At 48.5% G+C, this 127,844-nt stretch overlaps 1 protein-coding gene and 1 pseudogene across 1 annotated transcript; one reads left to right on the forward strand and one right to left on the reverse strand.

Moving 5' to 3' along the window:
• Positions 1 to 20,567: 20,567 nt before the first annotated feature.
• Positions 20,568 to 22,096, reverse strand: LOC142855303 (sodium-dependent multivitamin transporter pseudogene; annotated as a pseudogene).
• A 13,693-nt stretch (positions 22,097 to 35,789) lies between these two features.
• Prmt8 (protein arginine methyltransferase 8) lies at positions 35,790 to 119,793 on the forward strand. The gene is made up of 10 exons (XM_075982680.1): positions 35,790 to 36,302; positions 69,746 to 69,931; positions 77,557 to 77,712; positions 80,397 to 80,460; positions 94,585 to 94,727; positions 95,300 to 95,387; positions 102,294 to 102,409; positions 108,624 to 108,774; positions 118,008 to 118,129; positions 118,858 to 119,793. Exons 1-10 carry the CDS (start codon positions 36,228 to 36,230, stop codon positions 118,939 to 118,941), a joined length of 1,185 nt encoding a protein of 394 aa, XP_075838795.1. The 5' UTR covers positions 35,790 to 36,227; the 3' UTR covers positions 118,942 to 119,793.
• The last annotated feature ends 8,051 nt before the right edge of the window (positions 119,794 to 127,844 follow it).

Here is a 127,844-nt window from a genome sequence, read left to right on the forward strand (position 1 = left end):
ATTTGTAAAATGAGGATAATAAGAGCTGCCTGCCTATCACACGGGAGCAAGTGAAGAGGGGACCGCAGATCCCGGTGCAGACCACACACTAGGCGTGCTGTCTGGGTGGCATTCTTCCCTATGACTACATCCAAGCATGCTAGAGAAGCCTTGCCCAACACACCTCCACAGACGTGTTCTCTGCACCACCCTGGCTCCAGCCTCCATGTTCTCTCTACAATGACTGCCACAGTGATTCATTTTGGGAACAGAGTCCTTCAGTGACGTGCTCTGGACATTTTAGGAGGAGATCAAAGACTTCTCTATGTAATGGCCATGCCCCTCTCCTGCCAAGAAGAAAATGAACACTCAAAACTCTCACATGGTTTCGCACCACACTATTTTCAACAGAGCTTCAGGGACTCCCAGAACTCTGAAGCCACGTGCAAAACTCCCTTCCTTGTCTGGCCACTCAGGCGTTAAGCCAGTGCCTGAATTACATTGTCCTGTCGGGACCCAACTCAAGTCTTTCTCCTGTGAACTGGCTGGGACAACCCATCATTTTGAGTTAACTTAATGAGGCAAGCATCAAAAGCCAGAGGAGCAACTCTGATATAGTGAATGCCCAAAGCATGAGGAATGGCCCAAATATAGGGAACATCAAAAGCCAAGGGTCAGACCCTGATATTGTGAGCAAGAGTAAGGGCGTGACCCCATGGGATGAGCGTAAAGAGTAAAGAATGCAAGTGGATCAGGCGTGTTCCATTCAGAGAAGGCTGCAGAACGGGGTTGTATGGACCCACCTGTGGGAGACACAGCAGTGAGGACCAGCTGAGAAGGGGCTGAAACACCCAAAGTGGCTAACCCTCCTCCAAGGATTGTACAAGAAGGAAAAAAAATATGTCACCAGGTCAAAGGAACTGAAATCCTCCAGCAGGGAAAGGAGGTGAACAACGCAACAACAGAATCTGTGGGCTCTCTTAGCTTAGGGGCTCCCAGCAAAAGAGACGGACCTGCAGTGTGCTGGAATGCCTAAAGCCCTGGCAGGGCAAGACAGAGGATTGCCTATCCTGGCTGGGTTTGCCATGGCAACATGAGGGCCGCAGAAATAGGGTTCCCTTGGGATTGTACTGAGACCAATTTTGGACTACAGTTAACTGTTCTGAAAGAGAAAATTAATACTTTCTTCTTGAGGAAGAATCAACTTAAGATTCTGTTGTCTTTTGTTCATCCATCAGTAGGTGGGCAAGCTTTGTAAGAATGAGTATGGGGAGTCCCCAGATGCAAGCTATGCACAGCTGTGCTCCCAGGGGCAGGGAAGAGGCAATCTTTAGTGCCTGCAATGGTACCCTAGACTACGGCCAACAAGGAACTTTCTAGAGTGCTAGAAGCTCGGAGTCGGTTGACTCCTGGGCTAGGACAATGTCTAGACTTTTCTAAGCACACCTTTGACTCTATCTCCACCTTGACCTTGAGCTCATCAACAAATTTATAAATTGGGAGTTCAAAATCACACTTTTTTAAACGTGGAAAATAGCAGAACACTGGATGGGTGCACCAAACAAACTCAGAAATAATCACAGGGATCATTATAGAAAAGACACGTTCCCTGCAATACCCAGATCCAGATGCGAATGACATGGAAAACTATGATTCCACCCCCAGCACCCGCTTCCACGGACTAACACTGTAGTCACACATCCATCAACTTACTGGACCCTCAGTTTTACTGCTTAGAAACCCTCACAGCCTCCTGCAATCCATAACCAGTCAACATTTGCTCAGAAGGATAACTTGGTCATTCAGTACGAAGAATGAGGTGGGGAAGAGAGCTGAGGGAATGGACCCTAATTGCAGCCTGCCCCTGGGACCTTAAGGAATCTCTTCACTGGACTGAATGTCAACAACAACAAAAAATCTCTCCTCATAAGACATAAAATGCTCTGCAACATTATTGAAAACACTCCTGTGAGAGATTTGTCTGTGCTTCTGTGATGCAAAACCAGTCCCCAAAGATGCCTTTGTACTTTGTCCTTTGAACCAATAAGGACACTGAACAAAACCCCTCTTTCCTGTATTGTTTCATTTGCATTTGGTTCAGACAGGTCCATGACCTCTCTAAGTAAGATGGGTCTCCCTTTTGTGGGGAAAAGAATAGTCTGAAGGTTTGCTGCTGGCTGCTTGGGTGGTCCCATGTGGATTTTCCCATGGCTTGAGCCTCTTTTCAGTCATCCCTGCCTGGGGGCATCCATAGGCAGGTTTCCCCTTCTCAGGTGCTTCTTAGCCTAAGATTTGTTAGGGTTGGAGCCCTGAGCCCTGATTTTATCTCCAAGGTGCTCAAGAGCTAGTGTATCACTGGATGTTATCTTTTTTCTTCCTTTCTGGTGTTTGCTCTTAGAATAGGCCGAGGACCCGGAGAGCTGTACTGCCTCTCATCTCTTAACCAGACCCTTCATTTTCCAAACGATTCTGAGTCTAGCCTTACTGACTTGGGAAATCAGAGCCTGGCTGGCTGGGCTAACTAGAAGTTGAAGGACATCTGCCCAAGGACAGCAGACATTGGTTGTTGGGAAGAGCGCCAGAGTTGAGCTTCTTGCTGCCATTGCTCTTCCACGCCTGCTCTTGGGTGGAACACAGGGATTCTTTACCCTTCCTCACATGGTCAGTTTCTCCCTGAAGCCCTTTGTTCTACCTCCTAAGTGTGATTTCAAGCCAATACTGAATGAGCTGAGATGCCCTGAATGGTGAAGGAAGAAACACAGAAAACCAAATGGTCCCTACCATGCGCCAACCCAACCTAACGAGTGTGCTTGTCACCAGCACTCAAGTTGCACAGTCTCCTTAAAACCTTCTTTGATAGGGGAACGTGGCCACAAGGTTCCTTTAATGTTACCTACCCATAAGTTTATGTTAATGGGGAAAAAGATGCCCTTTGGCAGGCGAAATGCTGCTGATGCCTAGCTAACGGGGTGGTTTGGGGAGAGGTTCAAAGTGAACATTGAAACAGAGGCAAGGAAGGGAAAGGAGAGGAGGCTTAACTGGCATCTGCAGCAGTAGACGGTTAGGGATCTTCCTTCAGGCTTCCGCCCTTTGAACGGAAACAGCGGAAGAGCAGAGAGGTTTGGCAGAGTCCTTGCTCTGTCTCTGTAGCACTTCCACTGACGAGAAGTAATGAGACCCTTCCTAGACTCCATGCTTGCTATATATTGAAGATGGGGGGGAGAGGAGACCTACTGCTATCACATTTTCATGAAAGCAAACCTCAGTTAACTTTCAACAAAAACATCCCCAGTGCCCTACTGGGATTTTGTCTTTCTGTGCTCTCTGTCTGGCTATCACTGACCCATTTAAGCTTGAAGTGTGAAGACTTTTTTTTTCCATTAGGGCATCAAGGCACTCTGAAGTGGCCCATAGCCATAGACTGGGTTGCTGGATAGCATCATTCATTGCCCAGATGACCTTCTACAATCTAGCTCTCATCTGAAATACCCACTGAGCAAAATATACTTGTGCTCTTTTAGAGGGAGGGTTGAGGATCGTTTTCTAAATGATGTGACTGGCTTTTGTAGGTCTCATGTGAGCTTCTGGATGTCACCAGTTTCTTAGGCTTTTCAAAACCCAGGCAGCTGGTTGAACTGTCAGGTCTGTCTGCCTCGATCGACACTTCTGGGCTATCCAACACTACCTAATTTCGGAGAGGGGATATGGTACTATTCATAGTAGTTAGGGCTTAAGAGGAAAAGAGAGGAGAGACTGTCAGAGTGGGACACAGGAGTATGGAAGGTAACCACAGATTGACCATAATATGATACATATTCCTCATACCACTTAGTGCTTTACCCAATATTATCCCCATTTTACAGATTGAGGAGACTGAGGTTTAAAGAGGTTAAGTAACTTGTCTAAAGTCTCGTGTCTAATATCTAACAGGATCCAGAATTGAAACTCGGGACTTTCTTATTTTGGAGCTTGCGCTCCCAATTCCATTTGTTATTGAAGAGTCAAACCAAGAAAAAGACATGTCTAAATGACCTAGTATCCTGCTATTTGTTTGACTGACCTTCATGAGACCTTTTGTCACTAAGTGCAAAAGGCAGGAAAGGAGTTCAGGGTGTCCCCTAGAATCAGTTAAGAGTTACTCAACCCGCCCACTTAGACTGAAGTTGAGAGGCTGCATTTTCTCAGCAGATTTGGCCTGAGAGCAATCAGTTAGAGATGTCGGTGTCCTGACTACAATGTGTTTAGTAGCTTAGGGCAATATTTCCATCCTCTATCTTCCTTACTCCTCAGCTTTGCCCACAGGAACTGCTGCCACAAAGGCCTGGGCAGGAGATGGAGATGCTGGGTCATGAGCACTTGGGTTGAGGTTTTGAGGAAGGATATGGAAGCCAAAGACTAACAAGAGGCCTTGGCATCATTTGGGACCACCCTTCACTCTTGTATGCCATTTCGTTGGGCACTTCAGTGAGGTTGGTGATATAAGGGCCAGCTGCTCACTTAATCTATCCCAGCATCCTTAGCACCACCTCAGAACTAACTGCCACTTGCCACTTGCCTGCCCCAACAGAATTTAACGGAAGCTGCCAACAGCCTTCCTCTGACCTCATTGGATAGAACCCAGGGTGTCTGCAGATAAAAACGCCTCTCTTTCTTCTGAAATAGTCTTCCTGCTATCTTGCAGTGGGCAGTCCTCTTGTGTGGTGTCCAGGCAAAAAAAAAAAAAAACAGAGAAGGAGCTAGTTATTCATTTATCCCCACAAGGGACCTCTTTTTTCCATACCAAGTATATAAATAATTCCCATAAGGAGAGGCTGTTGAGAGTGGACAAAAAGAACAGACCATGTATGGTAATTAAAAAAAAATGTTGGGCCAGGGTTGTCTGACCCTCAGCTTCAACCAGCTTTGTTGACTTTCCTGCTGACAGAAGTGGGAATTCGTTTAACTCAGATGAATATATTTATTCAACAGACCTTGCTAATCTTCTCCCCAGAGATCTTGTAGCCTCGCTGGAGGCCAGGGAAAGTATTCATTAGTGGAAATCTTTAGGAACCAGTTCCCTTTGGGAGGCAGTGAGTAGCACACATCTGGGGACATGTGTGTAGAAAGAGTGAAATCAGCAGAAGAAAATCTCTGGGGTCCAGGGTGTGGTTGGTTATATTAAGCTAGAGCCACCTGGGAGGGTGGAGACATAACTCTCATTATATTGAAAGGTAGACTTCATGATGACCGACAAAGAAGATGTCCGGAGAGTTTCTTCTTAGTCATTTGCTCTAGGCTGATGGGCAAATCCACATGCACACACTGGCATCTTCATGTACCTGTCTTGCCCTTTAGAAGTTTTATTATCCAGCCTGGAGTTTATGAGGTAGATTAAGATATCAAGGAAGGTTATAGTTGCTTTTTCTCCATAAGCCAAAAAAGTTGGACTTCCATGAATTTCTAGCAACACAGAGGGAAAGCCCCGATTTTAACTTTTCCTCTTGGCTCAGCTAAGCAGCTACTCTGGGAGAACTGTTCTCTGAAAAGATTCTTTGGTGGCTAAGAGGGAAAATAGCCAGGAAAAGAGATGTAAGTTGTACAGAAATCCATCCCCAAAGGTGATGATCTTTACACAAAACCCTGGTGTGACTAGCTCACATTCTTTCCTAGAGGGACTATCTAGCAGAAGCTAAAAACTGCCTGATGAGACCACCACCTACTGCTTCATTTGCAGTCCACATGGGCAGAGGGAGGGTTCCTCTATAACACTGTTGCTCTTGGCTGCTGAGCCAAATGAAGAAGTGGGGTGGGTCTCTCAGCACTGGTGACCACTGTGAACAGTAGGTGACTTTGGTTTAGGAGCACAAACGAAACGGCAGTCACCGCAGAAGGCAGGCATCTCCCCTCCTTTTAAGCAATCAAGTAAGGGGAAAGAATCTCACTGACAAAGAGGTATCATTTGTTTCCGCAGCCCCAAATGCTGATTGCAAAGTGTGCAGAAACCATAGCGTCTGTCTGTTCCTCCTCTTCCACTCAGGTACTGGCGTTTTACTCTTCAGTGTATGAAGATGAAGAAAGGCCCTAAGCAGGAGGTGCCTCGCTCTTCTGGAACCTGTCTCTCATCTGACTTGTTTGTGTTCCTGCACCTATTTTCTCTTCTGTAGTAGTTGATTCTTCCCAGGCCGTGAGTGGCAGAGGGAGGATGTCTTTTTTTCCATAGTACACACTCGCTCACTTATCTACTATATATTCAGGCTATGTGCTCTGAGCTCTCTCCTAGGTGAGGATGGTGAAAAGAATCGAAAGAGGCTTCGCATTTAAGGAGAAAAAAAATTTCAGGATCTGCATCTGGGTAGGCATGATTCGTCAAGAGGGGGATACAAAGGTTTTGGGGAGCAGGGTCAGAAGGAATTGCAGCAATTTCTGAATATCTGGTAGACATGAGAGCCTAACATGGACACAGCATGTGATACCACTCCAGGGGCCTTTAGGTCACTTGGTTTTGAAGGCATAGTGAGGACAGGACAGGGTAGTGGTGCCACTGTCAGATGTGAATGAGGTTTTCTAGTTTAGACATACAGGGTAGTGGTGTCAGATGTGACATCAGATTCTCAAGTCTGGAGTTTGGTTTCTGTAAGGGGACTTTACAAGATAATGCCACTAGTGGACTTAAGGGGGACTTGAGACTGACTGTTCAGTGGGGAAGAACAGTCTGGCTTGTAGGCTTCCTTTATAAAGGTATTGACTATCTCCTACCTACCCACCCTCTGTGCAGCAAGGGCAGCTGTGCACATGAACCAAGGAGGGTCTGGATTCTTCTGTGGTTTATCTCTGGGTCTGAGACAGACTTGGAGACTTAAGGAATGTAAGAGACAGACCTCCCACCTAGTTGAAAGGGAAGCCCTAGCTACTCCAGTGAAGACATGTTCTTTCAGGACTAAGAGAAATGGAGCAGAAACAGGAGATACTACACTCCAACACAGGGCCCAGCACCTGCTGGGGGCGAGAGCTGGGTGTTGGCTTGCACCACACTCTGCCAATCTGCCCTGCAGCCTGGGCATTGCCACTAACTTGCTGTGTGACCTTGAACAAGTCACTTTTCTTCTTGGGGCCTGAGTCACCTTATCTGTTTACTGAGAAGTGAGGCAGGATGATCTTTAATGCTGTTGTGAGCTTTTAATGCTGTCTGTGGGCTTCTCTAAAAAAACAAAAAAGAAACAAAAACAAACAAAAAGAACAAAACAACAGACCAATGAATGCCACCCCCAGCCCTACCAAGGGAGGCAAAATAGTGGCTGCAAGTCGTTCACCTTTGACATCCAGCTCTTGACCACAGGTAACGCTTTGTTTTAAAAACCCAAAAGGGATTCAAAGTATGGGCTGTGGAGTTGGAATATAGGATCCGTCCTCGGTGGCTTTTGCTGCAGGGAGAGCTGGCTTTCTCTGATTTGACCCTTTGTGACCCTGGACAGCACTTATGATCTGGTTGCAATACAGACCATTATGAGAAGCAAAAGAATGATTCATCCCTGTGCCGCACTCTTCAGGGACCAACAGCTCAAAGCAGAGACTTGAGGCGACCAAGGTTTTTCCAGAATCCATCTGGGGCTGCTTTAGAGCGCCAGGTGGCTTCTATTCTAGTTTTACTTGGTGTCATATTAACTCTGTCATGCTGATATGAGAACAGCAGGAAGTATTGGAGCAGAGGGGTTCTAACGACAAAGGGCCATGGCTGTCTGTGATCAGCCACCTGGCTCATGAAGTTGAAACTGACTTGTTAACCTCGTTTACATCAGGAGACATAAATATATTCTGCTGTCTGTCAGACTCAGAAAGCAAATCCAGACTATCTTTTCAGCTCGTGTTAATGCCTGCTATGGGCACCGAAGTCACTAGCGTGAGCACGGATGTATCTTCCATGTTCTAGGTGGCTTCTTCCAGGGAAGGTGCTAATCATTTCCTTTTTCAGTGACACCGAATCCAGTGGAGGGACAGCGATTGGATGCACCCAATGGGCTCTAACAGTTATCCTGGGGAGATGGGATACATTACTGTATTGGCAGGTGCACTTGGGCCTGATATCCTACATTAAGTGTGACCCCAGCTGGGCGCCCTGCCTGGGTGGGGAGAATGAGTGCCGGTCAGCACAGCAGGAACAAACCAAGAATTTTGCCTCTCAAGACAGGCAGATTCCTAAAGTGGAACTAAGTGGTCCCTGCAGAGCAAGAGCAGGCCAGCTAGTGCAGCTAAAGGAGCATCCCTCCTTAGCTTGTGGCCAGTGTGACTGCAGAAACTTCAAAGCAGCAGCTCTTCAGTCTGGGGAAGGTTGCTGGGAGAAAAAAAAAAACGTTATTTTGTTATCAAATGGTGGAAGAGCCGTGCGTGCTTCTCAGCACTCCTTGGCCACTCTTCCTCCATGTTATGCTTTCTGATGCTCTCCAGAGCTCCCTTTTTCTGGAACGTTTCTTCACCATTTTGCTTTAGAAGTCACTTCGATGCCCAGGCCCCTCCTGCTACACATTTCACTCAAATTGTCTGACAAGCCTAGAGCTTCAAGAGAAGAGGCTCACGGACCTGCCCAGCCTAGGTGGATAGGACCGTTCAGGATGGAGCTTTGGTGGTAGGAGGGTGGGTGGGGTGTGAGCAACGGGATGCTGAGCAAGTGGGGAACTGCTGGACTTCCCCAAGCTTGACATGTCATCCCAGCAATAAAAGTACTGAAGGAATTTCGGGGGGAAGGCGGCTGGGAAAATTCAAGGCCTCTGCGGTGAGCATGGCAGACAACAGTTCCACAGTGTAGTTCCCATAAGTTCTCCCTCTCTCTCCCCCTCTCTCCCCGCCATAGTCTGTAAGCAAGAACAAAAGAGATTGGAAGAGTTTGTAGAGCTTTTCTGGCTGTGGAAGGTGGTGTGTAAGATTACCCTAAGAAATCGCTTCTACTTCAGACCTCACTCACCAGAGCCTTTTGTATGCACAACACGACCATTCTCTGAGCCTTAAGATAGTGTTTGCAGCCACTTTTAGAAATGTTCAACCTTGGTCAATGAATCAACAGCTTATATGGATGGACGAATGAATGATGACATGAGTTTATCATAAGCTCTGGCTCGGGGAGGAGAGGTTCATGGTGCTTGCCTTTGTAGAAGACAGGCCTGGAGTTGAATCCCAGCTCAGCCACTTGCAAGCTGTGTGACAAGGGAACAGGTTATTTAACTTCTCTGAGCCTCCCTTTCCTCAACTTTGTCCGTGCCAAAGATCTCTGGGAAATCCAAACAACACCATCTTCATTCCCTACCACAGGGCTGTTTGTTACACAGCACTGTAATGATGGGCTAGCTTAAGAGGACAGACATTGGGTGGCAGCAGCTTCCTTAGCACATGGAGGCTTGTTTGCTCAGTGGCCTGGAGTTAGGAGACTTGTTTACTCAGTGTTGGTCTAGAGTTAGGTGAAAGAGAAGAACTGAGCTAGGTCCATCCCCAGATGCACGCCTGATTTTCACCACTCAAAAACTTGTTTTTTTTTAAATTTATTTATTTATTAAGGATTTCTGCCTCCTCCCCGCCACTGCCTCCCATTTCCCTCCCCCTCCCCCGATCAAGTCACCCTCCCTCATCTGCTCGAAGAGCAATCAGGGTTCCCTGACCTGTGGGAAGCCCAAGGACCGCCCACCTCTATCCAGGTCTCATAAGGTGAGCATCCAAACTGCCTAGGCTCCCCCAAAGCCAGTACGTGCAGTTTGATCCCACTCAAAAACTTGTACAGGCCCAAACACAAGCACTAGGTATATAACCAGGACATGACGGAGGTGTCTGGCAGCAGACAGAGTGTGTGCCCTGGGAGACAGATCTTGGGGAAAAGCAACAAGGAAGTGGGGCAGAGAATCTACCAGATCAGCATCCATGACCATGCCTGCAGTGGGCATCAAAACTTCTGTGGGATACATGAAGGCTTAAGAACCCAAATCTGTGGATCAGTTTGTTGAGAGACTAGCAAGAAGGGTGCTGGGGGAGAGGTTGGTGTCTGGGTTGGAGGCTGGGAACAAGTGAAGCTTAGATTATCTAGACCTCTCCTCACTTAAAGACATGGCCCTGGAGTCCCATGAGGGTCTGCCACTTTCTGAGCAGACTCTTACATTGCAAGTGGTCTGCAGTGGGGGCAGGAGGAAGGCACAAAGCTCTGAGGGCAGTTCCACAGTGGAGTTCCTACTGAAGGCCTGCCAAAGCACTGTGCTGCACTGTCCCAGCAGCAAAGACTTTCTGGGTCCCCCTGTCTTGTAAAGCCACCCGGTCCCCACCTGCTACTCACAGCCACCTTTCCTCCTGAAGCTGGCAATGGCAACGCTAAGGTCTCCTCATCTCAATTTCTCATCCTCACAGTCCCCCACACGTTATCACACGACATCCTCTTCCAGTATCAAGCCTTCCCGTTTCTTCCTAAGACTCTTCATAGAGCCCTTGGGATCTTGGCTTGCTTTTCCTGACCTGCAGTGGTCCACTCACCCCATAATCATGCCATCAGACACAAAGTTGTGGCCCTATGTATCCAGAAATCCTCTGCTCCCTCCTGGGGACTACTGAGAGCCACTGGAGCTCACATGGCGTGGTGGACTTTGGCCAACACAAGATCTATGTTCTTGGCTTACCTCAGTTGCCCAAAACCTCCACCTCCTGCCCGGTGGCTCAATATCTGTCCCCACATTAGCTAGTGGGAATGCACACAGAGCTGACTCCTCAGCCCAATTTCTACTCTTGATGATAGTTCTCATGAAATTTGCCTTCTCATCCCAAGGCCAAAGTCACGTTAGTTGTATGAGGATGAACCTCCTCATTGCTGGTCCCCTTCCTGTCCCTGCCTCCCCAGGAGCATCTCCTTCTGTAACTTGTTGGTAGTTCTCTTGTTTTTGACTAAGGCTGAACCTTAGGGAACTTTCACCATTAGTCCTGCCTCTTTCCTTTCCCTCTTAAACATTTGTCCCCCTACCGCTCTTCTCCAGGCTCTGCCTAGCCATTTTCAACCCCATACAACAGGGGCCTGTCACCACTTTCTTTTATAGTTAAAGGTCTTACAAGTCCTGCCTGCAGTTGGTGTCTGTGAGGTAACCACCCCTCCCCTTCACTTCTCAACCTTCCTAACTCAGGCACTTCCTGTCAACCCATTGGACTGAATCACGACGAAGTTTCGCATCACAAGCCCAGCGGACTCCACTTCTCAGTTCTCAAAGCCAGAGGGGCTCGAGGGGAGGCCATGGTCGGCTCTGCCTCTGCAATGCTCTCCTGCCTCGCCTTCCATGACAGTGCCACCCCCCATTCCTTGTCTGTGCTTCTCTAGCTGGCAGCTTCCAGTCTCCCTGTCCTGCTTTTCTGTCCACCTCACTGGAAGACTGGAGCTTGCGGGCATCTTATAGAAGTTTCTGACAGCCTTTGTTTGCAGGGGGACCTGAATCCCAGTTTCTTTTCGTGCCTGGAGTCGGGGTAACGCCACACCTCTGTCTTTTTTTCCTTTATTACCTGTGGTCTTGGTAAATACTGTCTTCAACTGCTTGAGGTTTGATTTATTCTGGACCTTGGAGATAGCTCAACCCAGCTGGCCACTTTCACAGCTTCACCTCGTTTTGGTGACTCCTCTTAGGTGGTCCCCGGCCCCATTGATTTCCTCTTCTGACTGCTTGCAAGGGTGGTTCTTGTCTGCTTTTATCTGCACTACCTAGCTTCCAACTCATGGCATCTTTACAACAGCCACCTCCTGCCTTCTTGGGGCCTCACTTTCTCCACTCCCTGCACAGGACGGCTAAGCATGCAGATCACACTTTCCTTCTGTTGTCTTTCTGTATCTTCTGTTGGCATCTGCCTCACTTGTAGGTACATAGTGAGTGGGACCCACTGTTTCTACTCCGCTCTCCTGTTCACTCCTCCTGGCAGCTTTGCACCCAGTGTCTGCCCTCTGCTAGTTCCACCCTGAGTGGTCTGTCCTAGGAGTGGGCATCTCCCATCACCATCCCTGTAGACCCTGTGCAAGCTTCACACCCACACTTAGCTCAGCAGCTTCCTCTTCTTGACTTAATTCCCCTCATTGTTTTAAGGTGGTTAACTTCCCTCACTGCTTAAGGTGGCTCTCAGGAGTTACACAAAAGTTTTTCCTGGTTGCTGTTCCTAGATGTTTCATAGAGGGCCTTCCAAGACCCTCACTTTTCTCTCTGGAAATTACCTTTCAGTCAAGGACTTTTCCCTGAGCAAAGAATCTTTAGGACAGGGATCATGTCTTATTTATCTCTATATCCCTAGGGCCCAGCATTGTCTTTGAACATGGTAGGCTATCATAGACACTTGAAAATGAACCAATTAACTTTGGGAATGTGTCTAAGTGGCATTCAGACTTCTGCTCAGTCGTTATTCATTTTTCTGCTCATCTTTGGTGGCAAGGAACAGTCAGCTCAGCTTTAGATGCGAGTTCCCCCGTGGAGGGCCCATTGCAGCATGGTGACCTGGAGAATGGGAATGGGAAACTCACACTGCACATCACTGACTGCTTGGCTAGACCCGGCAAGGAGGAACCCACAGATGGCTTACACCGAGTTCTATCTAATCTTTGTCCCAATCAAATACAGTAGCCCCAGTGGGATCCTGGCTTGGCCTTGGAGGTCTCAGGGGTTGGGGGATGGTGTTCATGAATGAAGTGAGGACTGGGGTAGAAAGCACAGAAAATTTGAGATGGGAGGGGCTGAGCAGTAGAGGGATTAAGCCTTTTTATTCTGGATGCCTGGAGCTTGCTGGGCTCCCAGGAGGTGTGGGGATCCTTTATGAGCCTCTGTGTTCTCATGCAGACAATTTATCCCAGGGGCTATTAAATCCCCACCCTTCACTTTGATTTTGTTTGGAGTCTCTGGCACGTACAGCCAGCTGTCTGACCACTGCTGGAGTACTAGGCTCTTGGGGACCTCTTGAGCTCTGCGAGACCCCACTCTCTGGGGGTGCTCATAGCATCTCCCATTTGTAAGACATGACTGATTGTTGCTGCTGGGGTCACTAGCAGAAGTGGGGGACAGATGGCAAGCCTCGACCTATTTGTAAGGCTCTGGCAGTAGATAGCCTCTGACCACAGTGGGAAAGCCAAGCTGCCTCCTGCCCTGGAATTGGCAGCTAGGGCAGCTGGTTCTTGGGGGAAGGGACAATGGACTTGAGCCTAGTGTCCTCTAGGATGCTCACTCTCTTCCAAATCTTACTGGCTGGAGAAGGATGTGGGGGGCGAGGGGCTGAAGAGTCAGGAATTTTGTGCCTCAAATTCTCTTTTTAGACACCTTTCTCCATGTCAGCTTTGTTATCTTCCAATAGCCTAAGAAGTGAGACAGGTCTAGGTGCTTCAAAATACGAAGGGTCTCAAAGGAAGCATCCCTTCGGAGTTACACAGAGATACTGTACCACCATGTTGCCAGGCCACGTGAGAGTTCATCCTCTAGATTCTGGGGAAACATACTTTTGCATAATTTCCCTAATTTGCCTCTAGAAGTAGTCACCTGTTCACTTTTTGTTGAGCAATCTTCGTTCATAATGTGTGTGTGTGTGTGTCTTTCTATTGAGTACTTTAGGCTAGCTCCTCCAAAGACCAGCTTTAATCCAAATTCACTTCATCTTCCTTCCCAACACTCCTAATCGCCAGGATGGAAACTCCTTGTTCTCCAGTCACTCCTGAGGCCAGAGGTTTGAGTATTTGAAGGGATCTCAGCTCTTAAGGGGATTGTACCGGAAGCAAAGATCTGTATTTTAAGACCTGTATTTTGAGACCTGTATTTTGTTTATCTTAAGTTCACAAGTTAAGTAAGATATTCACCTTTGCAGGGCAAGTTCCAGACCTAGAAATTAACCTAGAGAGACCTGCAGGCCCCAGGCTTTAGAAGCAATTAGCATTTCCTTTGTTAGTTAAGAGTCACAGACCTCAGTTTTTCCTTATCAGCTAAGGAAGTCTCCAGACCTGAATTCCAGCATCCTACCTCTCCTCCTGTTTGCTATAGAACAGCTCCTGAGGAACAATAAAGTGGCAGCTTGATCAGAAAGCTTGTCTTGCTGTCATTTCTCGTGTCTCTTGCCCTTCCATTCCTCCCTTCCAGATTTATCAGAGACCCCCGTTCTTGTCCTACTGGCCGGGATAGGTTTGTCATACCTTAGACACACACCGACTCTTCTTGCTGGGACAGTTGGATGACTGGGCATAGGGGAGGCATTTTTTTCCCTGGAGGTTATTACTAAAGGACACAAGTTCTCCTCTGTCCAAGGTGCCAGGCTGGCATGGCTGATGTGTGGGCCTGCTGGGTCACGGTGCCTAAGCCAGCTGGTCCTAGGCAGACCATTTCAAGAAGTCTGATTTCTTCCATTCAACAGGGCCATAAACAGTGAACCAGGGAAGTACTTGCTAGCAGGTCCATGCCTAGGTAGAAGACCCTAAACTCTTATTGATCTTTTGACATGGGCCTTGTTCATATCTTGTTATCACACTTGTTCCTTCTCCTTCTTCTGTAATCTCTTAAAGTAAGGGTTTGGCTCAGTGCTCTTTGCAGAAATCACAAGACAACGCAGAGCAGACGAGTCCTCGCAAAAGTATCTTGTAAGGCAGAGTCTTTGCCCAGACTCATTAAAACAGAACATTGAATTTGACCACAACTCCTTGAGTGGTTCTTTTTTTTCTACCTCTACAGCATCTGAAACTATGGTTTTGTTTGTGAGCATCCAGGCATGGATCAACAGTTTGATCATACTGAAACTGGGTTGAGAGCCTGTCCATCTGAAGGGTGATGGAGGGAAAGGCCCTGAAGGTACTGGTCTCAAGGGCTGCCTCTGGAGAATCCGGAGCAGCAGTTTCCAGAGAATCACCAACCCCTCTGGACTGAGAGGGGGTAGTTGTAGGGTTTTCAAAGAATACTTTTAAAACAGATTTATTGACAAGTCTTCCTAGTACAAAAATGGTTTAGAGTAAGAAGAGGCAGAGGGCCTAAAAAGTTAGTTACTAATATGTGTTCATTCATTAATTCAACCATATCTTAAAAACACCTACTATGTGCTTAGTTAGTGCTGTCTGAGTACTGAGAGGAATGAAATGAAGGCGTGACTCTGCCCTCTGAGCTTGTAGCTGCAACAGTAATCAGGAGCTTGAGCAGCACAGCAAGGGTTTGGGTGGCTTGGCTTTCATTTCCACTCGTCCCTTGACTTTCCTACAATGGATATTATTGTCTTCAAGCTCAGACACATATGAAGACATATGATGGGACCTTTAAAAAGATAGCCCCACTCTGCCTTAGAGTGTAGCATTCTCAGGACACAATCTTATTTTAGATGATTTGGTCCTAAGTCAAGCCTTCTTTGAATGTATCTGAATGTTTTTCATTTGTTTTAGTGAGTCCCCAAAGTGGTGACAGTTTGTTCTCTTTCAGGCCCTCGCTGTGGCTCTATCCTAATGGACTATGTATGCCCATTGAGAACCAGGGACTGAACAAGCTAGGAGGTTTTATTTTGATTGAAGAGCAAACTTAACTTTATCCAAGTCCAGGTTAAGGAGTTTTGCTTTAGCAATGATTGGATACTTTCATAGCTGCTCTCTCCTTACCTTCCTGCCGGCTTGTCCTTCGACCCGCCCCCACTTCCGTATTTTATGTAATCAGAGCTGAAGGACATAACTTTAAACTAAGGTGGCTCAACACTTGACCTGTCAAAATGACTGGTAGCATCAATATTGATGGGCAGAAAGAATATTCATATTCTGAGAAGCTAAGAATGATTTCCGGAAATGAAACTGAACGGAGCCTCAGGGACAGGGTAGGGCCCAGATGAGTTGAAAGAGGAATCAAAATTTAAAGAAGAGGATAGACTATACTCTCCAGTGGAATCAGATGGCATCATTTTGAGAAATTAATATACATCTTTATGTAGTTACACAGTGATACTGTACCACCATGGTGCCAGTCGATGTGAGGGTTGGTTGGTTCATTTTCTAGATTCGTGCATATTTTCCCTACAGACTAAGTAGCATACCCTTTCCTATTTACCTCAACAGGAAGTCATCTGTTCACTTTTTGTTGAGCCATCTTCTTTCACAATTTGTGTGTATCTATCTATCTTCTGAGATCATTCATGTCCTTGGCTTGGCTTTGCCTCTTTTTGTGAGATGGTACAGCACATTTGCTGACTATGGGTGTTACCTGGTCAGGGAAGGTGAATGTCAGAAAAGAAACCCATAGCCTGGCTTTTACTCAGATGAGGTAAAATGAGACATAATGTAGACCTTCAATGCATACTTCAAACGTGAAGGTGGGAGGTTGGTTTCATGAAATTTATGTGCTGTTAAAGACCCAATTCATCCCCCAGAACCAAAGTTTCTTGAATACTCTAGGGAAGTTAAACTTGTAATCAAGGGCCACCACATAGGGGTTAACTGCTGTGACATCTGTTAGTGATGAATCCCTTAGGTTCTTTGCAAGGTTATCCTTGGGGAATCTAGAAATTCTTGGAAGAATTTCTAGAGATTCTTGTAAACAAAAAAAAGTCTGCTACTTGGGCCATTGGGATGGTTCTGGACTCAAGTTGAATGGCCGGAGAGACAAGAAGTCAGTCTACTAAATTCGTGAGGCAACTCTTCTTTACCAAAACTGAAACTTTTTTAAATGGTAAAGAAACATTAAATCCATCTGTCCATCCATCCAACAACTATTTATTGAGAACATATCATGTCTTTTGGCTCAAGGGGGGGATTGACCAAAAGTGAAAACCTCACCTTTTCACTCAAAATCCCAAGGAAGAACGGTATATGCTTCAAAACCATTGACGGGTCAAAAAGCAGGAACTGTCTTCGATGCATTAAAACTGGAAGAAATCTCAGAAACATGGAAAGCCAGTGCAGCCAGTTTTCTGATGGAGGCATTGCTGTGAATACGGTCCCAGGAGTGATCTGTGAAAAGTGTGCCTGGGCTTCTAAGTGACAGGTGTGGCGTGGAAGGGAGCCAAGAGCACACAATGGAGTGAGTGGCTGTGGCTGCTGGGATGATCAGATAGTCAAGGTGACTGCCCCATAAGTGCCCTTGACCTGGACTTTCTCAGACATTTGGGTTGCAAGGTCCAAGTGCTGCTCTTCAGTCTACACAAGCCCAGAGACTGACATCCCTGCTATTCCACTCTACCAAAGACAGATACCTTCCCTGTGTTGAACAGAAGGAAGCAAAACTTGCCAACAGTGCATACAACAATTTTCTCCCAGTTTCCAGGATCACAGAAACTTTCTCATACACAAATGAACATTATGTATGAGGAATCAGAGAAGTTGTACTGACATCAACAGAATTCACAGCAAAGGAAAGGTGATGTGTAAGCAGAATGGAGCTTGGAAATAAATGTGGCTAGCAGATACACAAAGAACTCTTGGGAACCAAACTGCTAAACATTTAAAAGCAACAGATCAGTTCAGATAGCAGAGTGAATGGAACTGAAGAGAAAACCAGTGAAGAGGGAGTGGGAATTCTCTTGGACTATGGTACCTAAAAATATGATGAGGTAGAGACTTGGAAAGTTAAGGGTTGAGGTGGGGAGCATGTCTGAACAATCCAGCATTTCTCTGTAAGGCGTTTTAGAGGGTGGGGTGGAGCAAAGAACTGAAACAAGATAAAAATCCCAAGCATTAAATAGCATGACCACTTGCTTAAGAAAATATCCATGGCCAAATGAACACATCATGGCACGAGGACAACACGAGGGGAGGAGCTTAGGGAGGGAGCATGGAGAAGAGTGTGCAAAGAGGAGCAAGCACAAGAGTGACCGCCTCTCACTGATGACATAGGTGTAAGAGTGACCGCCTCTCACTGATGACATAGGTGTAAGAGTGACCGCCTCTCACTGATGACATAGGTGTAAGAGTGACCGCCTCTCACTGATGACATAGGTGTAAGAGTGACCGCCTCTCACTGATGACATACGTGTAAGAGTGACCGCCTCTCACTGATGACATAGGTGTAAGAGTGACCGCCTCTCACTGATGACATACGTGTAAGAGTGACCGCCTCTCACTGATGACATAGGTGTAAGAGTGACCGCCTCTCACTGATGACATACATGTAAGAGTGACCGCCTCTCACTGATGACATAGGTGTAAGAGTGACCGCCTCTCACTGATGACATACGTGTAAGAGTGACCGCCTCTCACTGATGACATACGTGTAAGAGTGACCGCCTCTCACTGATGACATACGTGTAAGAGTGACCGCCTCTCACTGATGACATACGTGTAAGAGTGACCGCCTCTCACTGATGACATACGTGTAAGAGTGACCGCCTCTCACTGATGACATATGTGTAAGAGTGACCGCCTCTCACTGATGGCATACGTGTAAGAGTGACCGCCTCTCACTGATGACATACGTGTAAGAGTGACCGCCTCTCACTGATGACATAGGTGGAAGAGTGACCGCCTCTCACTGATGGCATACGTGTAAGAGTGACCGCCTCTCACTGATGACATACGTGTAAGAGTGACCGCCTCTCACTGATGGCATACGTGTAAGAGTGACCGCCTCTCACTGATGACATACGTGTAAGAGTGACCGCCTCTCACTGATGACATAGGTGGAAGAGTGACCGCCTCTCACTGATGGCATACGTGTAAGAGTGACCGCCTCTCACTGATGACATAGGTGTAAGAGTGACCGCCTCTCACTGATGACATACGTGTAAGAGTGACCGCCTCTCACTGATGACATATGTGTAAGAGTGACCGCCTCTCACTGATGGCATACGTGTAAGAGTGACCGCCTCTCACTGATGACATATGTGTAAGAGTGACCGCCTCTCACTGATGACATACGTGTAAGAGTGACCGCCTCTCACTGATGACATACGTGTAAGAGTGACCGCCTCTCACTGATGACATACGTGTAAGAGTGACCGCCTCTCACTGATGACATATGTGTAAGAGTGACCGCCTCTCACTGATGGCATACGTGTAAGAGTGACCGCCTCTCACTGATGACATAGGTGTAAGAGTGACCGCCTCTCACTGATGGCATACGTGTAAGAGTGACCGCCTCTCACTGATGACATAGGTGTAAGAGTGACCGCCTCTCACTGATGACATAGGTGGAAGAGTGACCGCCTCTCACTGATGACATAGGTGTAAGAGTGACCGCCTCTCACTGATGACATACGTGTAAGAGTGACCGCCTCTCACTGATGACATAGGTGTAAGAGTGACCGCCTATCACTGATGGCATACTGCCGTGCCAGCGTGGGTTGGAACCAAGAGTCTCGGCGGAGGGTGTCCAGGTTGAATGAATACACAGAGCACGAGGTTGAGGTGGAACAGCTTCCTTTATTGTCTTGCTGGGGGTGGTTTTATACCATGTCACCAAATGAGGAGAGAACTGCAAAGGGACTGTAACCTGACCCTGGCAGGGATCAAGGAACGGTCACCATGCACTCAAAATTCCTTCCTTTCCTGCTCCAGGAGCAGAGGGAATTTATTATATTTTCCTTGCAGATAAGCACCTCAAATAGGGGCAGGGATATCAACTCGGGGCTGCAGTTCCCACAGCATACATGTAAGAGTGACCGCCTCTCACTGATGGCATACATATAAAAGAGCAATGGAATCACAAAATCTGTACAGTTGCGAAAGATATTGGGCTTGGTGCTATAAATCTGTCAAAATTAACAAATATGTGGATAAGAAGTAGTTTCAGGCTTCCTGGGTTCAGAGTTCATCATTTCTCGGCTAGAGTGTGCATGCGTGCATTCTCCCCCAACACACACCACTAAAGGTCATCATTTAAAAGCAAAACAATGGGAAAGGGAGTCAAGAAACCTGCTTTATTGTACACACTTGTGCGTTACAGACAGCAAAGTGAGAAGGCCCCCTATATTCACCAGCTGAGTGGTGGCTGAGGAGGCATGAATGAGTTTTTAGAGACCAGTGGCCAGACTGTAGCTGTTTATAAAAGGTCTCTTAGGCTCTTGGGGTCTTGCAAGGTTACCTGCCTTGCAGGATGGATACCCAGAGGTACCAGTCTCCAGATGCATGTCCCCAACACATCCCTTCTATGTATATGGCTGTAATGGTCCAGTTCCAGAGGGTACATATCTTTAAGCCTGGCTTGATGTAAAGACAGACTGTTTCTACTTGTATTTAAAGTTTTTCAAAAAGAAATAAAGTTTGAAGACAGGTATGGCTGGATATTCCTGAGACCCAAATACTTGAGCCCCTGGTACTCAAGTTAAACTTCCTAAATACTGCCTCCTCCTTCCCCTTGCCTTCCTGGAGAGCTAGGAACAGTGTTCGTACTCATCAGCCATAGGGCTCACAATAATACAATCACAAACTTGAGGGTGACCTACACACTTGGCTTGCCCAAACACCTCTAAATATTGAGGAAGAAGTGTGACTTGATAGTATAGAGGGCCTTAAGGACAGACCCAGTCTAGCTGCCACCAGTCCCAATTTCCTAGGTGTCTTTCTGTTTTAGTTGACCACCTACCTCAGGGCCTTCACCATCATGGAGTACATGGAGCTGGGACTCGAATTTGACGTTCTTCTCATTTTGTATAGCACTTTTGTTCTTCCTACAACTTTACTCTTTTCCTGAAACTCACTCACCATGCCACAACTTCAGGAGGTCCATGACGAAATAGAGCACTAGCTGGTCAGGTGCTGCTTGCTCTTGCTGGGGGCTCATAGTATATTTTTTATAATAGGCAAACATGACCAGACCAATGAGGGAGCTCATGCACAGGGACACTTGTTGGCAGGGGAAAACCGCATAGCAGGAAAGAATAGCAGCTTTCTCTGAGCGGGAGCTGAGGTAGCGCTGCACCTGAGCCTGATTCACTCCATACAAGGACAGCATCATGAAAACCCCCCCAAAGGCCAAAGTCCAGAAAGTATGACGCACAAAGGGGTCGGGATCCAGCTCAGTCCTAGAGATGCGGCCATCCTGGGAAGACACGTTCCATACATGACCCAAGCCGCCCACGCTGGCCGAGCCTACAATGATAACCACCAGCTGCCCTAGGAACATGACCAGCGTTTGGAACACATCTGTCCAAATGACAGCCTTGAGCCCACCCAGTGCAGTGTAGATGTTGCAGACAATTCCGAGGGCCAGGACCGACAGCCATAGATCAAATCCTGTCACTGCATTGAGGGCCAAGGATGGTGCATAGAGAGCGACACCCATGTAGATCACCATCTGAAAGATGAAGGTCACAGTTCCAAGGATCCTCACTACTTTATTGAAGCAGAGCTCCAGGTACTCATAGGCACTGGTAAGATGCAGGCGGTAGAAGACTGGAATGAAGATGTGAGCAGGGATCAGAAGTCCCAGGAAGTAGGAGCATCCCAGGAACCAATACTGGGTTCCGAATCGGTAGATCTCAGCTGGTGCCCCCAGGATGGCTACTGCTGACTGGAAGGTGGCCAGCAGGGACAGTGCCACGGGAAGGCAGCCCATTTTGCGGTCTGCCAGCAGCAACTCACCAACAGTATGCTGGCCCCATCCACGGCAAGCATGATAGAGCCCAATGATGAGGGAGAGAAGGAGCAACAGGCCAAACACCACATAGTCCACGACAGAAAAGGAGGAAATAACCCTGCTGGTGTCTGAGGTTGTGTGGAAGGGAGCTGAGGTGCTCTCCCCCATACTCATCCTCTCTGTGCCCGTTTTCCAGGACTTGGTATTCCTGGGCTCAGAGCTGTCAGTTTACCGACCGAGCACGTATAGGCGAATGGCTCTGAGTTGGTTCCTGGCTCAGTTTCACAGCATTCCTCTTCCAGACAGTGACACGGTCCAAGAGCAACTGGAGAAGCAATCTCTGAGGCAGAGCTGCCTGGAGCGGCACTGAGGTAGAGGCCCTGATTCTGTAAGGAGCTGAAAGGCACTCCGACTGTCTTTGGTGACCTCTTGAGGTGTCCTCATCAAAAGCAATAGCTGCCCTTTGGTGTGACGGGTTTCTCCCAGCGCCCTTCCAGACAGGACTCCTGCGGCTGCTACTACGCTGCAGAAGCGCTACCTTGCCTTGCGTCGGTGGTTCAGCCAGGACTACCAAAGTTCCTTCGTTCCTTCCGAAACCAGCATTGTTCTTTTCCCTTTTTTGACTCAGTTTTCCCCTCCTCTCCACACGTGGCTATTGGATAAGAATTAGAATTATATAACTATAAGTATATACCAGTATAAAATGATTTTATTCATTTCAGTTCACTTGGGAGCACCTCTGAACCATTCCAAGATCGTGGTTGCAACCACCCTGCATCTGATGCTTGACTTTCCACCATTAGGGATTCATTCTTTTGTGGAGGCTGGACAGTCCTCCCAAGTGTCTAATCATTGGATGTAGACCCATCAACAGCAGATGGGAACGGCTCACAGATGGGAAGGATTGCTCCCCTGCCCAGAGTCACGTGACCTTGGTGATGAGGAGACAGAGGAGAGAAGCCATGACAGGGACTTTGGAAGTTGTAATAAGAATAGTTTGGGGAGTTTAAAAGGTGGTCCCCATTCTGTTGCGGATATTCCGTAAATGCTGTCACCTACCACGCTGGATCTAAAACACAGAATGTGACCCAGGTACATTGGTGGGAAATACTCTGCTAAAGACATGAGCAAGCCTGAAACCCAGGGGGAAGGACTGGAGGCCCAGCACTCCAACTCCTGTATAACTGAGTCTGAGAGCTGGTGAGAAGCAGGCCTCCCCACCCTCAACCCAAAGCTTCCTTCTCCACGAATTGTCCTCTATGAGCACTGTATCCATTACTCTTCTCAAGGCTGTGACAAAATAGTTGACAAAGTCTGCTCAAGGAAGGGCTTTGGGGAGGGCACAGTGCCTCGTGGTGCGGGAAGTCGAGCCGGAGGGAGCGTGGTGTAGCGGCTAGCATTGCCTCTGCACTCAGGGAGCTGAGGATGGTAAGTGCCAGTACTCAGCTGGTTTCCTCCTTTGTCGTTTTACACTCAGTCTGGCATCCCAGTCCGAGGATGGTGATACCCACATCCAGGGGAAAACTTCTCAGTTAAGCCTCCTTAGAAACATCCACACAGACGCACCCATAAGTGTGTCTTTTGGATGACTCTAAATCCAGTCAAGTTGACACTGTAGATGGACCATTAAAGGCACTTTTGTGTGTGGCTGGAAGAGGAAGGTGTTTGTATTCTGTGAGTAGAAGGCAGAGGAGAGACGTAGATGCCAGATGCTAGAGAGTACTCTGTATGTCTTCTGGACAGTAGGATGACATAGGGGCAGAAATAGGATGAAATGGTGTTTCTGCAAGAGCCTTAATGAGACCCTGAACACAGGGGTGGATGCTGACAGCTCTCAGGACCCACCCATATTTCTGCACAGAATTCAGCAACCCTAGGCACAGCCCTTCACAGTCTCACAAGGGTCATTGTTAATGCAGGTGGCAACAAGGCAACTTAAGATTATCAGAAGATGATCCAAGGGAGCTCAAGATGGTTTATTGCAAATATGAATGATGTGGGTCTCCTAGAAACCTCCCAGAGGACCATCACAAGCATCCCATCAGAGGAGGGATCTAGGGAGAACCCTGGAGCCTAGCTACCTAATGTGATGCAGGCCTTAGTCTCCTAGTGATATCATCAGATCTCTACCTGAAATGTTTCAATAACAACCCACAGGTCCACTCGCTTGACATCTTGCACACCCCAAAGCAGGCTGTGATTCTACAGGGGTGGCGAGGTAGGGAAAGGGGCGAGACAAGAATGGTACAAGAACCAAGAGGAGGAGAGGAAAACCTCCTCTTTGTCATACTGACATGAAAGGAGAAAAGGAGAGGGCAAGATCTGAACTCACTCTTTCAGTCAGAAAACTACGATTTGACATTCCAAGGCATCGTTCTTGGAACAGGAAGAAGAGTTCAGATACTAAGTTTAATTCATCTCAGTGCAGCGTAAGATATCCTGCAAGGGTTGACAATTGATTAGAGGGGAAAGAGGAGAAGGTGGGGGGAGGGAAGAGCAGGAAGGGGAGGATGAGAGAAGAAATAAGTAAGGAAACCAACAGGACCATCTCTGCACACTGGAAAATGGGCACGCATGCAGTTTGTCCTGACGTCACCACCCTCAATTCTTCCACCACCCTCTTGCCAAGAAAAGAAGATCCTTTTCTTCCCTCCTGTGATGAACTCCATTTTCAGCATCCTCTAGATAAGTTCTGGCATCTTTGGATGGGCATTGTATAAGCTGAATTTTTCCAGCAGTAAAAAGCCAATGTCTTCCAGACCTGCAAAGTCTTTATGCAACCCTAGTGACACCCCTGAGAGAACTTACTAAGCAGATGTGACAGACAGCGCGGAGGGTGGGAATATAGGTTGATAGGTGTCAGTTATGTAAAGTTGCTCTTGTCTATAGCTATCCCCAAGTTGACAGGTCCTCTGGCCTCAGGGCTGGCATGTCCCTGTACGTAAGAGTCCAAGAGTAGATTGTGTCACCACTCTTATTTATTAGGGAGTCGAGCGAACTTGTTTTGAGGTTAGGTGCATCATAGCAGCCCCAAACAGTGTGCTTTGCCAGTCCTCTGCTCCATTTTGTAGACAAGCATGCGGGTACTTGGGAAAGTTAATTGTTGCGTCCCAGGTCACAGAGTTAGTCATACACCAGATCCCAAATTTAAGACCAAAGTCCATGATCCTCTGCTGGTGGTGCCAGGAAAACCAAGCATATGTGAAATCCGGTAGCTGAATCTGTGACCTGGTCCTTTAGTTCAGGCCTCTCAGCCTTTCACACTTATCTGCCCTCGACACACACAATGGGGGTGTGCAAGGGTGGGCACTGGAAATTGAGGCTGTCAAGAGGATCTGGAGGGTATGATGGGGGCACCCGCATCCCAGAATCCTCACCATGCACGCCTCACACTAACGATACTAGGTACTCTCTTCTCTACGTTTGTGACTCCCCGGGAGAAAAAATCCAGCCACAGAAGACAGACCTACTCGGAAAGCATACACGCAGGAGAAGATAGTCCTTGGCCATGGCGAATCACAGACGCATTTGGAGCACACGGATAGTGGTAAGCTCAAGAAACGGAACTCTTCTTTTACTGGGTGATTTTACAGTCTCCTCGCATCCTTGTCATTTCCCATGGAGTACCTTGAACCAACCATCGCCCCACTTGGGAAGCCGGTGGAGAGCTTAGCTAGGATAGTGGATAATGTCTGTCTGCCTTCCTTCAGGTAGGCTAGCCACAGAGTATACTATTTCTGGAAGGAATGCTCCTTAACTGCCTCATCTTGTGTCCAGACGGCTGTTACTGGGGACATCTTTAGTGACCCTCATTATGTAGGCCAGGTCATCCGCACATCTGGATGAATTTTGATTCAAGAATCATTGACAAGTATTTTTTTTTTTAAAAAGCAACAACTCTTATTTTTATGTACCTGGATCCTCGAAGCAGGTCAGTTTGTGGATTACTGTAGCTGTGCATCAGCAGGCGCTGCTCGCCGCTCTAATAGCCCTGGCTCTAGAGAAATTTATCCGCTTTCCCCCTGAGCTCTGCTCTTGACCAGAACCAGAGAAACAGGATAACTGGTATTGGCTGTTTGGCTACTATCTTTGAAATGCCTTCTGAGATCTGGAAAGGCCAAGGCATGGCTCACTAAGGGCACACACTGTGGTTAACAGGACAGTGGGCCGCCATCAGCCTCCGACCACATCGGAATTGGATTTCCTTTCAACATTGGTTACTTTTCTCATAGTTGTAGCCAAATAACTGACAAAAGCAACCAAAAAGGAAGATTTTGTTTTGGCTCAAGGGCATCATGGAGGTAAAGGTGGTGGCAGGCAGCTCTGTGGCCGTTGGGAACTTTCCTGGGACTCCTTACATTTGGCAGGACATGGGGCAGAGACCAGAGGGGAAGCAGGGCTGGTGGATAGACCGCAAGGCCTGCTTTCTGTCACCCACTTCAAGACTCGGCCATCTAAGGTGCCGTGACTTGCCCCAAACAGTGCCACCAGCCAGCAGCCAAGCCTTCTGACCCAGGAGTGTATGGGCACCCTTACAGTTGGGAGGGGACACTCTAGTCTTTGTTCCTCATCTGTAGTATTGTGTCCGATGTGTCTGGTTGGTCTTCATAGTAACTGGGGTGTGTGAGAGAGTTGTGATTGCCACAGCATCCCCAAGATGACAAAGCCGACACGGAAATAGGCCTTTCTCAGGGAAATCCCTGTTCCAAGTGCAGGAAATGGGTCACAAGGTGTAAGGCAACTTTCCCAGATTCAGACACAGGTCTGTTCTCAGGGTAAAATTCTCTCTCTCTCTCTCTCTCTCTCTCTCTCTCTCTCTCTCTCTCTCTCTCTCTCACACACACACACACACACACACACACACACACCTTTAGTGCTGATAACATCTGAGAAGCAGAACTAGGAAGGAAACACTCCTGCCTTTAAACACTGTAACCCAGGAACTGTGCCGTGTGCCTCACACCCTACTGCTAGCTAGTGTCTTTCGTTTTTCCCTGTGCACACAGATGAGAGCTTTTCTTGAGTGACAAGGGACAGATGAGTCCCACCTGGTAGGGCAAACCTGGACCCAGGAAGCATTGCTCCATGCTCCCCATAGAGGAGTGGAGCATAGCTCTCCTAGAGATAGAAAATGGCTTCACCGTGGTGAGGTTTCTATCAGGTACAAACAGCAGTAGCTGCTATTGATCTAGGCACTACCACAGCACAGCCTGGAAGAAAAGGGACCCGAGGGTGCTTGGTTAGTCCTGGCTACAGACAGAAGAATGTTGTCAATTAAAAAGAGTCTTATTGTTTTTCAGATCACAGAAGGTCTTGGAAACATCAAAACAATTCCTGTTGTCTAGCATTTGGGAGGACTCTGGGCACCGAAAAGATGACCACTGAAAAGCACCACAGGACTCAGTGACTCTCTTGAATTTTCTTAACACTGAAAGACTCATGCTACAGACACATCTTTCTGATGCAATGTGATTTCGATGTCACAGGTCTGCCTCAATATGCTGACCTCAGTTTGGATGCAGTGGATGTTTTCACACACGACATTAGGGCAGAGAAGGGAAGGAAGGTGGAGTTTTTGTCTAAGGAAGATTTGGGCTATATCTCTGGATATCAGTTTAGTTAATATTTGACAAGATATACTAAGACAGTACTACTTTTGGAAACCCATCACATGGAAATAAAGGCTCCTATTCACAAGGTATGTGTAAAAGAATATTTGCTATAAATTTCTCAGTGACAGAAAACTGGGAACAACTTGAAGGTCTTTTAATAAAGGGTTGCTTTTTTTTTTAAGTGGAGTTTATCCATGCAAGATGTTTGTAGTTTTAAAAACTAACTTGCCAAAACAAATTAACTTGGCTATATAAGTGATAACCTGGAAAAAGGCTTGTTTAATAAAGGATACAGGTTTCAAATGATTCAATTGCCATAGCAACAGCATGCACTGTGCACATGCATACACACCCATGCATACACACATGTATACACACACCATGCACACATGCACATAATGTGTATGCATGCACACACATGTGCCCACACAATTGCATATTACATAGATTTACAGGAGCAGAACTCCAAGACCATGCGGGAAATGCCAACAGTGACACTGATAGATGGTGTGTGTGTGTGTGTGTGTGTGTGTGTGTGTGTGAGAGAGAGAGAGAGAGAGAGAGAGAGAGAGAGAGAGAGAGAGAGAGAGAGAGAGAATGCCTGCATGTGAAGGCCAGAGGACAGCCTCAGAGGCTCAGGTGTTTCTCAGGGGTTGTCACTTTGGGGTCTCACACTTCTCTGCAGTTTGCCAAGCAGACTAGGATGGTTTGCCAGTGAGTCCAAACACCCTTCCTCCTGGTCCTCACATCTGCTGTACTGGGATTGCAACCACATAACACCATGCCTGGTTTTTTTTTTTTTTTATCTTTTCTTCTTCTTCTTCTTTTTTTTTTTTTTTAAAAAACATGGGTTCTGAGGATCGAACTCTGGTCCTCATGCTTGCAAAGCAAGCATTTCACTGATCTCTTCCCAGCCCAGTGAAGTCTTAAAGAAGAAAGTGATCATGATGACTCAATGGTCCGTAAAGAAAACCAGCGTACTCATTCTTTCTTGGTTTTATTTGGCTGTACGGGCTCACTCAGGCTACCTGAGATCAGTCTTGCTTGCAGTCTGTGTTACGATCAAGGGAAATCACAGTACATTTGGAGAATTGAGGCAGGAGCCCTTCCCAGAATGTATCTTCATAATGGGATATGTTCCTAGCTTTCCTGGCATGCAGACTCACAGTTTTGGTGAAGAGATGACCGCTTTCAGGGTCTCCCTGCTCATCTCAATATTTGACGAGAAGCCATTGAGCATAGCTCTATTTAACCTGTAAAAACCAATTCACAAGGCTCCAAAAAACGCCTGAGACTCTCAGGATGCTGACTGTACTAGAGTTTGTCATTGGACAGATAAGTACCACCAAGGCCAGGCCCTCGGCTTTGCATCTCTTAGTTCACAGTCATCCTTTCATGAGGGTTCTTAGGAAAAACACACCTTGAGGCTGAGTGGTTGCCAGTTGGCATTGGTGGTGAAAGGGGGTTCTTGGAAAGGGTTTGCTGTAAGAAGGTAAATATGAAAGACTTGAAAAGGAAGGGAGACTTATACAGTTTAGCAGTTAGCAGGTAAAAAGAGCTAATTCTGTTGTGACAGCATTTTGGAATATTTTGGTGTCTTGAGGCTCTTCTGTGTCTCCAAAGAAGTTTGGACCCTATCATAGACCATTGAGAAAAATGAATATTTATCTTTGGGCCCTTCTCATCCAGAAAGGTAGGTAATAAAGGTATTAGGGTTTTTTTTGGGGGGGGGTAATCTATGTAGTTTGTATGTGTTCTTTGTTCTTTGTACATGTTCATGGAGGTACATGCATGTGTGTAGTTGGATATGCATGGATATATGTGTGGTGGTCTGAGGTTGACATCTGATGTCTTCCTTGGTCACTTGTCACTTGATCTTTTGAGACAGTCTTTCACTGAGCTTACAGGCCAGAGCTCATCAGCTGGCTAGTCTGTCTTGCCCTTGGACTCCATGGACCCTCCTGTTTTTCCCACACTCTCTCCTCCAGTGCTGGGGCTACAGATGCCTGCCAATGCTTCCGGCTCTTACATAGATGCCTGTCAGTGCTCCCAGCTCTTACATAGATGCCTGCCAGTGCTCCCGGCTCTTACATAGATGCCTGCCAGTGCTCCCAGATCTTACATAGATGCCTGCCAGTGCTCCCGGCTCTTACATAGATGCCTGCTAGTGCTCCCAGTTCTTACATAGACACCTGCCAGTGCTCCCAGTTCTTACATAGATGCCTGCCAGTGCTCCCAGTTCTTACATAGATGCCTGCCAGTGCTCCCAGTTCTTACATAGACGCCTATCAGTGCTCCCAGTTCTTACATAGACACCTGCCAATGCTCCCAGCTCTTACATAGGTGCCTGCCAGTGCTCCCAGCTCTTACATAGATGCCTGCCAGTGCTCCCAGTTCTTACATAGATGCCTGCCAGTGCTCCCAGCTCCCACATAGACTCCTGCCAGTGCTCCCAGTTCTTACATAGACTCCTGCCAGTGCTCCCAGTTCTTACATGGGTTCTGGGGATCCAAACTGAGGTCTCTGTTTATAGAACAAACACTATCCAGTAAACCATCTTAGTAGCCTCTAGAATTTTTCCATTTTAAATTTTTTCTGTAGTGTTGGTGATTGTACTTCAGTCCACAAGTAGGATTTGTGGACTTGATAAGGACAAAGCACCAAAGAAAACCCTATCAGTGCAGAACTATAACATGCCTCCCAAATAATGAGTTACCATGCCAAATAATGTCACACATACTTAATCGGACACCAGCGGAAGACATCATATTCTGGTCTTAATGTCAAAAAGGAGGAAGTGTAATGTTTCTCAGGCCTTGGTGGCACTGCTGCATGTTTTTCTTTGGAATTGTGAGCCTGCAGGCAAGCAGAAGAGTGTGGCCTCTGGGTGCCACTATGAGGAGGAAATATACAGTAGAGAAACGGGAGAAGTCAGACGGTCCGTGTGCTCTGGAGAGAGGCTGAACATGTGGCAGCAGTGAGACATGGGCTGAAGGGAGTCGCCTGCCCTGCCACCGAAGGCCATGTGATATCTGGGCCATGTCAGGGTCTGTGGCCCTGCCACAGCTGCCGTCTGTGTTGATATCTGTGACCCATGTTACCACCAAAGGCTATGAGAATGCCTGAGGTCTGGACTGATGCCTAAAGCCTGCTGATGTTGTCCAAGGTCCCTGTTGATCAAGCCCTGGGAGAGCTGGCCCTGCCCCTCACAGGCCCTGGGAGAGCTGGCCCTGCACCTCACAGGCCCTGGGAGAGCTGGCCCTGCCCCTCACAGGCCCTGGGAGAGCTGGCCCTGCCCCTCACAGGCCGTGGGAGAACTGGCCCTGCACCTCACAGGCCCTGGGAGACTGCTCCTACCCCTCACGGGCCCTGGGAGAGCTGGCCCTGCACCTCACAGGCCCTGGGAGAATTGGCCCTGCCCCTCACAGGCCCTGGGAGAATTGGCCCTGCCCCTCATAGGCTCTGGGAGAATTGGCCCTGCCCCTCCCAGGCCCTGGGAGAATTGGCCCTGCCCCTCATAGGCTCTGGGAGAACTGACTCCTTCACAGGAGAGCTAGCTCTTATATAGCATGAGCGTGGGAGAATGGCCTAGGCATGGAAGAGCTGACCCTGCCCCTTGCTGGCAACAGTGAGGCAGAGCAGGTGGTAGTGTGGGCATAGGAGAGGTGGCCCCAGTGGCATGATCAAGGAAGAGTTGGCTCTATCCCTCGTTGGCTGCCAGGGGAAGAGCTGGCCATTGCTTGAGTTGGGTATCTCCAGAGACCAGGGCTAACCAATTCAGCTGCCATCCAGGCCTACATCCAGAGTTTTGAGTTGGCCCACCCAACATCCACGACCTGCTGGAGCAGTGAAGGGACAAGTCCTTCAGAACCATAGCTTCAGGATCTCCATGACTCTGGGCAACAATAGGATGGATATCAAAGATGAGTCTCAGTGAGGGTCCAGTATTGTTGGTGTAGCAGAAGTCAGAGGACTTGAACCAGACCAACAGCTCATACAATGAACATTGTCAAGAAAAGCTGTTTGGGCAAAGGATCTACTGGCGACACACCATAGCTCACAGTACCAATATGACCAACGAATATGTGATGAAGAGGCTGGCAAGACAGAAGTGGGCTTATTTTATCATTTTTATTTTTTCTTTTCTTTTGGGGGGTGGCTACAAAAATGGGGTGTGCACATGGAGCGTATGTTGTGAAATTCCCAAAGAATAAACAAAAATTCAAACACATAAAACAGTGGGCCTCAGGTCAAGGAGAGAGAGCTGCAGACGCTTTTGTGCAGGAGAACCACCCAGGTGTGGAGTTGCTTGCAAGCTTGGACCAGGTAGTGGCTGCTGCAGCCTTGGCTGAACTCCATCTGGCCCAGACAACACTCAGAACGCTGCTGGGTTAGCTGCCATGTGTGGTGATGGATAGTGGCTGTGGCCTGATTCTCGAGGCGGCATGGACCCACTGCAGTGTGCTGTGGCCCTATGTGAGCCCTAGTTCCAATGAGGGGGCAAGAAGGATAGCACAGATTGGTCAGACTTATAACAGGAGTTTGTGCCTACATTTTCCCAAGCAGCGTGGTCTGCATCCTTATTCTGGGTCATTGGATTGACGGTAGTGGCAAGGCCGTCAAGGAAATGTTTGGTTCTGGAACCCCAGTATGGGCTCTCAGGCAAAATTATAGAGTTCCCGAATAGGAAAATGGGTGGGAACATCCAGGCCTCCCATGTTTACAAGTCACCTCCTGTTGTGGGATATTCTGATCACATTTTGACACTCCCAAGACTAACAATAAAGCTAAACCTTGAATCAGAGGGTGGAGTCAACATTCAGCTGGTCAGAATTAACCATAGGGTTTTTGGTGGACCAAGATTATGATAGACACAGAAGGAACAGTGAGGGGCTTAAAAAGATTCTCGGGCCTTTTCAATCTCGAAGTGTGGAAAGTCAGAGTTAGCTGATCGTTCCTGCATTGCTCTTTAGATCTATAAGATTTTAATCCCAATATCTGGCTCCCAAGTTTTATTTAATAGAACAATTTAATCACTTCCTCTGGTGCTTTAACTTCTTCAATGTCTTTGTCACATAAAGATTCTAACTAAACCTGGTGACAGCAACCCCAGCTCTTCAGTGGCATCTCACGGTACCAGAGAACTTTCCCTCATGATGCTCTTCCTCAAGGGTCTCATTCCAATCCTACATGCCAATCAGGCACCAACACAACTTCACAGATCTCAGGATCCAGTACTGGTCGCAGTGTCAGGGCACACACCTGCAGGTCCAGCACCATGGAAGCAGAGGCAGGGGTTTTCCTAGTTCTGGCTCATCCTGGAGACATAGCAAGACCCTATCTCCAAACCAAGGGCCGTGAATGTGGCTCAGTGGTAGGGTGCTGACATGGCACCTTCTGGGATTGGAACCCAGCCCTGGAGGAAAACACCAAATAGGTTTGTGTGTTAGAGGAAGACCTTGTCACATTGGGGCAGCTCCTGTGGTTCTGGGAGGTGTTTTTTTCTATACCTCAGGGACCTCACTGTTCTTGTCTCCAAATATCTGTATCCGTTTGTCCTCAACATGGCTCTCAATTAGAATTAAACTCTTAAAATTCTTGCTGCCCTGATCAACTTCTCATGTGAGGAGGAACCACATCATTGGTGTGTTTAAAGCTCCCTAGACGGTTCCATCAGGCAGCTAAGGTTGGGAGCTACTGTCCTGTTCTTCAAGCTCAGTTAGCTTCTCCAGAGCTGTGTATGGAATGAGGCACCCTGGACCCCCATCTTGATTGCATTCTGAAGGCAATTCTTTGGGTTTTGTCTCTCTGTGTGTATCTCCTCTGTGTTTTGTTTGGTGGAGACAGTATCCCAAGGAGTAGCCAAAAGGTCTACATGAAAACCTGTTTAGATATAGAGACTACAACACATGGGAACTCTCTATTACGTTTAACTCACTCCAAGACAAACTGCAGCAAATGTCTACATATTTGCATTCTCACCATCAGGTCAGCATTGTCCTGAACACACAATTGTTCCATCCAGCACATTCTGTTCTATTCAAAGTCTAGTGCAAGGAAAATGAGCTAGCGGGCCTTCGGGACCACTTGACCACAGGACACATCAAACACACAACATGGCAAGTGCTGACCGCCTCTGTCACCCCGTGTTTTCTCTTGCCACAAAACTCTCCAAAAGCTTTACAAACAATCTGGTCCAAGCATCAAGGTGACTAAAAATTGAGAACTCAGCAGAAGTCTGGTGGGTTCTGTTGCCTTGTTAAGCCAAGTTCCTGTAATGAACGAGGCACCCAAGAGATGCTCAATCAGTATCATGTGGGATAATTAAACTAACTTGAAAAGAGAGTGTTCTGATACAGAAAAGGGTTGGCTTCTGAGGGGATGGCAAAAAAAAAAAAATAGTCCTTGAAAGGGCCTACTATGTGTTTTTCAGACAGCATGGATTTTTTTTAACCCTAGGAGGTGGGTGTTCAGGCAATTCTTGTTATGTGTATACATGTTTGTATGTGTGTACGTTGAGGCCTAAGCCTTCTCTCTACCCAGTATTCAAGACTAACAAATCACCATGCTCCACCTTTCAGTGTGTGAATCTGTAATTAGGCAGGTTGGCAGCAGGGACAGGTGCTCAGCTCCAGGAGGGTCCAGGGAGGGGCGGGAGCATCAGCCATGATAGGTCACACTCATGCTTGCCTCTGGCCATTGCAGAGCAACCCTAGTGGCCTAGATCCCTCACTCAGTGACCTAGTCTGGCTTTGAGTTGAAATAGAAAACTCTTGCTGTAAAAACCCAGCTCTCCGTGTCCCTTCCCCATTCCAACAGGAGCGGTGTCTGTACTTGGGGAGAAGCCAAGCACAGCAAAGGATTTCAACAGAGAACTGAGGAAACACCCCCACTGAGGTTCTCATAGCAACATAATCACGTACAGCGGCAGCCTATTTCGGTGGGAGCCTGCTTCAGCGCCCCTCCTCCCCCGTTAGTCAGAGAATGGATGAACAAGCAGAAGGAGTGTGGGGTGGGGACAGTGTTGGGTTGAAGAGCTGGTTTCAGATGCTTCCCCAGCTTGTCAAGGGACCATAGAAAAATGTCTCCTTTTCTGTGATCTAGGGTCCTTAATCTGCAAGAGGACTGGCCCAGTGTGTGGGCGGGGATCTTGCTTTTTCTAGTCTTATTTGATTGTACAAGTACTGAGCCTCTTTTGATCCAACATCGCAGAGTCCTTTGATCTGGGAGAAGATGCTTAGAAAACAGAAGGTACCAGAGGGTAAGAGTCACTCTTTAGATGCACTTATACTCCCGCTCCCCTATACAACTTTTGGAAGAATGGCAGGATGGTAGTGAAGAAGACCAGGTATTGCCAAAGATCACTCATTTGTGCCCAACTCCAATTTAGGTCTGTGGACTTAGAGGCTGAGGTCATTCATTTGAATTTACTCTTGTTCAGAGCATATAATAAATGTGGTTCAGTTTACCCAAGCTTCTTGCTGCGTTTTCTTTAATCCTTCCCATTCTTCACGGTCTCCTCTTCCTGTGTTTTATTTCTCACCCCCCACTTACGACAATGTCTCTTCTCTTTGCTGGAGGATCTGATCTGATGGAGAAATTCATCACGCTGAGTCTGGTTTGGCCCTTTTCCTCAATGGATCCGGGTTAGTTGAGGACAATCACTCTTACACTTCCTGGCTATCAAAGGTTACGATCAGAGTACGCAGGGCATTTGGATCAGATGAGTCAAATGGGGACGGAAATAAAGAGAGCAGAATGTAATGGGGGCATCTGTGAGGTCCCTGTCATTGACCTGTGGGGCCGGGAAACCTGAAGTTCAGCTGTCTTTGGGATAGCCAGCTAAAGTGTCCTGAGTGCGGCCTCCTTCCCCCATTGTTCTGTCCCCCAGTGCCTGACAGATGGCCGAAAGGGAGAAAAAAAGCTCTCAGAGTGAAGACAGGAATGCATTGTATAAAAATTCACACCCCCCCGCTGCCGCCCAAACTCCCTTAAAAAAGGATCTAGAGAATCCTAATGGGTACGTGACATCCTCACAGCTCTCTCCCATAAAAGGGACTTCAAAATCTGGTGGTGGGGGAGGGGGAAGGAGGGGCGAGGAGAAACGTGGTCCCAGGGTAGGGGGGCTGTCAGGCAAGACAGAGATAGGGAAGGTAGACCGCACGTCGTTTCATTGACTTGTTTCTGATCATTCTCCCAAGCCACCTACAACCCAACCGGGTTCTCCTGAGAGGGATTTAAAGCCCCTCTAGTCTTGGGCTCAGAGAGTGAAGGAAAGGCTAGATAGAGACGGCCTACTCAGTCCTAGAGTTGAAGGAGTTAAGGACCCCCCCCCCCCCATTCCAGACATCCATCCTTCCACTTCCCAAACCGTAATCCGCGAAGGATCCAGGAATCGCCGGAGGGGGGGGGGCGGGGAGAACGACGACGAAGACGAGGTGACGGTGGCCGAGTCTTGCCCCGGGTTTGCCTTAGCTAGGAGGTTTCGCACCCGGGCTGAGAACCTCCGACAGCCTCGCGGACGCAGGCTTCCGGGAGCCTGGCGCACGGCCCTGCAGCGTGCGCTCAACCCTAGCCCCCGCGCCAGGTGTGCGCGGCGACAGGAGCGGAGCGAAGCGCAGGCGGCCCCCAGACCCCGCGGTCCCGGGCACGGGAGCGGGCTGGGGGTCCCCGCCGTCAGCGCCCCGCCACCGCCCGCTCCCGCGCACCTCCCACCCCGCCCCCACTCACCCGCTCAGCCCCCGGGAGCGCCGAGCAGGACGCGTGTTGCTTCGCCCAGCGATCGGCAGAAGTTGGGAGAGTTGGCGTCCGCCTCCCGCCTGCCGGACTTCGGAACCGCGGCTACAGCCCGCTAGCCCGCGGGGCCGCCTCCCTCCCGCCCAGCCCGCCGCGCAGAGGAGAGGGGCGCGGAGGGGGTCGCGAGCTCGACCAGAACTTGGAAGTGTGCGAAGGGATGCGAGGCAGATGAAGAGCGAGGAAACGTGAACAAAGTGGCGACCGCAGGAGGGACTCCACGGAGCTCGATTGTCGCCGAGGACGCTCAGGCAGAGGGGCTAGCTGGGGATTTTCCCCCCCTTCCTCTCGCATTCTTTGGCTCTCTTTTAAAGCCATACCAGCCCTCTCTCTTTCTTTACTATCTCGAATCCCCAAACCCTTGCTGGCTCTTATGGGCATGAAACACTCCTCCCGCTGCCTGCTCCTCCGGAGGAAAATGGCGGAGAACGCAGTCGAAAGCACGGAGGTAAGAAGGCGACCGGGCCGGGGCTTTAGGCGACCCTGCCGCCCACTCGGACCCCCGTGTGCCGCCGGTGGTAACTGCTACTACCGCTGCCGCGGTGCCAAACTTTCCCCATTCCACTGTGTCTCTGCCGGGAGAGAGAGAGAGAGAGAGAGAGAGAGAGAGAGAGAGAGAGAGAGAGAGAGAGAGAGAGAGAGAGGAGTGTAGGGGTGGGGGGCGACGGTGCATGTCTCAGCTGCCCCCGGTTGAAAATGTAAAAGTCTTTTTCACCCCCATCACCCTCTCCTGCCACCCGCTGCTCCCTTCCTGCTCCCCCAAGTCCCAGACCCTGGGCAGCCCCGTTCCCTTGCTCCTGTGCCCTGAATTCCGATAGTAACCCCGGATCCCGGCTTTACGCAGAGCTGGGGTGGGTTATATTAGGGCCAGGTCTGCTCCCTGCAGTACCTCGACCATCTCCCACCGCTGCCTTGGGATTTACCCTTCAAGCTCAAGGCGGTCCCCAACCTCCGGGTCCCTGCAGCACCGCGGAGAGCTCCCGGCCTCAGGGGGCCGACCTGGTGGCGGTACTCAAGCACCTGCAACCAGGTACCTCCAGCCCACACGAGGGGTTGGACTGGAGGTCGGCAGTTCAGAAATGCTAAAGGAGATGCGGGAGCGCGGAACCCGGGGAGGGCTCACCGGCCGCGGCCCCATTCAGCACCAGGGACAGCGCCTGCCGCAGCCGAGCCTGCACAGGCGGTGGGGGCTGCCCGCCCTAGGCTGCGGCGCGAAACGGGTCTGAGGCCCCTTGTCCCACAGCAGCTTTTAAGGAGGCCGCTCTAGCTCCACAAATGATACTCTTGCCCTCCGTCTTCGGCAGCTCTCACGGCAGCCCCTTAGCTGCCCTTTCTCTACTCCGGAGTTGGCCCTGATCTTCAGAGAGCCCAGCGGGGCTTTGGGTCCCCAGCAAGTCTGTTCTTTCGTCTCGCTCTGACCCCGCTGTCATTACAGCGGGATGGTTCCTCGGATCTGGGCACCTGTAGTCACGGAGGGAATCGGCGTGGGCAGCCCCCTTACCTTCGCGGAGGAACTGAGCGCCGAGGTGGGGGCGGAGTGGGGTGTGTGTGATCATCCCTTATTCGGTGGCAGGAAAAAGACACAGAGCAAACTCCGGGGCTCTATTAATAGCCCGGTGTCTGGTGGGGCTGCCGTACATTTCACATACGGTAACCCATATGCAGCGTGGGGCGGAGATGGGGGTGTGGCGCGGCAACTGTCCCGGCCTAGCGGGAATGCAAAAACAATGTGAAGACCCTTCCTGGCCTTCTTTCCTAGAGGTCACAACTCATTCCCACCGGACAGTGTAGGCAACAAAGCTTAAGAATCCCCATTTCCTGGGCACTAGAGGCAGCATGCTTCTGGCAGCTGTCTATTTTTTAAATAAACGTGCTCTAGGGCTTGAAAGACAAGGGGCATTCGACAGCTAATGTTTTTTTCTCCTTGAGTTAGGGCAAAGCCAGCCCGCGTGTCGTTCCTTAGCCTATCCTCTTCCCCACCCCCAGCCCGAGAGCAGACCTTTGAAACCGAGTACAGTATACCCAGCGCTCAACAACGCAGCCGAGCGACTCTCTTCATTCCCCTCCCCCTCCGCCCTTTGATCGCCCACCCGCCCTTTGATCGCCCACCCGAGGAACAGGTTTCTAAAAATAGCTTGGAGTCTCAAGGCCGCGCTCTGGTAAAGTGTTGGACCAGGCACGTAGCAGTCCCTGAAGCTCGGTATCTGTGGCCCTTCCCCTCGGTTTCCCTACCCCACCTTAGTTCTGCTTGTCTTAAAAAAAAAATAAAAATAAAATAAAAAAGTTTTCATGGGTCCTGATCTGCCATCACCCGGACTGGCGCGTGGAGTCTGGTACAGACCCGGGTCACATTCCGCAGTGTGCAGTGGCGGTTGCGGTTCTCTCCCTCTCCGTGAGGGTTAAAGGCGTCCGGAGCAGGCAGAGCGACGCGCGACAAGCTATTTTTACTTGCTTCCCCCGCTGCTCCACGCTCCCCCTTCTCAGCAGTCGCACATGCCAGCTCTGCTCAAGGCATCAATGAAAACAGCAGTAGAGGCGGCAGCGGGGGCTGGGGGGGGGGGGCTGGGGGGCAGGGAAAGACAGAGAGACAGAGAGAGACAGAGGCAGAGATTGAGAGAGAAACAGAGAGCAAGAGAAAGACATAGAGAGGTGGGGGAAGGGGAGGAGGCATAAAGGCAGCTTGGTAGGAAAATACCCAGCTGGGGCCCCTTGGAGGGACAATGAATCAAAGGAGGACAGAGGAGGTTCAGCTCTCAGCAACTTCCTTGGAGAAAGGATGGAACACAGACTTGGTCAAACAAACGTGCCCAGCGAGGCATCCAGGCCTCGTGACTACCGCTTGGTTTTCCTCCAGGAACGGGCTGTTTTTGGAATAAGCTAGGAGAAAAGCAGTGCTTCCAAAGTGGGGTATTGTGGGGGTGCATTGCTTGCACGTTGTAGGGTTGGCAAGAGCCACCTTGTGAAAATGTGGAGGTCAGGGTGACAAGGGTTTCTGCCCAGTCCCTAACAGGCACTCACTCTGTACCAGGAAAAAGTAGACCCCCCTCCTCTAAGACCCCAATGGTCTGGCTCTTGTCCTCAAAGAACTTACAAGTTAGTGGACACTCCTGCTGGAGAGCCCTGTTGCATCCTGCCAGGCCTCTGGCTGGTCTTAGCACTTCTGTCCTCCGACTAAGGCTGTTAAAGAAGCAAAGGCGAATATTTGGTTTTCACTTTATTTGAGGGCACAAAGTAGCCTGAGGTCAGGTAGTGTCTACAGCCATCTGGTGGGCTAAATCAGGCTTGGAACGTGGATTGCCCTCACTTTGGATTCGTTGCTCTTTGCCCTACTCTTGCTATTTCTAGCTAGATGCGGTGTGAATGGGATGGATGGGGAGTGGGAAGAGAGGATTACTTCAGAAGGGAAAGAGGCAATGGAGAGGGAGGCTGAGAGGATGGCAGGATGAGAGGGGTTTTTTTTCCCCCATAAGGTAAAGATTTGGAATGAGGTGACAGTTATCAGGCAGGGGTAAGGGGTAAGGGATGTAGCTACTTGTACTGTGACCGTAGTCCCCAGGCCCGAAGCCAGGAGAGACCTTAGGGCATGGAGCCTCCACTGCAAGGCTCTGTGGCTACAGTTGGTCCTGAGTGCACCTTCAATCACTCGGATTTCATCTTCTTAATTCATTCATCTGAGCTGTTTCTGTGTGTGGTGTCAGGGAACACTGGGGCAGTACCTGACCTCACTTCCTGCTTCCTCCTGTGCCCTTGCTTCCATGCCTCTTCTCACCAGTCTCCTGTACCCCAGTCAAGCCTCAAACTCTTGAGGGTGACCTTGAACTCCATATCCTTCTGCCTCTACTTTCCCAGCGCTAGGATTATAAGCATGTGACACACTGCATTGGGACTTACCCAGTGCTAAGGATAAACTAAGGGCTTTGTGAGTATTAGGCAAACTCTCTACCAACTGAGCTACATATTCAGCCTCATGCTGGGGCCTCCTGTGACATCTGCAGAGCCTCCACTCCCACCCTTTGCAACCTACCCTCAGTGCCCAGGGAAGGCCCTTTATCCTGTGTCAGGGCCTTAGCCTTTGGAACCTGGCCATGCTGGTTCAGTCTCCCCATCCTTGCATGGCTGGCTTTGGAAAAGATACATCTGCTTTGATAGGGCAGCTCTCTCAAAATTTAGGAGTTGCCCCATTTCCTACAGCGTACCAGGGTTCTTAACATAGTGGGCAAGGCCCTTTAACATCTGGCCCATGGGAGCCTCCAAGATGGCTGAACTTAGGACTGAATGCCTTGTGTCCTTCCCTCCATTCCCTCCATCTAGGAAGTCTCTTCCCATTCTTCTTTTCTAGGGTGGGAGGGAGTCTTCCTCGACCTGCAAGACTCAAATCAAATGTTGCTTCCTCTGGGCAGCCGTCCCAGATCTCTCATTTAACCTCTCTCCTTAGGGAGAGCAATCTGTCACTTCTCCTTAGGCGTTTGTGCTGTTTGCCTCTTGCCTTTCCTATTGCAAGATAATTGTCTTTTATACATATCTGTTTTTCCAACTGGATATGCAACTTTTTTATATGTTTTGTTTTCGGCATGGTATCTGCCTCATAGTAAATAACGTGCTATATTGAATTGATTTGTATAATTATAAGACTTTTTCAAGCCTTCTGACATTCTGAAAATTGGGGTCCCCATCTCATATTCTTCTGCTGTGCTAGAACTAATGCAGTTCTTTAAAACTCACAGCGGATGAAGATTCTGGAATCCAGATGTTGCAACCACTCAGAGTACTTTGGTACATTCTGGATATTCGCGGTTCTATCCAATGTTTGGTAATCATTGCCTCTTGCTATGGGGTATTCATCTAAAAGAAGATAAATGTATTAATCACAAGGGCCTCTTACAAGTCAGGGAGTCAAAGGGCCCTTCTCTGTTTTTCTTGCTGAACTGATTCTTGGTGAAAACCTGATGCATTATTTATGGTTAGTGACTCTTCGATTGGGGATCCATCACCCTAAAGGAGAACACCAGGGCTAGAAAAAACAGTTTTTTGCAATAACCCTTTCCAAGAATGCTTCTTGGATGTTCTGTCGACTTGCTGACCCAGAAAGAGAGTCGTCACCGACTGAGGAAGATGCTACAGTGATGACAGAATCTAGGTACCCATGAGCACAGCTGGAGTTATGGGGGTAACTAAGCCGACTTTCCAAGCGCTGTGTAGACTTGTAATGCCATTATCCCATTATCCCAATGTCAGAGAAATGAGAGACCAAAGTAAGAGGAGGCAGGAGGCAGGTGCTTCTCTGAGGATGATCTGCTTCTAGGTCTCTTTCTGAAGAACGTGCCCACCAAATACTTCCTCAGGCCCTGGAGTCAGTTGACTCGGTTTTAAGTCTAGTTCTAGGCTCCCTAGAAGTGTTGCTATGTTGAACCAATAACATGAGGAGATTGCTGTTATGATTAAATACGTTTAGTCTTGTGCTGGGGTTAGGAGTCTGGCTCATTCCTGGCCAGTACTTGGTGTCTGGCGGTTATCCTGCCAGCTTATACAAATTTTGCTAGAAGAAGTTCAGTCTGGGTGGGCTCTCCCTTTCTTACCTCTCTTGTCTAAATGGCCCCTAATTCGCAATCCACATTCATATTTCTTTCTTCAGCAAACACTGATTGAGCTTAGGAGATTTAAGAAGATACCCACATGTCTTTCCCCCTGGCAAATCTGGCTTTGTAGAAAGTCCTAAATTGGCTTTTGGCTGTCAAAAAGGGTGAAACACAACACTCCTGTCTCCAATTTGGGAGTGAGCTTCATTTCCTCCTCTTTGCTAACTGCGATGCGAAGTGATTCTCACATACCAGTGTGGAACATGCAGAAATCTGTAAAAACACTACTTACACCTTGGACTGTACTGTGCCAGCAGGGAAGAAATGGGCAGCCTGACAATGTGTGAGCCGCCAAGAGGCTATTGTGTGTATGAGACATAGGGGGCTTCATCCTTGCGAGCTGAAGCAGTCAAAGGATGGACGGGGACCTCCAAAAAAGTTGCTTTGTCATTGCTTTTGCCTCTGAATGCCCTTACCCAAGATGCCTAGCTGCCTACCTGGTGGTCTCTTGTCAAAAGGCTTCAGAGAAAATGGTTCCCCTAGCGTCCCAGTTATCTCTGTAGTTGAGAAGTTCTTCCTGGCTTCTGAGCCTGCTCTTTCAGATCGTAATTACAGTTACTTTTGTAAAACTAGGTGGTTAGGCTTCTAGCTAAGGGTTTAGCTACTGACTCCAAATTTTTCTTCTTTTAAAAGAGTCTTATTATATACCTTGGCTAGCCTGGAACTCATTATGTAGATCAGGTTGGCCTCAAACTCACAGAGCTCCACCTGCCTTTACCTCCTGAGTGTTGGGATTAGAAGTGTGCTCCACCATGCCAAGCCTGTTAACTTCTTTTATACTTTGTGTTCAAATCCCACCCCCTCTCTCTACTACTCTGAGATCAGGCTTCTCACAGGGGTCATGCAGAGGGGAGCATTTGAGAAGACTCTTCTGTCTGGTATCATTCAGGCTGTCGGCTCTTTCGCACAAGTATCTTTATATATTTCATTTGGTATTAGAATTCTCTTAAACATCATGGCTTTCTTCAGATTTTTAATGGGCTACCCATAGGTAAAGATCCATCTCCTGCAAAGTGTTATTTGATAAATGCAAACAGTTTGACCTGCACATTTTCATAATATCACCATCGTGGAGCTGAAACTCAAATCTAGACAGAGAACAACACCCTTGTATCTCAGAGCAATGATGTTTCTGCCCCCTTTAAAGAGAGCATCAAATTTCTGGTTCTGACTTTTTGTTCATGGTTTCTGGTACATCTTGACCCATAGCATCATCCAAAGCGATATTCTTCTCCATGGAAATTGTGCACAGTGAGATCTCCTTCCTCTTCATATGACCTTTAGATGCCCTGTTACACATTCCATCCCATGGGACACTGTGAGATACATGCTATTCCCATTGTGTAGGTTAAGAAGTCAAGGCAAGGATAACTAGTGTGACTTTCTAAGGCCCTAAACGAGTATGTTCCAAGCCCCTAAACTTTGACTCTTGGTCACCAAAAGCCACATTTTGTCCACTTCTTGAGTCTGCAAAGACATGGGGAAAACCAAAGGCAAGAACCAAAAAATGAAAACAAAGGAAGGAAAAATCAATAGGAGAATGAGGACCTGTGGACTTGGCAGCCCTCTAGAAAAGGTCCTACTTTCCCTTTTCTGGGTATCCTCCTGTTGTCTCCACCACCATCTTGCCACCTTCACCTCCGAAGTTCTCAGAAATGCCATAGGGCAAACAAGGACATAGCCGAACTTGGAGACCACTATCTCACCCCCCCCCCATCCATGCAACTGCTCCTGGAGAGTGTGTTGGTGGGCCATGAAAAAACACTCCTGTCTAATAGAGTGCACCACCTTGGAGGTTAAATTCAAGGCCATCAGGACCACACGTAGACTCTGAGCTAACTGCTGTTTGGTGGGAAGAAGTGAACGCTAAAGACTGTTTGTTGGTTGGTTGGTTTTCAAAGATCTTTTTGCTTTCATCACTTGCGTTCCCTAGTGTTGTTGTAGTGGAGAACCACAAACTGGGCGGCTTCAAACGGAATAAATTAGTTCTTTCACAGTTCTGAAGCCAGAAGCCTGCAATCCAGATGCCAACAGAATTGGTTCAGTCTGGAGGCTCTGGTGAGCATCCTCTCCTGTTCCTTCCCCTTCTCTTAGCTTCCTGTGGTTGCCAAGTGTGCTGGGCATTTCCTGGCTTGTAGCCATAGAACACCAGTCTCTGTCTCCATCTTCACAGTAAAAAGCATGTCTTGTCAATTGCATTTTGGAAGTGAGGAAATTGCAACTTGCAGTGGTTAACTGTCTTGACCAGGAGTATACAGTTGGTAGGGAGCTGGTAGGTAATGCTCTGAGTTGGAATGTGCTCCGCTATTGACACAACGTCTCTCCCTCTCCCTCTCCCTCTCCCTCTCTCTCTCTCTCTCTCTCTCTCTCTCTCTCTCTCTCTCTCTCTCTCCCCTTCTTTTACTCCATTTCTGCCTCTCCCTCTTGAATATATTATTGGTGCATGTGTGGTGTCTGCTTCGCTCAAATGTATGTTGCACATGTGTACACACAGAGACCCGAGGTTTGTATCAAGTGTCTGACTTCATCCCTTGCCCTCCTCCTAAACCTGGAGCTTCCCAATCCAGCAAGATCAACTGGCCAGCAAGCCCAGCTCCCCTTTTAAACTCAGGCGCTGGGGATCCAAAGTCAGGTCCTCACGCGTCCATGACAAGTACTTTACCAATGTTGCCACCTCCTGACTCTGTCCTCTCTTTATGGACACTCCTTACCTCAAGCTTGTCTTCCTTTTTGCTCTACACCAGCTCCTACCCACCAGATGAACTTGTAGGCATGGGAAAAGCACACACATTTGACATCTGCAGACCTGTAACTGGACTGCAGCGGGTGAGCTTCCCAGGGGATTTGTTTGGGAGCTGTCAGTACAGTTATTTAAGAGGCAGAGCTGTGAACCCATCAGCAGTGTTACTGGCAAGGCTACTCTGGATGGCAAGGGCACAGCCAGTCTCTTGGCATTTACTAACAGTTAAAGAACAGGCTACTGATTGCTTGGCGTTGAGTGAAGGCTGAAGGCAGGCTCTTGGCCTCTCTGGCCAAACTGTGACCTTAGCTATCTGCGGCTTGCCAGCTCTTACAGGTTCCTCCGTGTATCTGCACCCGGTATTTATCCATGATCTGTAACAGAACTTCATCCCTGAAGGCCATTCTGAGTGGTGAGTGGGTTTGATTATACAAGTACAGTGGTTAGCATGAGGTTTGCGCTAACCAATGAGCTAACGAGCCGTCATTAATCACCTGGCCTTATCAGGTGGAATCTTAAAGTGGGAGCAGACAAACAAAGAGCCTTAGCTGGTGACATCATGCAGTTGGTGCAGCAGAGGCAGGAGCTGAGCAGGTAAGGAAAGGCTCAAGTTTAGGTAGTCCAAGACAGCTGGGGATAGGAATCCAGCGTATTGTTGCCTTGGGGTGCCCTGGTCCCGTGGCAACAGCCTTGTCACAGGAGGGTGGTCACAGGTTGACCTTCTGCACTGGGGGCTCATTCGTCCCTGGAGGGTAAGCACTCTGGTACCTGATAACATCTTCAACAAAAGTGCAATCCCAGAACATCCCCGATAATCTGAGGGAAATAGAGAAGGGAGCATCAGCTGGCCAGACTATAGTGTGCCCGAGGAAGCACACATGGCTCAGGTGCCACTGTGCCCCTGCCCAGCCTGTCTGCTTAAAACAAACAAAACCAAACCAACCTTCACCTGTTAATTACTGTGTGAGTGTAGCCTTCTCCTTAATGTTCTTAACGGAGAGAAACTGAGGCAAGAGGGGGAGAAGATAAACAGGAGAGAGAGGCCCAGGATAGATTGGATGGTTAATTAATGAGTTGGACTTCCTCCCCTCTTGCCTGTACAATCCCTTAGGAGAAGATTGTGTGTGCTTGGACTGGCCCAAGCTAGTCTAGTTGAGTAGGGCCAAATTGGGCTAATGGCACTACAAAGGGAGTGGCGATTAGCAAATTCATCAATTAGGGCCCTATTTGCCACTGCATTGTGGGAGATAATTTCCCACTAGATGAAGTAAAGTGGTGGCCTTTCAAGACTGGGGCTCCCAGAAAATGAAAGGCTGGGATTCCCGCAGATGCATTCAATTCAAGGACTCCATCTCTCCCAGACAAGCGGTTATGACAGCAATTCTCTGAAGAGGCTCAATCAGAAAGTCCACAAATGATGACAGCCCAGGACAAAAGTGTAGATAGGATTTTAATTGAGGACTAGCCTTGTTAATATTAACACACGTTCGTCCAACTTTTGCCTCCAGGTGCACGTGTAAATTAGGTAAAGACAGACTAGTTAGCGGCTGAGGGATGTTACACCTGTGTCCCACGCCTGAGTACCAATCTCCTTGTAATAGGATCTCTTTCTATGTCCCTCTGCTCAAATTAGAGCTGAGGGCCTTAGTGTGGAAGAGGAGGGCCCGGGGCATCAGTTTTGAGTTTCCATCCCTGTGGGCTTACAAAGCACATTGTATGGGTGGCTAGGAGAGTTACATTTAATAATGACGTTGGACACAAAATAGCCTTGCAAATGTTATATATATATATATATATATTTTGCTTCCTCTTGGAACTTTACTCGCCCAGCTTTTGTTTTGTTGTTAGTGGGAAATTTAGAGTTCCGAGTGGGAACATTTGCTTCTGATGTCCTGGGAGAACTGATGTGAATGAGAGACTCCTGGCAGGCTATGGGAGTGGGGGCTGGGTGTGCTTCTGTAGGGGTCTGTGCACCGCTGTCTGAGGGGGCAGGTACTGTGTACGGACAACCATGCTCACATCCTTACACACTCATCCTTCCAAGCACTCACCGAAGGCATGGGGGCAGTTTTACTTGCTGGATGGAGATTTGGGGACAGAGGCGGTATCTGAGGTCTCAGCCCGGGGAGCATGTCACATGTGTGGGTCATGGTTAGAATGACTTCAGTTACCTTTCCTGCTTCCACGATAAAGATGCCTGGCAGGAGCAATTTATGGAAGGGGAGGGTTTATTTTGGCTCACAGTTTGAGCCTACAGTCCATCATGGTAGGGAAAGTGGGGGGGGGGAGAGAAGGGGGATGGGAAGGGCTAGAAGGGGCAGGGAAAGGCAGGGAAGGGGTGAGGAAGGGCGAGGAAGGGATGACTGTGAGGCTGCTGGTCAGGCAGTGTCCCAGCTGAATGCTGGCGTTCTGTTTGTTTTCTCCTTTTTATTCAGCCCAGGCACCCAGCCCCTGGGATGGTGTTACCCATGTTTAAAACAACCTAGAAACTTCCTTAAGACTCTCCCAGTGGTGTCTTCCTAGGCGGCTCTAGATTCTGTCAAGATGATAGTCAGTGTCACAGGCAGCTGTGAGAACAGCCAAGCGGAGAGAGGGCTGAGTTCAGGATTAAGAAGGCGGCTTTGCGGCCTCAAATTTCCGTCACGTGTTATGCGGGTGCAGGGATCTCCCCCAGGGCTGGGGTTTGGGCTGCCTCCTCTTGCTCCCGAGCTTCCTCTAGGTGATCTCATCCTTGCCCTGGCTTCTCCTTGGTTTGTATGTGGTTTGCGTGCAGAGCTTGAATGCATTTGGAGGCTTTGCCCTCGGAATGGTGGGAATGGAAGATGGCCCTTTGAGAGGTGGGGCTGGAGTGCAGATGGTCAAATCACGTGACAGAGGTGAATGAAATTATCTTCGCGAAACCCATTGCTGTGTCGCAGTAATAGAAACAAAGAGGTGGGGCCGACGGGGAGGTACTTGAGTCTCATGGCTTTCGCTCAGCACAGGCTATGGGACTACAGTCTCATTCTGTCTGCTGATGTGAGATGAAATGGTTCTTTTCTACTGCCATGTTTTCACCTGCCTTCCGTCAGCAGAGGCCCAGGCAGTGCAGCAGCCCAACCTCAAACTCTGACCCTTGAAACTCTGAGCTGTCTCAGTCCCTTTTCCTAGGTAGCCTGCCTCAGGTGTTCTGTGACAGTGTGACACCGAGGACGACAGCTTCCTTTCTGGTTCACCTGCCTCTGCTTCCCAACCTCAGAGTGGCGGCCAAGCTTTCCCCTCCAAGGTCACCCCACATGCCTACAGGATCTCTCCACTTAGACATCTCATTGGAACCCCAGATCTCTTGGGTGTTCACCTCTAGTCTTCCTCTCTTTCCTACAACTCTCGCTTTCTTTTGCTCTGTGTATCTTCATCTTGCTGAATATTAAGTCACCAAAGCTACAGGCCTAGACTCCTCTCTTTTCAACAAGGCCTGGTGTGTATGTGTGTGTGTGTGTTTCATTGGTATGTATGGTGTATACGTGTGCAGAGGCCAGAGGAAGACAGGTCATGGGGTGTCTTTCACTATCCCTTTCTGCCTTATTGCCTTCAGACAAGGTCTCTCACTGCACGGGAGGCTTGCTGGCGAAGGCAACTGGCCAGCAAGCTCTCAGAATCCATTTTCCACCCCCTCCCAGTGTTGTAGTTACAGATGTGCAGACATGCCTGACTTTTACATGTCTGGGTGCTGGGGATTTGAACCCAGGTCTTCATGCTTGCGTAAGAAGTGCTTTTACCCATTTGTTCATCTCCCCAGCACCCTTGAAGCTTGTTAGGTACTTGTTACCTCCCGATCCCAAGTCTGTCCTCCATGTTCCAGGCCCCCTGTGATAAGGAGAACATAAGGCTCAGCAAGGACTAGGAGCCAGGATTTTGTCACTGGTGACTGGGATTGTCTTGCCCTTTGGTCACAACAAGAGATGGTAGAGATAGCCAAAGAGGCCTGGAAAAATCTGTCCAGAAACAGGGGGCTAAGAGTTTGGATCTAGCAGCTGGCTCCCCCTTGTTGGTCTGTTAACTCTGGCTACTCTGAGATTAAATGTCGTCAGTCAAGGGATGAGAGCTGATAGTGTCTCTAACTACAGTCTCACAGTGCCTTTGCACAGGCAAGTGGACATGATACCCACGTCAGTCAATTTCCTTGTCTTTCTGACAGAAACACCAGACATACGGTCAGAAAGGCGTGCTCTGTCTCATAACTTCAGAGGGTGCTGCCCAAAATGGGAAGAAAGACGTGGTGGAATAATTCAGGAAGTTTGTGGGACAGATAGATGGTCATGTCGTGTCATGTCTGGGTCAGGAGGCAAAGAGAACTAACCCGGAAGTAAGAGTCAAATATAACCTTCAGAGTATACCCCCAGCAACCTGCTTCTACTGAACAGAGCCTGTGTCCCCAAGGGTCTGTGGCCTCTCACACAGCACCGCCAGCCAGGGGATCAAGAGTTAAGCATATGAGTCTACAGGGGAGATGCTGTTCAGAAGCCATCAGACTTCTGCTTCTACTTTGGCCCGGGCTTCTTTGCTGCACACCTGCTCTTGGTTCGGCACTGCTTTTTACTCTTTCATCTGCATGGTTAAAAATAGATCCTTGCTACTCTCCGATGTAAAGCAACCCAAACTGCGTGGGCAGCCTGTATGGAGGAGCACTGTGATTTTTGCCGCAGGGCACTCTGGTGGCTTCTCTCGTAGGCTCAGTTGAGCCTGCACCCTGCTCCACTCTCTCAGTGATCCGAGATCCTTGAGCACTTCAGGTCCATCCTCCGACTCTCCAGTGGAGGTCACGTGATCTGGTCGGGCCAGGGGGAGGCCTGTCCTGAGCCCCAAGGATGAACAGCCTTCTCTTTCTTTTTCATTCATTCTAGTTTCTCTGGTCCCCATGTGATACCAGACACCACGGTCAAAGGAGAGAACCAAGAAGCAGAAGCCATGGTCTGAAGTCTGTGGTTGGAGGCTAGCAGGCAGGGAGCTTGGTGATGTCTCTGCAAAGCAGGCAAGGTGTTTCCTGTCTGTCCTGCTCTATGGAGTGGCCCCTTAATAACCAGGGATAATGGCATCAGAAATATTTTGAAAGTGTGCTGTCAGGGAAGGTCAGTGTCCTCCAAGATCTTTAAGCCTTAGTGGGAATTAAATAATTTTAGGATGAGGGTCATGGGATTCAACACACTGGAGTCCCAGTCGACAACTGTTTATTGTGTGGCTGGCCATTGCAGAGACTATGAGTATTCTCCAGAGCTCTGTGAAGCCAAGAGTCAGGGCATCTGAGGTTTTCAGCTGTCCCGCCATCATAGTTCCGATGCTAACCTGGCAGAGCGGGAGTCCTCTCGACTGGTTATGCCTGGTTAAGTTCCCTTACATTTTGGCAGGCGAAAGGACCTTTAGACCCGCTCAACACCTTACCCGACAGCAGGGGCTTTTGGAGGTCCTTTCTGGAGTTCCTGTATATTAATTTGTTCTTCCCAGTACAGTTTTCAGTGAATCCCACTGAGCCCCAGGAGAGCATCCATTTCTTTGTGGTGCCGTCTATCAGATCGCCTGCACTTTGTTGTTCCCAGATATCTTTGGAAACCCAGCTCTGGGCTTCTTGCATGTCTTTCCCCAGTACCAGTCCCTTTCAAGCATTCTGACAAAGGGAGCCAGAATCTGAAGAACGAGAGCATCAAATGTCAGCAGCTTTGGGACTGTCTTTAACAATGGCTGTGAATTTAGTCGCGTACCCGGCTGAGGCAGACCCATGTCCTAGTGTATATCCTTCAAGAGGCTTTTATTCCATCTAGCTTCGGATAAGGAATACTACATTGTAGCATGTTGCCCTGATGCTTTCCTCTGAGGATCCTAAAGTGACTTAACAGATCTTGGGATCTTTCTCCAGCCTCAGTCCAGAAGGACAAGGAGGACCTGGACAGAGGAGGGGGCACGGTGGCAGAGGCTGCCCCCTGATGACAAGTTGCCCTGTTCGAGTCAGAGAGTTGGTTTGGGGGCTGGAGATCAGGTGCTGTGGTCATTTTCCAGGCTCTCCTGAACTCACCCTACCTTACTGCTCCCTGCAAGGTGCTGCCTTGTCCCCTCCCGGGGACCAAAGACGTTAGCACCTGGCTGGCTTAGTGTTGGAGCTGGCTGTGGCCCCAGGACCTTCTGACTCATCTTGCCAGAGTTACCAGGAATGCCAGGATTGGGAATGCCAGGGAACAGCCTGGTGCTGCCCACTGCTGCTGCAGAATGGGGGGGGGCAGTTGCTGGCCCAGCCAGTGGAAACTTTCTGACCACATCTGTTTCACTGAAGGCAATGAAGCATGCTGGTCATCTTAAGGCTGCTCCTCCAGTTTCCCTGCCATCTGTCCCCAGGACATCTGTGGGGCTTCCTGTGCAGAGCTGACTACACTACCTTTATACTACCCCTCTCCCAGGTCTTCACCAGCCCCGTTATTAGCCCCTGATTGGCTAGGTCTGTCCTGGGGTATCAGCAGCAGCAGGGAAGGAGGAGAGTACAGTCAACTGTGTATCCCCCTGTTCCTTCTCTGTGTGGTCCTTATAAACCAAGATTTCTTGTACAAACTGGAGTTATTTCCTACCTCTCTCCTTAAGGTACATGGGCTCTGAATTCCGGTAACTTCTCTCCTCTCACCTGAGATCCAGGGATCGTTGTGGAGCCCCCCACAGCTGTGATGTCCACTAAGCCATGTTGACAAACAGAAATGATGAGTCTCATTTATTTAGCTCACTCTGTTCGGGAAGTGGGCACCTTTCAACACACCAGGCGGGGGTCATCCAGTCTAAACCTTAAATAATCCCTTAAGTGGATATGCATCCTAACTTCAGTTTACAGATGAGGACGAGGTTGTGATCCAGACAGGTTCAGCAGTTTCCCAGTTGTGGTGTCCACAAAGCTGTTTTCAAGAGAACCAGTTATCTTTCTAGAACCTACGTGGCCCCTGGTTGCCCTGGTGTCCCCTGTACCAGTCACAGCAACACTTCCTGGAGCCATTAGACTTGTAAGCTCCCCAGGGCGGACCCACTGGATTTAAAAGCTCTAGAGGTGGGGTGAGTTATCATCTCCGTAGGTGGATCTCATGGCCACTGGATGGTCAGCCTATGATACTGGACTGCCATCTACATCACCCGTCATCACCCTTCATGGAATCCAATGGCTCCATTATCCACTGACTGGAGCCTAAACGATTCTCTAGCCCACTCAGGGGAACAGGCTGTTCTCAGGGTCCACGCATTGCCCTTGGCCTTGGCAGTCTCTTGAAACTTGTATTCATGCTGAAGTCCTGGCTGTCCCTGCGGTTGACTTCTAAGGACTATGTACCTAATTTCCCTGGCTTTGTCTTTCATTGGCATTTTCCTTAATTACGAATGCAGTGGTGCTAACTAATGGGGAGGCATGGACTAAGCCGGCCCACACATGACTCACATGGCCTCTGGAGGCTGCCATTTAAAGACCAACAGGTGTGTGTTCAGAAGACTGGAGCAAAGAGGAAGTGCGGTCACCCTGCTACCAAAGGTGGGTGGCATCACCTCTGCCTTCTCACTGTGCCCCTGTCACCCTTGGAAACGCTTGTTTGAGTCTTCAGCTTAAAGTATCTAATCTTGTCCCTCCGATTTCAGTAGAGAGGAATCAAAGACCAGAGAGAAGAAAAGTAGGTTCAAGGACACACTCGGAGTCAGGGGTCAAGCTGGGACTAGCTGGCCCAATATGGTCTTTGAGGCCACTGGACCCCTTAGAACAGCCCAAGTAGTAGCTTTCTTCAAGATCTTTTTATGAGTCCAACTAAAGAAAGGCCCTCTGTAGTCATGGAGATGAACTCTGGGTTCTATGATTCATGTACAGGGTCAAAGTCTCCCCAGTTAGGAGAGTGGGGAGGTACTTAATGGAGAGCTCAGAACACTTCCTTGTGGGGTTCAAAAGGAACCTTGGATGGGAAGTGCTCCAGACAGGGTCTGTCATCATTGGCCATTTGTCCCCATGACCACAGAACAGCACTGGCTCTCGTATCTCAGGCAAACCACAAGAGGTGCTTTCTTAAGGCTGGCGTCTGGCTTCTCCTACTTCTAACTCTAGGGCCTTGAGTTAGCGAGTAATTTTCTATAGATCGCATTTTCCACCCTGTTCAAAAGATTCGTGTGAGGGTCAGCTGAAGACACGTTAACAAAGCCTTTAGCACAGGGGCTGCTCAGTGAAGGGTGGCTGCCATTCTGGTTGTGATGGTGACAGCTGTTCCGGGTTGCTAAATGCAGTTAAAACTAAGACATGGCTCTACCCGCCTCTCGTGTGTGTGTGTGTGTGTGTGTGTGTGTGTGTGTGTGTGTGGTGTGGTGTAGTGCACACACATCCTTGTGTATCTGAGATGGTCTCATTCTGTAGTCCACTCTAACCTGGACTTACTCTGTAACCCAGGCTGGCTTCAAACTCAGTGCAATTCTCCGGTCTCAGTCACCCAAGCGCTGGGATTTTAGGTATGTGCTACCATGTCTGGTGGTCCTTGTCTTTGAGAAGCATACACATTTAGTAGAGATTTAGGGGCTTGGTAAGGAGAGCATCAGTCTAAGGGAAATTATGAAAAGCACAGGAGAGAGCCAAGAGAGGACTTCTAGAGGGGGCTGCTGGGGAAAATGTAAGACTCAGAACCGAGCCTGGTGTGGTGATGTATGCCTGTGATGTCAGTCATCAGTGGGTAGAGGCGGGAGAAGCAGGTGCACAAGGACATCTCTGGCTGCATAGTATGTTCAAAACCAGGGGGGAAAAGACTCAGAACTTTAAAGTCAGACTTCACATACTGAGACCTGCAGTGTGGGAAGGAATGAGCTAAAGGCCTGTCCCAGAAGGCTGTGAGCTTGGCTCCCCACCCCAGCCATTTTGAAACACGTCAAAGCCACAGCTCTCTTTTACACAGAGCCGGAGATGAAGCCTTCCTCAGAAGATTGTCTGTGTTCAGTTCGGAGAGGGAATTTCATGATGTCTCTCTGGTGGGGAGGGGACAGTGTCATACACAAAAGTGACCCTATCATATTAACAATTGCCATCTTGACCGCCTTGAAAACTCAGCAGGGCTGCCCAGGTATGAGTTGAGCAGGTAAGTGGACAGCAGAAGAAGGTCGTGGTTTCAGGCAGAGGGAAGTGCAAAGGCTACAAGGCCTGTCATGGTCTTAGGGGGGCCATAGTGAAGGCCAGTGACACCGGGACAGCATTTGAGAAGGGGTTAAGTCCAAGGAAGAGCTCAAGGAGTAGGTGGGAGTCAACTTAAAATCTTTGCTAATGAACTCTGTCAGTGTATTTCCTATGACTCCAGCTTCATCTCTGTCCTCAAGGACCTGGCTTTGCTGGAGTGGGGCTTAGTCTAGCTTGGGCACGGAAGAGGCTCCTCTGTCCCGATTGTTGGCTGAGAATGTGTCTCTTGGATTTCCTTCCAGCTCCTCTCTGTCCCAGCCCCTTTGGCAACTGGTTTAGGGTTCCCCTCATCCATCCAGGCATCTACCAGGGATTTATCCAACACCCACTCAGTACAAGGCACGGCGCTCAGAACTGGTGTGAAGGTAGAAGAGCCTGGCACTGCCAGCAGAGAGCTTTCATCTTACGGGGGAGACAGACAACAAACAAGGATGTGAAGGAAAACACAGACATGAGAGAGCAGGCGACAGAGGTGGCTGTGTTTGCAGACAGGGCAGCATGGGGAGACAGTGTTCATAGAGGTGCAGTCATCCATGTGGGAAGAGATGTGAACTGTTGAGTGGTTCAGTGGGAGGACAGTAGCTGGTGCTCAGTCCCGGGGTGAGAAGGAGGCTGTTGCATGTGAGGAGCAGCAGGCGGGCCAGGGGTCAAGCAGCCCCAGGGGGCTGCCGAGGATGTAACATCTCAGGTTTTGTAGAGGATACAGGAGTTTGTGTATGTGTTTAGGGCCTCAGCAACCCAAGGCTTGTTAAATGTCCTCCTACCTTCCTATGTCTTTTTAGCACCAGCTTTACTTCACTTCCTGTGGCTTCTGTCCCCACCCTTCAGGATCTGAGCCAGTCCCTGGGAAGATGGTCTTTGAAACTGGTCTTTCTTCTCCCCATGCCTTTCAGAGGAGAAGAGGCCTGGGGACTGAGTTCATGCTAAGGTGCTAAGTAGACACCTTAGCTGGGGAGTTTGGAAGCACTAGGAAGGGTGACACTCCTGGGCTCTTAGTCCAAGGCTGGCTCCTTTGAGTGCCTTTAAACCACTTAATGGGATTGCTCTACTTTGCCTTTTTTGTCCAGCAGAACTTTTCTCCATATGTTTATAACTTGGCGACATCCACATAGCCATAGCATGTAGATCTTAACCACATGTCAGGCACTACAGCACCAAGCTCGCTCACATCAGTCTGACGTTGTCCCTGACATCGTTCCCTTGAACCTTCTTCCTCTTGCAGACAGAAACATTATCCCCCTGACACCACACAGCTCTCACTTCTGCCCAGCCTCCAGCAGCTACTGTCCTAGTATCTGTCGTTATAATATTGATTGCTCCAGTTACCCAGACTGGTGGACTGGCCCGGCGTTTGGCGGTTGTGACTGTCTTAGTCTATAGGCTGCCACGTGTTCAGGATTCCTCTGGGTTGTGGCATGTATCGAGGTTTCCTTTCTGAGTGTACTTTTTATTGCATTTGACAGTGCTGGAGATTGAACTCAGGGCATTCTCCATGCAAGGTAAGCCCTCTACTATTGAGCCACACCCCCAGACAGGATTCCCTTCCTTTTTAAAGCTGAATAATAGTCCTTGTGTGTGCGCATCAGCAGGCCCTTGGTTGGTGTTCATATTTTAGCCGTCATGAACGATTCTGGAATGAAAATGGAAGCATCAATGTCTCACTCAGAACCTGCTTTCAGTTATTTTGAGTGCATGCCTAAAAATGAATCACTTCATTATACGTAGTTTTATTTTTAACTTTTTGAGGACCCTCTATAATGTTCCTTATGAGAGCAATACCAGCCTCACCAGCAACACAAGTGCTTCCCTCTCCAGTCTCATTACTGTCTTCCGTGTGACAGCACAACTCATTGCAGTCTATTTTTGCTAGTGCTGGGGATGAAACCCAAGACCTTGCTCAGGCTGTTTGAGTTTCAATCACTGAGCTGTACTCCCAGCCCCTATATATTTTGATTCATGTTTTGATTTATGTCCTAAATAATTATGTCAGGCTATCTTGATAACTTTTGTAACATTTTAAAAGATGGATAAAAGTATATGGAATTGTATATCCCCTTGATAAAGTGGACATTGGGAAGTGTCCCCTAACATTATCTACCCGGAAGCGGGTGTTGCTGTTAGCATGGCTGCTGAACTTTCAGCTCATTGACATCATCTCTCTATGCTTACCCTATTATAACATTAAAATACATTTCAGAAACAAAGCATTCGCTTGTTTTTAAAAGTTCAGTATGACGGCCTCTGCCTTTTACTAGAGCTGTTTCAACCATTTATGTTTAGTGATATTGTGATGCAATGAGGTTTAAGCCTATTATCTTGCTGTTTGTTCCTTTGTCACCTTTATTCTCCTTTTTCTGCCCCTTGGGGGAGACTATTTACCTATCTATTTAATCTATGCATTTATTTTCATAAAGCAGTCATTTTAGGATTCACAGTTATCTTAGGGCTTCTATTGTGATAAAATACCATGACCAAAAGCAGCTTGGGGAAGAAGGTTTGTTTTAGTTTATAGTTCTCTTCTTCAATGAGGGGAGCCAGGGTAGGAACTCAAGGCAGGAATCTGAAAGCAGTAACTGAACCAGAGGAAATTTTTTTTATTGACTTCCACAGACTGCATACACACACACACACACACACACACACACACACACACACACACACTCTAAGACCATTTTCCCAGGGGTAACACCAGCTACAATGGGCTGGGCTTTCCTACATCAATTACTAATCGAGAAGGTGTCCCCCATTGGTTTGCCTACAGGCCAATTTTGTGGAGGCATTTTCTCAATTGTGGTTCCTGCAATTGAGAAACAAACCAAAAATAACAAGGAAAATTGACCCTTGTCAACTTGGCCCACAAACACATCACTATGCAGCTATAGCCTTTTCTTTCTTGTTCATTTCCAAGATCTCATATTAATATCACTATCACAATATAAAATATTCTGACCTTTAAAAGCCCCATGGCCTTTAAAATTTCAACCCTTAAAAGTCTTAAAATTTTGAAGTTGTTTTTAAAACATCCCAAGTCAAAAAGTCCAGAGCCTGTCTAAAATATCCAAAATCTCCTAAGTATCCAAACTCTCAAATATCCAAAGTTTCCCTAACAATACAAAGACTCTAAAAATTCAAAGTCTCTACAATCCCAAGTCTCTTGACTCCTATGAAAATCAAGTAAGTTACATACTTTCTCACTCCAAGAGGGTATAACAGGGCACAGTCACAGTCAAATCAAAGCAAAGCCAAAGTCTATCAGGACATGGTTCCTGGAGTCCCCTCACAGTCTTTCAGGCTCCATAGGGCTTAGGCAGTTCCTCTTCTCCAGCTCTGCCATCTGCAGGACACACAGCTTGTCTCATGGGCTCAAGACAGCTCCACGCCATACTTGCTATTGTCCTTGGTAGTTGTCCCATGGTACTGACATCTTCAACATGCTGGGGTCTTCATTGCAACTGGGCTGCCCCTTTGCCAGTAGCCTCTACTGGCTCTCTTCGGGGATTCTAACTATGGTCTCTCTATATGACCCCTTCAATCCTGAGCCTTTGGTTGAATTTGAGGCTGCCTGTCAACTGATGACCTCTTACAGTGCCAAGTCTCAGCTGTTCTCCATGAACCTTTCATGCTTTCAAAATCATTACTACTTGAGAGACTCTTACATATGACCAAGTTCAACTACCTCCATGAGATACAGCCCTGGTCCACTGTAGGCCATGGCTTCTGTGTGCCCAACCTGAAGAAATAATCTCAGGTTTTACCTCAATGATGCTGGTTTCTTCTTAATCATTGCCAGCTTCTCAGCTCTCTCTGACTGACCAGCATCAATTGTTACAAGAAAAGCAAAAGTTTTAACTCAGTGGTTATGGCCTCTTGTTAATCACTGCTGAGTCTTCAGTCCCAGCTAACCAGAGCCACAGATTCTTAATTCAAAAAAATTACATGAATGAGGGATGTAGAGTTGGCTCAGTGGTTAAGAGCACTTGTTGCTCTTGCAGAGGACCTGGGTTCAATTCCTAACACCTGCGTGGTCATTCAGGATAATCTGCAGCATCAGTTACTGTGGATCAGATGTGGTGGTCTGATCTCCAAGGGCACCAGGCATGCATGTAACACACAGACATACATGCAGGTAAACATGTGCAAAACATAAGTAAATCTACAAAGTAAATATTTCAAAAAAATCAAGTGAACAGTTCTAGTAGAATACTGTTTGAAGAACTCTCAAATTTTTCTCCAAAATTTTTTAAGTCTTGCCTCTGTTGTCTGCAATGTTCTCAACATTATCTTCAAATTCCCACAGAACAGCCTGTTGAGCTCTGAGGACTCAATGGCTTTCAAAGTCAATCTTCCCAACAAACATCTGGTTAAGTCTGTAATGACCTGGTACCAATTTTTGTCTTAGGTTTCTATGGTTATGATAAAACATCACGATCAAAAACAACTTGAAGGGAAAAGAACTGAGTTTACCTTAACACTTCCACACCACAGTTATTGAAGAATGTCAGGGCAGGAATCCAAGGCAGGAATCTGAATCAGAGGCTATAGTGGGGTGCTGCCTGCTTGCTTGCTCCTTATGGTTTGCTCAGCCTGCTTTCTTATACAATGCAAGACCATACATATGCCCGGCAGTGGCACCATCCACAATGGACTGGGCCTTCTCATATCATCACTAATTTAAAAAAATGTCCCTTTGTCTTACCCACAGCTGGATTTTGTAGTGGAATTTTCTCATTTGTGGTCCCCTCTTCCCAGATGACTCTAGTTTGTATCAAGTTGATCAAAAAGGCCAAACAATGTGTGAACTGTAAACTTATTATAGTGTGCCTTCAGGCAATACTGTAGCACATGGCAGGCTTTGCTCTTCAGTACAAACAGTTTTGTGTAGTGTTTTATGCTTCTTTGAAAGTCTGATTATTTTTGACTGGCTATCAAACACTATGGTCTTTTGCTGTTGTTGCTGGGGACTAGATATTCTTATGTATTTTGTGTTGGGGAGTTTAGTAATGAACCATTCTGAGCACAAATTAGGAGCTTTCCAAATTGGCTAGGAGGGGCGAGAGGCTTTCCAGGCCCTGGGAATCACAGAAAATTAGTCACCCTGTCCCTTCAGGGCTTCTTCTCCTGGTTTATTCACATCCTTCTTGTGGTCAGACCTTGGCAGAAAGTTAGAAAAACTCAGCAGAACGGTGTATGCCGAAGACTGTTCACCCAAGGACTTTCTTGGAGGAGCTCCAGCCTTTTTGGCATCAGGTCCTCACCCCCATCTCTCTTAGCAAAAAAGATCCATCCGCTCTGCCTGGTGTGGACTCTCCATGTTGTGCCCAGACAGTTCCTCCAGGCCATGTGCTGGGATAACCCATCTCTTAGGTGTCACCTTTACCACTGTCTGGTGTCCAGTATCATGAGACTGTTGTTTTTCTTTTTGAGGCAGAGTCTCTCTCTGTATCCCTGGACAGCCTGGAACTTTATTAGATCATATAGAACTTTATATAGATAAGAAGGCGCGCGCACGCGCGCGCGCACACACACACACACACACACACACACCCCTCCTGAGTGCTGGCATTAAAGGTGTGCTCCACCACACTCTGTCTAAACCTTTCATTTCTTACATTTCATTTGGCTTTAAAAATAGTGATTGGAATTGGAATTGTCTGAGAATGCTTTTTTCCCCCCCAAAACATTCTAGCTTGTGTTGGCTATTATCCGATGACAGACTTTATTCCTTTCCAACTTATGTCAGTAATATCAAGAACTATTCATATCAGATTCTTTGATGAAAGAACTCAATTGCTCCTGCTGAGACTCCAGGTGGGAATATATTTACTTGGAGTAAATTAAGCGTCTTATGACGAGGTGGAAATTTTCTGAAGGAATCCATGAAAACGGTGACAGCCTAAGTTTGTGTGGCTGTGGTCTGGGCCAGCCACTTGAGACTTCTGTCTGTCTTATCACAAATCACTGGGGGACAGCAAGGTTATTGCACAATTGCTACCAAGTCTTATGACCTGAGTTTGGTCACCGGGACCCACATAGTGGAAGGAGAAAACCAGCTCCTGCCAGTTGTCCTCCGAGATCTCTGCAGGTGCACCATAGCAAGCATACTCCCCTCTCAAAAACAAACAAACAAACAACCCACAGACACACACACTAAAATGTGGTAAAAATTAATTGGTCAGGTATCATTATGTACCTTTAATCACAGCACTTGGGAGGCAGATCTCTGTGAATTTAAGGGTAGCTTGATCTATATAAGGAGTTCCAAGCCAGCCAGAGCAGCACAGTTAGATCTTGTATCATATATAAACCAAAAATCAAAACAAAAGCTCCAAACCCCAAGAAAATGAGATTCAAGCTATCAGTGTTATGCCCAAATGATAGGGCCTGAGGGGTGTGAAGAGCCAGCTCCTCGATGAATCCGCAGTGAGCCCGTGCCTGAGCTACTGGAGGGTTCGGGAAATCCTAACAGATGCACTTGAGTCTGCACTTGAAGCCACTTGTAGTCTACAAGGCTGGAGTTGTGAGTCTCAGCCAACGCCAACTGTAGTTCGGAGATATTTTCTTCCCCAGGAACTTCCCTGAGATGAGGCACTTCTGGTAGGAAGCCCTGAGTGCTGTGGGCCCTCCAAAGGGACTGAGAACATCACCAGCCTCCTTTTAGATGATGCCCAGTTTCCTCTTTCTTCCAGCCACCTTGCTACCTTCTCAAGAAAGTGTCTGTTGTCTGGTTTCAGGAGGGAGAGGGAGCCTCCTCCACTTTCCTTGGATCAGGCAGAGATCACGGATCTCAGCCAAAGGGCTGGGGTTGATATTTCATTGATGAAGGGCCATGCTGCCCCACTGAAGTGTAAGTGTTGTGCCATCAATGCGCCATTGTGTCCAGTGTGGCGAGGGAACCACTCTGTGAAATAATCCTTCTGGACTGTCTGAGTGATTTCCCTTTGCAGAAGTGACACCTACAGACTTGGCACAGTCGTGACTAGCTTTCGACCAGCAGGTGCCTTGGGCTTTCAGAAGCAGTTGAAATTCAGGTGGCCCAGGAGTAGGGGAAATGTCTGATTCTAGTGGTGGCCTCTTCCTGGAGATAGCAGTCCCCCAGAACTCGGGAAGTTCAGAGACTGGGAGGAAGTGGGATGATGAGCGGAGTCAATGGCTGGAGAGCAGACACCATCGGGTGTGTGTATGTCTGTGTCAAACAGTTGTCAAAACAGCACACAAAAGGCAGCCAGGGACATTGTGCCCAGTGCTGCTGAAGGGCCCAGGGTACATCCAAAAATAGCACCTTGGCGTGGAATCACGTGACCAGAACTGGTTATCTCATGGTACTCATGTCACACTTGATAGTTTCCTGTACCTGCTAACACATCCAGAGTCTCTAGTCACCCTAGTGGCCCCAGGGAAGGGACAGAATACATTATTATTACAAAGAAGGGGAGGGGAAGGGGAAATGAGTAATAGCTTGGGTGTAGTGGCGTGATGGCTGATCCTCAGGAACAGAATTCACAGGTGTGTGTGTGTGTGTGTGTGTGTGTGTCTGTGTGTGTGTGTGGCTGCGCTCAAACAGAAATCAGACCAAGACAGGATAGAGCCTTTTGTTGATGCCCCAGCCTGAAGTGACTCAGGAGCATAGCACAGACACCACAGGGATGATGTGACTGAAGTCTGGAGGTGAAGGGGCCCCCTAACTCCAGCAGGGGAGAGGAGCCTGTAAGTGAGCATCTGCCCATAGTGGCAGAGGGGAAGACAGGTGATCAGCAAGGCCCTTTCAGCCACAGGAGGGAGAGAGGGGAGGGGAGTCCTGTTGCCTTAGGGAGGGGAGAGGGAGGAGGAAGAGTGCCTGGGGAAGTCTGCTTTATAAGCCCATTGAAGAGGAAGAGCCAGGAGCCAAGCATCCAATTAACCTGACATCACTTGCAGCCCAAATATCTGAGGATATAAGAAGAGAATTTAATATGTGGGGGCTTGGGAGAAAGAGTGACTAAGAATGGAAAACAGCCCCAGTTTATTTAAAAAATAGGTCAGGCCCAACAAATCCAGGCGATGCTTTCCCAGGAGTTACTGATCCAGGAGACAGAGGGAGGACTGTGTGGGAGCAGTGTGGTTTTGATTTGAGGCAGGCATTGCTGTTGCACCACAAAGAGACAGCCAGGGGCTGACAGGAAGCGCTGGGACACAGTGCGCAGCACCAAGGCTGCCTTCCAGTTACACCGCGAGGGCTTCTAGTAGTGGCTGTGAGTCAGTCAGGGATCAGCCCAGGCCACGCAGCCCCAGTGTGGTGGAACCTGCCCAATCTCCAGTCACCTACTGCAGCGCTAATATGCGCTCTAGAACCTTCAGCTGTCTCTCTCCCAGGGTCTGCGACTGCTCTGGCCTTTGGTCAATGTCAGTAGCAACTAGGTACTGTCCAGCATCCGTGTTGAGGGCCATGTAAGAGCTTAGGGGCTCAGAGTGGCTGAGGAAGACAGGCAGCCAGACTCTACATGGTCAGTGCCAGCATTTATGGGCATCACCCCCTGGGAGTCTGACAATGAGTTCTGCTTCCGGGCTTCAGGGCCTCAGACCTGCCCGAGAAGGTCCACAGGACTGGTAACTAGAAACTAATCTAAATCACAGAGCAGATTTGCTCCTTCAGAACCATGCTCCCTTGCCTCTTGGGAAAGAGTAATCCAGACAGGAATTCAGGGCCAATGGACAGCCTACCACTTTCTCAGAGATCGATAGTTCATTTTTAGCACAGCAAAACCTTAAAAACATCACCAAGAACTCTTCTTAACCTGTGTGCCCAGTTATACTTGACTATGGTTGTTTTACTTTTTTGCTGTTTTTATTTTGATTTTTTTCCTGAGAGTTGTGGTTCCATGCCATTCTGGGTAGAAAGTACCTGGGGGGCCTGGCAGTTCTCAAACTGGACAGAACATGGGAATTTCCTCTGAACATTCTGAGCACAGACCACTGGGTCCCACTGCAGGTCCTGGGGCAGTGGTCTCTGGTGTTGTAGAGGCTGATGCTGGTCGTCCAGGACCCAGACTCCGTGGACCACTGCCCTTTGCCCCATTTATCCATGATACCACCTTGTTTAGTGCATTGGACTGAGAGTGGCGAGCAGTGGGAGTGGATGGGAAAGAAGGGAGCCTAGAGTGTTTGACTCCATGGTCACAGGACACATGCACAGAGGGATGACAGGCAGTAGGAAGGGGGTGACAAGGCTGAGGAAGGGTATCTGGGGTGACTGTGACTAGGCCGCCCCTATAGCGGGAGAACAGGGTGGGGATGCGGCTGATGGTGAACAATCTGGAGAAGCTCAGGGAGCCAGTGACCAAGTGCGAGGAGACAACAGAAACACACAGTGCTCGTAGTGCCCAGACACGGCCGCCCCGGTCACTGCCCTGGTCACCGCCCCGGTCACCGTCCATGGTTCTGGTAGGAAGTGAGACTCACCTACCGGAACACTGCTTCCATCCATGGACCACAAGGCTTCTCCACCAGGATCCAGGGAGTCACCCTACAGCCCAGCTGTCAGGAAACATGGGTGCAGGATAGCAGATGGGAGGATGCTCTCTGGCCACCTGGGGATGAACACAGGCTTGGAAAGTTCTCTATTTCCGGTACCGTCTTAGGAAGTTGGAGTGGCCCCAAAACCCAATGTGAGAATGTTCTCCCTTAGAACTCTGGTAGCCATATAATGGAGACAGATGTTGTTAACGCAGTCATAAACATAACATAAATGTAAATACTTGTTTATGCCTTTGTCAATAACACAGCTACAGCTCAGATCGCAGCCTTGGATGTGCGTATGGAATGGCAGCAGAGCGCAGAGGGTGTCTGTGAGTAAGTCTGGTGGCAGGGCCAAGTAAGAGGATGGACATGGAGAATGAGACAAAGGCAAAGGCAACCGGGAGGAAAGACAGGAATGAGGCCAGTCTTCCCCTCCCCCCACACCTCCTCCCACCCTCCTAACTCCACCCCCAACCCCCCCCCCCTCCGGTGGGGTCTTATCTTCCACAGTACACTTCTTTCCTTCGGAGGCAACCCCAGGTCGTATAGGAATGTGATGTCAGAAGTTCTCTTGGCATTTGGAGACCAGAGCAGAAGCCGGCTCCCGTAGTGGGCCTCTGTCTTCAGGGAGAGTCTTAAAGCTTGGCCTGGTGCCGAAGGAGTCATTTGTAGCCCAAGGGCTCAGGTCGGCTTTGACTGTCGGCCGCAGAAAAGACTGGCAGCTCTCTGTCCTGCAGCTCGTCTTCTGTGTTCTCTGACCTGTCTCCATGCCTTTCCTGCTTCTCTCAGCCTTAGTTCCAGCTCACCCTAGAAAGATCTCTGTCCTTATGTGGGTGGGCCTCAGTTTCTCCATCTATAACCTGAAATCTGCTGCGGATTTTCTTTAAACCTAGAAATCTCGGAGAAGTGGCTACCTGGATCTTCTGACGCATGCTCCTGAGCCGATCACTGCTTTTGACCTTGTTTCTGCCCTGAGTGCTGGGCCTCCCTTCTGAGTTAGCCTGCCTCCGCCGAGGCAGCAGCTGTATTAGGCATGGCTGGGCTGAACCAAGCTGGCTATAGTGTCAACGCTGATGGCAGATGCTCTTATTGCCGATTGTCAACAAGGAATATGCCTTGTCGCTGATACTGGTTTATTGCCAGGCTCTGGGACTTGCTAGCTCTGGACTCTGACCAATAAATAACCCTAGCACTCAAGAGCTTTAGGCTTTTGTTTTGTTTTGTTTTGCCTGTGTGTTTCAGTACCTTGTCGTGTTGTTACGCCTTCACCGAGCAATGTTTGCAAAGCACTCTGCAGAGTGGGCCTTCAGTCAGAGCTAACCACCTTCCCCAAGCAACCTAAGTGGAGATAGGGTTAGGTTGAAATGTTCCTATCCCATCCCACCTGGGGAGGACCTACCCTTCCCTGAAGGACCAGTTCAGAATCTTTTCTCCAGAAGCCTTCTTCTTCATGACTTGGCAGGCAGCGGGCATGATTTTCAGCACATTGGGATCATAAATGGTGTGGAAAGACTTGCAGGAAATTGAGCATCTTGGAGGAGGCAGAGATAAATATTTCAGGACCCTTTCCATGCCCTGGGGCCCCAGGCCTGGGCAGGACCAGATGGGGTCCACCGTGCAGAGATACTTTCCTAGAGCAGCCATTCCAAGCAGGCGAGGTCAGAAATAGAGGGTGGATCGAGTTCCTACTGGAGTACTGTGTTGGAAAGCTATCCATGGTGGGAGGGATTCTGTGTAGAGAGGCTCCCTGGAGCTTAGTGGCCACAGCTCTGGAGGACAAAGGTGCTCAAGTTGGGGGTTAGTTGGGCTCCACAACCAGTGTACCCGCTAACCCTCTTTCTGACTTCTCAGGCATGTTTGCTACTAAAACATTGGAAGACTTCCCTGTCACCTCCTTCCTAGAAAGGAGTCAGACCTTCTGACCTTACAGAAGTGACCACCAGGACTGGAGGCCTATATTCCTCAAGTGTTTCCAGAGGCACATGGGCAGGCAACTGAGCCAGCTCCCTGGCCAGATTCCCAGAGAGAGAGAGCCATTATTTGTGGCTGACCCATCTTCCTAGAGTGGTTTCTGCATTCCTCCACAGACCCCTCTGTCTCCTGTTTCCTTCCTAACATATACACAGTGCCCCGTAGCTCATCAGGTAACTGTGGAAGGGGAAGCATCACCCCATACTGCCTGCTCACCCTCAGCTTCCCCGGGAGAGGGCACACTTTGTGGGTTGTTGGCAGAAAGCAGCTCTCCTAGGCAGGAGGCTGGCAGTCTTCAGAACCAGTGCTAATGTCACCTCTTGGTCTTATTTGCCTCCCCTGACTCTTGCAACCCTGTGTCTCATGAGTGCCCTGGTGGCATCTGACATATACTTGGCTGTTGGGAAGAGACCCAGAGGACCTTGACCTGGCATGATGCTTGAAAAACCTAGGAATGGTCTCTCTTTTAACTGTATTTAAATAGAGTCAATATCTGTGGCAACTGGATGTATAGGGGATCCTTGAGGTTTTTTTTTTTTTTGCTGGGGGGGGGTGACTCTAGGCTGCTTTCTGAGCTCCTTGTCATTACCTGGTAGATAAAGGCCTTGGCCAGGCTGCAGGAAGAAAGACTTTGCCTTAAAGTCCCCGCCTGAAGTCAATGCCTGGGTCACATGTCCCCAGAAGAAGGGCAGTCTGAAGACACATCTTCCCTCTCCACTGTATCCCTGTTCCCATGACAACCCCCTGGGTCCTCCAAGCCCACTCAGGTCCTCAAAAGGTGGTTAATGTGACCTTTCTCCCAGGCATATCCACTATTATTCCACTGCGGTCTCCTCTTGGCAAGCCCTTTCTTCACTCCATCCTTCGGATGGTTCTCAAGACAGAGTCCCGGCCTCAGTTTCCCTCCAGCGGTCTGGAGTTGCATTCCATACTCTTTTGCAATATTAGCTTTTGCTCTTCACAAAAGTGGCGCCAGAAAGAATTAATTATTCAAGACTCAATACCCAGGGATGATCGCTGCCAATTCTGGTGCCTTCCCTGAATCTCCTCTCTTCATGCACCAGCAAGAAGAGATTTTAATTAAGACACAAGCGCACAGTCTACAGTCCTGTGTGTCCTGCTCTACCGACGGTTTAATGTGCTCACATGCTTGTGTTCTTAAAGACTTTTCCTACATTTTTAAGGGCTGCATAGCATTCTACGACAAGGTGCTTACCATAGGCTGTAATCAATTTTCTTGTGAGCCATCAAAATTGACTGTTGGTTTTTGGTCATCATGAAATTCACAGAGCTATGTACTTAGGACGATAAATGGCCCTCCCCTGGTGTTAAATTTAAAGAAAGCAATTGTGGGTTAAAGGATTTGTGCTTTTTAATGCTCTTAATAAATTTTTACCAAACTGCTTTCTAAAAAAGTCTTGACTTAATTACATTTCCACAAGACTTGGGCGAAAGTATCTACTCTCCTCTTCCCCACTCCCTTCCCCTGCCCCTCCTAATCTTGCAAATGAAGAGACTCATCATTTTGAGGGATAAGATAAGGTTTTGTTCTATTTTAAGTTTATCTGATCTTCAGTGAGGCAAACATTTATGCTGAGTGTTAATTCGCCATTAGTTGTTTTTTTTTTTTTTTTTTTTTTTTTTTTTTTTTTTTTTTTTGCACATAACAGAGGAGAAACCGCCACCTCATCCCCATTAAGCCGGGGTGTGAAGTTCCTGGTTTGTCAGCCCTGGCTTCGTGAGCACACTTAACCTCTCCTCGCCACATGTGTTGGGGTGTGCCTTTCAGCCTCGTGAAGATGTTTATTGACTGGAACTGCCTCTGTATCTGCTTGCTGGACATCTTTTCTTACAGGGCTCGATGGCATTTCAAACTCCACATATCCCAACTGAGGTTCATCATCCCCCACCCCAGCTTGCTCTTCCCACTGATGTGCTGATTTCTGTTAACGTCACCACTATTTTCCTACTCACCCAGGCTTGAGACGTGGACAGCGTCTCAGATTCCAGCTTCTCCCTCGTCCCCCCATGTTCTGCCAGCTGCCAACCCCATAGGTTCTATTTCTCTGCTGCACTGGCAGGCAGCCCCTCCAGCACCCCGGGGGCTCGGGTGCTTATTATTTCTTGACTAGACTTTGAACATATTCTCTGAAATTCCCCCATGGACACCCCTTTCTTCTTCGCCCCCTCCTATACTCTGTGCTCACATTCAATTTCCAAAATCAGTGTTCAAACTCGGGGCCCCGTGTACCCAGGCCACATCTGCTATTGTGTGCGGTAGTTAATTCCGTCCTCTTAGCCTGATCATGACCTTCTCTCAGCCGAATCCTCTGCTGTCTCAGCATGTTCTCCCCCATCAAGTTCACAACCTTCCCACCCCCTGTCCTCTCTGCTCAAAGCACCCCTTCCTCTTAGAATTCCCTCCTGCCACCTCTACCTTTCAAAATCCATCGACAAAGCTCACACTCATGGCATGGTAACTCTGCTAGGATTCCTTGACTCACAGTTGAAGGGAATTCACCTCTTGATGTCTGACTCTCTTTTGTAGCATGTTTTATTGTAGCTTCTGGTGAGGTTGCTAGAGGTCTAGGAAGCGGAGTCTCTGGGGGACTCCTCCCCCCAGGACTATTTCTTCTACACAGGACCTCTCAGCAGCAGGCCTTCAGCAGCTGTCTCTAGAATTCAAAGCAACTCTCCGTAGCTTAGTGCGTGTGAGTTCAAGGCCACTGTGAGAAGAGCAGGCCTGTCAGTCCAGGGTCAGAGTCCAAGTCTACTTTGCAGAAGACTGAGCTGGACTGAGGAGTGGCCTCTGGAACAAAGTACCAGCCATAATCACCCCCCTTTTCCTCGTGACTTTATGGGCTATTTATTCAATGCCCTTCTCTTGTCCTTGGTCAGGTTGTCCATCCCTTTGCCTCGTGCAGTGTGTGACGTATGGAAGTTACCTCACAAGTTGACTGTTGAGGACAGAAAACCAGGGAGTTCCAAAGAAGACCAGTCCTTGGACTGAGAGATGATAGCTGGAGGGCGCTGGAAGCCCCCTGACCTTGTCACACAAGTTCCTGCACCAGCTAAGAGTTTTTCTCTCCTTAATGTATTTAAATGGAGTCAACACTGGGGTCAACTGTGTGCACAGGCGTCTTCAGCTCTGGAGGTGACTCTGCAGCCGGCACGGGAGTGTGCGATTGACACAGTCTATTTTTAGCCTCCCAGAGACCGTGACCAACATCCCAAGCAGAGGGTAGGTGCACCTGCAGCATTTTGATGAGGCAGCCCCGCTCGCCAGCCAGCCTGGCCCCTCCTCGACCTGAAGGCCTGTGTTGCTAAACTGGGAAGTCTGCCATTTCCTAGGGGCAGCAGCCGGGATGCACCTCTTGCTCCATGCAGCTCATTCCTGTCTAGTCTCAGACACAGGGTGGTCTTGAGGCTGTGCCTGAGGTAGGAGGGAGGGAAGGCATCACTTGTATTTCCCCATCTGCTCTGTCCCAGGGGCTACCTTTTCCCTTGACTGTAAGTCTGAGTTGACCTAGCTCGTGGAGAGGCAAATGAAGACAGGACAAGGATATTATATGTGTATATAATCTATATGATCCAGATGGTAGTAATGATAGTAGCAACAATAAAGAAGCCTTTATTATATGTACACCACGTGGTTATCTAGTGCTGAGAGAAACTGGCAGAGGTCTCTCTTTCTGTGTGTGTGTGTGTGTGTGTCTGTGTGTGTACATATATGTGCACATATATTTGGATCCCAGAGGTCAACCTTGTGTTATTCCTCAGGGGTCATCTACTTTGTTATTTTGAGGCAGGGTCTCTTACTGGGTGCCAGGGTTCACCCATTAGGCTACACTGTCTGGCCAGCGATTCAGGTATCCCCCTGTCTCCACCTCCCCAGTGCTAGGATTATGCCTGGAATTTTACATGGGTGCTAGGAGGAAGCATGATTACTAAAAACTCACAGACAGATATTGGGGTTCAACTTGAAGACAAGAAAAAGCAAAGCAACCAGCCACTGACTCTTACCTCAACCTCAGTCCGAAAATGGCGATCCTGCCTCTAGGAAACCTCAGAGTGAGACTGAGAGCTGTCTCTTCCCGTTTAATAATTCTCTCTAGTTCTGGGATTAAGGGCATGCATCACTACCTCCTGGTTTCTATGGCAAGCTAGTGTAGCTACTGGGATTAAAGGTGTGTGTCATGGCTACCTGGTCTATAAGGCTGGCCAGTGTGGCTGTTTTACTTTTCTGATCTTCAGGCAAGTTTTATTTATTAAAATACAGATGAAATGCCACTACACTGGGGATTGGGTTCATGCTTCCCTGACAGGCGTTTATGCACTGAGCTATCTCAATGGCTCCTTGGGGGGGGGGGGTTCATTAGGCCCTGTATTTATCAAGGAAAGAACAGAGACGTGGTGGTGGTATACACAATCCCAAGGTCACACAGCCAGGAATTGGGATGGAATCCTGGAATCTTGAAATTTATAGGCAAATGGATGGATCTAGAAAACATCATATTGAGTGAGGTAACTCAGACCCAGAAAGAAAATATATGTGCTCATTCAGAAGTGGCTTTTAGACATAAAGCAAAGAAAAACATGCCTACGATTTACAATCCCAGAGAACCTAGACAACAAAGAGGACCCTAAGAGAGACATACATGGATCTAATGTACATGGGAAGTAGAAAAAGACAAGATCTCCTGAGTAAATTGGGAATATGGGGACCTTGGGAGAGGGTAGAAGGGGAGGAGAGAAGAAGAGGGAGAGTGGAGAAAAATATACAGCTATAGCTCAATAAAAACAATAAAGAAAAAAAGAAATTTTGGAGGCAGAACTAACTTGGGTCCCTTCTCTCCCTTTAGGTGAGCAGTGCCCCCCCTCAGCCCCCGCAGCCTGTCATCCCAGCCAAGCCTGTGCAATGCGTCCACCACGTGTCCACACAGCCCAGCTGCCCAGGGCGGGGCAAGATGTCCAAGCTGCTGAATCCTGAGGAGATGACGTCAAGGGATTACTATTTTGACTCGTATGCTCACTTTGGGATCCACGAGGTAACACACTCAGGTTGGGGACCAGCGGGACAGGTGTGGCCCCGCCATTTCATTCTTGTTCTCAGAGGTGATAAAGAATGTATCTGGTGCCCCTGAACCCTGACCTCTCCCCCTTGTGTGGTTCCCTTTGGGACAGCCATGGCCAAGGCAGGGCCCGGAGCAGGTGAGTAGGTAGAAGTGGGTGCTTGTGCATTTTACCTATAATCCCAGCACTTGAGAGCCTGAGGGAGCTCAGAGGACTGTTGAGGGTTCGAGACCAGCCTGGACTACATAGCGGGTTCCTGGTCAGACTAAGTTACAAAGTGAACTGCTATGCAAAATGAATGGCAGCAAGTTGGGGGTGGGGCTACCATGGGGTGCTTTGAGCTTATATTTTACCTTCTGGCCCTGGGTCCGTCTCTAACCGCCAGTCCTGGGTGGCCTGCACATCACTGATGCTGACAAGGAGTTAAAATACTTGCAGCCGATGCACTGAGGCTATCCTGGACTCCTGGAGGCCGTGATGCCCATTAATTAATTTATCCAAGGGGCATCTCCAGGGGAAGAACCAGGGTGAGATCTTATAGAGAGGACCCCCCACCTCTGACGCTCTGATTCTGTCTTTGCAGTCCTCAGGTGAATACTCAGCCCCCTTCCCAACAGAGAAGCCTTGTGTCAGCCCCCAAACAGAAGCAAACCTCCTGGCTATTGTGGGTACAGGATGGAACTCCATGCCACATTTCATTATATAATTTCCTAGCATTGTCCCAAACTGCCCCCAAAGCAATTAGCGTTGGCTTCCGCTTGCCAAATGCTGGGCATGGTTTTAGTTGTGACTGACATGCCATCTTCATTTGATCCTAGTAAGAACCCATGAGAAGGATATCCCCACCATCCCTAAACACAGGGAAGAAAGTCCTGGGGAAGGAGGCAATGTTTACCAACTGAGGCTCCCGGCTGTGAGGATGTCTTTGCAAACCAGCTCCTGTGGCTCCCTGGTGATGAGACGATGCCGGAAGGTCTGCTTCCATCCAAATTGCCAGGCTGCTGCCAGGGAGGTTTTTAATATCGGCAGTCAGCGGTTTTGAGTTGTGAAATGCTTATTGTGTACTGGGTGTTGTTCCAAGCAGTTTGGATTATTGGCTCATTTGCTTCTCGGATTAGCCTTATGCTGCTACTGCTATTAAGGTCACAGGTGATCCAGGGCCTTAGCAACCAGCCCAGCCCTCATCCTAGTCTTGTTCTGCATGAGACTAGCGGAGAGAGCTAGGAATTCAACCTTCCCCGTTTTGGTGCATGGACTTCTTTCCTAACTGCCCTGTCACATGCCTTTTAAAATATTTCCTTCCTCTGTACTCCCTGACCCTCACAGAAATCTTAAGGGTTGAGCAGACTCACCTGCTTCTGTTGCATCCTTGGCGGCCTCTGTGCAGGCAGAAGGTAAAGGCGAAGAGGCTTCTCGTTCTCTTTTTTAGATCAAGGCCTCTGTCTTGCTTAGTCTAGGGAGGTTGGAGGCTCTCTGTGTTGCCCTCTATAAATGGTGAGCCTGGGCCTGTGGGGAGGGTTGAGAACCAGGATTCTTTACCAAAAGCCCTAGTCCTAGAAGGGCCAGACGCCTGCTCAGGAATGTGGGTGCTCCCTTGCACCATCCTTGGCCCTGCCCCCTGTCTAACATTAACCCGTGCTAATGCTGTGCAGACTCTATGCAGCAGAAAGGACCGTGACAGCATCCATCCTAGAGAAAGGGTACTCCTATGAGATGGGCTCCAAGGGCCTGAAGTTTTGGTTTCCCTTCTGGGCCGGCACTTTTATATTTTAGTTAATATACTATGGCTGTGGAGAGACACTACGACCAAGGTAACTTACAGGAGAAAGCATTTAATTGGGGATTGCTTACAGTTTCAGAGGGCTAGTCCATGATCATCACGGTTGGAAGTATAGCAGCAGGCAGTCAGGCAGGCATGGTGTGTGTGTGTGTGTGTGTGTGTGTGTGTGAGAGAGAGAGAGAGAGAGAGAGAGAGAGAGAGAGAGAGAGAGAGAGAGAGAAAGAGAGAGAGAGATGGAGTTTCACTATGTAGCCAGGTTGGCCTTGAACTTGTGGCAGCCCTCTTGCCTCAACCTCCCAAGTGCTGTCTAGCCTGGTTCTGTTTAGTTTGTTGATGGGGAACAGCCTCATGACTGACATATGAGTGTGAAAGATTGGCCTGACTCTGCTTAGGAGAAAGCCACCAACTAAATACCAGACCGGGCACCCTCAGTCAGGTGTTTTAATTAAAACAAAAAACAAAACCTAAATTTCTATGTGCTGTAGTGCAGACTAAAGGGTCTGCAAGTCACAGGTAAAACCTCTACCCCACTGCCTTAGCAACCCTCTCATGGGGAAGTGCTTCTGCACACCTATCTTCAGTCCCTCCAGTTGCTGCTGCAGGCCACCTATAGACCCAGCTAGGGTAACATACATGTCTTTTAATACAGGTCTGACTAGATGGGTGGCCTTCACCCCTGTGACTGGTCTCCAGGACCACTGAATATGAAAAGAGATAGGGGCGTGGATGGGTGGAATGTGGCACTCTGTGCAGAGAGACACTCCCTTACCTCTTGTGACTACCTGCTCATCACTAAAACTCTCACAAGGATGCTCTGCTTAGAAAGGCAGGACCTCAGATATACAGAATGGGTAAGCTGGCCGTGCGGTGGTTCCCTGGCCATCAATAGGCTACTTTGACAATGGCGGTATGAGAGCTTGGCTGAATCACAGTGTGGGTGGATGGGCAGAGCGAGGTTATTCTATAAATATAGACAAAATGGGTGGAAGGAAGGGGGCTAGGCAAGATATATATATATATATATATATGTATATATATATATGTATATGTATATATGGTCTTTCCATCCACAGCTTCACCTAGAGAGGATGCAAGAGGGCAGGGCCAGGAGAAGGTGACCATAACACCTTCCGGCAGAACCCAGAGTGGCTGCTGTGGGCTTCCTGGGGCCTTCAAAAAAGAGGGCAGCCTCCAGGTCCCCAAGAGGCAGCTTGAATCTCAACATCTGCTGCTGGTCAGAGGGTTCCTGCCTGTGTGGCCTGTCAGTTGGCCCGCACATGTGTGCTGAGCACCTTCTACAAGGTCTGCTAGGTACCTTGCTGGGGAAGTCGACTTTCCCCATTAGCCTAGCGCTGACACGTGTACAGTTTTCTTTATTTGCTCAACCATCACATCAGCCCTAGAAGTAGGTGCTACTGTGGCATTATTCCACAGATGAGGATGCGGAGGCACCAGACACTCGATGGCGGGCCGTGTCAGAGAGCTTAGCCACGGTGGAGGTGTGGTGCGAGAGCAGTGGTTGAGGCTCCGGCATCGCGTACAATGGTCGTATGTTCTGTATTTCTGTCTTTTGGTTCATCGAGCATGTGCGGCATGCCCTCGCCTATTCTGGGGACAGAGCCTTGCGTGCTTGTGGCACTGGGATCTAGGGATATCCTGAAGAGAAAGGATTTGCTCATCCTCAAAGTAAAAGCCAGACAGGAACTCAGTCCAAGTGCCCCCTCCACACTCGCAATTTTTTAACATTGAAGCCGCCAGCATTGGGGCAGCAGGGGAAGTGGAAGCTGGCCTTCAGAGTAGTTCTCCATTCCTTTTCACCTTCCAGGTCTCTAGAGGATCTTCTCTTTGATCCACTGTAGCTAAAGGTACAAGAGAAAGGATTCTAGGCGTTACCGTGCAGCCTGGTTAAGGGGTACATTTTACCATGGTACCTGTGCACAGAGCTTGACAGTATGGATAGAGACCAGCTGGACTAGACAGACACAAGGACACATGGCTGATTGTAGGCTTCTCTTGGTAATGGAGAACACCAATATATTTAAAAACCAGTGAGGATGGAGAAAGTTGGCATTCCACAAACAATCTGGCCTAACGTATCACTCACAGAGTACTGCATGCCCAAGCTGCAGCCATGTAAGCTTTTCAAGTGCATGTGGAAACAGTTATTGAGGTGGATCCTGTGCAGGGTTCATTAGCTTTCCATTACTGAGACAAAATGCCCGAGATAATTAGTTTTCAAGAGGACAGCTTGGTTTGGGCTCAGATTTAGAGGTTCTGACCACAGATTTGTGGTCTAAGAATTTGGACCTCCCTAGGAGGCAGTAATCATGGTGGCCTCAGAGCGGCCTGGAAGTGAAGAACTAGGAAGGGATAGAAGTCTCAAATTGTTCCTTTCAGGGACACCTTTGATGATCCATATTCCTTATACTAGGCTCCACCTGTTAAAGGTTCCACTGCCTCCCCTAGTACCACAGGTCGGGGACCAACACTGGAGGGTTTGGAGACCCGCAGGGTCCAAACAGCACCATCACTCAACAAACCTCAGTGTAGAAGACTGAGACCACACAGCGTGCTCGTTAAAGCGAATGAGAGACAGGCCTGGAGGCTTCCACCTAACATCTTGGCTACTCAGGAGGCTCAGGCAGGAGGATCAAAAGTTCAAGACCAGCCCGGGGCTACAGTGAGTCCCAGAGCAACCAACACAAGCTGGTGGGATTTTGCCTCAGGATAAAGGGTGGGGTGGGGGGGAAGGGACTAGAAAAAGCCAGTGTTAGAGTAGTGATCCAACCTGTGTGACACCCTACATTTAATGCTAACACCGGAACAATCAAAGTTAAAAAACCTAAAATAATTTATCCAGAAAATCTTCAAATGGCTGGAAATCAAATTACTCCTCCTTATAGCCCATGCCTGAGAAGAAAACATGAGAGGAATTAGAAAGCATTCCAGACTATGCGGCTCTAAGAGCCCAACACATCAGAATCTGTAGGATGCAGTTTAAGGCATATTTACAGTGGTTCTCAACCTGTGGGTTGCGGCCCCTTTGAGGGTCACTTGCATATCCGCTATTTACATTACAATTCTTAACAGTACTGAAATTACAGTTCTGAAGTATCAGGGGTCACCACGACAGCAGGAACTGTATTAAAGGGTCACAGAGTCAGGAAGGTTGAGAAGCACTGATTTAGAAGGAGATTTATAGCTTCAAATGCTTCTATTAGGGACAAAAGTGAAAACACAAACAGCAAAACCGAAAAGCAAAACTTTCACCTTACAAAACTAGAGAGTTAAGAACACATAAAGCTCAAGCCAAAGAAAGGAAATGATACAGATGGGAGCAAGTCAACTAAAGAGAAATCAAATGGCAAAGAAAACCATCAGAGCTGAAAGTTTTGAATTTAGTGGCACACATTAACTGTATAAAGTAACTGATTTCACTGTGACAGTTTCATACTGAATACTGCTCATTTTAATCTCATTTACCCTGATCGCCTTTTTCAGTGCCCCCTTGATCCCAAACCACCCCTTTTTTTTCTTCTACACTTTTATAAACAACGGGATTCTACACATGAAAGAACATACCGCTTTCTGAATCTGCTTATTGTGCTTAGCGTGATGATCTCGGGGTCCTTCCAGTTTTGCTCATGGGGTGCGCTTTCTTTTCATTTGTGCGTGAGTACGGCCCCATTGTGTAGGTACATGGTCAGGAGTGGGTGGCAGGATCACCTGGCGGTTTTACTTGCAGGGTTTAGAGGACTCTCCGTACCAATGTCTGGTGACAACACTGCCTTCCACTCCACCAATGGGTTCTCTTCACCTTCGCCAGGATGTTGTTGTTGTTTGTTTGTTTTCTTGACAATAGCCATGCTGACTGGGGTGAGAGACTCTGAACATAATTTTGCATTTCCCTGATGACTAAGAATGTTCTTTTTTTTTCCTTTGGCCTTGAATTTATTGGACATTTTGTCTTTCTTCTTTGAGAAGTATCTGTTCAGCTCATTTGCCCATTTATTGATTGGATTATTTGTTCTCTTGGTTTCTGTAGCTATTTATAGATTCTGAATATTAATTTTCTGCCAGATGTATAGCTGGCAAAAGTTCCCTTCCACTCTACTGCTTCCTTGGCTGGGAGAAGCCTTCTCATTTCACGCAATTCCATTTGTCAACTTTTTATTACTGTTTCTGAGTTACCAAGCCCCTGTTCAGAAAGTCCTTGCCCATGTCTATTCATCAAGCATCCTTTTCCAAGCTCAGATCTTGCCCATGAAGATCAATGACCCGTTATAGCTAGATTTTGTATAGGGTGAGAGATAGAGATCAGTTACCCTAATCTGCATGCGGATAGCCAGTTTTCCTAGCACTACCTGCTGAGAAGCTATCTTCTCTCCAACAGATAGATACCTTTCCTCACTTTGTTGCTCTTCATGGATTTCTGGGTTCTCTATTCTATTCCTTTGGTGTCTGTGTTGGCTTTGTACCAGCCCGTGCTGCTTTTGCCGAGGCTCTTCTGTAGTAACTTGAGATCGGCAAGTGATCCCTTCAGCAAAGCCCTTTCCACTCAAGATTACCCTGCGTTCTGATCTTCTGTGCTGCCATTGGGACACTAGTTTTGGTTTTCCTGGTTCTTGGAATGTCATTAGTATTTTAATGGGGCTTGTGTTAAATTTCCTGGTTACTTTAATGTGGCCATTTCCATAGTAGTTCTCCTATAAGAATATTCTTATTTTCTGGTGTTTTCCTGGGCTTCTTCCCCGGGGTTTGGTAGTTCTCGTTGCAGATGTCTTTTCTCCCGGTGTCACGTTCCTTCCTACACACGGAATTCTGAAAGGCTATTGTGAATGAGATTGTATTCTTCATTTCATATTTATTATTGGTATCTAGAAAAGCCACAGATTTTTGCACGATGATTTTATACTCTGAAAGTGTTTGTCAGAGGTAAGTTTTTCAGAGTCTTTAGTGTCTTTCAATAACAGGAACGTGACTTCTGCAAATGGAAGTCAGCTTGCTTTCTCATCTCTGTCTTTTAAATTTCTTCTCTCTTCCTTCCACTCTAGTTAAGAATTTAAGCATCATTCTGAGTAGGTGTGAAGGAAGTGATCACTCTTGTCTCATTCTCAAGTTTTAGAGAACAAGTTTTCAGTTTTTCCATTCAGCATAATGTGGCTGTAAGTTTCCTATGTGTAGATCAAAAGTTAGGTTTCAGACCAGTTAAATTAATAACACTAATCTAAACTGATATAAATATATGGAGAGAGAGAGAGAGAGAGAGAGAGAGAGAGAGAGAGAGAGAGAGAGAGAGAGAGAGTCAATGAGCACTCTTAAAAGGTGATCTCTATCTGGAGTCATATAGGAAAAACAATTCAAACCAATGTAGTGGATTCCTGGAACTAAAATTGCAGCAAGTGAAAACACAGAAGACACTAAGTTTCTAAGATGAGAGGAGGTGAGCTGGCGGAGCTGATGCAGGCTTAGGGAGGACAACAGTCTGATGATTCCTTCTTGGGTCTCTCCTGCTGTGGGCGCTGTTTTGATCTTTCCTTTTGGTTTTAGGCAAACTGGAGCAGGCTTGGACACAACCTTCTTGTCTTATACCTCTCCGCTATCTTTCAAGTGGACCTTTAAAGTGGGCTTAGTTTAGAATGAGGCATGTGACCTGCACATCCTGCAGAATTCTCATTAGCTCCAGGGAGGTCATAGTGTTTTCAGAAGGTGTTACTGGGATGATTCGGTTGCCTGTGATCTAGATGTGCTCCCGTGACTGAGGTGTGCTCCCTGATGCCCAAGTCCCCTGACTACAGCTTTCTTTTCCTTCCACTGCAGGAAATGCTGAAGGATGAGGTGAGGACACTCACGTACCGGAACTCCATGTACCATAATAAGCATGTGTTCAAGGACAAAGTGGTGCTGGATGTTGGGAGTGGCACAGGGATCCTCTCCATGTTTGCTGCCAAAGCAGGGGCCAAGAAGGTGTTTGGGGTAAGCATGCTACCCTCCCTTGTGTTGGCTTCTGCAGGGTGGTCTTTGCCTTTGACTTCCTCTGGACTTTCCTACAAAGACCCACCCTGGTCCACTATCTCTTTTTCGATTTATATGCTGTGCTGGGGATGGAACCCAGAGCCTTGAGCATGTTAGGCAACTACTGTCCCACCAAGCCACCTCCCCAGCCCCAGTCCATCTCTCTTGCTAGAGGATCAGAGGAGATGAATCACAGTTCAGTTCTTATATCCTTACTGCCATTACCATCAGCACCACATCGCCAGCAAGAGCAACACCATCACCATCACTGCGACAAGCCTTCCTTGCTTCAGGCTTCCTTCTCTCAAACCTCATCAGCCACGGACCTCTAATGATATGGATCTCAGTGGTCTTGAGGCCATCTGATGATACTACACTGTCCCTTCAAGGGCAGAGGCCCAGATTAGTGCCGGCCATGCTCGGGCCGAGCAGGGCACAGCAGTCTCTGGCTCCTGAGTCAGGGGATACAGCTAAGTTGCTGCCAGGGCTCCTGCTTGGTGCCTCTCAGTTGTACCTGCCAGGTTTAGCCAGCTTCTTTCCCATGAGCTCATTTCAGTTGTTCCTGTTTTAGGCTTCTCCATCTACTCTCATCCACTCCGCTGGGAGGGAGGGAGATTGTGGACGTTAAAGATAGGAAGCTAGACAGGAGCACAGCAGGAGGTGATAGGAGGTGAGAAACAGAAGCTAGCGAGACTTGGAGGAAAGCTAGAAGAAAGAAAATGGAGTGGAAGGCAAAGAAGAAAGAGCAAGTGATGAGATAGAAGCACAGGGAAGAGAAGGGAAGGGAGACGAAGAATCAAAGTGTATAGCCTGGCCGGTGGGCTCCGCAAAGTAGGTGACCCCTGTGTTTGATGTGCTTGGACTCAGGTCACCCTTGAAAGGGACGCAACCTGTTGCCAGAGGCCTGAGAGGCAGCTAGGACACAGCCAGCTGCCCGTCTGGAGCTGCTGTGTTCTTTAACGCTAACCTCAGGAGCCACATGTATGGGGGGTGACACATTAACAAGAAGGAAGAGAGGACAGAAGCACCGTCCACAGGAGATGGAACCCAAAAGCCAAGGGCCTGATGACTAAGGAAGGGTGGGTCCTCCTGGAACAGAGCGCAGGCAGTGGCATCTGTCCCCTTAGTTATTATTATCTTTCTAGCCCCAAAAGTGGACAGTGGACAAGGCCACCAGAAACCCCTCAGGGACCCCCTGCAATGACTTCTAAAGTACTCCATGTCAGAGAGCCAGGCAAAGTGGCAGAGAGGTCTCCAGAAATGACCCTCAGCTCCCAGCACCCACAGCACATCCTAAACCTCTGGGCCTCCAATCTTTCCCATGAAGCCTTGTTCTCAGCTGACAGTCAATTTATTTCTCAAAGAATTTTGCCCTTTCTTAGAGATTTGGGGATCCTGAAAAGGCTTCTACACACAAGCGAACAGATTCCGTCAAAGGAAGAGTTCACAGAAGGCCGTTGTGAGCCAGCTTTAGTTACTGTAAGAAAATGCCTGAGACAATCAATATCAAAAGATGAAAGGTTCTGTTTGGCTCACTTCATGGTCACTTGGCTCCTTGGCTTGGGCCTGTGATGAGCCATCACAGTGCCCTGAGAGCACAAGGTAAATGAAGGCCTCACTTCCTGGTAGGAAAAGGAAGGAAGGAAGTGAAGGGCTTGCAATCCTCATATCACATTCAAGGACATGAATCCAATGACCTAACTTCCTTCCGCCAAGCTCCCCATCTTAAAGGTTTCACCAGGCTACTAACACCAGCAGGCTGATGACTGAGCAGTCAACACGAGGGCCTTCAGAAAACATTTATCCAAATCAGCTCAAGGGCTCAGAGTTGGCTATGTGTGTACCTCAGTAGAGGGGACTCTTAAGACCAGTCCTGAGAGCTGTCCTGAACTTCCTGTTCAAGAACATGCCAACTTTACCCTGCAGGACTTAATGATGAGATGGAGGACACTCATGGTGACTCTAGCCTCACTCTGCCTTCTCTCCCCCCCCCCCACGCCACCAAGAGCTTAGTCCGTTCTGCCTTCCCTCTTCCCCCTCCTGCAGGATGGTCAGATTAGTCAGCTACTCTTTAAGCTCCAGCACAGAAACAGGGTCTCCACAGTGGAGGTTTGATCTCCAGGCAAAGTGGTCAATTGAGTAAAATGCCACTTAACCACCCAATGAGAAGATCAGTTCCTAGTTCTCCAGCTACCACGAATTTAATGTGTGGCTGTGGCTAAGACTATGGAACGCTCTGAACCTCAGCTTTTCCATCTATTCAGTTGGTTCTGGTTCTAGAGAGGTTAATTTTGACTCAGCTTCAGAGGTCTTGGTACATGGTTGTTGGCAGTGTTGTTCCTGGCTTGCAGCGAGGCAGTTGCCACTGTAGGTGAATTTGGAAAAACAAAGCCACTTCCCTCCTGGAGGCCAGAAAGCAAAGAGAGGAAGAAGAGGAGGAACTGAGGTCTCCATACCCCTCTCAAAGGTGTGTCTCCAATGACCTAACTTCCTCTTACTTGGCCCCTTTGCTTCCTCACAGTACCCTGTGCTGGGACTGTTCCCAGCCTCCAACACTTGGGCCTCCGGGAATTTTGAAGGTCCAGAATTTAGCAGGTGGCTGTGCTTTTTAAATTCCTGTCTCTTTTGTTCTGTGTACTTTCTAGATCGAATGTTCCAGTATTTCTGACTACTCAGAGAAGATCATTAAGGCCAACCACCTGGACAATGGTAAGGCCTACTTCAGAGTCTTTCGTCGTGGTGATGGTGGGATGGGGGCTTGCATTTTCTGGTTCTGGTAATGCAGGTGGGCACAAGAGAAGAGAGCACAGGACATGTAGTTTGGGAGAGGTACAGCTCCTGCTGGAACAACCACTCACAGAACTGTGGCCCTGTAGTGTGGGGTTCCCCTCTCTTGCTAGTCAGGGGACATTGGCCCCACCGTAGCTGTCAGTCAGCCCTGTCTGTGACTGAGTCCTGGTCATCATGCCTTCTGCCGGGCCCATCTTGAGGCTGTCAAGTCTGTGAGGTGGCAGCTAAAGTTCTTCTTCCCTGTGTTCTCCATACCCGCTCTGTCCTCTTTGGTCACCTGTCCAGGGGTATCGGCCAGAATGTCTGCCACAAGCCCTGGTGTTGATGGAGTGTGTGCTTATTGGGCTGATCTGGGGAATGAGGCCTTGATCAGGTTGGGCTCTGATTGCAGGGAGTGATGTGTTCCCTCTCTTCCTATGGTCTGTGACATCCCTAGCCCCCCTCAGTGGCCCATCTTCAGTATGCTCAGACCTGCAAGGGTCCCTGACCAGGCCACCTCCTCATAATTTTTCTCCATCAGCAGGACCGACTATATAGTTGCCAGACCCAATGCTCAGCATTGGGGCACTGAGGACTTTGCATTCCAGGAGCATATCTGGTCCTGGGTGGAGGTGGTGGCGGGAGACCAGAAGCCACATTGTAAGGAATGGGTTGGAATGGCATCAGGGCTGGCAGGAGCAGTGAGGCTAAACTAGCTGGGTACCGTGGCAAGGTTTGGGGGCAAGGTCAAGTCCAAAAGGCAGGATTCCCATGCACAGTTCCAAAGGGTGGGAAGTCTGGCACCTGCAGGGATGGACATTCCTGAGAGAAATAGGCTGGGTTTACTAGCAGGCCTGGGAGCAGGGTGGATCAGGAGACTGGGACCCTGGGCAGTGAAGAGTTGGCTGGCCTAACCTTTCCATCTGTAAGACAAAGGATAGAGCCCTGGATGCACCTCCTGCTGTATCCCTGAATTCTTCTGCTCTTTCATAGGCAGCCCAGTGTCCCCATGGGTCTGACCCGAGATAGCAGACACCATGGAGCCCTTCCACTTCCTACTATGCCCTACTTCGAAGTAGGCCAAAGACCTATTTCAGTGTGGCCTCAGCCTGCCACCTGTGCTGTCTGTGGCTTGACCCACTTGCTGCAGACTCCATGAGAGACAGGAGCATAAATCATTCCACAGACTTTGGTGTGTGTGGCCATGAACCTGACTCTGGGGACAGAGCCGGGAATACAGATACTAAAGAAAGCAGCAACCAGTTGGCGTAGAGTACCTGGTGACACCGCTCTTCTGATCATTGGGTGGCAGGGTAGCTGGGGACCTTCCCCTCACGTGAGGTTAGACCCCTCTCAGGCAGCACATCCAAGGTCCAGTCTGGAAAACGTGAAGCAAGCGGGCTGACCGAGCGTCTGTTTTCTGTGGCTATAATAAAATATCTGAGGTGGGAAAATTTATAAAGGAAAGATTTTTGCCTCATCATTCTGAATGCTTGGAAGCCCCAGACTGGCTGGATGTATCTGGAAAGAGCCTTGTACCGCCTCTCCTCACAGGGGAAGTGTGGGAAGGCAAGGAGGCAAAAACCAAAACAAACAAACAAAAAAACCCACTCAGCATGATCCATCCTTCCCCTAAGAGTAACACTAATCCATTTGCTGGTACTCTGTTCCCATCACCTGACCTTCTGCTGGGTCCCATCTCCCAACACCACTATACTCAGGGTTCAAAGATCCTGCACGTGAACTTTTGAGGCCACACTCAACCAAAGCACCTAAAGTCCAGAGGAGGAGAGCTTTGGGCAAGATTGAACTAGGCATGCTCACTCAGGGACAAAAAGGCCCATGGGCCACAGTACAGAGAGGGGAACTCTGAGACAAGGGGTGGGGGGCAAGGTGATCACACACAGCTCACTCTCAGATAAGGCTGGGTTTCTTTCTTCAGGCCAGATCTTTTGGAGGGGGAAGCCTTGAGGGTGGATGGATTGCAGACACATTTAACACAAGCACACGGTCCAGAGGCTCCCGAGAGAGATGTGTGGCCACGGAGGTGGAGAGAAATGAGCTGTGTTGAAGCCTCAGGGCCAGAGGGCCTGATGCTGCTCATGCTCATGGCCTGGGGAGGACGGGTGGGGAGTAACCGACTGCAGGTGTCTGTCTGCAGGGCTCACAGGGGCGGCAGGAGAAACCAGAACTGCCTCTGCCTGTGAAGGGCTCGAGGTGTCCTGCTTTGGGTACCCAGGTGGATATGGTGAGGGAGACTTGGATTTATGCGTCTAGGCTTTGGGGGAGTCACAGGAGACTTCCATCGGGGATCATCGACATGGTGATGTTACTCAGAGCTACTTAGGAGAAACAAGACAGAGATAGGGCTGAAGATAGGACCGCTCATCATTTGGACATTATACAGGGGAGGAGGGTCCAGCAAAGAAGTGGAGAAGACGCTACCTTGGAGGTTGGTGAATATTCAAGAGGAGCCCAGGGAATGCTGAGGCTAGACAGGATAGTGCCAGGGTAGCAGCAGTGGGATGTGGCCACTTAGTAGGGATTGGTGTTACCGATGAGACTCCGGGTAGCAGGGGCAAGAGGCCTGTTAGAGTAGGACTAGGGGAGGCTGTGATGTGGGGACCCCAAATACCTTTTCTTTCAGTAATGGGGACCGGGGAAAACGGAGCAGTTGCTACAGAGGCTATAGAGGTCAAAGAAGGGAAAAGCTGGGGAAATGTATGTGATTCAAGAGAAATATAGGAAGAGCTAAGTGTGGCATGGATCTTGAAGGGCTAGGTATAGATCACAGGGGAGCGAGTGACCTTTATCATGGAGTAGGGACAATCTAGACATAGGAAGTAATGGGGGCAACTAGAAGGAGGTGGTTGGTAGCCTGAGTTGCTTGTTCCCATTTGCTTTATGATGCGAATGCAGTCTTAGGCAGAGAAGGTAGATAGGGAGGGGAAGAGAGAGGAGAAAGGCTGGGTGCTCTTTGCAGGGCTTGCTAGGGTAGCAAGGATTGCTGGGAAATGCACTTCTCTCTTAGAGAGCTGTGGACCCTGCTGTGCAGAGGGCCCAACTCTCATTGTTTTGTGGGTTTTCTCTTTCCGTGCTCACTGTCTTATACGTGTGTGGAGCTGGAGTCTGCCTGGCTTTGATGAGAAGACAGGCAGAGGGAGGGGGATCAAGAAAACAAAGACAACAAATTGATGATGCAATCTATTTTTGTCAGCTTTTGTTCCCATACTGAAGTACCGGAGACCAGTTCTGTTTCAGAGGTTAAAATTAACAATGAGGAAGCAGAGGGGAAGGATGCATGGGGCCAGGCTTGCTTTCTTTACGAAACCTGTTTTGCAAAAACTCAGGCCTCCAAGAGAGGTAGCCCATGCCTCCAATGACCTAAGGATGTCCGACTTGGCGCCCCTTAAAGGGCCCACCACTTTACATTAGTGCCACCCTGGAGTCCAAGCCTTTGATACATGGGCATTTGGGGAGACATTGGCTACTTTCAAAATGGGTAAAGAGTGAAGCAGAGTGAAGGGAGGGGAAGGTGCTGGCAGCAGAGGCAAGGCCGGGGCACTGTATGGGCGGTTGCTGTCATGACCCTGAGCAATGCCTTCAGACTGAGCAGGGCAAATGTTGCTCAGACATCCCACCTCTGGCCTCTGACCTCTGGCTTGGTCTCTAACATTTCTTAGCTCCCTCAGAGGGCATGGGGACCAGTCTCTTCTCAAACGTGCTTGACCAGACAGAAGAGGACAAACATCTTTTCAGTGGAGAAGGGAAACCAGCCCACCCTCTCTGTATAATGGTGATACAGCCTGGCACCAGGCTTTCCCTTCCCTTCATCATCCCTCTGAAATAGGCAAGTGATTCTTCCCAGTTAACAGATGTAGAAACCAAGGCAAAGAGAGGTGGGGGCTGAGAGGAGCCAGAGCCCTAACCTGAGCTTTTGTCCCTGCACTTCCAACACGCGTTTGTGAGTGGATGCGGAGCTCCGCAGCACCCACAATTCTGGAAGTGGGAACTTGAGTGAGTGTAGACGATGCGGAATCAGATTTGCTGCTAAGGATGCTAGGTTCCATTCCTCGACCCCAGGGGCCTTCCACTGGTGTGGGCCTCCTTGACAGTAGCTCGCAACCTCTGGGGTCTGCCTTTCCCCCTGTACTTGCTCACTTCTTTTGCTGCTGACTGAATTTAATTTCCCATCTTGCTATTGTCACAACATATTTGGAGTAAGTTAGTTCTGGGGGAGGTACTTTGAGTTCCTGTAAACATTCCATTCCCCATTTGTTTTTATCAGTCTGTCTGCCTATCTATCTATCTATCTATCTATCTATCTATCTATCTATCTATCTATCATCTACCTACCTATCATCTCTAGCTATCACATGTGTATCATCTCTGTATGTCTATCTCTATCATGCATTTTTCATCTGCCATCTATATCTATCTTCTATTATTTCTATACATATTTTCTATTCTGTCTACAGGCTATCATCTATCTGTCTGTCCCTCATCTATCATCTTATTATTTCTCTTTATAATTATTCTTCCTTTTACTTATTAGTTTAACACTTTACTGTGCATCCACGCTATGCTTAGTAGATGCCCCCAGGCTGTCACTACTCACCCTGATACTCTGATCATCCCTGGTAGGGTCTCTGAGAGCATCTTGAATCTGGCTCCTGGGTACTTTCTCCTCTTTTCTAGATTCCTGATCTCCCAGTTCCAGCCATTTCAGGCACACGTTGCACTTCATCTGCCTCTATTTTCAATCAGTTCCTTCCCCAGTGTCCTTGAATGGATGGCAGTAACTAGAAATAAAGAAGGAACTGAACATACTCCTTAGCTTTAGGGTATCTCTACAGAGAGCTGGGGACTGAGTATGTATGTGATATATGTGTGTGCATATGTGTATGTGTGTGCACGCAAGCAGGTGTATGATATATGCATGTGTGGTGTATGTTACGTGCTTACATGTGCGTATGTATTGTGTATAGGCATGTGTTATGTGTGTATGTGTGTGATGAACGTGTGTGTGTGCCCACACTTACACACAACACTCATTCCTGTCTCTCTCCTCACACTGTTGAGGCTGAGCTCATGTAGCTCCTCCACTTCTAACTCAGCCCCATGAGTCTGCTCTCCTTTTCTCCCTATCTCTATCCAGACCTTCTTCCTAGAAAAGCTAGGCCCCTGATATTACATATCAGTCCTCTTACACGTAGCCCGTCTCCCAGCTTCCCCACCTCCTGGACCATATACGTGTTTTCTTACTCTGTCACCTGTGCTGGACAGCTTCCCAAGTGGCATCCCACCTTGTCCATCTTAAAGGGCCCTCTTCCACCCCAGGGCACCACTATCCCACCCAGAACAGTCCTCTGAGAAATGCCCTTCATTCTCAGCTTGGTGTCAGATGGCCGGGCTGGGCCACTGTCCCCTGACTCAGGCTTCCCCATCCCATGTTGCCCTGCGACATCTACGTCACCTTTCCCTGGCAGCACGAACATCTAGATTGTTCAGCCCCAGCTCATCCATTTCATGCTCTGGATTTTTATGGCTTATGCTTGGTTCTGTTTTGTCTCATGATTAACTGAAGCAAAGGCCTATGAAGACTAGACTAGATGGTAGATGCTCTTACCATCTCCCCAAAACAGCTATCCTTATGCTTCAGGCATGCCCCCCCCCATATTCACGGGATCAACAAGGGACCCCCAGGCCCAGTGGCCTTCATTTCTTCCTCCCTAGAAGGTAGACTAGGTAGGCGGGGCTGGTGAGATGCAGCAGAGCAAGTCCCCTGCACCAGCTTACTCAGCCTTGGCATGTGTCCTCGACAGAGGACAGCCTGACTTGCATGAGTGCTTCCATGGTGATGAGATAGAAATGCTGCCACCACCCGTTGTATGAGTGTCGGGAGTGTGGGCGGTGGGCCATAAATAACAACACGCACACAAAATACCTGGCATCCAGCATCAGCGTGCGGTTCCCTCTCCACCTCCGTGTGGCTTCTGGGGTGGGCTTATTCCCATGGAGACACACACTTACAGGAAGCCACCTGCACAGATGGGCCACCTTCACGTGCCTCCATCCACACATGCTTCAGTTACTTTTTCTCCGACTTAAACACCAGCAATTATTTCCTCCATGACAGAACATGGCCGTGGGGCGGAAGTGGGGACCTGAAGAAATGCTTCAGAAAGTCCCTTGGTTTGTGAAGATTGGCATCACAGAGACTGAAGTTCTGTAATTCCGTAAACAAACCAACTTTAAAAAAATGTATAGTCCGTTGACTCTCCAGAAACCTGAAGGGAGAAGAGGAACCTCTCTGTTTCCTTCACCTGTGTCTGTCCCTAAGAATGCATGTCACAGGTGGAAGAGGTCACAAGATAGCCTATGAAACACAGAGGCGGGGGCACAAGGGTCCGCAATCTAACTCATGAGGGCTCTGTTGTGTCACACTGAAGAGCAAACTGCTCTCCCAAGGAAGAGTATCAAGATATGGCTTGAAGGATTGTGGGAGATGAGCAACGAGGCAGGTCAAATGTCAAGCCCATGACCTTACATAGATTAGGTACTCAACAAATATGACGACAGCATCCAGAGAAGATGCTGCTGTTATTGTAAGCCAGTTCCTTATGAGGCACATTAGGACTCGTGGACAAGACTGCACTGCCAAACACCTGGGCTTCTGTGCTCATCAGAAAGTCCTTCTTTTCACTGAGGCCGATTCTTCCTCCCTGATGCTCTCCCGAAGTTCTGTTTCTTTTCTCTCGGACCATACAAGCCAAAGAGTGGTCCCTGCTCACACACCCCTAGGCTCTTTATCCTAGTCTCTCCATGACTGTGGTGCCTCAGAGGGCCTTGCCTGAGTCCCTTTCTTTTGGGCCAGATACATTAATCAAGGTAGTTCCTACTGGCACCTTGGCAGACATCACAGCACGTGGCTACTAGCTAGAGATCAATGGCTGTGTGTGAGGAGGTGGTCTCCCCACCGGCTGCTGGCAGGTGTTGTCTCCTAATCTAAATCTACCTGTAAATGTTTTGAAGTCTAAGGACATACATTTTTTTAAATTTAACCATCAATGTTCAATTTGATTTTCACCACAAGCTACCAAGATTCTCTCATCCATCACTTGCCTGAGGTCCTGGCTCCCAGCAGCTGCTAGCTGCATGTTTGGCATCATCCCACGGTGAATGCAGAAGTCTCTGCAGGAGACCTATACTCACATACGGAATGATCAGCTCTAGGACGCGGTCATGGACCTGCATGATAACTTGTTGTTGACTCCATTAGGGTGTCCATAGGACTGACACTTGCCTTTCTCCTTCTTGGGACCCTGCAGGGGCTGCTCCTAATTCACATCCATCTGGGTAAGTGCAGCCGGTCATCTTAGATAATTTTCTGTGTGTGCCTCAGTTTCCTCTTCTGTGAAATGAGAACCATGGCGAGTCAGATCTCATGGTGCCTCTGTGGGGACCGGATGATGACTGCCACAAAGCTGTAGCAGTTCTGTATGTGACCTTGCAAACCCGTGTGACACATTCAAGAGATCCGAGGAAAGAATATCGTCACTTTGGTGGCTTGAAGTTGGTCTTCATGCCCTTTCACGCTCCCCCTCCCCAATATACTCAAATCCTAAGGACCACATTTTCATCCCTTGGAGATTCAGTCAAGCATCTGTGTATAGCGCATCACTGTATGAAACAGCATAGCACTGGCGGGCAGGCAGCAACAAATACCTGTTAGCCATTGTTATTATTATTTCATTTGTTAAGTTGACAAATAAATGCTGTCAGAAAAAGAAATGAGATTAATCACGTAAGACTGTTTTGCACAAACCTGTACCGCTAGTTCCTGGCAATTGCCTCTCCTTTTCCTAACTGCAGTGAAATGCTCCATTAGTAATTTCATTGATTGAGCTCTTCAAGTGTTATTGTCCCATATGCCAGGCCCTGTGCTAGGTATTAAAGGAGTTAAACGTGTGGCTAGAAAAACAAAAATCATTGCTGTCACGAAGCTCCTAGCCTCACAGAGTCTAATGGCCACAAAAGCGGAGAACAAAGACTGCTGTGTCATTAGAAGTCGTGACTGTGCTTAGGGAGAACAGGTGAGGAGGCTGGGGGCTGTACATTAGCAGGGCAGTCATGGAGGTGTGTGCCAGCAGCTCACATGCCTACTTTAGAGAGGTGGTTTTGCGCGTGTCTTCACCCTGCTTGGAGTGGTCTCCTGCTCCCAGTTGGCTTTTAGGTGGGCAAGCGTGGTGTTGGGGGGGCTTGAGGGAGTGTTATACCCTTGTCATCAGCTGATGCTACAGATCAGGACTCCTTCCTTCCCTCCTTTCTCTTGCTCTTCCACTCTTTCCCTCTGCTCCTGGTTTCCTTCCTGGATCGGATAGTTAATGGTCCATAAGCACTGGTTGTAAAGGAACACTTTCTGAAGAGAGAGGTTTGGGGTGGAGACTTGAGAGAGTTAGGGCAAAGGCCATTCATGCTGAGGGGACAGGACCAGCAGGGACAGGACACAGTTGCCACTCAATGTCCATGGAAGGTTGGTTTCGGGACCCCCTGAAGATAACAATAACCAAGCACATTCAAGTCCCTTTAATAAAATGCCATCGTATTTGTATGTAGACTTTGAGTGTTACTTGTACATATCCTCTACATACTTGAAACCCTCTCCACATCCCTTAGAACATCTAACGCCATGGAAACACTATGTAAATAGTTGTTATGCGATGCAGCCTGGGGAATAAAGACAACACGCATCTGTGCTCAGTACAGACACCACTTGCCTTTCAAATCTTCTCAACTCCCTGGTGGTTCAATCCGTGGATGCAAAACCTACAGTGGTAGAGGGTTTGCAAAACCTACACTGTTAGAGGGTTATCTGTGCAAATCCCCTGGGGTGTGGGATATTTTGTCCTCGGTCCCTTGCTGGCTTCTGTTCTGGTTGTAGGGTTAGAATGAGAGCTGGAGGTGATACTCTGAACAATCGAGCCCAGTGGAAGCCATTCTGCTGGGTACAGTTTCGTTCTTAATAACCATGTGGGCCAGGCCTGCAAGTGGCCAGTGTGTTGGGAGTTAAGCAGACCAGACCCTGCCAGTGCCTCTCAGTGTTCAGGGATGGCTTGGGTTGGGTAGAAATCCTTAGATGGATTTGGATAGAGCATTATGTGGGTGCTGTCCCCAGTTAGAAAGTCCGCTGGCAAAAGCCAACAGGTCTTCGGAGCCCCAGTTTAGCAGACTGGTCCCCCAAGACCTTCAGAAATCTGGAGCTGGCTCTGATAGGAAGCATGCCCTGGGAGAGGGGTGGACTTTCAAGCTCCCGGATCTCGGATGAATAGGGATTTGGACCAGGAGAGGGTACCATTTTGTTGTATGCAGTATACTGAAGCTGCATGACACCCAGGGCCCACCTATGCTCCTGGAATCTGGTGGTGTAGGGCCACGAGATACGCAGAGAAAGACTCTGGTGCACTGTGGTGTGCAGGCTCTGATTCTGTGTCAGAGAGATTTGTGAAGTACCTGGGCTCTAGAGAACATGGGATACAGAGGCAGGGTATGGGTTGATGCCCAGGAAGCTTGGTAGCTCTGACCAAGCCTCACTGCCCACATTTATTCTGCTCTTCCCTCATTCGCTCACGTGAGCAGCCTTGAGAAGGACAGGACAATCCTTCCATCCTTCAACTTCCCTTCCCCCTCGCAAGTATTGCCCACTGCCCACACTGTCCCAGGTGCTGCAAGGTCCGCAGTGATTATATTCACAAAGTGGGGTCAGGAGCCTCAGTAGGGCTGTGTGAGTTGTTCAGGTGACTCAGTGGGCCCGGTTTAGATTCTTCTAGATCCCCATTCTCTTTATAAGCAGATGATAGCAGCAACATTCTCTCTGGGAGGATAGTTAACTTAATTCATGTGAAATTGCTCTTCAAGCCACTTTTGAAATGTTGATCATTTTTTATTAGTATAATTAGGACTGGTTTGCAGCTCCTTGGTCTTTTAAACCAATGTCCTTGTTTTGTTTGTTTCAATTGTTTATTCATTTATCCATCCACGTGAGAAGATTAGAATGTATGTGGAGAAGCTCGTGCTCTGCCAGGTATTGGAAACCGGAAGCTAAAATCAGCAACTTGGAGAGGGGGTCATGGGCCGATGCCTAGGAAGCATAGTGACGATTATGGGTGTCCCCAAAACAGGAGATTAAGCAAAGCGCATGCAGAGAGAGGGGTTCTGGTGTGGTTGCAGTGATAGAACTGGGGGCTTCGAGATTCATAATGCATTTCCTGACCTGAGGGAATGTGACCTTACTGCTCACTTTTCTGTGGGACAGAATTACTGCTTAGATGAACAGGATGGCTCATGCCTATAATCTAGCACTTAAGAGGCTGAGGCAGGAGGTTCCCTCTGAGTTTGAAGCTAGTCCAGGATACATAGTACATTCTAGGTCAGCCTGGGCTACAGGATGAGGTCCTAGCTAAAAAACAAAACAGGAAGTAAATAAAAATAAAAAGAAATAGATAATTAAAATAAAAATTAAATGATATACCATGAGCTGCAGGCCTTATGGGGCCATCTGATTTTGATGGATACATTGAAATCCCAAATCAGGTTAGGCTCGTCTAATTTATTTTGTAATAACGACTCAAATAAAAAAAGAAAGAAAATCCCATTACAAGCAACAACAACTGAATTCTAGTTGTCTAATTTTCCAACTGAAGCCAGAGGGTAAAACTCCCAAGTTAGTACCTATGGCTCCCTGTGGTACATTTAGCCATGATTAATCACTGTAAAATTTATGAGCCAGGGTCCTGTCACAGCTAGTCGAACAAACTTTCCATCATACTTATGGCTTGGAAACACAGCTCCAGATTCGACCTCAAAGCCACCTTGAGCCGATGCTGCCCTGGTGCTGTGGGGGTCCAGACTGGGCAAGGGGATCCGCAGCCTAACTGTTCTGAGCCTTGGGGATGCTAGCTTCTACCCCTCAACGGCCTTCCTGTGGAGAAGGGAAATAGAGCTGTGTATACATACTTACACGGTCCTGTGGTCCTGTGAGCCGGCCTCCTGCTCTCCGAGAGTCTGTAGCCCCCAAGCAGCCAACACATGCCCTGTCAAGCATCTTGTAGCTTGTGCAACTGAACATAGATGTGATGTTCCCGGTGTTGGCTAGAGACATCAAGGCAGTGTCTCTGGTGAATTGGCTATGGGTCTGGCTACTTTCCTCACAGCTGTAACAAAAATCCCTGACACAGGCAACTTAAGGTGAGTTTACGGCTCACAGTTGATGACATCCATCAGGGCAGGGAAGGCATGGAAGCAGAATGAGGCCCTTTGCACCCGCAGTAGGAAAGCAAGGGGAGATGAATGCTAGTGCCCTTTCTCCCTTCCATTCGTTAGGGAATCCAGTACATAGGATAGGACTGCCCACATTCAGGTGGGATTTTCCTCTTCAATTAACTCATTCTAGAAACATCTTCCTAGACACACCCAGAGGTACATAGTTCCATGCTGATTCTGAATCCAGTCAAGTTGATGATGAAGCTATGGGAGATAATAGATAATACATAATGTGTGCTTTTAGTCTCATCAGATAAACACACATGTACGGAATATTCCTTGGTCACCTCCCTGTTCACTGTGCTAGACTTCTGATTCATTTGCTACTATATTCTGATCAGTATGGGCTATAATAGATAAGTAAGTATGCAGATAGACAACTCAGATAGAACCTAGGTAGATAGATAGAAAGATATAGATAGATGTGATAGATAGATAGATAGATAGATAGATAGATAGATAGATAGATAGATAACATACATTCATACATGGGTAATGGTTAATACTGACTGTCAACTTGACGTAGGAGATAATCTCTGGGCATGTCTATGAGGGAGTTACTATATTAAATTAACTGATGTGGGAAGACCCGTCCTAACTGTGGGCAGCACCATCCCATGGTCCAGGATCCAGGAATGAATGAAAAGAAAAAATCAACTACAAACCCATGTTCATCTCTCTGGTTCCTACTGCAGATGCATTATAACCAGCTGCCCCATGGATCTGCTATCCCGACTTCCTGTAAATGGACTATGTCCTCTAACTACAAGCCAAAACTAAACCTTCCTTCAGTAGTTTCCCTCTTGAAGTATTTCTGAGGTCATCCTGGCTGGAGCCTGGCATTAAGCCCCCAGAGTGTGGTTACAAGGACCCAGAGGCGGAAGGAGTCTCATCTAGGACCATATGAAGGCCATATTACAAGATGACAAAGTAATCGAAAACAATACAGCTGCATATAAACGTTAGGAGATGTGCAAAGAAAATAGAAAAGGAAGGCCATTAGACAGTGTAAAACTGTGGACAAAAATAAAACAAGCCAGGCTTTGCAAGCTGTTCGTTGGGCAGAAGGGCAAGAGTGTGCTTGCTAGCTCCCCTGCAGAATGAGAAATAAATTAGAGTATTCTAATTGTGGGCACTTTCCAAAGCCCTTGATTTTGTCCATTTGTGAATTCCCAAGGTGTGCCACCGGGTCCTTCTCTTATTGAAGTCTTTCTTCACAGTCTCAGTCCCTGTCCCCCCCCCCAAAAAAAACACAGGCTTAACACTTGCCTCTCCCACTTGTTCCAAAGGTTTTGGAGAAGTCTGGCCTTGCTGTGCTCTTCCTTCTTGGGGATAGGGGTCACAAATGCTGACCAGGCAGAGCACACAGGCCTCCGTGGTGGGTGGTGAGGGTGGGTGAATGTGATTCTGACACCTTAGAAATTATTATTAAGCCTTGATTAGCCAGGCAGTGGAGAGGGAGCCGCCACCAGGCTGCTGATGGTGCCCTTATCTGTAAAGACGCTAAACAGAGGCCCTGACCTGTGTGCCCTTTGCTAGAGACGAGCCTCCAGCCCAAATTAATTGCCTTGGATTCGAGGCAGACATGGTTTGTTTGGTTTGTGACTCTGAGGTCTGGCCTTCTGTTCAGTTTTGTTAGCGTGATTTTCCCAGGGGCTGTCACAGAAGGAGGGGTTCGTAGCATGAACACGTGTGGCCTTTCAGCAGAGATGGTAAGAAGGGACCAGACAACTACCCAACACTCCTCCACTGTCACAGCAGACCTTAAGGTTACCTTTCCTCTCCATCTGTGTATCAAAGAATACAAAAAGTATGTGTCCCCCTAGGTCAACTGGCCAAAAACTCAATTAACATCATTCTCCTGCTGTAGTGTGATGGAAAGTCACTTCTCACGGGGGGGGGGGGGGTGGGGGGGGCGGCGGGAGGCTTTATCCTTTTTCTCCCCTCCATATATTGTTAAATAAGGAATGTGTCTGCTCTGGCTACCTTCTGTTGAGCCTCAGCTAGAGGCCTGGCACTTCCTAGGTGTTGCTTCATTTCCCCCACACAACCAGGCCCGTCAGAGACCTCATGCTCTCTGCTATTCTTTGGGGAATTGAATGGGAACTGCATGGCCAAGCGATGTGTGTAAAACCAGACAGCTAATTAGAAGCTCCAGCACTTAACCCTGGGTTTCTCTGTCTGCTGAGTCCATGGTCTTGTCAAAACACCAATTTACCTCCTTCACAGACACTAGGAGGGCAGCCACTGAGTACAGGGCCATGGCTGTGTGTAGATGCAAGAGCAACACGTGGGGTGTCCTTTGTTCAGTTTGGGCGAGTTGCCAAGGTAACCTTCCATGGAACTGGGAGTGCACAGTAGGACCGTTACAGTCCCATTCCATCAGACCTGGACCATCATCTCACCTCGAGACCTCCGTTTCCTTAGCTGAAAGAGAAGATGGGGATAATGATAACGTGCTGATTCTTAAGGCGAATTACATAACACGGTGCCTTCTGCAGGCCTAGCGGAGTCAGGGGCAGAGTAATTGTCCAGTCCCTTTGATGAGGGACACACTCAAGTAGCTTTCAAAGACCTTAGCATTTTCAGAGATTGTGTAAGTTCCTCTGATGAAGAATAAGGTAAGTCACACCCTAAAAGCAGGGACGAGTATGGGGCTCAAAACTCCGCAACCCTGCAGCAAGGAGCCCGTGGTGCCTAGGGGGTCCTCGCACAGCATGGCTCTGGGTTCTTGTTTTCTAGTTATTACCATATTTAAGGGTAAAGTGGAGGAGGTGGAGCTGCCGGTGGAGAAAGTGGACATCATTATCAGCGAGTGGATGGGTTACTGTCTGTTCTATGAGTCCATGCTCAACACGGTGATCTTTGCCAGGGACAAGTGGTTGGTAAGTGGTCCGCATGCTCTCCCCGTGTGGCTCTGATGGCGGTCTTGCCATATTTCCCTCCCATAGCTTCCCGCCTGGGAGGAATTAGGAGGACTTCAGAGAGGAATGGGATAGAAGAGCGTTGTCTGGTGGCGTTCCCTTCAAGGCATAACTGCTTCAGGGCAACAAGTGATCAACCCTGGCCCAACATGCCCCGCTGTCGGCATGCTTCACCACAGGAGGTCTAACTTCGTCCCCTGTGGCTAGAGCAGAAAGCCATCTCCTCTTGTTAAGACTGTCAGAGTCAGGGGCACTGACTATGGCTTCTCCAAGCCACAGGCTGATTCTCTGTCACTCCTTGATTTGCCTTCTGCCTCCGCATGTCCTGTCAGCTCCACCTGGGCTCCTCAGATTCCCCCTGCTCCAGATAAACACAGAGTTACAGCCATGTCCGGCCAAGCCGTCAGTCCACTGAGTGAGAAGTGCTGGCAAGGGGGTGGTGCTTGTCTGGTAACTCTATGTGCAGTTCAAAATGTGATGTCTTTGTCAGGTGACTAGATTACGAGACCCATTTCCCCACAATTCATCAACAGAAACCTGGAGGGCTTATGTTTCCAGACCGGGCAGCTTTATACGTGGTAGCAATTGAAGACAGACAGTACAAGGACTTCAAAATCCACTGTAAGTCACTTTACGGTTCTCTGTTGAACTTCTGTTGGGTGCTGGGGGTGAGAGAAACTTCAGAGTGGACGGCTGGTGTCCTTGGGATTCTTCTGTGGAGTCTTTCTCTCTTTTCCCAAGGGCGGGAGGTCTACAGAGTATAAATAAACAAAGTAGCTGGTAATGGGAGTGAGAACGGAGCATGGAACCTGGGCAGTCGGGGTTGTGTTTGTGGCTTGGATGTGGGGTTAGGTGAAGCAGGGTTTCCATCAAGCCAACCATTTTGAAACCTGCCTCCATGCCTATAAGTTGGTCTAAATCACTGTGACTCTGCATCGCATTAGGTAAAATATGGATTCTTCTCCAAGGTTCATTTAAGGGATACGTGTGATAAGGTGGGGAGGAGTAGAGACTCTCAACAAATTAGATAGTGTAGTGTGGGTGTGTGTGGGGGGGGCAGGGGCTCAGATGTAAATATGTATTCATAGTGTCTTACAAGTTAGAATGGTGTCTTCTTTCAGGCAAATGGCTCTATGTGGTGCTATATTCCTATAGTCAGGCACTCAGACTGATGTAGGAAGATCATAAGTTTGAAGCTAGCCTGGGCTACATGTCAAGACCCCATATTTCTCTCTACACTACTTCAAACAAAAGAAGCAGATATGGTAACTCATTCCGCTAATCCCAGCATTCGGGAGGGGGTGGAACACTGAGACAGGAGGATTATCTCAAGTTCAATATCAGCCTGGCATACAAAAAAGGGCCCAGTCTCAAAATAAAACAAAAACAAACAAAAACCAATTTTGCCAACATTTTATCTGATTCTATAGGACCATTTTATTCTATTTCATTTTAAAAGCTATATATCTTAGTGACCTGGGTCTGATGTTTGATGGACTGGTACCCAGTGTATTTCTGTCAGGTGAGACACGGCCATGTCACCTGGAACCGCACGTGGCAATGGAGCGAAGAGCCCTTTAAACAGTTGACACACCAGCATTCAAGCCAGAAGCAAGAGGGAGGAAGAAGTTCTAGGTCGCACAGCCGTCTGCAAGTCCAGGTTCACATCCTTGGGCCACTTCACCTGCTTGGGGAGACGGCTGCGGAGGCTGCACACACCCTTCTGGAAGCTGAAGGCCAAAGAGTGAAGTGCAGAGTCAAAGTCCAAAAGTGTCAATGAAGGAGTGGCTTGAAGCTCATGCTCTGGAAACCTAGGTCACTGTCATTACTAATATCTGACCCCAAATTAGAAAAGAAAACACAGGACTCTGAATGAAAGTCAGGAGATGTGGGGTGATGTGGGTGAAGGCTTTGACACCTGCCAACCCCAGGGTTTTAAATGTGGGCTTTGCCATTTACTGGCAAAGTAACCTTGAGCGGGTTACCTGACTTTGAGCCCCAGGGAGAGGCGATGCCCTCAATCCCAGTGACTCACAAGGACTAAAGCAGATGATACATGCCAATGAACACCACAGTTTGTTGTGCATAGAGAGAGGCCAGGTCCAGCCTCTGAAAGAGTAAACCAGCATCTTGTTCTGCTCCAGGCTCTACCAAGCCTGCTGGCCTCTGGTGTCTTGGAATATGGTCCTCACATCTATCTCCTCATCGAAGAAGCCACTGAGCGGTGAACATAGCCAAGCGTGTGTGTAAAGAGATCACCCAGGAATGACAGTTTGGAGCTTGTGAGGAATAATTGCACTGAGTAGCGTGTGGGAGAACATTCGAGACCATTCCTCACTCACACCTACTTAAATATTTAGTGATCTTCGAGGAAAACTCTTTACGGAACTGCCTTGCAACTTCCAGAACAAGCTGGCCTCCTCCCCATCTCCCTCCCCAGAACCTACTGGGAGTCCTTGGAGCAAGCACATTGCAATGAGCCATTCTGAACCCAGCAGAAGAAGGGACAGTGGCTGCTGCTTAGGGGACAGCCCAGAACTGGAGAACATGTCATTCTTTCTCACAGTTCCTAAAGCTGCCTTTACAGCTCAGGAAAGGAGAAAATCAAACTAACGATCAAACAAACGAAAACTGAAGAAAACTCTTAAAAGAATTTACCTTGAAGCATCCTTTAAAAAGGTCAACACTATAGTTCTGTGGTAGAGTACTTACTTAGCTCCAAACTTCAGCACCACAGTTAAAAAAGCAAAAGCAACATCAACCAACATCAAAACCCCTAAATTCCCAAGGAACAAGATTCTAATGTTTATATTTCATTTAGGATACAGTTAAGTTTTCTACTTAAATGTTTTTCTTTTAAAGCCACATTTTTAGCTAAAGGAAACGGGCCCATTTAAAGAAATGTGTTTCAAACAACAGCTTTGGGTTGCTGGTTGCCAAGGGAACAGTTACAGGAAATTTCAATCAGCCCAGGAACCACAGGAACACTGTAAATGTGGAGTTTGCACAGCCCTACAGAAAGTAAACTGTTGAGGTTGAAAGCTTCCTTTCCCGTCCCCTCTCCTGCTCTGCCCTTCCCCTCTCTTCCTCTCTCCCCTCTCCTCTCCCTTCTCAGCCATGAGCACACAACAGAATACAGGCTCTGCCCTTACTCTGGTGACCAGCTAATAGGGCACCGGGCAAAAAGGACCAGGTGCCTGACCGGCAGTGGCTCAGGGTGTGCGTGCTTTGTTGAGCAAAGCAAGGAATAGCAAACACGTCAGAGGGCTGTGCAAGGTGGATTTGAATCTGAAAGAGGAGCAATCAGTAGGAAACTGTCCCCTACTGCAGAGGAGATTTACGGAGTCTCAAAGGTGGGTTGTCTATTCCAGTTCATCCCTGGCACAAATCCCCCAATACTAGAATCTCCAGTCAGCTGAGGGTCAAGAGGGTGGGGAGCCAGAAGGCCTGGCATAGAGACAGCTGTGCTGTTGCTGGGGGTTGCAGGCTCTGTTTCCTGGAGGGCTGGGGTCCATCTGGTTTTTCTACTCTCTGCCCCTTATATCTTGAACCTATACATTTTTATATAAGGACTTTCCCCCATTACGTTGCTACTGCAGCCTAAAATGCTCGAAGTTGTTACAAACACCTTCCGTTCTGCTCAGAGAGGCTGTACATGGCACGTTGGGGTACCTCTGTTTACCTCTGGAGGCATTCTGAGCCAGTAGCCCTGCCCTTCAGCCCTCACAGAGAAACTCAGATCTTTTGGGCCAGAGGAAGGGAGGGGCAGCTGCTGCACTTCCAATATACATTCTGTTTGTCTCCCAGGAATTTGGATTTCTGTCTCTTTGGCTGGTTTTGAGACATTATCTTCTTGTGCATATGTCTTTCTTGTCTGTGTCTCTCTGGGTGTGTGTATTGCTCTCGGTCTCTATCTCTCCCTTTATCAAGTTTCACTTTGATTTATCTGGGTATGTTTTCCTTGTATGCATCCTGATGGTATTATATATAATGCTTAGATCTGTATGTTGATTATCTCATTAATCTGGGCAAAAATTAGCCATCATCCATACAAATGTGCATGTTTCTCTGTCTGATCTTCCTCATCTTCATTAAAAATGTGTTTGATATTCTACTTTAGGTGGTTTTCCTCACTGTGTTTAATTTGGGGTTATTTTTATTGAACCGGTTTTAGGTTTATCGATCATTTCCTCGATGTGTCCATCCATATTCCACTAACGAGCTGATTATGGGCATTCTCTTTCTCCGATAGCGTGATTCTGGTTTAGAGAATCTCATTGGCCTTTAAAGACTCTGCTTCTCCCTCACTGATGAAGTCTTCTTCCCATCTGTTACACATCCTTTACATTTCCCCCTGGATTCCTTAATGTGTTTGTTATAGTGTCTCGATTGTCTCTGTTAAGCAATTCCAACATCTGAGCTATAGCCGAGTCTGCCCCACTCCTTCTCTTTGGATGATGGGTCATGTGTGTGCCCTTTACAGTGTCTTGTGATTCTTCACTGGTGCTGGGCATTGTGTGTTACATAGCAACACAAAGAGGTGAAGGATATTTACACCCAGAAGAGGTTTTTTCCTCTGACAGACTTTTGGAATAGGGGCTTCAGTCAAATAGGCCTGCAGTCATTGGCTCTGAGGTCACCTTAATAACATTTAGTGTGATGTATCGTGGCCTGTTTCAGAATTAATGTCCATGCATCAACAAAAGATTTTCAGAACCCTCTGATGTTACTTTAAATAAGTAATGGCAGAACTTCCACAGACAATATATCCTTGCAATAGAAAATTAACAGGCCAGATTCACATCCTCCCGTTTCTGCCTCACCACCACCAAGAGAATCTAATGGAAAACAGCCAGTCGGCAGAACCAAGAAAACACATTTGTGAAGGTGCTGGATGCTCCTGTCCCCAAAAGGCTGCAGTGGGACAGTCTAGCTGGGGACATAGGACATCAATTAGCCCCAGTAACGGTACCTAGAGGACGAGGCATGTGCAAAGAAAGAAAACATTCCGTTTGTGAAGACCTTCAACTTGAGAAGAGCCAGCCGCAGGCCCGGGCTGTGCCAGATGCTGTGGGTGTGAAGGACATGGAAGGGCCCCCAGCAGCTAGAAAAGGATTTGCAAATGTTAATTCAGGACCTGAGAAAAATCTCAGAAGATCAAGCAACATGATGGCTTTCTAACTCTGGGTGGAAGGACCATGTTTGGGAAAGTCCAGCTTCCTGAGTCTCTCATCTAGAGAGTCTAGTTCAGTAGGTCTGACAGCACCCAGGAGCTGCACTTTAAAAAGCATTCCAGACGATTCCAGAACACATGAACACTGAGACAAACCCTTCCTTTTGCAGACAGGCAGGTCTGGAGAAGAGGCTTGGTCTGCACAGGGCCACTCAGCCTGGCACTCAAATCACATAGTGATGACTGCCACACGCCAAGGTCTTTCTTTGTACCTGGCATTCTCTCTGGCACTTGGCATATAGTGTCTCATCAATGCTCAAAAGCACCCTGGGGAATAGCCATTGTTATCACCACCAGCTCCATTTAAAAGAAAAAAACACCAAGCCTTGGAGAAACTCACGCTTTTGCTAAGTTATACAGCAAATGGACGGACGAGCTCAGATTTGAATCCCAGACACCCAGGCTATTTGCCATCACACACGCCATCTCTGAGGATTTTGTTGAACACGTACAAAGAGCTTTTCCTGGAGGGAGGGGCACAGGGGCTGAAGAATGTGTGCACAGCTGCAGGTATCTTCATGGAGGGGTTTAAACCTAAGGCAGTGTGTCTCAGTATATGTATCATCTGGGAACGGAATGGGTAGCTGCCTCCAGATCCTATAGGGGGGTCTCCTCTGAGGTCTAACCTGTTGCCCACTGAATGGCTCCTTTCCCACAATGTGGATTCTATCTATCTATCTATCTATCTATCTATCTATCTATCTATCTATCTATCTATCTATCATCTATCTATCCATCTGTCTATCGTGGAGACAGAGTCTCCTGGAGTCAGGCTGGCTTAGAACTCACTATGTAGCCAAGGCTGACCTTGAACTCTTGGTTTTCCCACCTCCACCTCTGAGTTCTATGCATAAAACACTTAGTTTTATGCAGTCCTGGAGATGGAACCCAGGGCTTCATCATGCCAGGCAAGTCCTCTCCCAGATGAGCTACTTCCCAGCCCCCGCAATGTCGGTCTCAACCAGGAGTTTGTCAGCGGTCTCCTGTGATTGGATGGCCATGACTGGCATCCTCTCTGCAAGCAGGAGCTCACGGGCACTCACCCTCTGGGAAATGATTGTTCTCACTGCTGCTTTCCCCACCCCAGAGATCTTTGTGTACCTTAGGAAAGAACAGCAATTCTTTCACTGGCCATTCACACCTCCCTCTTCCACACCCACTCTCTGCAACACACACAGGGACCTGAGCTCCTCAAGGCACCATTTCTGTGATGAACACTAAGAGAAAATTTACATTTAATAAGATTTTAGACAAAAGCATCTTTACTTCAAAGCATTTCTAACTGCTTTAGAATTAACGGATGAGATCCAGCTTCCCAGGGCCCAGAGCCCCAGCCAGGCCCTCCTCTTGGGAGGGAGAGAACTTTGTATGCCTGGCTGTTGTTGCACTGAGACACAGCTGGAAGGTTAGGGTGTCAGCTTGGCTCTTTTCCGAGCTCCACGTTGGTGTCGCTGGGCTGGTGTGTGACTTTGGTTCAGCATTTGTGTTTGAGCCAGATGCCAACTTAACTAGTCTAGTTTCCTCATCTGTAACTTCAAGGCACCCTCAAGGGGTTGTTGGGTATATTAGACCAAGGTGACTACTCAGTAATAGCAATTAGCACCATCAATGAAGTCTTAGGCCCTCAGACTCAAACTCATTTATCAGGTCCTACACCCTAATTCTCCTTCCCAAAGCATTCCATGATTAGTCCAAGTGGCCCAGAGCCCCGTAAGATTGGTTGCCCCCCACATAGGGTGATTTCTTATGGGGTGAACCCTTAGCGAGTGCTTTTCAGACAGATGGCATGGGGGTAAGGTGAGCACTCTCCTGGACCCACCAACTGATCAAGCTGGGGTTCTGAGAGATCAGGGCGGGAGTCTGCCTGGTGTCCGAAGAAAAGCTATGGTGCCAGGACTCAAACCTGAGTCTGTTTCGTTTATGAGCCCTTGTTTCTCTCCACTGCAATTAAGGTTCATATGGACCTGTAGGGGACAGAAAGGTTGAGCAAAGGCCCAGAAATGGAGAAGTGAATGGCCTGGAGAGGAGACAGCAGGCACAAGCCAGAAGTCACAAGTCCTGTGTGTAAGGGCCTTAGCCTTGTTGCCTTCTAGATGTGTGAACTTCCAGAAGTTTCACAGTCTCTCTGACCTCTGGCTGAGCTAACACAATGGGTCTTGTCTTTTTTTAGAGGTGTGAACGAGCAGTTGATTTCCAAAAAGGCTCCGCTTGCAAGTGTGTGATGCTTACAGTATTCCATTGGGTGAGCTTGGGGGTCCTGTTCCTTGCCTTCATGTCTCGCTCTCTTTCCTCAGGGTGGGAGAACGTCTATGGCTTTGACATGACCTGTATCCGGGATGTCGCCATGAAGGAGCCCCTGGTGGACATCGTGGACCCAAAGCAAGTGGTGACCAATGCCTGTTTAATAAAGGTCTGGAGATTTGTCTGGGTTGGGCCTGGGTATGCTAAGGACCCAGCTGTGCCACTCTGGAAAGCCGAGCAATGTCAGTTCCTGCATGGCTCCCCAGTGAGGGCAGCTAGGCCATTTTGGTCAGAGCCTGGTAAGAAGTCAAAAAAAAAAGTTCTTACTAAGCAGAACTGCTGAGACGACTCCAGAGTGGCACTGCTGGGAGTGGGACCCAAGGTGGTGGCCCTGGTGTATGAGTGAGAGGAAGAGTGAGCATCAGGGACCAAACGGCTGGAGGCAAGAGGAATATGGAGACTTGAGAGAGCAGGGCAATTCAGGGCTGAGTGTCCATCTTGGGGAAGACTTCCAAGACCTCATGACAGCGCCACTCTATGTACGCAGTAGGTTTGTATGGACGGAATCTTTGGCCCCATCCTGGAGCCTCCTCCTTTGTCTGTGCTCTGAAATCATTCCTTGTAAGGGTTTCTTCAGTGCCGATGGCTAGCTGGTCAGCATCTTGAATCCATTCTTATTGTTAAATACCCAAACACGTGTACTCACAAAGAGTAACAATAAACGTTGAACCCACCCCCACCTCAGCTCCTCCCAGGAGCCACCACTGTCAGAGGCCAGTTGGATCTTTTCGGTCCCCCTTCTATGTTTTAGCACCCCTATGGGATGACACGTGATATTGAAACAGATACAAGTGACATGTGACAACCTTTAATCTTTGAGGTGGAGAGACATTCACTTCATAGGATGCAAGTTCATTTTCTGGACTAAACCCGTAGTGCCTATGTAAGCCTCATCAGCCCACCCGTCTCTCTCTTTCGACTGCGGCATCCTTGTCTGCTCTAGGTCCCCATGCCTCCCTTGTTTTCTGGAAGTCTGAGGCTCGTGGATTGGAACCTTTCTAGCAGAAGTGAGGACCAATTCATGGCCTCTAAAGTTGAGGGACACTGCTCACTCGCACCAGGAACTCCCTCTTTTCTGGACACAGGATCCACTGCGGCCCTTGGTCCTGATCATCCCAGCTGCATTAGAAAGAGCTACCTGAAAAAGATGTCACCTGATGACCCCCACTTTGTAGCATCCTGCCTAAGAGGTTTGGCTTCAGGTCTAAGTCTTGGCTTCTCATCCTCAGGCACCCAGTACTCCTAGCTCATGGGCTCCCTGGTACTGGCAGGTGCCATTGTGAGAAAATATGCCCACATCTTCCTGTAAACCCATATCCCTGAGGCTTTTACTCTTGGAACTCTCAACAAGAGCAAGGAAAATGGAAGACGCTCACTTTCGGGGCATGACACACCCCTCAAAATTCAGAATAAGAGCTTTAGTCTCTGTGTTCCAGGAGGCTAACGAGGATAGAGAAGATAGAGAGTTCGGGACCCTCTTGAGCAACTGTCTCAAAACCAAAGCAAGAAGAGGAGAATTCAGTTTAGAAGTTCAATGGTAGAATCCTTGCCTAGCATGTACCCGGCACAGAGTTCAATCCCCAGTAACCAAAAAATCAACCAACAAACAAATAAGTTGATTAATTTCAGAAGAGGTAGTAGTGCTATTGAATTTTCCAAAACAACACATAGCAGTCACGGCTACCACCAGGCATCTGAATAGAACAGCTTAGCTTGGAGATTAAAAACAAAAAGCTGTCCCTGTCCTTGGGCACTAGGTCGCCTTCTGTCCCTGACAGATTTCATTGCTATGTGGCCACTGTGGTACTATGTGTCACCTGCCGGTGGTCTCACAGATCTGCTAGATTCTCTGCCACCCTCAGCCCCCATCACCTCTTTTCCTTTTCCTCCTTTCCCCTCTTCCCAGATGCGTACCTCAGCAGCAAGATCCTTGGCCGTGGCTGCACCTGGGTGCATCTGTGTGGCAAGCAGCCAGACTAGACAAGGAAGAAGCCTGGGGAAGGGTGGGTGTTGGATCTCCTGCTGCAAACTCAGAAGTGCTCGGAAGATGTCTGGGGACCAGGGACTCCACTCTGTGATGCTGTCCCTTTGCCCACTTTCACGGCTGCACTGTGACCCTCTTCCTATCCGCATTTTCCGAACTAGGAGGGAACTGCTTGCCCCTGCAGTGCTGGCTCCCACACCTCTCTCTCTCTCTGCAGCATCTCACTGAGCCTTCTGGGAAAACACTTGCCCTTCTTCACACACTTAATTGCTGTTTTCATAGCTATTAACACTGCCGAGTGTGACACTTTATTATAATTAAGACTCTGTTTTGACCAGACTTCTGCCTGGAGACATCTATTTGTGACATTATTGAGAGGAGGGGTAGAAGGGCCAGGAGCTCTTCTGAATCTCATTCCTGGAGGATCCCTGTGTTATCTGGGGTTGCCTGAGGCCAAGGCAGTGAATTTCCTTGAGGTCTCAAGGGTGCAAACGAGAGACAAACAGCCCTTCCAGCCATAGTGCTTGGGCTCGGGGGCATCAGTGTGGATGACTGGTTGAGCTGGGACTGGGGCATGCACCTGAGCCCTGGGCCTTTGTGTTCCCCAAGCCTAGCCAGGTCTGCTCCTCTTCCCACTAATGGGACCCATCTGCCTCTGCTCTTGTCACTTCGGTGCACAGCTTCATTGCCCTTTGCCTGGAAGTCTTTTGTTTCCTCAGAGGCCCCTATTAAGATGCAAATGTCTCCAAGATCCTTGGAACACTGTCAGCTAACACAAGACATGGCAGATGACATTTGGTTGACGGATGATCTGAGAGACTGACTGTAAGGAGATGGGATTCCTGCTAGATGGTTTGTTTGTGGTGTGTGTGCATTTGTGTGTATGTGTGCACGGTGTGTGTGTGTGTGTGTGCATTTGTGTGTATGTGTGCACGGTGTGTGTGTGTGTGTGGCATGTGTGTGGTGTGTGTATCTGTGGCATGTGGTGTGTGTATATGTGTGTGTTGTGTGTTGTATATGTGTGTATGTATGTGTGGCATGTGTGTGGTGTGTGTATATGTGTGTGTGGTGTGTGTTGTATATGTGCGTGTGTGTATGTGTGGTGTGTGTATATATGATATGTGGTGTGTGTGTATGTCTGTGTTGTGTTGTATATGTGTGTGTGGTGTGTGTGTATGTGTGTGGTGTGTTTATGTTTATATGTGTGTATGTGGTGTGGTGTGGGTGTATTTATGGTATATTCGTGTGTGTAGCCATGAATACACGTTTGTTGCTCATCACTGGTAAAGACTAATGACTCCAGATCAGGCCAAGGAAAAAAACCCTGAACAGCAGCCAGCTCATCTTGCCTTGGGTTTGCAGGCTGTTATGGGAAAACAAGAGGGCACATGAGACAAGGGAACTTCAGGATCTAAACCACCAGTGGTCCTCTCTGATGTGCAGACTGCTGTCCACTGTGGTGACTGGCTGTGTTGGATTCTGTAAACCTGAAGTTAAGTTACTGATAAGAAAGTCTCTGCCAGGCATGGTGGGATATACCTGTACTCCCAGCACTAGGGAGGTAGAGGCAAGATATCAGGATTCAAGGTCAGCATCATCTACTTAAGGAGATGGAGACAAGCCTGGTCTCTGTGAGACCCTGTCTCAACAAACCCTACAAATCTGTGCCTCCTGGTTTGTTTTTGTAATTCTTTTCCCCAGGAGAAGTCAATTCTGCAGCTAATTGTTATAAAATAGAAAGCATTGTTTCCTCTGAAGAATGGGAAAGATGGTAAAGGACGACTTTGCTGGAAGATCCTGGGGGACAGAGAAGATCCACTTCTCCTGAAGGGCCAGAGACATGCAACTGTAGTCAGGTAGACAGTGAAATGCAGGTTTCACACAACAGGATGGCTTCATTCAGAGTGTCACTTGGAGCAAAGCCAGTGTGAAGCCATCAACATGTTGATGGCTGCATAGTCTCCCAAATTAACGACGTTGGAACCAACTAAAAGGTGGGGAGGTAGACGTTTATTTAAGTTCTCACTGAGTAATGTGTGCATATGCGGTTATATGTGTCTCTATGTGTATGTGTGCATTTATGAACATTTGTGTGTGTGCATGTGTGCATATGTGTTTTTAAAGTGACAGAAAAGGAAGCAATAGATGGGGAGAGTTACATAAGCTGGCATAAGTCACAGGGAGTCACTGAAGGCTAAGGACCAAGAGTGACACAGTTTGAGTGGGTGATTGATTGTGAAAGAAAGTCCAGGAAGGAAGGAACGACTCCAGCCAGGGAGATCTGTTCTGAGAGAATGGTGAGCCCACGCACCTGTTAGTGCTCAATTATATACCAAGGACACACATGACAATGAGGTATGGCTCTTGTCCCCAAAAGGATCCATTCTAATGGCAGAGGCTGAGGATGGAGGTGACAAGGCCCCTACATAACAGTCAAAAGTCAAGCTGGGCTGATGGCCGAAGACCGAAAGAGAAAGAGTCAGGGACTGTGAGAGGACCCACATGAGAGGCAGGCAGCAAAGTCACCAAGCATTTATGTACACTGTTAGTCACTGTTCAGTTCCCAGAGACATTCTCTTGAATTCTGGAGCTACAGGGAACTTGTGGATGAATTGTGACTTGGAGGGACCGTGGACGTCTGACATCTCCTCTGAAGTGGTTTCCTGCCCTGGAACAATGCCCCCCACAGGCAGGGTCTCTGTCAAAGGGATGGGGAAGAGAGCAGCCTTGAATGCAGACAGAACCCAACAGCTTGTGATTCCCAGCAGGAGGGTAAAGGGCATCCATATCAGTAGGAGCAGACATTCAGCTGGCCCTGTAGATGGAAGGCAGGGCAGACAGCTGTGATCTCTCCATTGCTGCTGAAGATGCCTGGACCTGGAAGGCACTGTATTGTGCGCAGAGGATCAGCATCCTTGGACTGTCCACAAATGTCAAGGTGTCACTCATCAGGATGGATGGGATGCCTTGGACTATCAATGGTGGCCCCTCTGACCCAAGGCTTACCCTTTTATTAGCTCTCATTCTCTGTCTTTGGGCTCTAGAAACCATATAGTGTTGATCTCACCGAAGGTTCCACCCGACCCTGCAGTCCAGCCGCTTGCTGCCAACTCCCGGAGAGCTTCACTTTCTAATCCTGCATCTGCCCTTTTACTGGCCAGTCTGAGAGCGTTTCTCCTTCCCCATGGATCATGGTGGCTCACTCAGGCCCCATCACATCAGGAGACCTGGTTGGCTTTTGTGACTCCATTTCCTCTTTGCAAGTCCTATGACCTTTGTAACCCCTTTCCTTCTAATGATCCTGAAAACACAGAGAGATGGGAACCCTTTGCCCAGTGTCATTCTGTCTCTTCATGGGTCTTATTGTTGGGGATCTGGAGCACTACCTGGAGCCAGCAGGCACACAGGTACCTGTCTGTCTCTTCCAGAGTTCCCCCAAAGAGTGGTTCTTGTCATACACCCCAACACGAGGAAAGTTCTTTAAGTCTCATTGGCATCTGCCTCTTAAGTCCCCAGTAGGGTTTCTTGCCTCAGCCAATGAACAACAGGTCATTCAGCATCCTTCTCATGCAGAAGAACCGGCTGTCCCCTGCACTTGCTCCCCACGCAACATCGATTTTCAGTCACTCTCCCACTGAACTTGCGAGAATTATTAGTTCTTTGTGTTCTGCCTCTCCCCAGTCCAGACTGAGACTTCTCGCCTCCTGTTTCCCCCTCTTATTTAATTTTTAAACCTGTCCAGCCTTGTTATAAATGGTCAGCGGAACGTCCTCCAGTCCATTTATGCTTCAGTCCTGAGGCGACACTTGGAGAACTTGAATAAAAAAAATGGTGGGGGCCAAGAAAATTCTGAGAGGGACCTGAAGGGCCCTGCCGTTTTGATGTTTTGATTGAGTAAGTCTGCAGTGACTCTCCTTGTCCCTTTCAGAATTTTCTCCCAGGTAATAAAGATGCTAAGTGGGGTGGTTGGGGGGGGGGCACACTTTCTGAATGACTGGAGGCTGGTAGCAACGCTTGTCTGGCCCACTCTAACTTGCCTTGGTGATGTGTGGTCTCCTATATCACTCCTATCTCAACCTTCAGCCCCTCTGGCCTCCTCCCCCAGCAGACGTACCTTCCTGGTTCAGTTCTGCTCAGCTTTAAATGCAACTCCATTCACACCATTCTCCAAGCATCCGTCCCTTAGAAAAGATAGAGGAGGTAGCTACGAGGGTGGTGGGTGGGTCTGGAGGTCACTCCAAAGTAGTGGCTGATCCAGTTTCTCTAGGGGTGAGGTTACTGGGCCCCCTGGCAAGACAGAGGTTGTCAGCCTCCGCCTTCTCTCTCCTCTGGGCTGCAGGAAGTGGACATTTACACTGTGAAGACGGAAGAGCTGTCCTTCACATCTGCCTTCTGCCTGCAGATACAGCGCAACGACTACGTCCATGCCCTCGTCACCTATTTTAATATTGAATTTACCAAGTGCCACAAGAAAATGGGTTTTTCTACAGGTGAGTTTCGCGTAGCTTTCCCTCTGTGCTTCCTTGAGGCTTATGGGTAGAAACCAGACCTGGCCTTGACTTGGCCAGACATCATTGGCATCTCACGTGCTTCCTCCATCTGAGGAGAGGATGCAGCCCCTGCTCTCTTGACTTCTTAAGGGAAAGGCAAACATGATAGGGGTAGAGTTTCCAGAGCTGAGAGCTGGCATGGGTGCCACCAGGAGCTCACTCTGGCCTTCCTTCTGTTCTTCTATCCTTGTTGTCCTTAAGGGAAGAATTCCTATGAGACATGGTATAGTTACAGAATACGGGCTGAACTCACTTTTGAGGGTAAGAGCAGAGGGTGATTAAAGGGGCCACTGTACGGGAAGACACTCTGGAGAGACAAGTATGGCCAGTGCTCATGGAGATCATCACTCTGACTTACATATTTAGGTCTACCTTAAACCAAGGGAGTTTGAGTGTTCATGCGTGCTCCCATGAAAACGGAGGCTGTCTGAGCTTGTGTTCTGTTACTGTGATAAACGCCATGGACAAAACATCTTGGGGCAGAAAGGGTTTGTTTACTCCTACAGCTTGTTTATCACCAAGGGAAGCATAGGCAAGAACACAGAGCAGGAACTGAAGGAACACTGCATATTGGCTGGCTCTCGGGTTCACATTCATGCCCTTTTTTATACATCCCAGATACACTTTGCCTAGCTATGGTACCATCCACAGTGACTGAATCTTCGCACATGAATTAACGATCAGGAAAATATGTCATAGACACACCCACTGGCCAATCTGATGGAGGCAATTCCTGGCAGTCCAGAATGTCATGTCTCCACCTGGGGCCAGAGATAGACTTAGATCTCACTGTTTTGAGTAATAATCCAAGTCTTGCTGTCTCTGTTCCTGGGTTTGCAAGTGGCTGATAATGAGGGCGGGCTCATCCCCTGACACCTCCACTATGCTCATTTATGATGCCCTGCTTAACACTGGGGGAGGGCAAGGTAGGAGACATGGCCTGGGTAAGAAGATTATTATTACTACAAAGTGTGTTATGGTGTGTTGTGGCATGCTTGTGCCTGTGGAGGCCAGAAGACGTTTCTGAGTTGATTCTTTCCTTCTACCTTTATACCGGTTCAAAGGATCAAACTAAGGTCACTGGACTTATGTGACAAGAGTCTCTGGCCTCTGATCTATCTCACTGGGCCTGTCTTCTGGAGATTTTACTATATGTTTGTCTGATTGGCATCTGTGAAAAGATTCTGTGTGAGGGATAAGAACAGCACAGGGGTTCGGACAGAAGCCCCTTCTGGCCCCAGGACAGCCTATATGACATGTGGGAAGCGTGTGCAGAGGTGACGGCCTCTATGTAAGACTGACATATCTCCCTCTGGGCTATGAACTGGTCTCTCTCTTTCCTTCCTGTTTTTTCCCACCTGCGTCCATTCATCACTAAGTCTGTGGTTGTGTTCCCAGAAGATGACTTCCACTACTTCTATCTTCTTTCTGTTGCTATAACCAAACATTTGAGTCTGGATAACTCATTTGACTCACAGTTCTGGAGGTTGGCAAGTCTGAAAACATGGTGCTGGCATTAGCTTGGCATCTGATGGGGGTTCTGTGCTGCATCATAACATGGCAAATGGTACCAAAGGTGAATCAAAGAAAGCCCGAGAGAGAGTTTTCCTGTACAGTAGCCCACTCCTATGAAGTGGTGGTTGAATAAGAATGGCTCCCATAGGCTCATATATCTGAATGCGGTGTCACCATGGAGTGGAACTTTTGGGGAAGGGTTAGGGTATATGGCCTCACCGGAGGAGGTGTGTCATTGAGACTGAGCCTTGAGCTTTCAAAAGCCCACGAGGACCAGTCTCTCTCTGTCTACTACCTGTGGGTCAGGTTGCAAAGCTATGCTATTGTTTTAGCCCCATGCCTGAATGACTTCCACCAGGATTATCACAGACTCACCCTCTGAAACTGTAAGCAAGCCCCAACTAAATGCTTTCTTTTATAAGAGTTGCTGTGGTCATGGTGTCTCTTTACAGTAATAGAACTATAACTAAGACATATGATAACCCACAGGTACACCTATCTATGAACAGATTAGTATATTAGTGAGGATAGAACCCCAAGACCCAGATACTCACCACCCTAAAAGATTTCAGCTCTTAACATTGATATACTCTCTAAAGACCACATTTTCAACATACAAACTTTGGCAGACACGTTCAAATCATGCCCTTTGCCTAGTCTGCCTTAAGAGGCGCCTCACTGCCTTTGGGCCTGACTAGAGAGAGTTCTGTGGCTTGGCCCTGGCCCTTTAGTGGGCCCTCAGACTTCTCCTTGTTGGGCATGCCCAACTTTTTCCCCATCTTTTCCACCTACAGGACAGCCATTCTGAGCTCCCTCCTATGCCCTAGGCTCAGGACACTTCTTTATCATTGGGCCACTGTTTTTGCCTGCTCATTTGGGCTGTGACCCAGGAAGGAAGGATCCTTTATCAGAGGGCTTTTATTGCCCTTCTCTTTCTGCAATAGTCTGCTTGAGCTGCCAGGATAAAGGTCTAGAAGCTGAATGCCCTCCATATGAGTCCCTGGAAACTGGGCTTGTGCCCTCAGGGATTAAGTAGGTAGGTGTGCTAGTGGCAAGGGGAATGTTCTAGCAGGTATAACCCCTTATTTCTTAGCTACATGGGGACAGAGATGCCTTTTTACCTGTGGGCAGGAGGCAGGAACCCTTTTAGGCAAATTCAACATCAGGCCAGGTGTGGTGACACACACAGTCCCAATACTTGAGAGGTAGAGGCAAATGGCCTCTGAGTCTGAGACCAGCCTGGTCTACACAGCAAGTTCCAGACCAGTCAGGGATAAAGAGGGAGACCTTGTCTCAAAACAAACAAACAAACAAACAAACAAACAATCTTGTCCAAATACCAGAAAATCTTCTCCTACATCCAGTGTACAACCTCTGACTACAAAGACTAGTGTCTCCTGGGCTCTATCATCTAGGCCAAACAGGTGCTCTTTTGGCCCTGGGAAATACCAGAGATCCCCATGATCTGGGCCATTGATGAGGGCTGCCCTCCTTCAAGGGTCAGTAGGTGAGATGAGCTCTTTTTTTTCCCAGGGGGTAGGAGCAGCCTGGAGAGGGGGAAGTCAGATGGTATTTGAACTTGAAGGATAAAGGAGACACAGTCTAGCAATGGAGAGGGGAGGGTGGTAATGGGGGATTCATGGCATCCAGCTCTGTCTCTCCCATCTCCCGCTGATGATAGCGCAGAGCCTGCTCTGTGGGTGATGAGAGAGCCATGGCAGTGGCACTCTAGAAGAAGCTGTGGGTGTCTAAAGCATAGGTCCTGGCCCATGAGTCTCACTAAGGCTTATCTTCCCTTCAAGTGATTTACTTCTGGTCCCAGCACCCTACTGGACTTCTGTCTAGAGTTGATTCCTTGGCTCTGTGGTGGATGGGTTGACATTCTGATGGCCCCATGAGGGGGAGGCTTGGGAAAGCTCAGCCCAGACTCAAAGCTGTTGCTTCTGGGCTTCCTGAAAGAAGGTAAGGACTTGAAGTATGTGCACCAGGCTCAGTCCCCTCAGTCTGTGGACCATCCCCCTACCGTTGCCCCGCTCAAGATGAAAGCCAATGCTGAGTCCAGGTGGAATCTGAACTTCACAAAGCTGGGCTCAAGAAGGTTGTTTGTAGGCCCTAAAATCTTTGATTCCCGTGTCTCAGTGCAGTGACCCTCAAAGAACTTTCTGTGGACAATAGCCTCAGCAACCCTCAAATCTAGGATGGCCTCTCCCTAGAACTACCAGCTCAGAAACCCTGAGGGTGGTCCAGCCTTCTGTGCCTTGGCAAAGCCTCCAGGTATCCATGCTTCCTATTTGAGTTTGAGAAACACTGTCCTCCAGAAAGATCATCTTGAACTAGACAGCTGAGGATTCCACTGAGCCCGACTCCCTCTGTGAGGGCAAGCCTGCCTCCTCACCAGGGCGTTCCCTCTGCCCTCACCACGTCTTCATGCCTCTCGTGTCCTCTTCTCCTGCTTGCTGAGAGTCAGAGGAAACAGTGCAGTTGGTTAGTCTCTTCGCCCTCTTGGGAGCTTAGCATCAGTTTAGTGTGTCAAAGATTTTGCTAGACCACATGGGCTTGGCAGTGGACTCTACTCCGAGTCTTCACTCTGGTCACTGGCAGAGTAATTTCTTTTGTGTTTTAGGCTCATAGATGTATATAATTTGATAAATCCCAGTGTTTGGTTCAAGACATATTATCACAATTGGACAACCTATGCATGATTCACTTTTGGCTTATTTGTTTATTAATATAATGAGTACTCATGAACTTACCACCTAACTCAATAACTAGGATGGAGATGAATTATTAACTAGAATGGAACTAAATTATTAACTACAATGCAAAGAGTAGCTGGAAACAAATTTATTATTATTTCTGTTGGAATGTAAGTGCAGGAGTTGTTGAGCAATACTTAATTAAAATATAAATATCAGCTAAAATGGATGATGAATAAATGATATAGGGTTATATTTATAATTAATAAATGTAAATAAACTAATTTGTATTCACAGAAGAACTCCCTGCGAGCTCACCTCAGAACTTAGTGGCTTAGATGCTATTGGTATCTCTTAATTTTTTCTCTAAATGTCCCATTTCTAGCCATCCAGTCCCGAAGGCATTATCCTAAGTTATGTTTTCTTACATCCTGGCTATGGTAAAAAGAGTTTTCATACAATCATGCATGTGCGAAAACAAGATATTGGTTGTAGGAATCTGTGGATGCTTTCCTCTCCTCCCCGGCAGGTGCCCCTCCCTGTTGCTTCCCCACTGAGTTTTACATCTCAGACTCAGTACAGCCAGCTCTGGGGGATGCACTCACAAAAGCAAATCACATACTGTGTAGCTCGAAAATGCTTCCGCTAATGGTTCTGGCTGCTTTACAGCATCGGGCAGAAGCATCCAAAGCTCTGCCAGCCACGGGCACAGCTGTCCCCGTCCCCTTGAACTCATCCCCTGTGAGGGTGGGAGGAGATCTGATGCTACCATACAATCCAGGGAAGCTGCAAGGTGGGCGGAAGGCAGTGGCCCTAAGAGGAGCTGGCTTCAAATATCAGGTTTTCTAAGGTAGGATGTTAATCACCAGAGATGCCCTTGAGCGGGTGACTTTGTGGGTTTCAAGCAGCCTCTTTTCTGATTTGCCATCCTGTGGCACTGAGTCATTTTCCAGGTCGAGAAAACCTCTCTGTACACCGTCTTTAATTTCCAAGAAGCTCGCTAGACAATGCAACTCTAAATATACAGCTAGAAAATTTACAGCCTACAAAGAAATCTAACTACTTAACTGCTAGGAAGTGAAACAGGAAGCTGAATTCTCTTCCTCAGAGCATAGGAAGATAATTTCACGAGAGGCCACTCCCAATGGCGCTCATGGCTCCCTGTGTTTCCACTCTTCACCAAAGCCCATAGCTCCCACAGGGCTGCTTGCACTACCCACTGCTTGCCTGATGGTCTTCTAAGGGCTTCGGGTCTACAGGAAGGATGAGGGTGGAAATGCCATGTTCATCTTGGGCATTGCTGGACAAATTCAGAGCCACGCCTGGTGAATGACAGGAACCCTAAGCCGAAGACCTTTAAATGCATGTTCTTATCCTTGCAGCATTGCAGACAGCATTGGTCATACTCACCTCAAATGGAGAGCGGAAGTCATCAGCAACCTAGAACCAGGGAGGCTGAGCTGATGTGTGGGTCTAGACATGTGGGTCCAGAATATTCCCAAGAAGAACCCATCTTCATAATGACTAAAAGCTGTGCCATCCTGGGTCGTGGATTGGGACTGGGGAGGGAGGGACACTTAGTCACTGACAAAGAGAGCTGTAGACATCATCCAGAGTCCTAAACGCATGGTATAGTGTGAGAGCCACGGGGTGCATTGCAGCATTCCAGATACAGCTCAGGCATTCTAGAGCACCGGAGTGAGGCAGCGTATCTTTGCAGGGAGTCCTCCCGCGGTTTATGAATGGATACTTACATACCAGTTCATGGATGGATACTTACATACCAGTTTCTGCAATGACTCACTATCAGCGGCCGCCGCTTAGTGAATCCCCTGATGTGGTTTTGTTATAACTAATAGGTTGTAAGTGGGGTGTCCATATGACTCAGGAAGCCTTGGAAAGCGAAAAGATGAGCTGGTCCTGATTTTGCTGGGTGAACAGACATGGACTGTGTCCCCAGGCAGAGAGGGATGTGTGGTCACTCTTTACATCCGTCTCACCCTTACCTGAGGGGATAAGCAGCATGGCCTATATTCCACGTGATGGCCTAGGATTTCCAGAGTCACAGTACAAACCTATGGCAACAATACTACAGAACTAGGTCCCATTGTTCTTCCCACCACATCCGGATAAAGCAAAAGAAGACGGACACTTCAGCCATGGAGACAGATATTGTGTCGTGACATGTCTATCCCCTTGGTGTACCACCTCCCCAGAATTATTGATCTAGAAATGCAAAATGAAGCAGAGTCAAGCATCTGAATTGTGCTTTTCCTACTGGACATGGCCGAAAACTCAGATGAGAAAGCACGTTGCGACCATTAGGCCATGGTTGCTGGTTCCACTATGAAAATGGTGTTTGGGAAACCTTTTGAGACAATATTTCTTCTATCCGGGGATGGCACTCGGGCTTTGGTGTCATCCAGTAGAGGCCGACTGGCCTCACCGGGCAGCAGACCTAAGCCAGTGAAGATCAGACCATTGGCATCTCTGATTGGGTGACAGAGGAGGCAGCTCAGATCCCCTTAGCTGAAGGTCTTTAGGAATGGGAGAGACACCTGCCTAAGTGGGTGGAGGTGGAGATGGGGGCGAGGGTGCTGTCAGTCACACTCCGGCTTTCTGCACACACAGGCAGAGTTTGTCTTTTGACAGTTTATTTAGAGGTAATTGGCAGGAAGCGTGCTGAGAGCAGGTGGTTTGTAGACAGCAGCATGCCTGGGTTAGCACTAGGAGGCCTTGAGGTCCCAGGGTCTGCAAGTCACAGGCTATGGTATCTCGGTCTTCCTTCTGCTCCAGAGTCTCAGGCTGTGTCTTCTCTTGTAACCTTGAGTTTTCATTGATTTCCAAATGCACACACTGAAGGCTGTCCTGTCTCTATCTGACCACTGACATTTGATCAAGCCAGCTCACTGCAAGGAACAAAGGGGTGGGGGTGGGGGTCCTTTGCCATCGCTAAAATAGATCTTGGGGTTTTGAAAGATATTTTAGGTCTGACTTGGCACATGACAATTGAGGACATCAGTTGGTGTCCTCAACCCTCTGCGGAGGAACAAGCCACTCTGTTCCCGTGGTTGTGAGACAATTCCAATTCCTCCCGCAGGTGCACAACTCACTCCTAGTAATTCCTCAAGCTGTACGTAAGGCAGAGTCTCCCCTGCAAAAATCTGCGATGTGATGGGAGGCGGTGGCAGGGAAGAGACAGAAATCTTTAATAAATAAATAAATTTAAAAAATCTTCGATGTGTTTGAAGGCCCTTATGCCCTTCCCAAGTCTTGCTGCTATTAGCATTGGTTTTAGGCGAGAAGGAAAGTCCATGGGGGAAGACGAGGGTCTAAGCCAAGAGGAGCTCACCCTAAAGTGAGCCTTCTGTAGCCCACAGGTTTTAGCTGACCATCTTTGGGCACACCACACATCACAAGATGCTGAAGATGCTGGCTTTGGGCTCTAGACACTGTTCACCAAACAGTGTTCACTTGACACTCGACTCTGAGCTTCGAGATTGAATTTGGTGAGAGCTAAGCAGCGGTAGGCGAGGCTGGCCTGGTTCTACTCTCTGAGAACCTGCAGAGGATCTAAGTGAGCGAGGAGCAGGTGTTCACTCTGAGGCATGCTAGACAGTGTCATGACATTCATTCTGGATGCCCTTGGAGCACCGGATCCAGGCTGGAGTGGTCCAGGAAGGCTGGCCTTGAAGAATGAGGATGCAGTGAGTGGGGAGAGTGCTCCAGAGGCAGTCACTACCAAAGAAAAGGACTGCATCCCAAGATATAGGCCCCTCCATGTTATTTGGAGACTACATGGGTCCAGTGGCAAGTACCAGGGATACGCAAGCATCATGATGGCCTTGAACTATGCAGGAGGGGTGATCTGGGGAAGAAGCACCTCATCCTTCCTGGTCCTATTGCAGAGGCACAGCTGGCATTTACAGTAGGACTGGGCCAGGGTGCTGGGTACAGCAGCAGGGCAAACACCTGGGCAAGAGAAGTTATTCAAAGGATGGAGGAATAAAAAGGAGAGGTATTGGTAAAGCTGGGAGACTGGTTGAGCTGTAGAGTTTGCACAAATGATGTCATACATCTACAAACAATGGAGAGAGGATGGGCTCCTCTTTATGCCTCACTGTGCTAACATGGGAGCATAGGGAGGAGGCTCGTGTGTGCGCACGAAATTAGCTGCTGAGGGGGCTTTCAGCTTGCCAGCTGCCCCCTGGCACAAGGCTGCCTCTCTTCTGAACCCTCACTAAGGTCACCAATTCAGTGGGGCTGGCCCTGAGTCGGGAGTTCTGCGGCTTGGTCTGGATGCCTGAGCCCTTGAGTGGGGTATGGGCAGAAGTCACGGAGTCCTCCGTGAAAGGACAAGCGCCAGCACAAGCAACCCTGAGACCAAGTTCTCAACACAAAGGAGTTGGGACAAAGGACAGAGAATAAGAGACAAAGACAGGAGGTGGAGGACAAGGGAAAAGGAGTAGCGAACAAGCGAAAGGGGGCAGGGGTATTTGTCCCACAGAGAAAACAGACTGCCTCTGGATAGAGGGGAGGCAGATGTGGCCCATAGGCAAATGGTAGTTTATAAAGGGAATGGAGAAAGCCAGTGGAAGGGTGAGTTGGTTAATTTTGATTGGGCGTGTTAATTAGGTGAGCCAAAGGAGGCTTTTGACTGCTGGACTTCAATACTTTGCTAGCTGGACTTTGACAGCCTCAGGAGGAAGAAGTGACCAAACAAGTGACCTGGGTGCCTGGCTTTACGAATGTAATCTAATGGTTTAGAAAGGCAGAGGAATGTGGGAAAGGCATGATCTGGCAGAGCCATGTTTGCCATGCTTGGGCCCGTGTTTGCCATTCTTTGGCTTGCTAAAGCCCTTGGCCATGGCAAGCTCCGGTCTTCTGTGTGGGTCCTGGGCCTCAGCTGACTCTTGTTCATCTCTGCCTCTTTCTTCTTCCCTCTCTTGTGTGCCCCACCAGCCCCCGATGCTCCCTACACCCACTGGAAGCAGACCGTCTTCTACTTGGAAGACTACCTCACTGTCCGGAGGGGGGAGGAAATCTACGGGACCATATCCATGAAGCCAAATGCCAAAAATGTGGTGAGTCTGAGGGAGCCTTGCACGCCAGGACCACTGAGGAGAAGGGACACATGGGTCTGACTCCCAGGGAGCTCCCAGAAGTCACCTGCCTGGTCTAATGTCTTGTGTACAAATGAGAAGCTTCTGGGGGAGGCAGGCAGTGGCTGTGTTTGCAGGTGACCGGGCCTAATTGGACGACCTCATTGTAGACTCTTCCAAACCCCAGTGGCTAGAGGCTTTCTGGACTCTGACCTCAACCTTGAGGACAGCTCCCAGAAGCTCAGAGGAGAACTTTGGAGAACGGATGTTGCATAAATGGGCTCTGCCTCATTTAGGACGAGCTGAGCCAGTAAATGCTCAAGTGTCTGGTACAGAAGGAATGTTGGTTGGGCATTTCTCCAGTTGGCCTGGTGGAACCTTTCTGAGATGTCCCTGTGTCTGCACACACACGAAAGCCTGCAGGATAGTTGAGGGTGATGTCAAGCCAGACCCTTCACCTTCCTCAGTTATCACCTAGAGGAAGGAAATCCCGGGACTGCTTTCGTGTGGGGACAGGAAGGCTTAGGTTAGCTGTCAGCGCCCTTCCTGTGAGGTTAATGGGGCACCGAAATGGATTCCTGAGAACTGTGGAGACCCCCTTTGCTAGAAACTCCATGACTTCCTGGGGCTCCAGTAGAAGTCCTAGGCCTGAGAAGGGCTGTGACCTCCTCCCCAGACTGACACTGTGGCTCTTTGCTCTTTCTTCACAGCGAGACCTCGATTTCACAGTAGACTTGGATTTTAAGGGACAGCTGTGTGAAACATCTGTATCTAATGACTACAAAATGCGTTAGCACACGTGGGAAGCTGCAGAGAGCAAGCGAGAAGAGGCACTCACTTCCGTCTGCCATGCTGCCCCAAGGAATACTGTTAGGAGGACCACACTCGATAACCGGAGCTTTGCACTCTGCCTTGAAGATAGGTGAACTTGCCGGAGCTCTCCGGGGCCCCACCATGACAGGGAGCCTCCAGCTCCTCCGCTCTGCCCCTGGAGCCCTTCACAAAGGCTTTGCTGTTGCCTGTTGTGCTGTGGTGGGGGCTCCGAGGATGGAAGCCTACCCGTGTGCCCCCATTGTCCTCCTAAACTGACTCTATGGATCTTCCAAGTTTTGCATGCTGCAGACATCTAGGACAGATTACTTCCAATAGAACCTGGAGACGTAGTGTCTTTGATAGCATAAGCCAGATTCTCTGTCTGTGCAGTGGCGTGTGTGTGTGTGTGTGTGAGTGTGTATGTATGTGTGTGCACTTGTGCATGCACACACATGAGTGTGTGTGCATACAGATTCTATATTAATTTACACGCCCACAAACATTTGTATATGCACGCATATACAACTAAGTGGGCCTATTTGGGTATTCATGCTGAGGTGTGCGCGTGCACGCGCACACGCGTGTGTATGCGTGAGTGTGGGTGTATGTGCCTAGACTCTATATTACTCTCAGAGGAGGTTCTGTTGCTTTTGAATAGGAATTTGTTTCGTGATTAGTTTTCCCCATCCCGATCCCTTAACAGATGTTACGCAGCTATGAAGCATTCTGTGTACTAGCTCTGGTCTCGTTTTGGCTAGACTGTGGCTCTGAATCCTGAGCACAGTACCATGGGCTCTGTGGGCACTCAATAAACACACATGAGAACGAAGCAATACGGGATACTGTGTTCCTCGTGCTGTGAGGTGTAAGGGTGGGTGCGGGGGCCGGAGTGGGTAGCAGGAAGCCACAGTGGGTCAGAAAATTGTGGAGTGACGCCCCTGCTTGTGTTTGCTCATCAGAAATACGTTCCATGGAAGAAGCAGCTGGGAAATTGAGTCAGTTCTAGCATACTGTGGATTGTCTAGGTCCTGCCTGAGGGGACAAGAAGGTCCTGGAGCTACGGAGGTGAGGGTGCTGGGGAGGAGGACAGAAACTGACCGACAGGGTTATGTACATAGCCAGGAGACTGCTTGTAGTCTGAATGCCCTGGTCTGAGGGTCTGACAGAGTCCTTCCAGCCCCTGTCTGAGTATGGAAACAGAATTTCCACAGGATAGAAAGACAGTGCTTTGTCAGGCTTGGTGGAATATTTGGTCTTTGTTTCTGGATTATTCTTTGGCCTCTGGACTATCACCTGTGCTATCTCCCATGGGGGAGACATTCCAAGTGTTGGGAGGAAAGGGGTCCATTGAAAGACGGAGCCCATTGTGGAGTGATGGTGCCCAGCAGGGGTCAGATGCAGAGGGGCCTTGGGCTTGGCTGTTCATGGGAGAGGCAGGCTGGCGATAGATTGCTCCAGGTGGAGGTGGTGACAGGGACTGCGTATGCCAACGTGACCTGACTCTCCGAAAGGTTCCCACAACCTCCTCCAGGACCTCAGGCTTCTGAGGGATTTTAACATTTTTCTCTACTTCCATAAAGACCAACCTAGAGAGGCTATCTATCCTAGACAGGACCAGGTCTGTGTAAAGCCTATAAAGAGTCCTCAGATAATGTCAGACAAATCCAATGGCAGTCTCTCTTTTGTTTCTAAAACTCTCTATTATGAATTTTGTCAACTTCTCAAAGCCTTGGAAGATGCAAAAGCCTCATCAGTCACTTTGTAGCCGACGTGGTGGGACCCAGGGAGGAGCCCTAGAGTTAGTGCAGAGCGGGAGCTGGCTCCCAACCACCTCTGCAGGCCCTTCCTGGTCCTAGGCTGATTCTTCAGAGCCTTGACCTAATGGGTGAGACTCTCATTTGTTTAGAAAAAAATAAGCGAGAATTATATAACAATTTAATATACATATGCCAGAGAAGTAAAATAGAGAAACTTAAGGGGAGGGCAAAACCTTGAGTTAGAAAAAGCAATTTAATTGAAAAAGGGCATTTTGAGAACATTGGAGGGAAATCTATTAGTGGGCTTCCATTACCAAGGCTCTTGGAGAGGTCATGTGTTCTGCCTACTGCAAGGGGCCTACCTAGCCTTGCATCCCACCCATGTGGGCAGTGAGGGGGGATGCCTGCCAACAGGGGAAAGTCCCATGCTGCCAGAACCTATAGGAGTTGACAGGAGTCAACAGGATATCTTGTGGGAGTTATAGGCATCCATGATGCTATTTCCTCCTCTCCAGCTGTTAGAGAAGCAGGCTATCTCAGTCTCCCCACCCCCACCCCTGGTCCTCATTTTTCAGCTTCCTGAGGTTGCCCCAGACCCTGTCCCGGGGCCATCACTCTCTGGCCATGGACTCCATCCACAAAGGGTTAAAATGACAGCTGTTCCCCTCCTGCTACCCGGAGGCTCCAGTGGGAACTGTCCATGCCTTTGTTTTGTTTGGGTTGTATTTTGTTTGGGTGGTGTTTGTTTTGTTTTGTGATGCAGTGAAAACAAACCATATCTGCTTTGCCTGTGCTCTGAACAAGAAGTCAGGGGCTAAGGTCAGGTCCTGGGGTGACAGAAGAGGAGCTGCTGAGCTGGCGTCACCTGAGAAGCCCACCCCACACCCAAACTCATTGCTTTTGCTATTGCTGAGGCTGCAGAGAGCCTATTAGTGGCTTTCTCTCCTATCACTCTACTAGAGAACTTGTAAGCATGGATCTGCAGTGCCTCTTTTGCCATTGCGTGTCCTGGATATGGCTGAACGTGGGCCAATGGGCACGCTCCGAAGTCCAGGCTTGGAAGCCCCCCCCCCCCCCCCCAGCTAGACTACAGGCTCTGGGGACGGGATTGATGAAGAGTAGAGAGCTGGGGCATCAGGACAGGAGCAGAGCTTAGCAAACCCCACTCCAAGCAATGTTCCCGTGGGCATTGGCCTTCCAGTTCCTCGACATTTTCTTTACTTTCATAGGTAAGGTGGTCTATGGAGGCCACCTTCCCTGGAAACTATGGGCAGATATGAAGCTTTTGCCCAGGCCTACCTCTTCTCTTTCTCTCCTCCCACGCTAACCCTGGCACTCTATCTATAAACGCTGCCCACCTCCAGACCTCAGCAATGGTATGGAATGTCCACAGGTACCTCAGCCCGTCCACAGTGACTGGAATATGGTCTGTCTCTAGCAAAACTCCTGTAAATGCTTGGTGCCTAGTGAGACAGAGCCACACGGTAGGTCTCAGTGGTACAGTTTCACTATTGGACTACAGTCCCCGGGAATGGACCGATGCTTTTCTCATGCCAGTGAGTCCTCGCTCACAGAACTGGGTGGCTACAATGGATCTGACTGATTCAAATCATGATGGAGGATGGCCACTCACCGCCTCACCCCACCCTCACCCCCTGCTTGTTCTTGTGCTGTCCTTTATGAACTAAAACAACATGGAGTCACTGCCTATACCATGGACTTCCCAGGTCACAGAACCACAAGCCAAAAAATCTCTCTCTCTCTCTCTCTCTCTCTCTCTCTCTCTCTCTCTCTCTCTCTCTCTCTCTCTCTCTCCATTGCCCAGTCTCAAGTATTTTGTTATAGCAACAGAAAGGGACTGAGATACTATCCCTGAGCCATGTTCAACTTGCTTGGAGTGCGTCCCCAGCCTGGAGGCCAGTTTGAATCACTGGTAAAGATCTGTCCTGTCTTAATCCCCTGTCTCAGATGTGCCCCACCCTAACCCCCACGTCTCAGAGCCTAAGAGCTCTCCAATACGTTCAAAAAATACTTTTTTCTAAGATCCTCAACAATTTCAGCCTGCTTTACGAAGCCTTCTTTCTAAAGGAACATTATTCTCGATCCTTGCTACCTGTCTGTATGGGACCTTCTCTTCAGATGTCCTATTTCTGAATGTGTGGGAAGGCAGAGGGAATAGCTTGCCTTATACCCTTGGGCTATCAACTATCCTGCTAAACGCTGGGTCTCTTATCCTGTGACTTCCAAGGGAAACCTGACTTCCAAGGACTGTGGTCTGTTCACAATCAGGGGCTTCCAAGGTCTCTGGCCAGAAAAAAGCTATCAGTTTACACTCAGCAAAGACTCAGACACCGCATATCTACTAATCAAAAGACGATCCAAGAAGCAGTTACTGGATAATGGGCCTGAATAGGATGCCTGAACCCTGGAGTCAACACACACTTGATGGAACTCCCTCCCCGTGTTAGTCTCGGATAGATTTGATTAGCTCCTGTCCAAATCCTAAGAAATGAGGTCACTTGGCTTTCCTTCATGCTGCCTTAACTGCGAACCCCCTGCGGCCCCCAGTCAACGAGTGTACTCAGCTCTCAGCCCCTGGGCAGGACAGGTGTGAGGTACACTTCCTCAATGTATTCTTTTTCTTTGTCATTGTTGCAGCAAAGCACCGGGCCGAGGCAACTTAAAGAAGGGTTTCTTCTGGCTCACACTACTAATGGACAGTTAATCACAGTAGGGACATCGTGGCAGGGGTGTGAACATGGTGGGGGACATGGTGGCCAGGGTGGGAACAGTTCTTCATGGTGGGGGAGACACTATGGTGAGGGTATGAGCTGACTGGCCACACTGCATCCTCAGTCAAGCATGGAGAATGTATGCTGGTACTCAGCTTGTTTTTTCATCTTTCCTCACCCCAGACTCCAGTCTATAAGATGATGCTACTCACATTGAGGCTGGGTTTCCCTGCTTCAGTTAAATCTTTCTAGAAATAACCTTAAAGACACAGCAGAAATAAATTCTCGCAGTTGATCCTGAATCTAGTCAGGTTGACATACCTCATCTCATTCAGCAGGCCTTCGGAAACAGAGGAGGAACATGCTCAGATCGACCCATAGTCCATAGAGTTCATGGCCCAACCCATCGTTTAGGGGCCCACCATGATTCTATATGCCAGCAATAGGCCATTCCTCACAACACATGTGCCAAAGCACCTTTGTCAAATGTCTGCCAGCACCTTAGGCCCAGGACAGCCTGAGCAAGCAGGACAGAGAATCCTCTCTGTACTGATCCCTAGAGCTCTGTTGTCTCCATTTCTGATGGTAGCCATTAAACTGACGGACAACCCTGCCCAGGACACATGTCAAAGGACCCAGCAAAATCCCTGCATTGCTGCCGACTGGTGAAGTGGCTTCTAGAAAGTCATGATTTACCTCGTGACTCTAGAGCAATGGTTCTCAATCTTCCTAATACTGCAACCCTTTAATATAGTTCCTCCTGTTGTGGAGACCCCATATCGTTGTTCTTTTTCTACTCTTAAGAATCTCAGTGTAAACATCTGTGTTTCTTAATGGTCTTAGGCTACCACTGGGAAAGGGCCATTTGATCCCTAAGGTGTTTTGGCCCATAGGTTGAGAACCCCTGCTCTAGAGCTTCACCCTTGACAAAGAAAATGGCCAAAGATGAGAAGAAATTATATAAAGCATTCCTTGAGCTTCAAAGGCAAAGAAAACTCCAGGTGTCCCCACTGTTTTGATAGAGATGATACATGATGTCACATTCTGTTACCAAATACGCCCTGGATGCCAGTCCTGAGGCCTAGGCTCATCAGGTCTGAAAGAGCAGTAGGCATTGCAGACACCACTTTAGTCAGTGGCAGCTGAGGTTCCAGGCCTACCGCGCTGGCCTAGAGTCAGGGGTGGTATTATAGAGGGAACCAGAGCTCTGAGCAAAAGTGGTTTGCTTTGTGACTTTGCTTCATTAGTGTTTGACAGACTTGCAGAGGCCTTAAAGTCCACTGTCCAGGCTTCTACGCATGGTGGCTGAGGTGTCCACAGACCTGTGTCTTTCTTTCCTTCAAAAGAGAAAGAGCCCCAGTCATATCTCTGCCCCAGTTCTCCTTTTCAGACACTGTGGGTTGGGCTAGCCGCCCACCAGGCTCCTAGTCCACCTTTTGTCTCAGAGAGCTTTTCTGTGAGCTTGAGGCAGAGCCCAGTAGTTTAGGAGTGCCTAGGTACTGCTATCCAGTGAGTAACAGGGGTGTTTAAATACTCATCTGGCATTGGGATTCAGAGAGGCAGCTCTTCCCAGGGGAATTCTTCCCCTAGGCATATTTAGTTTTAGTTAATAATTTATTGAGTTTGCATACACGGGTTACTTGTGCTTTTTGATGCTCAGAGTTAGCTCAGCAGTCTATTCTGGAAGCCAGCTGTGGGAGCAGAGCAGAGATCAAGATGAGAACTGAATGTTGATTGGCCATACCAACCATGTAAGCCCTTGAGACATTCCTGGCCTGTTTTAATAGGAGATAACCAGTCAATTTCCAGCTGTCATAAGTGACTGTCAACATGACTGTGGCATATCCATGTGTGTCAGAAGAACTGGAAGGTGAGACCCACAAGTGTCCTCTCTATGATCAGGAAAGGCCACAGAGGCCAGGGAAGATGGGGTGAACCTCTTGAGAACAGTGTACAGAAAAGACCAAGGCCTGGAGCTCCTGACACAGTGCTGCGAAACATAGCCGACGCTGTGATAAACTACCCGAGATGATCAACTTGAAAAGAGCAAAGGTTATTTCGGCTCACTGTTTCCAAGGTTTTAGCTCATGGTTCCGTGCTCCTCTTGTCTTTAGAGTGCAGGGAGGAGTACAGGGCAAAGAAGGCTGCTCACCAGTGTCTCTGGGAAAGAATAACAGAAAGAGGCTTGGGCCCAAATATCCTTCTACAACCACGACCCCAATCATCTGCCTTCCTTCCATTAAACCCCACCCACTAAAGGTTCTGCCGCTCCCCATAACAGCAACACGGGCTGGAGACCAAGTCGTCAACACCTGGGCCTTTGGAAAGAACCCTCAACACCCAAATCACAGCGATGCTATTCATTAAAGCTGATGGCCTAAGGGAATGTGCCACCATGAAGCAAGCTCTCACTGGAGGTAGGAGGAAGGTGCCCTCACGTCTGTCCCAGGGATGCACGCAGTGCTCTCATGTAAAGCACATGGGCGGCGCCATTCCATCTTCAGCACCAAGAGGAATGGGGGATCTCTCCCAGCATCCTCCACTCCATAAACACTCTTTTGGGCCGTGTCTTCCTATGCAGGGGATGTAGCTGTGGATAAATCAGGAAGGAATGTCCATTCCTGGGGTTCCCCGTGTCTGGGAAACAGACACAAACATGAATGATCAGATCAAAATCATGAAAGAGCAAGTACAGAGGCAGAGGGAATACCGGGCTGTGCAGCCGAGTGTAAGATCAAGAGAGCGTCCCTGAGGACACAGCTTTGGTCTGAGACTCAAAACAATGTGGAGCAGAAAGGAGGGCAGAAAGTGGGGGACAGGTGGAGGAGACATCCATTGCAAACAGCGAGTGTTGAGGCCCAGCTGAGGGAATCCAAAGGGCATAGCATGCTAGAAGCAACTCATCTCGGTGCAAGCAGTAGGCCAGAAGCAGAACCAAGAGAGGCAAGCGAAGAAGGCTGAGCTCCAAGGTCAAGGGCCTCGCAAACCGTGTCAAGGACACCTTTTCCTCGGGCGACAGGAGGATTTTAATCAAGAATGTGACAGCCAACGATTTGCATGGCACACACGCTCTCCATCTAATGAGCTCAATTTGCAGCCGCTTCCCCGGGAAATTGGTGATAGGCTTAACCCATTGCCGACTTAAGAAAATGAACCAGTAGAAAGGGAGCCTCAACAGCTGCTAAATCTCCAGGGCTTGAGCAGAGGGTGGTAAACAGGGCTGCCTTTGGATGCTGGGGTTGCAAGCGGCTGACAGGTGGATCCATCTTAGAATTCCCTGGTTTAAAGAGAGAGAATCTGTGACAGGCCAGATTTCTCTCACTGCACTTGCATTATCCTTTCTAGTATCACTTACTCCCTGTTCCTCCGGCAAGGATGGCTTCCATTCGGCTCAGAGGACATAATTGTCTAGGCAGCAGAAGGTGGTCAGTAAGTAGGGTCTGTACAAGCCTGGGTCTTCATTTGGGGACTTCTGGGCTGTCTTCAAGCCCTGGGCAGCTGCTTCCAAAGACGCCTAATGCTTGGCATGGCTTCCAACTCACTGAGTGTAATCTTGAGGCGTCTTTCAGAGGCTCAGAGGGTCATAATGGGTTTCTGATATGGTGACAATTGCTTTCTGGCCACGGTTGGTTAGCTCAATTGGATAGAGCGTTGTGATCGAAGCCAACGCTCAGGTTTCACAGACTCACAGCTCAGCTTCACAGTTGTGGATGACACCTGCAACTCCTGCCAACCTTGGAGATAAACAATCCCGAGGTAGAAGCCTGGCTCTTTCAGCGCAGGGCTGTGAGACCCGCAGACAGTGTCTTGGCTTTTCGTCTCTGCTCCTGTGTGGGTTCTTGCTCTGTGAAGACGGAATGATAATAACCCTTTTCTCCTGGGGTTCTTACAAGTACAGAACGATACAACATGAAGAGAGGGCACAGCGATGTCCCCTGTGTGGCAAGTGGCCAACACAGTTGCATATAAACTGGAACTCTGCCTGTTATTGGAGTCAAAAGCTTCAGCTGAGCAGGTACAGAGGCGTGGCTAGCTCCAAGCTAGAGCCTCTTCCTGCAGTAGGTCGGGAGGCTGGCCTGCTGCAAGCGAAACCAGGAGGCCCACGACCCTCTGTCACTTGGAAGCAATTCTGAAGGTGGCTTTGAAGGTGCCTGGATTGGGACCCTGTAGGAGTTCAGAGCAGTCCCAGACTCATGAAAATGTGAGATCCTCAAGCGCAATTCAGGACTGGACTAGGATGAGAGGAACCTGATACTTGGTGCCACCAAAGTACCTGACAAACCTTGGATAGCTCAGGGGCATAGGGGTTGTTAGGAGCAAAGAGTGAAAAGACTGAGTTAAAATCTTCAGTCTCCCATGTGACTTGTTTAACCCCTGCGAGCCATTAAGCCTTTC

The sequence above is a fragment of the Microtus pennsylvanicus genome, chromosome 8 (genome assembly GCF_037038515.1).
Source record: "Microtus pennsylvanicus isolate mMicPen1 chromosome 8, mMicPen1.hap1, whole genome shotgun sequence".
Taxonomy (NCBI): domain Eukaryota; kingdom Metazoa; phylum Chordata; class Mammalia; order Rodentia; family Cricetidae; genus Microtus; species Microtus pennsylvanicus.

Bases quoted from the DNA above. Each gene is read 5' to 3' on its own strand.
- Prmt8 (XM_075982680.1), top strand. From the start codon at position 36,228: ATGGGCATGAAACACTCCTCCCGCTGCCTGCTCCTCCGGAGGAAAATG. The intron at 36,303-69,745 runs GTAAGAAGGCGA...CTCTCCCTTTAG, and splicing joins ACGCAGTCGAAAGCACGGAG to GTGAGCAGTGCCCCCCCTCA. The intron at 69,932-77,556 runs GTAACACACTCA...CTTCCACTGCAG, and splicing joins CTCACTTTGGGATCCACGAG to GAAATGCTGAAGGATGAGGT.